Source organism: Leucopleurus acutus (genome assembly GCF_964270905.1).
Source record: "Leucopleurus acutus genome assembly, chromosome: 6".
In the NCBI taxonomy this organism is placed as follows: Eukaryota; Metazoa; Chordata; class Mammalia; order Artiodactyla; family Delphinidae; genus Leucopleurus; species Leucopleurus acutus.
The window spans coordinates 85880323-85990844 of record NC_139149.1 but is presented as its reverse complement, the minus strand read 5'-3'; the positions used below and the strand labels follow the sequence as shown (position 1 = coordinate 85990844).

Sequence of the window (110522 nt, the reverse complement as noted above, 5' to 3'; positions counted from 1 at the left end):
GCAAAACCTATAGGCAACATATCTCAGTGCCAACCACCATAAAGGAAACGTCAGTCGCAAGATTGTGACTAAGGATTGCTATTCAACGGATTACACTCCTGGCAAACTACTAACCCTGACCAAATCCACAAGACAACAACATCACAAAAGCAAAGGAGGAAATCCATGCACAGCCATTTTAGGATCTCGTGGGGCTATGATACAGTGACGGTTAAAGGTAGAACGACACCTGTGGGAAAGAAAGGAGATCATGTGATAAATATTGAGCAGAAAACCCAAGGGGCTCCTTACTCCTAGCTAGCAGTCGACACTGGGTAGTTAGTTTCCTTTTGGCTCACTGACTTTTAAACCAAGTTCCAATGATGGGTGAGAACATATTAAAGCACTTGTCTCCAGATTATAATTTTTCTGACCACATGGTGAAATGTGTACAGGAGTAGTGAGGAAAAGAGCAGTTTTACAAGTATTTCACCCAAAGCACAAACATCTGACATCAAAAAACATAAATCACATAATGTACTAATATTGCTTTTTTATCTCTTTTATATATACTTGTTCAATGCATTTACCTATCAATTCTTGTTTGGGAGAAGAACACAGTCATGAGATTAAGATTGCTAGGAAAATGTCAACAATCCCTTTGGTCCCAAAGCTGAAAACAGCTGAGAAAAGCACACACCTAGAAAGGGAAACAAGAAACAGAGGCCAAAGAATCGTCTGAACATCCTGTTTGCTATGTTTTCAGAAAACGTAACATTGGTATTATAAAATAGTCATTTTCATATAAAAGATGGTTCTTGCAGCATCATTCACGTCTCCCTTCAAGAATCATGTTTGCAGGGAGCAGTTTTTTATTTGTTTTTTCCAAAGAAGTCTAATTTGAAAGCAAAAAACAATGTGATATCAGCCCTCCAAAAGGAAAGAATGAAACCTTTTTCTTCTTTCAACCGGTGCTTTAAGAAAAAGCAGGCTAAGCACTGAGGGCTGGCCTTCAGGAGTGAGCAGAGCCATCAGAGGGGCTGCTTTCTTCCAGAAGCCGCACTGTGACACGTCAGCGTGGAAATGCTGGAGCACGACACAGCCAACTGGGAGCGCACGATGCCATCGCTGCCAAGGGATCGAGGAGATTCTCAGTTGACCAGAACAGTGGCCTCACAGCACTGGGGCCTATCCTTCAGCTTCCTCAATGGGTTCTGGTGGTGGGAGGAGAGAGGCTGGTGGCGGGACTGTACTCGTTCCTCGAGAGACTCGGTCTTGCTCTGTGTTTGTAGACAGGGAGGCCACAGCAATAGGCTGCAGAAGAGTGGTTGTCATGCCAGTGGTGACTGTCAGACTGTGGCCAGAGCCCTTGAGGGTAAGATCTGGTGTGGGGAGGAGTGGTTTAAGGATGCTGACGAGGCAGAAAGCAGAGCCGCTTTTAGGAATGAAATTCACCTTGTTTTTGTCAGGGCAGTAAAAGGCCGGGATTTCGTGAAGTTGTTTTGGCCTAGACATAGAATAAACAACCCAATACTTTTAAGTCACAGAACATCAGAAGTTCTTTTCTTTTTTTTTTTAAAAAAAGTAATAACTTACAGACACAAAAAAGGAAAACAAAACTCAAGCTATGTCCAAAGCTTCAAATGCTATTGACCAAGGACACATGATTCAAATTATTTATCTCAGAATGCTGGAAGGACACCAGATTTTGTTGCTGCTTTCAGTTCCCTGGCGAGCCCCGGGCATCACATAGGATGCTCAGACATCTAAGTGAAGATCTAAGATAGCCAATTTGAATAAAGAATTTCCTAAAGCAAAATATATTCTAGCTGTTTAAAGACAAAAATATGTTCCACTATGATTTTTCCAAAGTCTGCACTATTTTGAAGGGAAAAGGCAAGGAAATTAATGACATATATTGTCTATCTTTTACTGAGTTCCACCACTGCGTGACTAAACTTCGGTGGGCATGAGTTCTCCAAGTGCGCTTAAAAATCTCTTTGAAACAATTCTCTAAGTTAATAGCCATGATGGTTTTCTGAATAACGTAACATAAATGTAAAATCAAAATAAAACTAATGACAGTCCTCTGTTCTGAAAGTTTTTATTGAAGCCAAATCCTTCCCTGTCCCTAGTTGCTCCTGCAAATTAACCCAAAGAGTTGCAAAAGGATACGAGTGTTAATGGTATTCCCTGAAAATATAAAAAATCAAACTGTTAACGTAACATGGAAGTGACACAAAATTAAAAAGAAATTCAAGTGGAAGAACCTAAATAAATCAAGATTCAGGTGGGAAAAGGTAATACGATATGACAAAGTATGGTTCTCATCTCTCCTAATGAAATGAAAAAAAAAAAAATCCAAATGTGCCAAGTCTGCACTAGATTCTGGAGACCCAAAGACGAAATGAACTACAAGGAGATAAACATGTAGTTCTTGGGAAGAGGGAGGTACTGGAGACAGACTGTATTTCAATATCATTAGTCTCCTTTCTAATCTTTAATTTGTTTTTAAAACATTATTCAGAGAAGCTACGAATTACTTCAAAGGATCCATAAGCTTTACTGGACTGCCAGAGGTGTCCATAGCACAAAAAAGCTTGAGAACTCGCGCTAGCGGGACTGACAGATGTGATAAAAATGGTTTGTAAAAGGTTTAGGGGTACAACAAGGAAGTGGATAACCTGTGGCACAGAGAAAGAGGGGGAGTTTGGTAGGAAGGTAGCTTCTAGAGGAAGTAACATCTGAACTGGGTTTGAAAGAATGAATAAACAACAGACCTGGGGAGTAGGTGCAAAAAAAAAAAAAGTTCCAAGTACAACATTTTTGGGTGGGCATATTTTGGTTTGGGTGGGTATATTTTATTGATTAATAGTGAATACTATCCATGGATAGCTTTGGCAAGTATAATAATTTAAAAAGAAAAAAATTACATTGTTTAAATTTGTTTTTCTTGTGTATTGTTCTTTCTTGGATACAATGGAAACTTAATACTTGAGTACATCTAGGGCCACATGTGTATTTGGATATATTATGATAAGAAGAGCACACACACCCCTGTTTTTACTGACAGCATGGATTTCAATTCCTTAAAGAAGATAGGAAGTTGAGATTATGTTTCTTTTTCTTTTTTTTTTTTTTTTTTTGCGGTACGCAGGCCTCTCACTGTTGTGGCTTCTCCCGTTGCGGAGCACAGGCTCCGGACGCGCAGGCTCAGCGGCCATGGCTCACAGGCCCAGCCGCTCCGCGGCATGTGGGATCTTCCCAGACCAGGGCACGAACCCGTGTCCCCTGAATCAGCAGGCGGACGCCCAACCACTGCGCCACCAGGGAAGCCCCATGTTTCTTTTTCTTTTAAATAAATTTATTTATTCATTTATTTATTTTTGGCTGTGTTGGGTCTGTTGCTGAGCACGGGCTTCTCACTGCAGTGGCTTCTGTTGCAGAGCACAGGCTCTAGGTGCGTGGGCTTCAGTAGTTGTGGCACATGGGCTCAGTAGTTGTGGCTCGTGGGCTCTAGAGCGCCGGCTCAGTAGTTGTGGTGCACAGGCTTAGCTGCTCCGCGGCACATGGGATCTTCCTGGACCAGGGCTTGAAGCCGTGTCCCCTGCACTGGCAGGGGGATTCTTAACCACTGCGCCACCAGGGAAGTCCGAGATTATGTTTCTATAATTAAATAATGCTTGTATTTTCTTTTGAAGAATTATTAAAGATAGCTTTCATTCTTATATTAGGAAAAAAAGGGCTAATCAATTTTTATACCCTCCTCCAAATGAGGCCTAGATTTTTAATTAATTTATTTATTGTTTGAGGTTATCTTATTAAAAAGATAAAATTGTCTTAAAAATCACTTAAGACACATGGCTGCTAATGGATCTTGAAGATGAAACCACACATTTCTGAGATACAAACTTCTGACTTGGACATTTTTTAATGACAGAATCTAAAATCAGTTTAACTTCCTTTCTGCTTTTACGAAAACAGACTTATGACAGATCTCACACAAAATAACGTAAACAATAACAACTTATCTAACTGGCACCCAGATCAAGAAACAGAACACTAACAGTAAAAAAAAAAAAAGCATCACCACCTCTCCTCCAGTCATGACCCCAACCCACCAAAAGGAATCATGTTTCACTCCATTTAACTTCGAGGAGCAGATTCCCCAAGAAACTCGTTACCCACCCCTGGGGTGTACGACCAGTATTATACTTATGCTACTAGAAACTGCAGGTACTAATACTACTTCAAAGTTTTCTTCAATTTAAGAACCATACATATCAAAAAACCAATACACACACGTGTACACAGAAACCCTCAGAACTAGTTTAAATATTTTACTTTTTCCTTAAGAAGTTATTCTGAAAGGATTGTATCTCAAAATAAACATAACTGCTTGCTAGCTGACTTTCTGAAAAACAGATGGTCAGGATGGATAATTATTATAGGTATTTTCATACTGATGTGAGGAATTCTTTGGTATTTTTTTAAAGGCTTATGCATTTTCTTTTTAAATTCAGGAATAAATTAGTAGCTAAGAAATGGTGATTCCAAATTACTTATAATGGGAGGGATGGAAAGAAAGGAAGAAAAGAAGGGGTTATGTCATATTTTTTAAAAAATCTCTACACTGAAAAGAAGCCAAAATATCTAGGAATCTAAGGTAACTAAGGTCAAGGAGTTCATTAATTGGGATCAGGAAACAGCATATGTGACTTCATTAAAAAGGACTTGCTGGGACTTCCCTGGTGGTCCAGTGGTAAAGAATCCGCCTTCCAATGCAGGGGACGCGGGTTCAATCCCTGATCGGGGAACTAAGATCCCACGTGCCGTGGGGCAACTAAGCCCATGTGCCTCAAACTACTGAGCCCGCGTGCTGTGGAGCCCCCACTCCACAACTAGAAACAAGCCCTTGTGCCACAATGGAAGATCCTGCATGCCACAACTAAGACCCGACGCAGCCAAAAATAAATAAAATAAAATAAATAAAATACTATGCCTCTGGTGCCATATTAGCTATAAAAAAAAAAAAGGACTTGCTAAGTGCAACTGGCATGGCTATGGTCTGTTCTGTATCCAAAAAAAAAAAAGAAATGCAAAATCTGGTCTTGCCCTTTCTGGGCCCAAATCCAACTACCTGTTTTCTTTCAGGTAAATAAACATACATTTCTAAAAACCAGAGATCAACCTCTCACTGACTCCAACCCCTGGTTCAGGTCAGAGTTATTATCTTTAAACCAAAATTAAGACTTGAAGAGAAAAGTATACTTTAAAGAATGATTAAGATAAAATTTAAAAATTAGGACCAGGGGCTTCCCTGGTGGCGCAGTGGTTGAGAGTCCGCCTGCCGATGCAGGGGACACGGGTTCGTGCCCCGGTCTGGGAAGATCCCACATGCCGCGGAGCGGCTGGGCCCGTGAGCCATGGCCGCTGGGCCTGCGCTCTGCAACAGGAGAGGCCACAACAGTGAGAGGCTCGCATACAGCAAAAAAAAAAAAAAAAAAAAAAAAATTAGGACCAATAATCTACCCTTGCTTTAATGCTAGTGCATCCAGCTTTGCTCTAATTATGACATAACTGGGGCAAAAGAAACCAATTTTTTAGACTTTGAATAACTTGTTTTATTGATAGGTTAAAATTACCTCTAAGAAATCCACTATTGGGTTACTGCTGTTAATTTCTTTTTGGAATATAATTAAGATATTTAAAAATGAATAGATTTCCATGTGCTATACATCCTTTATATCAGTAAAATTTATAATAAACTATGTGCATTTAAAAAAGACTAGGTTTACCTTCTAATAACAGATGGATGTACCATAAAACATTTTATATGTCAGGGTTTACCTTATGTTTCTTTGATCTATCTATCCATCCACACACACACCCCATCCTTTCTTCCTTCCCTTTAGAAACAAATAACATTTGTTTGTTGTATGAATATAGTTCAGTTATTGAGAAATTTTCCAAATGTAACAGTCTAAGGCAGATACCACAGGACACCAACCCACACAACCAATATTCACTCAAAGTCATTTACACAGAAATTCAAACTGCTTTTTAAGTCCATCAGCCGTTTCTCTGCACTTAGGCACATCTGAATTACCCATACGTCAATCAAAGATTTCAACTCCATAAGGTTCCATGTGGACCATTTGATTTTTACTTAAAAGAATGACTCCATTTCTTAAGAACTCTCATGAAAAGGTCTAAGCCAGCATTTTCAAGTCAAGCATAAAAATCCTATGAGGTTTGTTAAAGATGCATAATCTAGGTCCTACCTACGTCCATATTTTTACTCATTAGGCCTGGGATGGGACCTGGGAATCTGCAGTTTTAACCAATAACCCAGATGATTATGATGCAGGGATTCTATGCACGTGGAGAAATACTGCTTAAACTCTCTGGCACCAGTCAAGTTTTTAGACTTACATGGTGAAAAAAATAAGCAGTTGCTAAAATGGAGTTTTCAATTACTGTCACAAAAGCAGATAGGAGACTGACAGCTGGGATCTCCTAGTAGAGGAGGTGAAGGGATTAAAAAACAATGCTCTTTGTGTGGCAAAATTACTCAGAATTTAGATTAAAGGAAGCACTGACGGAGGGGGAACAGAGAGGAACAAAAGGATGCCATATTTCAAAATGATTCTAGGATGTTCATGATGGAAGAAAAAGATACATTATGTGATTCAGACAAGGCTGGACAATCTCCACATTGTAGTTTTGGTTTCATAGTGAGAAAAAGCCAGAGGATGGCTTTTAGACTTGCAGCGATAGTGAGATTGGAAGGTGAGGTTTATATAAGTACCATCATCCTCTCCTCAAATAATGTTCATCAGCTAATTTGCTCAGTTTCATACATACCCGCAACCCTGTAGCCACCACTTCCAAAGCAAGGGGGCATAGCTACTGAAAACACAAAGCTGCAATACTTGCTGAGCAGACTTTGAGTCTAAAACTATGAGTACCTGACTAGAGTACTAGCCAACAGAAATATATGAGCACAGAAGATCGCATACCAAGGGTACCAGACACCGTTTAAAATTCTGCTTCTTCCGTGATCTTCATCACAGGAACATGTTTCTGCAAAGTAATAGGATTCTCTTCCCCACGTTGGCAGGAAAAATTTTTTTTAATTGTTTAGAGAACTGGAGACTATAAGTAGTTAAAAACTGGAGGGAATTTGATCCTTGAAAGAAGGAAACCCACCCTGCGTTGAGATCCGTGGTTTACCTTGAATAAATACAATGCTAAATTCAATGTGTGGAGCTGACTGTTTACAGGTTCAAAACTAACCACGGGTGATACGTTGGGGACAACTGAGGAAACGTGAATAACAACCGGATATTAGTTCATATTAAGCATAACTGTAATTTTCTTTGGTATGACAATGGTATTGTGGTTATGTAGGAGTGGTTACTTTTACCGTGGTTACTTTTAGGAAATGAATGTTAAACTGCATTTGACGTTAAATGTCATGTCTGCAACTTACTTTCAAACAGTTCAGCAAAAACTAAGCAAAATGTTAACTATAGGATCTAGTGGTGGATCTATGGGTGGTCACTGTACTGTGCTTCAGCCTATTTGAAAATTCTCATAATAGAAGTTTTTTGGGGGGAGGGATGATGGGGGATACTTACGAGCATTCCTCAAAGACTTTGACCCTCTCACAGCCCTCAGGAGGTTCCCTTTTGAACATGTAACTGTTGTTAGGTTTTGGTGAGGTTGCATATTTGGGCAAAGGAGAGTTGTTCCCATTATCTGCAAGAAACGACATGCTGGATTACTGAGAAACACTAGCACATACGTGCGGAGTCACACTGTATTGGATTGTTCTTGGCCTCCCCCTACACCATGAACAACTTGAGGGTAAGGAATAGTGCTTCATTCATCCACATCACCCCACTACCTAACACAATTCCTGGTAAAGAGGAGATAATGTTTGTTAAATAAAGGCATAAACAAGTAAGAGATTTTTATTTTTCTTCTACTTACCATCACCACAGCCTAGGTAGGTTATTATTTAACCTACCATCACTTACTCCTCAGCACTGAACACTGCCCTATTTCTATTCTGTACACAGCATATTGGGCTCAAATGCCACTTCCATTCTTCCCAGGACAAGTAATTGAAATGGTTCTTCACTGGTTGTGTATCATTCACTCTTGGTCTGCCCCTCAGAATCGCTCTATTTGATTTCTCTGTGCCTCTGGCCACAGTCTCTGATGCAGGTGGTCAGATCCATATGCACACTATATGCCGAAGACGTTCTTTTGCCTACAAACTTCTCTATACCTAAGAGGTCCTTCTCCATACATTTTCCCAAACCTCCTTCAAAGTCTGGCTCAAAGTTTTTGAAATCTTTCTAAATTAACCCTACCAAAGGGAACACTTCTTGACTCTGGTATTCCCGTCCAGTGCTGATGTCCTCAGTTCCTATTATATTAACTTGAAATTCTAGACATGTTCCCTAAGTGTCCTAAATGTAGAGTCTGACTGTGCCAACTACACTACAATTCCTTGCTGGCAATATAGCACTGTAGCCCTTTCTCATAAAAGAAATCAGAGGAGCTAACCAGTCGCTAGTCTCCTAAAGTCAAATACAGCAGGACATAAAACTTATGGAGTTCCTATATGTTATTGAAGTAAAAGTAGAAAGTATGGGAAGTCAAGGGACAGATTACAATAGCCATGGTTTAGTTTGTGAGGAGAGGGGTATATCTGATTGAGCGCTAAGTACCAGGGGCTGCATTCACTATCCCCATTTTTTTTTTTTTTTTTTTGCGGTACGCGGGCCTCTCACTGTTGTGGCCTCTCCCGTTGCGGAGCACAGGCTCCAGACGCACAGGCTCCGCGGCATGTGGGACCTTCCCGGACCGGGACACGAACCCATGTCCCCTGCATCGGCAGGCGGACTCTCAACCACTGCGCCACCAGGGGAGCCCTCACTATCCCTTTTAATCTTCACAATAAGTATCAGAAGTAATTATGGCGACTCCTGACAAGAAACACATGGCCCAATCAAAGGATTTAGTTCAGTGGGTGTCAAACTTCTGTGCAGGTGAATCACCTGGGGGCACCAAAAACGCCTAGTGCCTGTGTCCTGTCCCCAGGGGTTGTGATTTAATTGGTCTGGGGTGTTGGTCTGGAATAGCCATGTTTTATTTAACCTAGAAGATGACGAAAAAGGGTCCAAATAATAAAATTTTACATGTGCCCACTGTCTGAAGTGACTTCTTCAGAAAATCTTATGTCCTCTGTACTTGCTACAGTCTAAGTACTTTAGGTGACTGGCAGTAATGAACAGTTGTCATTGGACATGGAACATTTCAGGACATTCAACACATTGCAAGTAGAAAGTTCTAAATGAATGACTACTAAACTAAGCTGTAGAATGTATTTAATAATAAATATCTTATTATTGCTCTCAAGTTCATGTAATAATAACAATGATTAGGCTAAAAAAACACTGCCCTGATACAGAGAGATGAAAGACCCTATTTGTTTTAAAAGGTAAGAATATTATTAGTAACTAATATGCAAAGTGCTATGTCTCCAATTACTTTCTGAGTCGGGCAAGTGGTTTAATACTGTAAGTAGTCCACCACCACCACCTTTTACTCCAGGCTTGCCTGGAATACTCATCTTGCATTGATATAAGTCAGCTTAATTCTTGTTAGAAATATCACAGGGCTTCCCTGGTGGCGCAGTGGTTGAGAGTCCACCTGCCGTTGCAGGGGACACGGGTTCGTGCCCCGGTCTGGGAAGATCCTACATGCCACGGAGTGGCTAGGCCCGTGAGCCATGGCCACTGAGCCTGCGCGTCCAAGCCTGTGCTCTGCAATGGGAGAGGCCACAACAGTAAGAGGCCCGCGTACCGCAAAAAAAAAAAAAAGAAATATCACAAATACAGATCCTAAAACACACTACTGTAACTTGAAGGTTTCACATTCAATTAAAAAGTAGTAAGATTGTAAAAACATGACAACTAAGGTGATAGAGAACAAATGCTTATCAGGACAAATGTTTATCTCATTTATACCAAAAAGAATGTCTCTCACTAATAAGGAACTTGTATTAGTAAGTGCAAAAAAGGAAAAAAAAAGGTACAAACAAAAGCCCATAAACCTACCCAACTAGACCATCACCTGAGCACCACAGTAAAACCTACTGTTCTGTACTCCAATTTTTTTAAATCTATGTTTTGAACACATCTCAAAGTAATTATCTTAGTAGCCCTAAGTGTGTGTACTCTGCTAGAAAATGAACAGAATGCATGATACAACAGGTGGTATTCACTTTTCATCTGGTAGCAAACTCCTCCTGCACTGTACCTTTATCCCTGGGATCAACAAGCAGGTCATCAGCCGAACAAGGGCTCTCCTCGCTCCCCTCGTTGGAGATAGTGAGGAAGGACGTGGGGGACACAGACTGGGAGCGGCTGCTGCTGTTGCTGCCCCGCTCTGCCCCGCCGGGGGTCTGTGTGTCGATGCTGCGCGTGCTGCTGCTTCTCTGCACAAGGGGCGGAGGTGCACGATGGCCGTCTGGAATATCTTGTGGCTGTTAGGAAATTTTAAAAACGTAAGTATTTTTGTCATTGATTTTGCATATAACCTATGCACATCCTCCTGTATACTTTAAATCAGCTCTAGGTTTCTTATATACCCTAATACAATGCAAATGCTATGTAAATAGTTGCTGGTGTGTGGCAAATTCAAGTTTTGGATTTTGGAACTTTTTGGAATTTTTTTTTTTTTTTAATTTTTTGGCCATGCCGCATGGCCCGTGGGATCTTACTTCCCCAACCAGGGATTGAACCTGTGCCTGCTGCAGTGGAAGCACGAAGTCTTAACCACTAGACCGCCAGGGAAGTCCCTGTCATTGATTTTGAAATGCACCTAACATCACCCTTCCCCTGTTGTTCCAGAAGACTCAAAAGTCAGAAACCCTCTCATCAGGCCTCGCGAGAAAGAAGCCTCTGTGTTGCTCTGTGGGGACACCCCTGTCTCATCTGTCCCCCGCTGGACACTGAGCGGCAGACAGAGCCTCTGTATTCTCAGGGTCTGGCACATGAGTGGTCAGTGCTTGCTGAAGAAGGAACTGCACTGAATTACTTATCATGTGCTATTATTTTTAAAATTATAAAAAAACAGGCCATTATAAAAGAGGAGAAATCTAGGTGTAACTCTAGGTTCCACGTTAGAAGAAAAGGTTATCCACTGTGTGAACTAGTCATAGTTGATGACAGGCCCTGCTACTTTCTACCCCTGCCCACTTCCTCCAAGAACAGGGTTTTCAAAGAAACCTTCCTAAGTGAGAGAAAGCTTAATCACAGCAGTGCTAATTATACAGGGAAATCAAGGAGAACACTCAGAGGGAAGCTTGTGTGACTCACTCAGCAGGGAAACCAGCTCCCTGTATACCTTTGGTACATTTACCTTTATTACATCAAAGAAAGTTTCCCCGTCATTCAGTGGAGGAGGGAAGGAGGAGAGGGTGTGGGCAGTTGCGTTTTCTCTAAGCTAAACCAACCTGTAATCTTAAGGGAGAGAATCTTGGGCGTCAATAAAAAACTACTTTAAACTCCCCAATTTCTCTTTCACTGAAGAATGAAAGCTTAAATATACTGTGACATGGTTTTAAATATAAACAGGAAATTTTATCACTGTCTTATATATGAACCACTCTTATGCGTGTCATAGTTAATAGAATACACATTCTTATGTGTATTATAGGTAAGCAGAACTGTTTCGATGATACAGTCAACCAAACAGTAACTAACATAAGCAAGAGGTAGATTCATACTTTAGAAAGTATTCCATGTCATATCCCTCCCTCCCCAACAAACTCATAAGCTAAACTTCTGTTAAATAGAGTTATAGCCAATAAGAAGCATATCACCTGTCTAGGGGTTTTTAAATACAGAAAAACAAAAAATAGTTTCTGTTCAAGGATCCAAATTTAAGTCACATCAGTTGCTTCTATGAGATGCAAAGAAATGAGAACTTTTCATTCACTTGCAAAGGTCAAAGTTTTTCAAAAGAGAAAATTTTCATTCTCAACAAGGAAGAAACCCATGTAAATACAGAAACCAAAACTGTGAATTTTCTTAATAATTAGAAAAGTTAATGTATGAATGATTTTAAGATACAAGAGTACTTACTATAAGTTGTTCTTCCTTTTCCCCAGTCTCTTTAATTATTATTTCAATCTCCTGATTCAATCCTTCCACACTATTCCGGAACCGGGAGCCTGTTGATTTGGTGATGGGAATTACTGGAATAAGTGCACTCTTTGGAACAGGAGCCTTAAGAAAAAGTGGTGGAGGCGGGAGAAGATACACTTAATACTCCCTTTAAGTTCTTTAGATGGAAGCATACTTCCATTTGACATGGTTAACTCTAAAATAAATCAAAATAAAATGTATAGGCCTCACAAAAACTGTGAAAACCCAAACCTGCTCCTTGGTATACACAAAATATAATTTAAAGCCAAAACCCCAGACAATCAAGGGAGAATTTCAGAAGTTTATTCACATCTATGAGGGACTATAAAGGGTACAGAGATAAAGGAAAATACTAAAAGAATGTTAACCTCAGATATTCCTTTATAACAGAGTTCAGGTTTCAGAACATAACTTTAAAGTCCTCTAGTGCCATAATTATATATATTCCAGGAAATAAACAACAAACAGTAATTTATCAAAAAAAAAGAAAAAATATTTTGGTGGAAAAATAAAATCACTTCCAAAGTCCATACACAGTAGCAAGATTACAGAATAACTTCCCTGTGAAATTTATTTGTACTGTCATTGTAATGATATTAATATGTTTTGCTCCAAAGCCTATCTAATTTTTTTAAAAAAAATTTCCCACTGGCACAGTATTACTTTTGAAAAGAAATATCTGATTATATTACAGGATGTCACTTGGTTTCCTGACAAATACTCAAAATAAAATACGAAACAAGAATTGCGAGGTATCTGCCAAAGTTCATAGCAACAGTGTGCCAGAAGATCATCTTGTATTGTCCTGCTGTCTGGTAAAGAAATGTGATTAATCCATCCTTCATTTAGGGAGGTTTCTTTGGAAAACCTCCCTCTCAGAGAAAAGTGGAAGCAAGGAAACAAAGGTAGTAACAGGGCCTCTAATCAGTTACCACTAGTTTCATTTGATAACCTTGCTGTCTGACACAGAACTTAATGTTAAACCCGTATTTCTCCTTTTTTATTCCTGCACACCTTTGTAATTAAAAAAAAGAGAGAGAGAGAGAAAAAAGCACAACACAAAAATCCTGGGAAACCAAAGCAAGACATTTGTTAGAAAAAAAGTCAAAGGGAAATCAAAGGGAAAGCTTCAATCTGGAGTGCTGAGGCAGCACTTCTTCATTGCTTAGTTATGTTGGGCCCCGAGCCTCACCTTCCTCACGTGTAATATGAGAACACGGCACTCCACCTCAGAGAGTGGTTCTGAGAATGAAACGAGAGGACAGGGGTGCAGTGCCTGGCCCAGAACAGATGGATCCTCAGTGAACAACAGCTACAATTTTTATTTTGTGTTTTCCCTATTATGTATTTGTGTTTTCCCTATTTTATTCTTCTCTTTCCATAAATTTTTTCAAGTACCATTTATTTTCTTCTACATATGGAATCTTCTAACTTTCCCGCTTTTCAATCCTTCTGTTCCCCAGTCTTCTCCCCATACCCTCAAGCTTCTCATATTACTTATTTCCTTTTCACTTCCATCTCTCTTCTTTCTGTCCCATCTTCTAGTCTCAATATCCACTATCAAAGGAAGGAATATGACAAATCTTAAGTTTAGATATTCTATAGTGTTTTATGGAGAAAATTTATATAATTAAATTTTTTTCAAGTCCACATCTTTGAGTCATTCTCTACGTGGTAGATCTTTGGGGCACTGATATACCATTTCCAAAATTGTTTGTTGAGGAAATCTTTGCCATGTCTTTGCCATGAAATCAAGGCCATATGTCTATTCTCTTGGTCTACTTCCTTTTCTCTGAAAACTTGTCCTGGTTAGACACCTTCAGATTCCATGAGTGGTAACAACTCTCCACCCAACTTGGCAGGTGGCTAAAGCACAACAGCATCACAGATCAAGTACTGGTTGGAAAATAAAACCTGAACTCAATGACACTCTATACTTAACAAAATTTAAATTTCACACCACCTCGCGTCAGCTAAACTATAAATTCCAAGTAACAAGGAGTGGCCTATAAGAACAATGAGATTTTTAAAAGGTGAATGAGAGAATTATTTTGCAAATTTACAAACAGAAAATCATGGGAGTAAAACTTGATTAAAACTATTCATATAGGTCTTCAAAGGTTTAGCTCTCATATTTCTTTTGATTCCCTCTTTCTTCAAATAAAAACATAAATACTGCCTATATGGGAAAAGAATCTGAAAAAAAAGAGTGGATATATGTATACGTATAACTGATTCACTTGCTGTACACCTGAAACTAACACAATAGTATAAATCAACTATACTCCAATAAAAATTAAAAAAAACGAAAACACAAATACTATGTTCAGGGGAAAAAAAGCAACCAATTTCTCAGCATTTTCTGTTCTACTTATTGGAACAAAGTCTCATCTATCCCAAATATTTCACAAAAGTGGAGTTAAAGAACACTTTTCCTTTATCTCTGAAAGTTTATCTGACCAAGCCAATATATACATATGCAACACACACACATTTATATTTCACACACACACAAAGACAATTCTTCCAAAATGTCTAGAGTAAAAAGCTATACTTGGGTAGAGGAATCTCAGGTGATATATTTTTCTTTTAGATTATTTTTCTACAACCAACCTGAGAGGAGAAACTATGTCTTACTCATCTCCTTATTGCCACTGCCTAACAGAATCTAGAACAGACGTGATGCTTATTCGACAAGGCTGGTGTTATGAATTGAATATCTGTATCCCCCTAAAATTCACATATTGAAGCCCTAACACCCAATGTGGCTATATTTGGAGATGGGGGCTGTAAGGAAGTAATTAAGGTTAAATGAGGTCATAAGAATGGGTCCCTGATCCAGCAGAATTGGTGTCCTTGTAAGAAAAGACACGGGAGAGCTCACTCACTTGTGCTCTTCTTCCTCTCCCCCTCCACACACGCACCAAGGAAAGGCCATCTGAGCACATGAGAGGGCAGCCATCTGCAGCCCAAGGGGACATCTCACACCAGACACTAACCCTGCTGGCACCTTGATCTTGAACTTCCAGTCTCCAGAGCCATGAGTAAGTTAATTTCTGTTGTTTAAGCCACTCGAGCTTATGGTATTTCACTATGGTAGCCCATGCTGACTGATACACTCACCCTTAGATTTATTCTTCATTTTTAGTTTTCAACACTCTAAAGAGACTACTTAAACATAATCCTGAGATACAGTAGTGTGAGAGAACTTGAATATGGCCATAAAAACTTTACTCTGAAACACTATTTTTAAATGGCATTGTTTTCTTTAATGCAAAAGTAATAAATATTCACTGAAGAAAAATAAATGGGATTGTTACTAATTTGATAAATATCCTTCTATCTAGCCCTTTTCTTCTGTGCATAGACACTTTTAACCAGAAATAGATTGTGACTTGTGCTTTGTAACTTATTTTTTTACTTCCTATTTCCCTAATTTTACTTCCCAGTTCCCTAATTCCTATTTCTTTCTATGCTTTAAAACTCTTATTTACCAAATCATTTTTATAGCTGCATAGTATTTCATTGTATAAGTGTATGAAGAAGTCAGTGTCCTGTTATTGGCCAAATAGTTTCCAATTTTTCACTATTCAAAAAAAATACTGGCAATTCCCTGGTGGTCCAGTGGTTAGGACTCTGCACTTTCACTGCCGACAGCTTGGGTTCAATCCCTGGTCAGGGAACTAAGATTTCGCAAGCCACGCGGCCCAGCCAAAAATAAAAAAAGGAAACAAACAAAAAAATGCTGCCATAAACATCCTCTTAGGTGAGTATTTGCACACATATGTAAATACTTCCTTAGGATACAATCCTGGAAGGACTAATGGCTCAAAATGCAAGCAAGATTTTCAGGATTTTGATTCATATTGCCAAACTGAACAGCAAAATATTTTTACTCCTTACAATATCTGCACCTCCATGTTCATTACAGCATTTATAATATTTACAATAACTATGACATGGAAACAACCTATGTGTCTGTTGATGAATGAATGGATAAAGAAAATGTGGAACACACATAAACGATGAAATATTATTCAGCCATGAAAGAAATCCTGCCATTTGCAACAACATGGATGGACCTTGAGAGCATTATGCTAAGTGAAATAAGTCAGACAGACAAATACTGTATACTGTATGTTCTCACTTATATGAGGAATCTAAAAAAAACCACAAACTCAAAAAATAAATTAAAAAATTTTTTAAATAAAAATAAAAGTAAACCAAACTCATAGAAACAGAAGTAGATTGGTGGTTGCCAGGGGCAGATGGGTGGAGGAAATGGGTAAAGACAGTTAAGAATACAAACTTCCAATTACAAGATGAATATGTTCTGGGAATCTAATGTACAGCATGGTAACTATAGTTAACAACACAGTATTATATACTTGGAAGTTGCTAAGAGAGTAGATCTTAAAAGTTCTCACCAGAAAAGAAAAAACAGGTAACTACATGAGGTGATGGGTGTCTTAACTAATCTTACTGTGGTAATAATTTCACAATATATACATATACCAAGTCATCACACTGTATATCTTAAATACACAATGTTATTGTGTCAATTGTATTTCTATAAAGCTGGGGAAAAAGGAAAAGAATGATACATGATTTCTTCAAAATTGCTTTTTAAAAAAACTTTTGCCCTATGAACAACACTGTCAAAAGAATGAAATACTAATTCAGACTGGGAAAAAATATTTGTAACTCACATAGTCAACAAAGGACTTGTATTCAGAATATATAAAGATATCTCAAAACTCAGTAATAAGAAAACGAACAGCCTGATTTAAAAATGGGCAAAATATTTGAACGTACACTTTACCAAACATGATATACAGATGGCAAATAACCATATGAAAAGATGTTCACTAGGGTAATGCAAATTAATATCAAGATGTAATGTCACTACACACCTATTTGAATAGCTAAAATAAAAAATACTGACAATACCAAGTGCTGATGAGAAAGCAGAGCAAAGGAGATACTCAAACACTGCTGTTGGGAATGCACAATGGTACAACCATTCTGGAAAAGTTTTACAGTTTCTATTAAGTTCAAGATACAATTACTATATGAACAAGCAATCCCATTCCTGAGCATTTTCCCTAGAAAAATGAAAATTAATGTTTATGCAAAATTCTGCAAGGAAACGATTATAGCAATTTTCTTCATAATCTCCAAAAACTCCTCAGCAATAAAAGAGAATAAACTATTGATATACACAACTTGGATAAATCACAAAGGCACTACTGCTGAGTAAAAGAAGACAGTCTCGGGCTTCCCTGGTGGCGCGGTGGTTGGGAGTCCGCCTGCCGATGCAGGGGACGCGGGTTCGTGCCCCGGTCTGGGAAGATCCCACATGCCGCGGAGCGGCTGGGCCCGTGAACCGTGGCCGCTGAGCCTGCGTGTCCGGAGCCTGTGCTCCGCAACGGGAGAGGCCACAGCAGTGAGAGGCCCGCGTACCGAAAAAAAAAAAAAAAGAAAACAGTCTCAAAAGATTACATACTGTATGATTCCATTCACAGGACATTCTCAAAAAAGATTTAACACTAGAGTGATGGAGAAAAAATCAGTGATTACAGAGGTTAAGGAGGGGTGTGTGTGTATAAAGGGATAGCATGAGGAAATTTGGGGTGAGTGGTGGTGATGGAATTATTCTCACACAATATCCTGTGTCACAGTACCCTGACTGTGGTGGATGGTTACATGAATCTATACATGTATTAAAATTCATGTAGCTGTATGACAACCCCCCCAAAAAAGTCAATTTTACTATATGATAATTGACAAACAAAAAGAAAAGTTACTAGCTAACAGAATCATTCTGAATCATGTTCTTTCTGTCTCATATTGTCTCCTTAGGTCTTTGCCTAGAGAGAGCTATATGCTGAAATGGATGAAAGGTAGGAAGAATATCTTTTAAAAAGCAGTCCACAAATGACTTAGGGACCCCTCAAAAGTTAGGTATGTCCCTTTTAGGTGAGGTCAACTGAGTATTGACCAGCCCTGTCAGCTGCCTTTCACACACCCTATTCTTCAATCCTTCCATCTTAGTGCTACAAAGCCAGTAACTTCCCTTGCTTCCCGAAAGCCTCATCAGCAATCCAGCACTGGTTCACCCTGTGACAGAACTGTGATAAGGACAGGACAGGAAGAGGAAGGCAAACAGCAAAGGCCACTACTCCGTTCCATTCTTGTAATAACTTGTATTCTGCACCCTCTGCCTTACTCTCATTCCAAGGTCTTCACTTTCCTACTTTTAACTTCAGTGAAATAATGCCTAAGAGAGTCACTGAAACTGGTTATTTCTCATCGATCTTTTATATCACTAAGACCTATCACTAACACCTTGAAGGAAAAAAAAAATTTTTTTAAACCTATTCTCACCCTCGTTTCCTTAGCAACAGAAGTAAAATCCCAAAGTATAATCTAACAAAAGGCTTAAAAAAAAAAACCCTCTCCAATTAGATATGTACTTGCTGCAGGGATAAGAGTGGGAGAGTAAAGCTAAGAATATGTTTTGGTTCATGATGGGTCAAGGAAGGAAAGAAACCTTTCTTAAGGTAGTGGCAATAGAAAATAGAAAATAGTGAGGTGACAGGAAACTGATTTGGACTAAAGCACCTAGGGGTTAAAAGAAACCCACAGCTCACTAATCTGCAGTGGAGGGCACATTAGAACATTTCTGTCAGGCAGTCATCCTTCCTGTGCCTGGACTCTTCCTGTGTCAGGAAACAATGAGGAGACAGGGAACTGGTACAGACTAAGAAAGATCTCAGGAGTTATTAGTATATATACTAGAAATAGAACTTTTACTTTATTTTTTATACTGAGCGAAAAGTACTAAATTCTAAACTTAATTTCCTCTCCTAAATGTCACAAAACAACATAAATAATGGCTTGCTCTGGATGCCATTTTCAGGCTGCACTTGGTTTACAACTGTTAGAGTTATAGAAATGAGGAAGGAGAAGACTAGAAGGGGAAGAGGACCTGTCAAGGTTTCCGCAAAATGTTGACCATCCTGGATTTTAGAATCATAAAGATCTGTTAGTAAGCTTGCTAAGAACAGAAAGCTTAAGTTTCCTGGGTGTCATGTTGAGAAATGCACATAAGAGGAACCCACCAGTATAGTAACTAACTGTACATCTTGTTACTGCCTTTCCAGGCAGCTACAGAAGTCATAACCTACTCAATTGGTAAGAAGTTTTTCTCAAATGTAATCTAAATAGCAGCAAGTATTTATCAACAGTTTAATCTATTTAAGGCAAAAGAAAGGAAGGAAGGAAAAGAAAGAAAGAAAGAAAATGGCCACTTCCCTAAGGTCAACCCACCATTTTAGATAAATGAAGCAAAGGTTCAACTGTAATTCATTTAACTAGCAAATAGCTATATGATTAGAAGAAAAAAAATCTACCCAAGCTGCCAGGGAAAGATTTTCTTCATTAAGCATACTGTTATTGTTCCAGAAATAAAAGATAATAATAGGCCTTTGATTTTACTCCTTACATAAACTATATTCTAAAATATCTAAAAATAACAAAAATGACTATACTTTTTAACTTTTATGCTTCATTTCAAGGGCTCTTAAGGAATTTTATGTGTGTGTATATGATTTATTTTTCCCATATCCACACAGCTTTCTGTAATAAAATCTACATTTCTAAATATAAATCAGTGTATGCAAATATAAGTGGGCTATCATGTTAACTGAGAGGTCATCCTTAGATAGCTCTGAAAGGTTAAAAATCTTTCAATGTACTAAGGCAAAATCTACTTCTAAGATCTATCCTTTGGAAACAAGGATCTCCTATTTTCTCAATTTTTGTTTCTTTCTCCTCAAATCAGAATGTTTTCCATTCAGTTAAGATTTCAATTAGGTGAATCACTGTTTTAACGTTTTTTTTCTATTTACATTCTCCATATATCTATATACATTACAGCTTAAAGATCAAATTCTGCATCAAAGCTGAGAAGTAACCAACAAAGAAAGAACCCCAAGAGAAGGGTTGGCTAATCCTGAATCTTCATTCGAGGTCAATCTACATTATAACTTAAGTATCTGTTTCAAAGTGTGGGGATAAGACTGTGGTATGACACAGAGAGTCAGGAAAGATGGGAAGAACACCTACTGAAGCAGTAGCTGAGCAGGAAAAAGAAATATACAGTTAAATTTTCAAAGGAAGAAAAATGTGCCTTGATAGGCAAGTAGGATGGAAAAAGGTCTGTTCAGCAATTCAACAGAGATCTATGAGAGAAATATGAGCCAGAAACCCTAATATAACAACAGGGAGGTCAAAACTGATGTTTAGAATGGTTTTAAAAAAATTAGAAAGCACTGGAAAAAAAGCTTTCCAATCTTAAGGGCTTTTGTAGAGGGCCTCCATGTGGCCTTGATTCCTCCTGTCCTGTCAGCATTACTTTATTTCTGTCCTCCAGCAATCACTGTCCTTTCATCTGATATCCCCCTCTTAGCTCTTCTAAGCTACAAACTATACGCTATAATAAAGGTCACAGCTGAAGCACCTACTCTTGATTACTAAGTAGCGAAATCTTAAAACTTTCAAGAACAGCAATCATGTCCTGGACTGGCATACAAAGATTTTACTGCAGAGCAGCAATTTTCTCTTGAAAGTGCAACGCCCCTCTCACTTCTCAGATGAAGATAGGTTTTTATCCCTTTCTACCTCACTATCCCTTTGCTCTCAAACCCTCCTAAGCTACTACAAAACTACAGCGTCCCAGCCCAGACAAAGAAATAAAAAAATCCTATGGGAGGGCTTTCTTGCTTGAGGCTATAACAACCAGAAACACCTGCATGATTTTTAAATTCTCACTCCTAAATTAGTTTAAGCAACTGTGAAGATGCTGCATCTCCCGCTCCTCTGTTACTAATATCTGACTCTAATCATCAATCAAAGAATCCTGAAATGTATTAGTTACATCTTCTACTGAGAATATTTCTTGAAATACTCTTTAAAAATATGATACCGTAAGTATCTGAGGGCTCTGTCAATTTTGGAAACCAATGACATGTGAAAAGATTCTCTCTCCTAAAAAACTTGGCAGCATTTATTCTTCATAACAAATAGTTCCCCACCCCCCAAATTTCCAGGGAAAGAACCACTCAAAAAGGTATGTGAGAATTCTTTTCTAACTGCAAAAATCCATTTTAAGCCCAAGAAAAAGATCTTTTGTTAACCAGTGGTTGTAGACTATGAGCTATCAGCAGAGCAATACTGTCCTTGATCATTAAGGGATACTAAAGGAATTTCCCAATAATCTTCTCCAAACAAAAAAAACCCTCCAAACCAAAAATCTGTAATAACTTGGAAAGGCTCTGAAGAGAAAAGTTAAAGAGCCCCCCCAAATATTCAAACTTCTTAACCAAATAATGGAAAATGTACCCCTAGGAAAGTATAAATATATAAAAAGTTTTAAGCACACAGGAACTGGACCCAACTAAATAGCCAAAATTCGGGAAATGCTCTACAGAATCTGAAACATTAAAAATGTTCCTGAAGCATCTGTAATAACAAACATTTTTCCACATTAAGTAAAATTTTTTAAATATATAAAGTCTAACATATGGTAGGATCTCAACAAGGAATGAGAAAGGAAAAAGAAGAAAAAATGTAAGGAATAGCTGTCTTTAAAGAGTGAGACTCTGGATGATTTTTTTCCTATTTGATTTAAAAAAAATAACAGCTTGATTGAGACAATCTTTTTATTTGACTTTTTTAGTTTCTAAAATTTTTGTAATAAGCATGTAAATATTTTTATGATAATAAAAGCTTTAGAAAATAACTTCCAGTATGAAATTGGCAGAGAAGCCTAGTGAAAAATCCAACTGGAAGCGACCTAAGATCTACTGAGCAGTTATTATGGGTCAAGAATTGCATTAACTGTTTTATAACATTCTATCGCATTTAATCCTCAGTATAACACACTAACAGGTAATACTATAACGCAGAGAGAACCCGAGGAACTTCATACAGCCAACAAGAAGCAGGACCCAGATTTAAACTAAACAGTCTGATCTCAGGGCACCTGTGCTCATCCTCTAGCTACATGATCTCCCAGGTTACTTTTGGGTTCTGTGTTAGCATCTAATCTATTATTTCCAGACAATTATATTTGTATTTTATCTACTTATTTTTTATGTTGGTTGGTAGATTTTTTTTGCAGCAGCTTATTGAAAAATAATTCACAATACCATACAACTTACTCGTTTAAAGTGTACAGCTTTTGCTTCTGAATGGTTATTGAACAGAGTTGTACAACCATTACCACAATTGATCTTAGAATCACACCAAAAATAAGTCCCTCACCCATTAGCAGTCACTCTCTATTTCCCCCCAACTTTCCCAGCTCGAGGCAACCACCAATCTACAACCTGTCTCTATGGGTTTGCTTATTCTGGACATTTCATGTAAGTGAAATCATATAATATGTGTTCTTTTGTGTCTGGCTTCTTTCACTTAGCATAATGCTTTCAAAGTTCACCCATATGGTAGCATGTACCAGTACTCCATTTCTTTTCATGACTGAATAATATTCCATTGTATGGATATACTGCATTTTATTTTATTTTACTTATTTATTTATTTATTTTTTTGCGGTACACGGGCCTCTCACTGTTGTGGCCTCTCCCGTTGCGGAGCACAGGCTCCAGACGCGCAGGCTCAGCGGCCATGGCTTACAGGCCCAGCCTCTCCGCCGCATGTGGGATCTTCCCGGACTGGGGCACGAACCCGTGTCCCCTGCATCGGCAGGCGGACTCTCAACCACTGCGCCACCAGGGAAGCCCTACTGCATTTTATTTATCCATTCATTGGTTGATGGACATTTGGGTTGTTTCCAAATTTTGGCTACTGTGAGCCACGCTGCTACGAACATTTGTGTCCAAGTTTTTATGTAAACGTATGTTTTCAATTCTCTTGGGTACATACCTTGGAGAGCAAGTGCTGGGTTATAAAGTAACTCTATGTTTATTTAGCCTTTTGAGGAACTGCCAGGATGTTTTCCAAAATGGCTGCACCATTTTACATTCCTATCAGCAATAAGGGTTCCAATTTCTCCACATCCTTACTAACACTTGTTATCTGTCTTTTTAGTTTTAGCTATCCTAGTGGGTATGAAATAGTATCTCACTGGAATGTGTATGCATTTCCTTATTGACAAATAATGCTAAGTATCTTTTTCACATACTTACTGGCTATCTTCCTTGGAGAACTCTCTGTTTAGATCCTTTGCCCATTTTTAAATTGGGCTGTTTGTCTTTTCATTATTGAGTTGCAAGAGTTCTTTATATATTTTAGATACAAGTGCTTTATCAGATATATGATTTATATATTTTTTTGCCTATTTTGTGGAATGTCTTTTCACTTTTTTGATGGTGTCCTTTGAAGCACAAAAGTTTTCAATTTTGATAAAGTGCAATTTATGTACTTTTTCTATTGTTGCTCGTGCTTTTGGTGTCATATCTAACAAACCATTGCCTAATCCTATGTCACATTTATGCCTATGTTTTCATCTAAGAGCTTTCAGTTTTAGCTCTTATATTTAGGCCTTTGACCATTTTGAGTTACTTTTGTACATGATGTGAGGAAGGTAGATGTATTTTTTAAATCATGTTTTAAAGGCTAGAATTGGCCTTATCTTTTACTCCTATGTCTCCATCATTCCCATCTCATCAACCATCAGCTAACAAAGTTTAAAAACTCAGACTCTGAAGTCAAAATGCCTAGATTAGAATCCCAGTTCTGTCTCATATGACCTTGAACAAGATACCTGATCTCTCTGGGCCTTAATTCCTTGCCTGTAAATTGGGGATAATAACAATCTCCACCTCAAAGATGAGGATTAAATGCTAATAATATATACAAAAGTAGAGTAGACTGCTTCCCATATTGTAAGCACTTAATAGACTTCAATTATTAATTATTAGTTTCTAAATATCACTCAGGTTTGTCCACTCTCTCCAGCTCCACAGTTTCTCCCTTACTTTAGTTCACCATCATTTCTTACGTGGATTATAAATCTATTCTCAAATGGTCTCCTGCCTCTAATCTTGTCCTCTTGCAAATTCATTCTCTACTCTGAACCCATAATGATCATGACAAAATGTGTATCTGATCACCTATCAACCCCCTGAATTGTAGAAAATAGTTCTCTGGTGCCTCAAGGACAAAGTTCAAATTTCTTAACTGAGACATGAAGACTTTCAGATCTGGCTACTATTTACCTCTCTAACCTAATCTCTTACTACCACCCCTACCTGAAGCCATGATTTCTTATACGTCCAGAAAATTGGCTAAATTCTACTTATCCTTCAGGGACCACTTAGACACCATTTTCTCTAGAAGTCTTTCTAGATGGCTCACGGCCAGTCCAAGGATAAATATCCCTTCTATAGCACTCTGAACACCCCCTGATCAACACACTCAATACACTGTGTAAAAATTAACTGTTTACTTACATCTATTTGAGATTTGGTGGGGAGAAAGCCCCAATATTTCATTTATCACTGCATCCCCTTATGAGTACTACAGTACGAGTTATATGGCAACATTTAATAAATGTTACGTGGATGGAGGAATAGCCTCAAAGCATACGTATCTCAAATTGGTACTTTCTCCACGAGAGAGAGAACCCACTAAACAAAGCCACACCCATGACTTACTGAATGATATTTTCATGTTCACAGTCTCAAAGTTTCAATTAAATATGAATACTAGTACCATAGCTATCATGATGCACATGTGCCTGATCTCTGATTGGCTATTAACACTAAAGCAAGTCAAGTAGTCAAAATGTTTGTTGTCTCAAGTGTACAAAAGTCAAGCTACATGAATTTATTTTTCAAGTTACTATATTTTCTAGTCCTCACCTTCTCCACAGAGACATTTTAGAATTAGACAAAAATGAAGTTCATGCAAACTTCAATAATCTTTATGAAGCAAATTCAACTTGCAAGGGAAAATACGAAGAAAATTTTGGATAATTTTATTGCTTTAATTGCTAATTTTAATGCAACTTTAAAAAAAAATCACTTCAGAAAGTTATAAACTGCTAAAACCCATCAGTTAATTCAATAAAACTCAATCTTAACCTCTATTCTACTTGGAGTAAAAATATGGATTGGAAATAAGAATTGGACTTATCTCTTAGAAACACATCTAAATTATTTATGGATGAATTAAAGAGAAAGTGGAAGGTTGGCAAATTCACCTGTAAAACCATGTGGGTCTGTAGCCTTTGAGAGTGAGCGGAATAATTAGTATTCCAACTTTGACAATTATTAATCTATTCAAACTTTTCATTTCTTGTTTTGTCAATTTTGCATTTTCTATTTCTCCAAATATAAATGCAGTTCGTTTAGGTTTTTAAATGTGTTAATGTATATTCGTATGTTATAACTAAAAATGCCTTATATATGGAAAAAAGCTTTTGGAAACTACAATCAAACTATAAATTTGTGGAATCAAATTTGACCCATGGGGCTTCCCTGGTGGCACAGTGGTTGACAGTCCGCCTGCCGATGCAGGGGACACGGGTTTGTGCCCCGGTCTGGGAAGATCCCACATGCCGCGGAGCGGCTGGGCCCGTGAGCCATGGCCGCTGAGCCTGTGCGTCCGGAGCCTGTGCTCCGCAACGGGAGAGGCCACAACAGTGAGAGGCCTGTGTACCGAAAAAAAAAAAAAAAATTGACCCATGCATCAATATTTTAAGACACAATTAATTTGAAAAAAATATGTACCTCTACCCATACCTTCTCTTGAAAACAATCCACATACACTTGACAATCATCAGAAGCTATCAACCTGTAAGTGGAGCTGGCAAACTATTTCTTGCTCTCTCCTTGTTAAGGGACCTAATCTAATTTCAATTCAGTTTAAGAGAAATGCTCTGTGAGTGAGCCATCAGGAGCAGTTCATAGAGTTCAATTAAAGAATCAAAGCAGTTAAAGATTTTCCCTACTAAAAGACTTTATGCTCCAGGTATCATTATTATCCTCTATCTTCACATGAGGAAACTGAGACTTAGAACAGGTTACTTATCCAGGGTCTGGTTCCACAGCCAATGATTATGTCTATTATTCTGCCTCCGATATACTAAACTGATAAAGACGAAAATACAGTAAACCAAAATACGTAACTAGCTATAATTCCTAGAAGTCATATCACAGATCACTAAAGGAAAATACCATTTTGTCAACTTAATATTCTGGTTTTTTTTTAAATGAAGGCTGTGATTCAGTATTTAATCACTGTTTCAAATATAGTTTTAGACATTTTTATCCTGAACAGTTACCTATGAAATAACATATCACCAGGAAAACAACAAATCCCTTGTCTGGATTTTATGGTATCTGTGCTCCTACCTGACACTGGTTAATAGCTGCATGGTTGCCATGGAATGGAGACTGTCTTTCTTTATCTCGATGATGCCGACTGCTGTGTTTACTTCTCTGCAACTGCTGGCGTAATTTTGCAATCTGAAAAAGGGAAAAATAACAAGTATGTCAGAGTGTTTTCCACATTACATAAAACATACCCATGCTTAATAAGAACCAGTAAAATTCAGCCTTAATAAATCTCTTGAGTTTTTAAACCATCCCACAAAAATCTGATTTATTGTAAAAAATTTATATATATATCTATATACACATATAGATATACACACACACATCTGTATATGCATAAATGTATATCTTTCTTTCAAAGAAAAAATTATGTTCCAACACTATTCTGAGCCTTTAAGCTTCCCAAGTACTAAACAAATGAAATTTTTAGCATTTAGAATAAATTATATTATACATTATAGCTTTCACAAAGAATTCAAAAATAAGGATAAGTATTCTCTCATTTTACTTACGAGTCACATTTTATTTATAATTAGATTTCTTTAACAAACACCTAACCTTCAACAGCTCCAAAAAGTAAACAGTATTATTTAAAAACCAACTCAAGCTCCCCAGGCTCTGGGAGGTTCCTGGAGATGTGCTGTCCACTGAGCATAATCAAATTATGAATAAACATAATAAACATCAGCTCTGTTAAAATGCAAATGTCCTAATTATAGGCACAAAAAATGTTAATCATAGCACAGGGCCATAATCAACTTGGTTATGCTGGGTTACTGAAATTCAGAAATACTACCACTGTATATAGAAATAGTAAGTGTGAATTTGTTGTATCACTGCAATCTTATACATTTGACATTTATATTAACAGCTATGGACTCTCATTAAAAATAAAGAAAAACATATAATCAAGCAACTTATGCATACATTTCCCCATTCAAATCTTTATTCAACATAATAACTGTTTTTCTGTTATTTCTCAAGTAAACAAAACCACCAACAAAAAACCAAAAAAAAAAATTAAAAAACAATGGAAACTGACAAATCTTTGCTGCTCACAACTTCAAGGAACTAGTCAACGAAGGGATCAAATTTCCACACCCACTTCCTTGGAACCATTTCTCTGACCTCCTTAAGTTGATCTGTGCTGCCCCACGACGCTGAACGCTTGTGAGACCCTTTCTTCTTTTCAGAGTACTCTTCAGCCCATGCACTCTCTGTCTATAATGGAAAAAGAAGGAAGAGGTTTTAATAAAATAATTAATCATTTAACAATAATGAATGCCACATTTGCGACAACACAGACGGACCTTGAGGGTATTGTGCTAAATGAAGTCAGACAGAGAAAGACAAATACCATATGATCTCACATGTGGAATCTAAAAAAACAAACAAACAAACAAACTCATAGAAAAAGAAATCAGATTTGTGGTTACCAGAGCTGGGGGTCAGCAGAGGGGGAATAGGATGAAGGTGGTCAAAAGGTACAAACTTCCACTGAAAGATAAATAAGTACTGGGGATGTAATGTACAACCCAATGGCTATAGTTAACACTTGCTGTATCGTACATCTGAAAGTAGCTAAGAGAGTAGATCCTAAAAGTTCTCATCACAAGAAAAAAAAAAGTTTTTTGGTAACTCTATGAGGTGATGGATGTTAACTAAGCTTATTGTGGTGATCATTTTGCAATATATGTATGTCAAGTCATTATGCTGCATACCTTAAACTTATATAGTGCTATATATCAGTTATATCTCAATAAACCTGAGAACATTTTCCCTTTCTAAAAAAAAAGGTATACCATATTTTTCTATTACAAAATACATTCCTATTACAGAAAAATTAGGTATTAGAAAATATTTTAAATAACACAAATTACCCATAATTTTTAGTATCAGTTACTTAATTGCAATATTTTAGCCTATTTCTGTCAATTCTCTAATAAAAATTAGTTGTTGTTTTTTTGGGGGGTTTTTTTGCTGTACGCAGGCCTCTCACTGCTGTGGCCTCTCCCGTTGCAGAGCACAGGCTCCGGACGCGCAGGCTCAGCGGCCATGGCTCATGGGCCCAGCCACTCCGCGGCATGTGGGATCTTCCCGGACCGGGGCACGAACCCGTGTCCCCTGCATCAGCAGGCAGACTCTCAACCACTGCGCCACCAGGGAAGCCCAAAAAATTAATTATTATTATATAATTATAAGCATAGCATTTTTTGAACAAATGCATACTAATAATAGCTAACATTCCTGTGATCTTACTATGTGCTAGGCACTGTGCTTTATGAAAGTACAGTGAAAGGTCTTCACTGTATTATCTGATTTAACACATACAAAAAGTTCTACAAGTTCTGCAGATAAGGAAGTTGTGACAATGAGAGGTTAGATAAGTTGCCTAAGGTCTCACAGCTGGGAAGTGGCAAAGCCAAAGATATAAACCTAAGACTCCAGAGTTTCTATCTTAACCTCTAAATTTCATCTTTTCTTGCTTTAAATATCTGCAGAGTACAGCCTCAAAAATGTTAAATTCTTAGTGGTTACACAAAATCCAGCACTTAAAAACACTGTATCAGAAAAAAAAATATTATTCTTGGCATATGAAAATATGCTCAACCTCACCCCATAATAAGAGAAATGCAAGTTAAAACTTCACTGAGACTGGGCAATTTGATCACATACACCCTCCTCCATTGTTGGTGGAATGTAAAATTAGTACAGCCTTTATGGAAGGTGATTTCGTAACTGCTGTCAAAGTTACAAATGCACATACTGTTTGACACAACCACCCATATTTTGGTAATTTATACTGCAGATGTACAAATTTACACCTTTATGTACAAAATGACACATATTATTCCCTATAGCACTGTTTTTATACAAGATTAGAAAAATGTAAATAGAGGATTGGCCAAATAAATTATGGCTTATCTTTACAACAGAATAATACACAGCTATAAAAATGGATAAGGAAATCTACACTGTACTAATACAAAATAATCTCCATGAGATACTGTTAAATGAAAAACTAAAGGCTCGGGCACAGTGGTTAAGAATCCGCCTGCCAATGCAGGGGACACGGGTTTGAGCCCTGGTCTGGAAAGATCCCACATGCTGCGGAGCAACTAAGCCCGTGTGCCACAACTACTGAGCCTGTGCTCTAGAGACCACGAGCCACAACTACTGAGTCCGCGTGCCACAACTACTGAAGCCCACACACCTAGAGCCTGTGCTCTGCAACAGGAGACGCCACCGCAATGAGAAGCCTGTGCACGCCAACCAAGAGTAGCCCCTGCTAGCCGCAACTAGAGAACGCCTGCGCACAGCAACGAAGACCCAACACAGCCAAAAATACGTGTAAATGTAAATAAATAAAATTTTTAAATACTATTAAAAAAAAAGAAAGAAAAACTCAAGGCTCGGTACAGTATGTATAGCAACTACCTTTATATATAGGAGTGCTAGAAAGAATATACACACGTGTAAAGTACATCTGGAAGAATACACATGGTAACAAAAGAATCTGTTATCAGTGGCTGCCTCATGAGAAGAAGATACCTCTCAAATTTTGTACTTTTATGAATGAATGTAAAGCCTATTCAAAATAATACCTCTTTATATATAAGATGGAAAAAAACTTTTAAGGGGAAATTTTTCTATATGGATAGAATGGTGTCCTTAAGTGAAAACAAAGTTGCAGAAGAATGTATACAATATGCTATCTTGTGTTTAAGGAAAAAAAAAATCACCTTTCTGGGGGGCAACCTCCAGGGAAATAAGTGATTTAGGCAAGGATCATCAATGGACACTAAAACCATTAAGTGAAAGGTACTAGGGAACAGGATATTCACGTAATGCAAAAAAGTATTCTACAGTTACTTGCTAATTCAAAAAGAATAAAGTATCTCCTTTACAAATATGTAGTATAATTCATAAAATAACATAAAATAACAATGTTTTTAAGACCAAAAGAAAGTATGAGATGAACTGTGCTAAATTAAAAGGAAGTGGGCTTCCTGGTTGCACGGTGGTTAAGAATCCGCCTGCCAATGCAGGGGACATGGGTTCCAGCCCTGGTCTGGGAAGATCCCTCATGCTGCGGAGCAACTAAGCCCGTGCTCCACACTACTGAGCCTGCACTCTAGAGCCTGCGAGACACAACTACTGAGCCCACGTGCCACAACTACTGAAGCCCACACGCCTAGAGCCCGTGCTCCTCAACAAGAGAAGACACCACAATGAGAAGCCTGCTCACCACAACAAAGAGTAGCCCCCACTCACTGCAACTAGAGAAAGCCCGTGCACAGCAATGAAGACCCAAAGCAGCTAAAAATAAATATAATTAATTAATTAAAAGGAACTAAGAGAAAGCAAGAACAATGCATGAATCTCAGATTGGCTCCTGGTGAAAGGAAGGAAGGAAGGAAGGGATCTTGGGTAAACTTTAACATGAACTGGATTTGGGTGTTACATGATATTATGTAATTATTAATTTTCCTAGGTAAGCTAATGCTACTGTGATTATATAGGAAATACCCTTATTCTTAGAAGATATATGCTGAAAGATTTAGGGATAAAGTGTCATGACATCTGCAACACACTTTCAGAAAGCAGAGAAACACACACATAAAAATACAAAGATTGGTAAATCAAATATGGCTATGTTTAAAACTGTTGAATCTAATGACAGCTGTCATACCCTTCCAATTTTTTGGTATGTTGAACATTTAATTAGTAAAAAGTTAAAACGGGGAAAAAACCCCAGAATCTTAAGTCATATCAACTGACGTTTTATAAAATCCACTTAGGACAATTCCATACAGAAATAATTCTATCAAAAAGTATTAGACCTTTAATCCATTTTGAGTTTATTTTTGTGTATGGAGTTAGAGAACATTACAATTTCATTATTTTACATGTAGCTGTCCAGTTTTCCCAGCACCACTTATTGAAGAGACTGTCTTCCCTCCATTGTATATTCTTGCCTCCTTTGTCACAGATTAGTTGACCATAGCTGCATGGGTTTATCTCTGGACTTTCTATCCTGTTCCATTGATCTATATTTCTGTTTTTGTGCCAGTACCATACTGTCTTGATGACTGTAGCTTTGTAATATAGTCTGCAGTCAGGGAGCCTGATTCTTCCAGCTCCATTTTTCTTTCTCAATATTGCTTTGGCTATTTGGCATCTTTTGTGCTTCTATACGAATTGCAAAATTTTTTGTTCTAATTCTGTGAAAAAAATGCTATTGGTAATTTGATACGGAATGCATTAAATCTGTAGATTACTTTGGGTAGTACAGTCATTTTGACAATATTGATTCTTCCAATCCAAGAACATGGTACATCTCTCAACCTGCTTGTGTCATCTTTGATTTCTTTCATCAGTATCTTATAGTTTTCTGAGTACAGGTCTTTTGCCTCCTTAGGTAGGTTTATTCCTAGGTATTTTATTCTTTTTGATGTGATGGTAAGTGGGATTGTTTCCTTAATTTCTCTTTCTGATCTTTCATTGTTAGTATATAGGAATGCAAGAGATTTCTGTGTATTAATTTTGTATCCTGCAACTTTATCAAATGCATAGATGTAAGACCAGGTACTATAAAACTCTTAGAGGAAAACAAAGGCAGAACACTCTCTGACATAAATCGCAGCAAGATCTTTTTTGATCCACCTCCTAATGTGAAAATAAAAACAAAAACGGGACCTAATGAAACTTCAAAGCTTTTGCACAGCAAAGGAAACCATAAACAAAACAAAAAGACAACGCACAGAATGGGAGAAAATATTTGCAAATGAAGTGACTGACAAGGGATTAATCTCCAAAACATACAAACAGCAGCTCAATATCCGAAAAAAAAAAAGGAAACCCCATCTAAAAATGGGCAGAAGACCTAAATAGACATTTCTCCAAACAAGATATACAGATGGCCAAGAGGCACATGAAAAGATGCTCAATGTCACTAATTATCAGAGAAATGCAAACCAAAACTATAATAAGGTATCACTTCACACCAGTCAGAATGGCCATCATCAAGAAATCTACAAACAGTAAATGCTGGAGAGGGTGTGGAGAAAAGGGAACCCTCCTACATTGTTGGTGGTAATGTAAATTGGTACAGCCACTATGGAGAACATAATGGAGGTTCCTTAAAAAACTAAAAATAGAGCTACCATATGATCCAGCAAAACCAATCCTGGGCATATATCTGGAGAAAACCATAATTCGAAAAGATACATGTACCCCAGTGTTCATTGCAGCATACAAGCACTATTTACAATAGCCAGGATATGGAAGCAACCTAAATGTCCATCAATGGAGGAATGGACAAAGAAGACGTGATACATATATGCAATGGAATATTATTCAGCCATAAAAAAAGAATGAAATAATGCCATGTGCACTGACACAGATGGACCTAGAGATTGTCATACTGAGCAAAGTAAGTCAGACAGAGAAAGGCAAATATCATATGATATCGCTTATATGTGGAATCTAAAAAAATGGTGCAAACGAACCTACTTACAAAACAGAAACAGAGTCACCGATATAGAAAACAAACTTATGGTTACCAAGGGGCATGGGGGGGAGGGAAAAATTGGGAGATTGGGATTGACATATGCACACTACTATATACAAAACATAACTAATAAGAACCTACTATATAGCACAGGGAACTCTACTCAGTACTCTGTAATGACCTATATGGGAAGAGAATCTAAAAAAGAGTGGATATATGTATATGTATAACTGAGTCACATTGTTGTACAGCAGAAACACAACATTAAAAATCAACTATACTCCAATAAAAATTAATTAAAAAATAAATATGGTTAAAGAAAAAAGTATTAGACCAACAAATAAATGCAGGAAGTATGACAATAGAGTTAGAAAATCATCATTTGGAACTACTACAGTAATTGTTGATTCAAGCAAGAATCATCAACGAATGCCAAAACCAATGCATGAAAGCTTGTTGGGGAACAGGATATTTACAGTCTCAAATATTTCCCCACAGACTATGTACATACAGTTACAAAGATAATCTGGTGGGTCAAACTTAACATTACTGACATCGGGCACCTCTTGATGCACATGCACAGAGAGGAACACACAACACATATAGTACTCCTGCCAAAAATGTTATTACTGAATCTAACAGTTTAAAAAACAGATAAACACAGGCTAAGAAGATTCAACAAAAATACTAGCTTGCATTCTTAAAAATATCAATGTCATGAAAGACAAAGAAAAGCTGAGAAACTGTTCCAGATTAAAGGATTCTAAAGAAACCTGATATCTAAATGCCACCTGTGCTCCTTCACTGGGTCCTAGCTTACGGGAGAAACTTCTACAGATAACATCATTGGGGAAACCGAAAAAAAAATGTGTCTATGTATATCACATATTAAATAGTAGCATTGTATCAATGTTAAATCTCCTGAATTTGATAATTACTTTGGTAATAGTTTTTAAATCTTTGTTCATATACATCCTGAAGTATTTGAGAAGAGTCAGAATTTCTGTAAATTATAAACAATTAGCAAATAATAACAACAGTAATAATAACAATTATATATACACAAAGAAAACAAAATATGCAAAAATGTTTATTGGTAAACATAGGTGAGGAGTATAGGGTGTTCAATCTACTACTCTTGGGACTCTTCTATAAACTTGGGATTTTTCCCCAAATAAAAATTTTTACAAATTAGAGAAATTACTAAAGATATTAATTTTAAGTATAAAAATTCAAGGAAAAGCAAAGGAATATAAAAGTCTCCTATAGATTTAAGAACAAATTAAAGATGAGAACAAGAATATTAGTTGGTAAGGTAAAAATAAGCATAAAGAGCAAAAGACAGCTTTGTTAATTTCAGTGATAAGATGTTCAGGCAGGAAAAAATACTCGGCAAAATCATTAATTTTACTTAAACTGCTACTTCAAAAGATAATTGCTTTCTTTGTTCAACTAAGAAGCTGTGCCTTTATTATAAGACACTCAGGTATTAATAAAAAGTAAAATTGAGTTTTAATTAAGCATGTTTCAATTTTGTTCAATTTTACATTGTATACTGGAAAGCTATTATGCATCTTCTAATGTATCAGGCACTAGACTAGGTACTGAAGTTAGAGTTTTTATTCTGAAAGAGTTTTTTCTAGGACAGAAGGAATAAATAGCCAATTATGATATGTGATGACTGAGGTTCCCTAAGAAAGGCACCTAATCCAGACCTGGAAGGACAGGGAAAGTAGGTAGGCAAGGTTCTATAGGATCGGGGGAGGCTGCTATAAGCATCAGAGTGTAAGCTGTCCAGGCAAATGGTGGGAAAGCGTTCCAAACAAAAGAAAAAACAGGAACACCAGTCAAGTGGTAGCCAGAGCTAGGTCACAGCAACTTGTCCACAGCTGTGGTCACAGCCACAGCTGGGTCACAGTAACTCAAAAGACTTACTGAACTGCTTCTACAGATCAAGGGGCTCCCAACGGCTTATAAGAATGTATATTCTTACCGGTAAGACAAAATATCTCAACACACTGAACCTGAAACTACAGAGCAAAGAAAGAGGGTTGCAGAAATGTTCAAGGAAATGCACCCATACTAATTTAAACACGACCTGTGGATTAAGCAGAAAGCAAGTAGAGACTGTATTCATTTCCGTTTTTAAAAAAAGTTTATATTGGAGCATAGCTAACTAACAATGTTGTGTTAGTTTTTAATTTTATATTGGAGCGTAGCTGATTAACAATATTGTGTACAGCAAAGTGATTCAGTTATACATATACATGTATCTAGTCTTTTTCAAATTCTACTGTATAACACAGGGAATGCTGCTCAATATTCTGTAATAACCAAAGTGGGAAAAGAATTTGTATTCATTTTCTATACAACATGCCCTAATCTCAGCAAAGTTACAGATTTTGAATAAATGCAGAGTTCTACAGAACTCTTCGGTTTAAAAAGTCACAATTTCAGAAAAGATTCATTACTTTTAATGAGTACAGACTCTGCATTTTCATTTCCGTAGATGCAACTGGAGTATAACCCTCAAGGTAATTTCGAATCCCAAGCATCTACCCTAACAATGGGGCTCAGTTTCAAGAGTAACAGAAAACAAACTAAGTCCACCAGGAACATCTGGAATTCTAGAAACCAGCATGTAAATCCAAAAAACACTGCAAAGTGTATTTACTTGGTCTTGTAAAAGGATATTCTCTCACAAAGTGCTGAGATCAAGCAACAATCAGTGATGTAAATTTGAAGGCTAAATCAAGATGTACCTTAGCTGATTTTCAACAATCAGTATAAAGAATCTTTTAACTCTTTAAATGATTTTCTTTCTTCACTAGCCATAAAACTTTAACTGTTCTGCTCATTCAGTCCTTTGCAAATATTCCTTGAGTGCTTACTCCATCAGGTACAGTACTAAGTCCTGAGGATGAAAATACAGAAATGAACAAGCCAGACACAGTTTCTGCCTTCATGGGAGCACCATCTAATGAATATGAGAAACATTAAATAAATGACTGGACAAATATTTAATATTTAACTGAGACGCATCATCAACTGGCTCTATGATTTTGGACTTCAGTTTCCTCATCTGTAAGACTAGGAGGTACATCAAATGATCTCTTAAGACTTTTTTAATTAAAACTTTTTATAAATTTAAAAGTACAAAACTTTGCTTCCAGAGTCCCTTTGTCGAATATTTACATTTACAGACTCTACCAGCAATAGCATATAATCCCCATCTTGCAACACACGAAGATTTTTGAGCACAAAAAAAAATATAAGGTTGGACGGAAACTAAAGTAATCTTTACTGTAACAGATTTTTAAGTCCAAATTCCATATATTAAATATCTTGTGATGTTCTGAACTGACTATAAAGAGTACGTGGGAGGGGAATTCCCTGCCAGTCCAGTGGTTAGGACTCTGCACTTTCACTCTCGGGGCCCAGGTTTGATCTCCAGTTGGGGAACTAAGCCACAGGCAAAAAAAAAAAAAGTAAGTGGGAGAAAAGTATGTGCATATATTATCTGTATGTATCGGAATTACTTTGGGTACTGTTTAAAATGCACATTCCCAAGCCTCAACCAAAACCTACTAGAGAATATCTGAAGGTCAAGCCTGGGGATCTGGACTCTTGATAAGCTTCCCAGATAATGCTAATACACACTAATATTTTACAAATTTGAGCACAGAGTAGAACAAATAATATTATGAGAAATGGTTTCAGAGTGAAACACTTCAAGATAAGAACTGTAATAACCCTACCTGTGTGGCCTTGTCCCGCATGCAAGGAGCAGCTTGCCCATGACCATCACGAGGCCAGTGCCCTGCAAGGTACGGCGCAGCAAGTGTATCCAGGGAAGAGGTACGGCGGATGATGCTAGAGGGGCTGGAGGAAGGCGGTCTTGCTTTGTCACCTAGAATTAAGACAAATACATTTATTTTAAAAATAGATTAGGGGCTTCCCTGGTGGCGCAGTGGTTGAGAGTCCGCCTGCCAAGGCAGGGGACACGGGTTCGTGCCCCGGTCCGGGAAGATCTCACATGCCGCGGAGCAGCTGGGCCCGTGAGCCATGGCCTCTCAGCCTGCGCATCCGGAGACTGTGCTCCGCAACAGGAGAGGCCACAACAGCGAGAGGCCCGCGTCCGCAAAAAAAAAAAAAAGAGAGAGAGAGAGATAAAAATAGATTAGGAAGGAAACAAAGTAGAAACTAAGTAGAGGTTCTCTAACTTAAATACAAAAAGTGAGTAATAAAAAGAATAAGCTCTTGATTCACACAAACTTTGATGAATCTCCAGAGAATTATACTGAGTAAAAATAGTCAATCTCAAATGGTTACCTGATGTATGACTTCATTTGTACAACATTTTTGAAATGAGGAACTTTTAGAAATGGAAGAAAGATCAGTGGTTGCCAGGGGTCCACTAATAGATAGGGGAGGGAAGGTGAAGTGGCAGGAGAGAAGTAGGTGTTATAAAAGGGCAACATGCAGGACCCTGGTGATAGGGAACTATTCAATATCTTGACTGTGGTGGTGAATGTACAAACATACAAAGGAGATTAAGCAGTATAGAATTCAACACACACACACAGAAATAAGTACAACTGAAGAAATCTGAATAAGAGTAGTGGATTGTACAATGTCAAAATACTATAGAGTTCTACAAAATGTTATCACTGGAGAAAAAAGGGCAAAGTGTACAAAAGATCTCCACATTATTTCTTACAACTACAATCATCTCTACAGAAAAAAAAAAGAAAATAATACAAATGTATATCTATCCATTTAAAAAATGTTCATCTTGGTTTTAAGATTAAGTAGGTATAATATGTAAAATACTCATTTATCATTATACCACCTATACTCAAAAGGATATAAGGCAGCTAAGATAAAGTTACAGGTGAAATTCCATTTTAATTAGCTCTGTAAGGCACATATCTTAATTTTTGTTATAATAAATAGACTGTTAAGAAACCATACTAACCAGCCTATAGGAGCTATACGTAAAGCCACATATGCAAATATATTTTCCATTTCAAGCTACAGGATATGTATTTAGATATAAGCCAAAAATAAAAACTAAAAACAAAACAAAAAAGAACTAGAGGTAATGGGAAGTTAGAGGTGATGTATAAAAAAGAGTCTCATATCTCCATTTTTTTTTTTTTGGAAGGGAGAAGGCAATAGGCTTAGGTAATTTATGCTTTAAAAATTAAAAAATTAAGGGACTTCCCTGGTGGTCCAGTGGTTAAGACTCTGTGCTTCCACTGCAGGGGGCATGGGTTCAATCCCTGGTTGGGGAACTAAGATCCCACATGCCGTGCGGCACAGCCAAAATAATAAATTAAAATAAAAAATTAAGGGGTTTAAAAATATCAAATATATGCATGAGTAGGATTATAATATTATCACTCTAGCTTTATATGGTAACAAATACCTTGTTCTTCTTAAGGCCATATATGAAAACACTTTATGACACCTCTCTTCTACTTATTTCTTAATAAGGGTCTTATATAGTTACAAGTATAAAAGTTCAGTTGCTGGTTATGTGACCCAAATAACAAAAGATTCAATTCCACCAAGATAATACTTTTAGCAGCTGTGTCGCTGATAATCATAAAAGTTGTTTCACAAGATGTTCCTCAGATACATAATTTGCTTTCAAAATGGCACAACTATTTCACTACAACAATGCCTAATTGTTCCAAATGTTAACCATCTCTGCATACAGTCTTCCTCTTACAGTTAAACACAAAATAATTACAGTACATACCCATAAGTTCAAGGAAGCATGTACCCACATTATTAACTGTGACAAGTGAAAAGCAATAAATATACATGTTCACTATTTTTCCTCTAACTAAAAAATTAATCTCTACTGGGACAGTCACAAGAAGATTGTTCTTGGGCACACACACACAAAAAAGGCACACACACTATGTAAACTGGTGTATATTCGTTAAAATCAAATTGTTAAAAGCTGTCTGACACTTTTCTTCCCTGACTATAACATTGCTTCAGCCACCCACCAGTGCACTGATCAAATAGATCTTACTAACAGGTCTGATTCCATTTTCAAGATTTTAAATTATCCAAGTGCCAACTTTTCAACCAGGCCTCCTAAGACCATTAGATTTTCTATAACAAAATGGAGAACAGAAAAGTTATACATGGTCACATGTAAAAATACTAAACATTTTCTCTTTTGAACTCCCTTCATTTAGACATTTTTAAGGGTCTGTGAGCCAGCGCTAAGCCCTAGAAATTAAAAATACTAAGTTACAGCCTGCCATAAAGAACACAGAGTGTACATCTAGCTTGTCATCATTCCATTTCAATCCAAGTTCCCAAAATTGACAAGATTTGGTGCCTAATTATGAGGGAGTTTAAGGGAAGGGAGGGAGCCTCAAAGAGTCAAAGATGACTCAAAGAATCCCAACCTACATGAACAAAGGCTGTATTTACCAGGAAGTCCAGAGGAAGAAACTCTTTGACAGCTAACAAGATCCTTCATGATCTGACTTCTCCAGGCTTCCTTTCTTGCCTACACTGCCTCAAATCCCGATCACGCTGAACGACCTGCAGTTCCCAACATGTACCAGACCCTGTATGCCTACAGGCTTTTGCCTCTGCCTACATAATCCTCATATCCCTCTCCTGGGTTTGGCTAATTCATGTTTAATCTTTCAAACTGCAGTCTGGATGTCTGAACTGAAATTGAAAATTCAGTACAAATGTTTCCTCTGGAAAATCTTACTTGAACAGCCACTCAAACCCCCAAGAAACACATCAACACCTGGGTCAAAAGCCCTCCTGTGTGCTGCCATAGCACGGTTCACTGAAATGGTCTCTTGACTGTCCCGGTGCTCTAGGAGACAGTGAGATTTTGAAGGGCAGGAATTTTACTTCCACCCCCAATCGAATGATTAAAATAATACCTGACATATACGAAGAGAATGACTTCTAATGTTTCTATCAGCAAGGGCAGGTGCATGCAATAAATTCAGATACTCTTTTGTTAACCCAAAGTAAATCAACAAAAACTAATACTGCATGGTATCACTTATATGTAGAATCTTTTTTCAAAAATCAAACTCATAGAAACAGAGAGTAGGAAAAGTGATTGCCAGGGGTATGGGAAAAACAGGGAAAGGCTGATGAAAGGGTATAAAGTTTCAGCTATAAGATGAATAAATAAGGTCTGAGGTGTAAATGTATAACATGGTGACTACAGTTGATAACACTATATTGTGTAAGGGAAATCTGCTAAGAGAGCAGAACTTAAATGTTCTCTCACACAAACAAAAAAAGATAGATATGTGCGGTGATGGATGTGTTAATGAACTAGATGGGAGAAATCTTTTCACAGTGCTTACATATATTAAATCCTTATGAGGTACGCTTTATATATCTTACAATTTTATTTATCAATTATACCTAAACAAAGCAGAGAAAAAGTAAATCAAAACAACAGAAGTTGGGCTTCCCTGGTGGCGCAGTGGTTGAGAGTCCACCTGCCGATGCAGGGGACGCGGGTTTGTGCCCCGGTCCGGGAAGATCCCACATGCTGCGGAGCAGCTGGGCCCGTGAGCCATGGCCGCTGAGCCTGCGCGTCTGGAGCCTGTGCTCCGCAACGGGAGAGGCCACAACAGTGAGAGGCCCGCGTACCGCAAAAACAAACAAACAAACAAAAAAGCAGAAGTTTAAACTTGACTTTGTTCTTTAAAAATCAAGTCTTAAAAGAAGTTAGCTACAGCTGGGTGTGGCATTAAAAATTTCAGTCAATGCCCTGGGCTCTGGAGTTCAGAACTCCCCAACCATCTGCACCAGTTCAGCTAGTTCCTGGGTAACTTCAATGGCAGTAGTAGAGCATCCCAAACCATGGCCCTTAGGTATTACATTACAAAGGTTCTACAGACCTTGTTAGATTTAGGTATTTGCAGAAATTGATCAGGTACTGGCTTAAAAGCTATATTTCTTGCTATCCACAAAGTCATTTAACAAGCAGAAGGGATAAACTAGACATATGCATTTGTTCGGAAAGGGGAAAAAAATCTTTCCTTCTTCATGTATAAAAATGATAAATACTTAGTATAAAGAAAACTAACAGTATTTAAAAAAAAACACACAAAAAATCCCAATAGGCCACCACTCAAGAGATAACCGTTTTAATGAGTATTTATTTTCCAGAAATCTGTCTACACTTACACAGACGTACAATTTTATATAAATGAGGTCCCATTAGGCATGCTATTACTTATTGTTCAGAAAGAAAAAGGGCATGTCGAGGACCTATTGCCACTGTAATAAATATGAATCTACAATACATCACCATTTTTTAAAATTAATTAATTAATTTATTTATTTTGGCTGTGTTGGGTCTTCGTTGCCGCGCACCGGCTTTCTCTAGTTGCGGCAAGTGGGATCTACTCTTTGTTGCGTTGCGTGGGCTTTTCATTAGCGGTGGCTTCTCTTGTTGTGGAGCACAAGCTCTAGGCGCACGGGCATCAGTAGCTGCGGCACATGGGCTCAGTAGTTGTAGCTCACGGGCTCTAGAGCGCAGGCTCAGTACCTGTGGCGCATGGGCTTAGTTGCTCCGCGGCATGTGGGATCTTCCCGTACCAGGGCTCAAACCCGTGTCCCCTGCATTGGCAGGCGGATTCCCAACCACTGCGCCACCAGGTAAGTCCCCACATCACCATTTTTAATAGCTGAATAGTATCCTATTGAATGGATACATCATAACTTAATCCCATATTGATGGACATTTTCAATGGCAGATATATACCCTTTTATGTTTACTTAATTATCTCAATTTTTTTTTTCCCCAAAAGGATGTAGTTTATTCACATTCTGGCAAAAACATTTCAGGAATAAAATAAGTGGGTAAAAAGAAGAGCCAAGGGCTTCCCTGGTCCATGTCCCCTGCATTGGCAGGCAGATTTGTAACCACTGCGCCACCAGGGAAGCCCCCTCTGAAGTATATTTTGTCAATTTTTTCCAATCTTCCCAAAGATTAAAAATATCATTTTATTTACATTTCAATTATTGACTTCTATGATATTAATTTTACTGGCAATTTATATTTCTTTTTACATTACTAGTATTTTTAAAATATTAATCATAATCTCTTTTCTTAATCTTAAGGAGATCTTTCCTTCTGATGAAGAAAATTTTTTTGGCTGTGCTGTGTGACTTGTAGGAGGGATCTTAGTTCCCCGACCAGGGACTGAACTCAGGTCCTCCGCAGTGAAAGCAGCAGTGAAAGCACAGAGTCCCAACCACTGGACCACCAGGAAATTCCCAAGGATCATTTAAATTGTGGGAGATTCCTTTGATTTCATTTTAGCTTCCTTTTCTTTTATTAAATTCTAGTAAAATTCAACGTAGCTGATTTTTATCTTAATTAGCACACACAGTATGATTAAATTCTTATAAAAGTATATGCCTATTCATCCACTGTCTAAACTTCCTCCTCCTACACACACACTTAAAATGTCTCTGGAAAGAAATATAAAAAACCAATGACAACGGCTACTTCCAGAAAGGGGAACTGGATGGCTGGCAGACAAAGAGGTACAAGGGAGATATTTCACTGTCTTTCTAATTATACCTTTTAAATTTTACATGTGAACTTATTACCTATATTTTAAAAACTCATATTCTTTGATTCAACAACTCTCTATCTAGGCATGTAAACAGAATAATTAAATGTGGAAAAGGGCTTTAAATTCAAAGACATTCATAACATTTGCAATAGTAAATACCATAAATAATATGTCCAAAATTGGAGGTTAAGGAAATGGATGGAAAATATATAATGGAATATTAGAGATATTAAAAACTATGTTTTGAAATGATAAACTTACATGACAACTTATTTATAATCTATTAAGAGAAATATAGGAAAAAATATGTGTTTCCGTAATTTATTTCTAATTTCGTATCTTCTTCGGTTATTTCCATGTTTCTTCTTCAGTTAACTTTTCAATTAAGTTTTCAATGAAACATTAACAGATAGCATAATGAATAACTGTTGCAGGCATAGCAGTACCAAATTAATAAATTAACCCTAATAAGAACTAAATGATTAATTTAATCAAACTGATTTCCTATAGACATGGTATCAAAAAAGGTCTAGGCATTTAAAAATCTAATTAAATTTAAAAATCTAATTTACAATAGCCAGGACATGGAAGCAACCTACATGTTCATCGACAGAGGAATGGATAAAGAAGATGTGGCACATATATACAATGGAATATTACTCAGCCATAAAAAAGAATGAAATAATGCCATTTTTAGCAACATGGATGGTCCTAGAGATTGTCATACTGAGTGAAGCAAGGCAGACACAGAAAAGACAAATACCATATGATATTGCTTGTATGTGGAATCTTAAAAAAGGGTACAAATGAACTTATCTACAAAACAGAAATAGAGTTACAGATGTAGAAAACAAACTTATGGTTACTGGGAGTAAGTGGGGGAGAGGGATAAATTGGAAGATTGGGATTGACATATACACATTACTATATATAAAATAGATAACTAATAAGGACATACTGTATAACACAGGGAACTCTACTCAATACTCTGTAATGGCCTATATGGGAAAAAGAATCTAAAAGAGTGGATATATGTATAACTGAGTCACTTTGCTGTACAGCAGAAACTAACACAACATTAAAAATCAACTACATGCCAACAAAATTTTTTTTAAAAATCTATTTAGTAATTATTCTTTTGTTAAACATGAGGTTTAATTTACGTAAAATTAACCCTTTTTTAGTGTACAATTTTGAAAAGTTTTGAAAAATAAATATACCCATTTAATCACCATCACAATCAAGATCTAGAATATTGCCATTACCCTAAAATGATTCCTCATGCTCCTTTGATGTCAACCTCTCCACCCTTGGGCTGAGGTCAACTCTGACCTGTTCTCTTGTCAGAGGTAAGTTTTGCCTTTTTTAAAATGTCATATAAATGTAATCATATAGTATATACTCTTTTGTGTCTGACTTCTTTCACTCAGTACAATGCCTGTGAGATTCATCCTTTTCTGTATTAGCAGTTCATTCCTTTCTACTATTGCTGAAGAGTACTTCATTGAATGGAAATACATGATGGTTACTTTTTTTTTTTTTTTTTTTTTTTTTTTGGTGGTACACAGGCCTCTCACTGTTGTGGCCTCTACCGTTGTGGAGCACAGGCTCCAGACGCGCAGGCTCAGTGGCCATGGCCCACGGGCCCAGCCGCTCTGCGACATGTGGGATCTTCCCAGACCAGGGCATGAACTCGTGTCCGCTGCATCGGCAGGTGGACTCTCAACCACTGTGCCACCAGGGAAGCCCCATGATGGTTACTTTTATGTCAACTTGACCGGGCCATGGGGTGCCCAGATAGGTGGTTAAACATTATTCTGGGTGTGTCTGAGAGGGTGTTTCTGGATGAGACTAATATTTGAATTGCTGGACTAAGTAAAGCAGATTGCCCTCCCCAACATGTATAAGCCTCATCCAATTCACAGGAGACCTGAATAGAAAAAGGTTGGGTAAGGGAAAATCTGCTCTCTCCCTGCATGACTGCCTTCAAGCCAGGACACTGGTCTTCTGCCTTCAGACTCGGACTCAGACTCAGACTCAGCACCAGTTCTCCTGGTTCTCAGGCCTTTGGACTCAGACTGGAACTATATCACTGACACTTCTGGGTTTCCAGCTTGCAGACTGTGGATGGTGGCACTTCTCAACCTCCATAACCACGTGAGCCAATTCCTTATAATAAATCCCTAACTATCTATCTACCTACCTCTCTCTCTATCTAATGTGTCAATAGGATGTAAATATATATTGATATATATATGATACATACAATATACACTGTATATCCTATCAGTTATGTTTCTCTGGAGAACCCAGACAAATGCAATATACTACAATTTGGTTATCCAATTGCCTGTTGATGGACATTTGGGTTGCTTCCTGTGTTTCACTATTAAAAATAAAGCATTCCTGGACAAGTCTTTTTGTTGATATATGTTTCCATTTCTCTTGGAGAAATAGTGGAAATGCTGGGTCAAAGGATAGCAGGGTCTCACTTTTTATTTCACTGCCAAAATGTTTTCCAAACTGGTTGTACCATTTTACATTCCAACCAAGAGTACATAAGAGTTGCATTTACTCACACCCTCATCAACATTTAGTATTGTGAGGTTTTTTTCCATTTTAGTTATTCTAGTAAATGTGTAAAGATATCTCACTGTGGCTTTAAATTACATTTCCCCAATGACTAATAAGATTGAGCACTTTTAAGTGCTTTTTGGCCGTTCATATGTCTTCTTTGGTGAGGTGTCTGATCAAATCCATTGTCCCTTTTTTAATTTGGTGATTTGTCTCAAACTGGACTCATGTATTCTGGATGCAAGTCCTTTGTCAAATATATGTATGTGAGCATTTGTGCCTAGTCTGAGGTGTGTTTTAATTTTAATAATGTTTTCTGAAAAGCAATTTTTAATTTCAATATTATACAATTTATCAACTACTTCTATTAGTAGTTTGTGTGTTAATAGTTCTTTGTGTCTTAAGAAATCTTTGCCTACCCCAAGATCAAGAAGATTTGCTCCTATGTTTTCTTCCAGACATTTACCAATTTTATCTTTCAAATTTAGATCTTTGATCCATTTAGATTTCATTTTTGTGTATAGTTTGAGGAAAGGGCCAAAGATTACCCCCTCTACCATCTGTTTCAGAACCATCTGTTGAAACTTTACTGAAATGTGTGGGCTATTTCTAGATGTTCTGTTCTACTGATCTCTCTGTTCACAGGCAGTAGAGTATAAGCTTGTCAACTGTAATTATTATTTTTCACTATTGTTTTGACTATTTGCGTTTCAACATAAATTTTAGGTCTTTGCATTTTCATGTAAATTTTAGGTTTAATAATAAAAAATATATGTATACATATTTTTTCGTATAAATTTTAGGACCAGAATGGCAGTTATGAGAGCTGAATCCTTGGTTTGTTCTGATCTTACGAGTGTAAGATATTAGCTGTAGGCTTACATTATACATTTATAGATAATATAATAAAGCTGTCTTTTGTTCCAAAGTTCTCTTCTAGTCCTAGTTTCCTGAGAGTTTTTAACAGGAAAAGATGATGAATTTTGTCAAATACATGTTCTGCATAAACTGAGATAATCACGGTTTTCCTTCTTTGCTCTTAGATAACAGGCTGAAATACAGTTGATTCTCATTACTCATGGTAGTTATGTTCTATAAAGTTGTCGAGAACTCTGAAACAAGTGCTCCTGGGAGAAATACAGGGTTAGACCCCTGCAAGCTTCTGATCACGTTTTCATCAACCAATCAATACATAAACTTGTTTTATGTGTGTTCTGTTTAAAGATGCCTTATTTAATATATATGACTGATTCATTAACATTGAAATCATGGCCAACAGCACTATAATTCAGGCCTGAACAAAATTTATCTAATGTATATTTTCTCCGTAAGACACCTAATCATCTTCTTGTGTTTAGGAACACTAGACAGCACTTCAGCACTACAGTTGAAAGCCATTTTAAAGAAAAAAATCAACAAAAGGAAAAAATGAGAAAAATATGGCACTAAATAGACTGTGAAAAGGGTACTTGTTTACAGTATGAGAGCTGAAAGAAGGCAGAGTGCTTTGTTTGACCCCACTTGAGAATGTACACATTGGGCCACTCAAACTTCTCATGAATGTCTGTGAATGATTGCACAAATATCGTGAGTTTTGATTTTGGAATTACAAATAAATTTTCACTAGTGGGAAAATTTTCAAATATGGATTTGCAAATAATAAGGATTGACCGTATATAGCTAGGTTTTGGGTTTTTTTTTTTTTTACTGCTAAACCAAACTTGTACATTTGGCAGAAATTCCACTTAGTCATGATCTATCGTCGTCATATTTACATTTATATTGCTGGATCAACTTGCTGTATTTTGTTAAAGAGTTTTGTATTTGTATTCATGAAGGATATTGTCATGTATTTTTCTTACAATGTCTTTGTATGGCTTTGGTATTGGGGTAATAATACCTCATGAAATGAGTTGGGAAACGTTATCTTCTATTTTCTGGAAATGTTTAAGGGCAGTTAGTATTATTTATTTCTTAAAAGTTTGATGGAATTCACCATTGAAGCCACCTGGCCTAGAATTTTCTTTATGAGAAGGTTTTAAATTATGAATTCAATTTCTTTAGTAAATATAGGGATAAAGGGACATTCAGATTTTCGATTTTATCTTGTGTCAGCTTTGGTGGTCTCTTTTAAGGAATTTGTCTACTTCCTTTAAGTTGTTGAATTTACTGGCATAAAGTCCACAATGATCCTTTACTATGCTTTTAATTTATATAGTATCTGTAGTAATATCCCCTCTTTCATTCCTGGCATTGGTAATTTGTATCTTTTTTTCCCTTAATCAATCAAACTAAAGGCTTATCATTTTTATTTACCTTTTCAAAGAACGAGATTTTGATTTCACTGATTTTCTCTATTTAGTAGTTTTCTAAATTCACTGATTTCTGCTCTTATCTTTATTTCCTTCCTTCTACTTACCTTGGGTTTAATTTGCTCATCTTATTCTATCTTTTTGAGGTAGAAGCTTAGAAAATTATTGACTTTAGACTTTTCTTCCTTTCTAATATAAAGCATCTTTCAAAGCTATACATTTCCCTTAGCTATATCCCCCAAAATTTATGGTATGTTTTCATTACCACTCAGTTCAAAATATTTTTAAATTTCTCTTGTGATTCTTTGCCCCTTGGATTATTTAGAAATGTTTTTTCAATTTCCAAATGTTTTGGAGAGTTTCCATATATCTTTCTGTTACTGATTTCTAATTTCACTCTCTTTTGATAAGAGAACATATTCTATATGATTTCATTCCTATTAAAGTTAATAAGACTTACTTTATGTCTCAGCATATGGTTTATCTTAGTGAATGTTCCATGTGCAGTGGAAAAGAATGTGTACTATGCTGTTGCTGAGTGCTCTAAAAATGCAAATTAGGTTATATTTGTTGATAATGTTGCTTAAGTCTTCTAACCGCTTACTAATTTTCTGTCTACCTGTACTATTAGTTCTGGGAAAGGAATGTTGACCTCCATTTCATGAATTTTGAAGCTTACTAATGAAAGCATACGCTTAGAATATACCTTCTTGATGAACTGACCCCCCTGACATTATGAAATGTCCCTTTTTCCCTTATTTTTATGTCTACTTTAAATAGTAATCAGTACTCCAGCTTTCTTATATTCAGTTTTGTACAGTACATGTTTTTCCATCATTTTACTTTTAACCTACCTGTTTCTTTATAAAGTCTTTAGCCCACATATCCAGATCTTGCTCTTTCCTAAATCCAGTCTGACAATCTGCATTTTAATTAAAGTGCTTAGACCACTTAATATTGATATAGTCATAGCAATCTACCATCCTGCTATTTTCTATTTGTCCCACCTGTTTTATTTTCTTTTTCCCTCTTTTCCTAAGTAATTTTGGCTTGAGTATTTCTAGTGACTCATATACTCTATTGATACATTAGCTATACTTCTTTTACTTTTTGCTTGGTTGCTCTAGGGTTTCACAAAATGCATCTTATCACAGTCTACCTTCAAATAAAATTACATCACTTTACATATAACATAAGACTCTTAGGAAGGCGATGCTTTCATTGCTGCCTCCTGTCCTTTGAGCTTCTGCTGTCGTATATTTTATGTATACATTTAATATTAATATATGTTGTTACTATTTAGCTTTAACCAATTATCTTCTAAATAAATGATGACAAAAACGTCTTTTATTTACTCATTTACTATTTCTGGTGTTCTTTATTCCCTTGTGTAAATCCAAGTTTTGATCTGTTATCATCTTCTTTCCACATGAAGAACTGCCTTTAATATTTCTTGTAGTTCAAATTTGCTGGCAAAGAATTCTCTCAGATTTTGATGTGTGAAAAAGTATTTGGCCTTCATTTTGAGGGATATTTTTGCTGGGTATAAAATTCTATCTGGGTTTACAGTTTTATCTTTTAGTACTTTAACGGTATCATTCCATTATGTTCTGTAATATATTATTGATATTTCAAGCAAGAAATCTGCTATCTCTTTTTTTTTTTTGCGGTACGCGGGCCTCTCACTGCTGTGGCCTCTCCCGTTGCAGAGCACAGGCTCCGGACGTGCAGGCTCAGTGGCTATGGCTCACAGGCTCAGCCACTCCACGGCACGTGGGATCTTCCCAGACCGGGGCACGAACCCGTGTCCCCTGCATTGGCAGGTGGACTCTCAACCACTATGCCACCAGGGAAGCCCTATCATTTTTTGTTCCTCTGTAATAAAATATTTTTTTCTAGCTGCTTTAAAATTTTTTTTCTCTAACACTGGTTTTCAGCCTTTTAACTATGATGTGCCTTAGTATGGTCATCTTTGTGTTTATTCTGCTTGAAATTATTGAACCTCTTGGATTGGTAGGTTTACAGTATTTATAAAGTTAGGAAATTTTTCAGTCACTATCACTTTAAACTTTTTTTTTTTGCCCTCCCCCTTCTTCTGGGAGTAGAATTAGACCCACACTGTCTCCTAGATCACAAAAGTTCTGTACAGTTTTTTTTTTTAGTTGTTCTTTTCTCTGTGTTTAATTTTTGGGTAGTTTCTTGCTATATCTTCAAGTTCATTGATCTTTTCCTCATCAGATAAGAAACTGCTGTTATCTCCTGTTAATCACAATCAGTGAATTTTTCATTTATTGTGTTTCTCATCTCTGCAAATTACATTGTTTTTAATATTTTCATTTTCTTCTCATTGCATTCATATTTTCTTTTAAATCTCTGAGCATTCTGATCATATTTATAATGCCCATTTAAAAGTTTTTGTCTGCTAAGTCTATCATCTTTGTTATTCTTAGCCTGTTTTCGCTGCCTTAAGTTCTCCTGGTGTTCACATTTTCCTGATTCTAGTAATTTTTTATTGCAAGCTGTACACAGTGTTATACATTTAAGTGCCTGGATTTTGTTATTTTCTTTCTTTCTTTTTTTTTTTTTTTGTGTTACGCGGGCTTCTCACTGCTGTGGCCTCTCCGGCTGCGGAGCACAGGTTCCAGACGCGCAGGCTCAGCAGCCATGGCCCACGGGCCCAGCCGCTCCGCAGCATGTGGGATCCTCCTGGACCAGGGCACGAACCTGCGTCCCCTGCATCAGCAGACGGACCCCCAACCACTGCGCCACCAGGGAAGCCCCTGTTATTTTCTTTTAAAGATTGCTGAGCTTTGTTTTGAAAGTCACTTAAGTAATTTGTGGATCAGCTTGATCTTTGAAGTCTGCTATAAGTTTTAGGAAAGATTGGGGGTAGACATTACTTCAGGCTAGTTTACTCCTACTACTAAGGCATGGACATTTGGGGGTCTCTACTGAACATACTGGATGGTCAAAAAAGGTTTCACCACTCTGGTCAGTGCTTGAGCAACTCCCCAGCTCTAGAAATTACTCAACTTGTGGCTCCTCAGGCAATCCCTGCCCAGCTTCAGAGAGTTCCATTCTATATACACAGATCTACACACTTGTTTAGCAAAGGCTAAAGGAAATCCCTATGCAGATTTCTAGAACTTTTTTCTACTGAGCTTCCTCTCCTCTGCAACTCTGTGCAGCAATTTTCAGCCACTTCAACCTCTCTGAACTACAGTCTCTATCTCTCCAATTAAACAAGACACCATGCCCTGAGATACCCACTGCCTGCACCATGATCTGAAATGTGTCTTTTAGCAGAAATCCAGGGCAATTATAGCACTCACCTTACCTGTTTCCTTTTTCTTAGGAATCACATTCCCACACTGCCTGTTGTCCAATATCTAAAAATAGATATTTGATATCCTGTGTCCAATTTTCTAATTGTTTACCATAAGAGGTTAAGTTCAGAAACTGTTTCTCCTCATGGCAAGAAGTAGAAGTCATTTCATGTCCAAGTAATCATACTTTAAACTCAAGTGATTCCTGATGTATCATCCAGGACTATAAACAAATCTTTTTTTTTTAATTTTATTTATTTATTTATTTATTTATTTATGGCTGTGTTGGGTCTTTGTTTCTGTGCGAGGGCTTTCTCAAGTTGCAGCAAGCGGAGGCCACTCCTCATTGCGGTGCGCGGGCCTCTCACTATCACGGCCTCTCTTGTTGCAGAGCACAGACTCCAGACACGCAGGCTCAGTAATTGTGGCTCACGGGGCTAGTTGCTCCGCGGCATGTAGGATCTTCCCAGACCAGGGCTCGAACCCGTGTCCCCTGCATTGGCAGGCAGATTCTGAACCACTGCGCCACCAGGGAAGCCCCTAAACAAATCTTTTGCTTAGCAAGTTGCCTTATGCATGGAACAGCTTTTAATGCATATAGAATTACATAATGAGGAAAAAATGAAAATGAAAAATAATAAAGAAAAAATGAAAAACCTAAATAAAATAAGCATTTGTTGAGCAATTAATATACATCAGGCACTGTGCTAATTGCTACCATGTATTACCTCATTTAAACTATACAATAACGCTCTGAGATAGAGATACTCAATTCATAGATTCAATAAATCTTTATTAAGCATCTATTATGAGCCCAGACTCTTCTAGGTACTGGTGATATAGTAGTGAACACAAAAGTCAAAATGCATAATCTTTAGGAGTTTATTATTAATCCCATCCTCTAGATGAGGAAACTGAGGTTTAGAAAAGTTAAGTAACTTACTACCATTACACAATAAGAACCAGAGCCAAGACCTGAGTGTAGATCTCTTTAAAACTAGACTGGCAGTCTCTCCAATCAGGAAACTTGCACAAGCCTCTTAGATAGCTTCATCCACAGAGAGCAGATAGCAGAAGCAAGAAGAACTACAGTCCTACAGCCTGTGGAACAAAAACCACATTCACAGAAAGATAGACAAGATGAAATGGCAGAGGGCTATGTACCAGATGAAGGAACAAGATAAAACCCCAGATAAACAACTACATAAAGTGGAGATAGGCAACCTTCCAGAAAAACAATTCAGAATAATGACAGTGAAGATGATCCAGGACCTCGGAAAAAGAATGGAGGAAAAGGTCAAGAAAATGCAAGAAATGTTTAACAAAGACCTAGAAGACTTAAAGAACAAACAAACAGAGATGAACAATACAATAACTGAAATGAAAACTACACTCCAAGGAATCAATAGCAGAATAACTGAGGCAGAAGAAAGGATAAGTGACCTGGAAGACAGAATGGTGGAATTCACTGCTGCGGAACAGAAATAAAGAAAAAAGAATGAAAAGAAATGAAGACAGCCTAAGAGACTTCTGGGACAACATTAAAGGCAACAACAGTCGCATTTTAGGGGTCCCAGAAGGAGAAGAGAGAGAGAAAGGACCAGAGAAAATGTTTGAAGAGATTATAGTCAAAAACTTCCGTAAAACAAACAAACAAACAAACAAAAAACTTCCCTAACATGGGAAAGGAAATAGCCACCCAAGTCCAGGAAGTGCAGAGAGTCCCATACAGGATAAACCCAAAGAGAAACATGCCGAGACACACAGTAATCAAACTGGCAAAAATTAAAGACAAAGAAAAATTATTGAAAGCAGCAAGGGAAAAACAACAAATAACATACAAGGGAACTCCCATAAGGTTAACAGCTGATTTCTCAGCAGAAACTCTACAAGCCAGAAGGGAGTGGCATGATATACTTAAAGTGATGAAAAGGAAGAACATACAACGAAGATTACTCTACCCAGCAAGGATCTCGTTCAGATTTGATGGAGAAATCAAAAGCTTTACAGACAAGCAAAAGCTAAGAGAATTCAGCACCACCACACCAGCTCTACAACAAATGCTAAAGGAACTTCTCTAAGTGGGAAACACAAGAGAAGAAAAGGACCTACAAAAACAAACTCAGAACAATTAAGAAAATGGTCATAGGAACATACATATCAAGAATTACCTTAAATGTAAATGGATTAAATGCTCCAACCAAAAGACACAGGCTTGCTGTATGGATACAAAAATAAGACCCATCTATATGCTGTCTACAAGAGACCCACTTCAGACTTAGGGACACATACAGACTGAAAGTGAGGGGATGGCAAAAGATATTCCATGCAAATGGAAATCAAAAGAAAGCTGGAATAGCAATACTCATATCAGATAAAATAGACTTTAAAATAAAGAATGTTATAAGAGACATGGAAGGATACTACATAATGATCAAGGGATCAACCCAAGGAGAAGATATAACAAATATAAATATATATGCACCCAACATAGGAGCACCTAATACATAAAGCAACTGCTAACAACTATAAAAGAGGAAATCGACAGTAACACAATAATAGTGGGGCATTTTAACACCTCACTTACACCATTGGACAGATCATCCAAAATGAAAATAAATAAGGAAACAGAAGCTTTAAATGACACAACAGACCAGATAGATTTAATTGATATTTATAGGACATTCCATCCAAAAACAGCAGGTTACACTTTCTTCTCAAGTGTGCTCGGAACATTCTCCTGGATAGATCACATCTTGGGTCACAAATCAAGCCTCAATAAATTTAAGAAAATTGAAATCATATCAAGCATCTTTTCTGACCACAACGCTATGAGATTAGAAATGAATTATAGGGGAAAAAATGTAAAAAACACAAACACCTGGAGGCTAAACAATACGTTACTAAATAACTAAGAGATCACTGAAAAAATCAAAGAGGAAATAAAAAAATACCTAGAGACAAATGACAACGAAAACATGATGGTCCAAAACATATGGGATGAGCAAAGGCACTTCTAAGAGGGAAGTTTATAGCTATACAAGCCTACCTCAAGAAACAGGAAAAATCTCAAATAAACAATCTAACCTTACACCTAAAGGAACTAGAGAAAGAAGAACAAACAAAACTCAAAGTTAGCAGAAGGAAAGAAATCATAAAGATCAGAGCAGAAATAAATGAAATAGAAACAAACAAAACAATAGCAAAGATCAATAAAACTAAAAGCTGTTTCTTTGAGAAGAAAAACAAAATTGATATATAATTAGCCAGACTCATCAAGAAAAAGAGGGAGAGGACGCAAATCAATAAAATTAGAAATGAAAAAGGAGAAGTTACAACAGACACCACAGAAATACAAAGGATCCTAAGAGACTACTACAAGCAACTCTATGCCAATAAAATGGACAACCTGGAAGAAGTGGACGAATTCTTAGAAAGGCATAACCTTCCAACACTGAACCAGGAAGAAATAGAAAATAGGAACAGACCAATCACAAGTAATGAAATTGAAACTGTGATTTAAAATCTTCCAACAAACAAAAGTCCAGGACCAGATGGCTTCACAGGTAAATTCTATCAAACATTTAAAGAAGAGCTAATACCCATCCTTCTCAAACTCTTCCAAGAAACTGCAGAGGAAGGAACACACCAAACTCATTCTATGAGGCCACCATCACCCTGATACCAAAACCAGACAAAGATACTACAAAAAAAGAAAATTACAGACCAATATCACTGAGGAATATAGATGCAAAAATCCTCAACAAAATACTAACAAACAGAATCCAACAACACAGTAAAAGGACCATATAGCATGATCAAGTGGGATTTATCCCAGGGATGCAAGGATTCCTCAATATATGTAAACCAATCAATGTAATAAACCATATTAATTAATTGAAGAATAAAAACCATATGATCATCTCAATAGATGCAGAAAAAGCTTTTGACAAAATTCAACACCCATTTATGATAAAAACTCTCCAGAAAGTGGGCATAGAGGGAAACTACCTCAACAGAATAAAGGCCATATACAAAAAAAAAAAAAAAAAACTAGACTGTGAGCAAGATCTAAACTCTCACACTGAAAGGCATCTCACAGAACTCACAGCCTAGTGAGAAATAAAGATAATTAAGTACATACAACATAGTAGATAAATACTAGAAGATAGGACCTAATCAAACTTATAAGCATTTGCACAGCAGAGGAAACCATAAGCAAAACAAAAAGATAACCTATGGACTGGGAGAAAATATTTGCAAACAATGTGACTGACAAGGGATTAATTTCCAAAATATACAAACAGCTCATATAAACTCAATAACCAAAAAAAAAAAAACCTTAATCAAAAAATGGGCAGAAGACCTAAATAGATATTTCTTCAAAGAAGACATACAGATGACCAAAAGGTACATGAAAAGATGCTCAACAATGCTAATTATTAGAGAAATGCAAATCAAAGTACAATGAGGTATCACCTCACACCGGTCAGAATGACCATCATTAAAAAGTCTACAAATAACAAACACTGGAGAGGGTGTGGAGAAAAGGGAACCCTCCTACAGTGTTGGTGAGAATGAAAATTGGTGCAGTCACTATGGAAAACAGTATGGAGATTCATTAAAAAACTAAAATAGAGTTACTATATGATCCAGCAATCCCACTCCCGGGCACATATCCAGAGAAAACTATGATTTGAAAGATACATGCACCCCAATGTTCATAGCAGCACTACTTACAATAGCCAAGACATGGAAGCAACCTAAATGTCCATTGACAGATGAATGGGTAAAGAAGATGTGGTATATATACATAATACTACTACTACTCAGCCAGGAAATAAATGTCATTTGCAGCAACATGGATGGACCTAGAGATTATCATACTAAGTGAAGTCAGAAAGAGACAAATACCATATGGTATCACTTATATGTGAAATCTAAAATATCACACAAATGAACTTATTCACAAAACAGAAACAGACCCACAGACACAGAAAACAAACTTACCAAAGGGGAGAGGAGGTGGGGGAGGGATAAATTAGGAGTTTGGAATTAGTAGATACAAACTACTATATATAAAATAGATAAGCAACAAAGTCCTACTGTATAGCACAGGAAACTATATTCAATATCCTGTAATAAACCATAATGGAAAAGAATATGAAAAGAATATATATACACATATATATAGATATACGTGTAACTGAATCACTTTGCTGTACACCAGAAACTAACACAACATTGTAAATCAACTATTACTTCAATTAAAAAAAAAATACGAGAAGAGTGGTAGGTCCACAGTGTTAAGAGGTCACAGGGCACCTCACACATGTAAGCAGCAAAAAGAAACCTGTTGGCACCTTCAACTCTTTGCTTAGAAATCTCCTTAGCTAGATCACCCAGTTCATTAGGCAGTTCCCACTTTCCACACTACTAATGTCAAGAGTGTTGCTAAATTTCTGTCTCAACATAACAAGGATCACCCCCTTCCTCCAGTTTCAACAATACCTTTCTCATTTCCTTTTGAGCCCTCACCTACAGCTTCCTCCAAGTCCGAATTTATAGTCTGTTCAAGGCAATTTCTCCATCATTCACAAAATTTTCCAACCTCCACCCACTGCCTGGTTCCAAAGTCACTCCCACATTTTTACATATTTGTTATGGCAGCACCCACTTGGAAGTACCAAGATCTGCTACATAACAAATTACTTTAAAACTTAATGGCTTAACACAACAAACATCTCACAGGTTCTGTGGGTCAGAAATCCAGCTGTAATTTAACTGGGTGTCTCTGACTCAGGGTCTCTCACAAGGATGCAATCAAGGCATCAGCTGGGGCTGCAGTTACCAAGGCTCAAGTAGAGGAGGATGTGCTTCCAAGCTCATTCATACAGCTAAGAGCAGACCTCAGGTCCTTGCTGGATACTGTTAGCAAGAGACATCAAGTTTCTTGCCACTTGAGCCTCCCTATAGGACTACTAAAATATAGCAAGTTGCTACCCCAACAAACAGAGCACGTGAGTGAGGAAGAGCAAGGTGCAAATGAAAATCTTTTGTTAACCTAATCTCAGAAGTGACATCCCATCACTTTTGCTGTATTCTTTTGTTAGAATTGAGTTACTAGGTCCAGCTCACACTCAAGGTGAGGATATTATACAAGGGCAGGAAAACCAAGAAGTGGGACCAACTGGGAGCCATCTCAGAGGCTGCCTACCTACAAGAGGTCTTACCTATAAGAGATCTGACCATGGTACTAGTGATCACAAATTAGGATACCCAAGGGGAGAGGAAATATCTAGAAGATAAGAGGTTTTGTGAAAAAGGTGGCATTTGATCCAACTCTTAAAAATGGGAATTTGACAGTGATGGAACAAGGAAAGGACATGCCAAAAGAACAAAAAAGACTGGTGAAATACAGCTCAAGGACCTAAATGCACATTATAATGGCTGAAACAAAAGGACCATGTAACATGACCATGAATTGACCAGAGAAGGTCTTGAATGCTCTGCCAAGTATTTTATCCTGAAGGCAATAAGGGAAATGACATAATCAGATTTACATTTTAGAAGAAATTTTTTGACAGCAGTATGGATGTAAAAGAAGAAGACCTATCAAGTGACTATTGCAATAATCTAAGTAAGCAAGGCAACCAGAATCAACAAACATGAAATATTTCAGAGCTACTCAAGAGGTCAGTAGTACTGTGTCCTCTTAGGGGTGTGTGTGTGTGTTGTGTTCATGTTGAAGGGAAGGGGACCAAAAGTGAAGCAGAATGGATAGAGTTCAGAGTTTGCAACTATACATACTCTGTTCAAATCCAACTCCATCCGTTGTACTGCCAACTGGTTAAGTTCCTTAACTGTTCTAAACCTCTCTTAGTGCACCTGTAAAATAAATAGGTTTGCTGTGAGGACTAAGTGAGAATGTTTATGTACACAGCCCAGACATAGTAAATATCATCTAGCATTATGATGATTTCCCCAAGTTTCAGGCTTAGGCAACCAGGATATAATTCAGTTTTGAACTCACTGAGTTTGATACAGCTGTAGGATATTAAATTGAGACTTAAGAGACAGTTTTACACTCTAGTGTGTGCATAAGAATGTATCTAGAGTTCTGTGCCAGAAGCAGAAATTTAGAAGTGATCTGTGTATAAACAGGTTAAAGCCATTGATGCATAAACAACTGATGAAGCCTAAGAGAAGTGGGTACTGAATGGAATCTTAGGAAACAAGAACATTTCAGGGTCTTGCAAAGAGAAATTTGGGGAAAAGGCTGCCTCTGGATTGCTATGAGGATCAAATAGGAAAAAAAATACATAAAACACCTAGCATGTAGAGGACACTGTACTCCCTTTCAAGAGCCATGTCAGTAAAGTCAACAGGCAGAAGTCACACCATATAGTCTGAAGCATGAACAGGAAGTGAGAAGTTAGACATGACTCTTTAAAGAAGGTTCCTCATGAAGGAATAGAAAGTAAAAGCTTTAAGAAATGGAGTAGAAGGTATAATTGGCCTTTAATTCATCACACTAAAGCAGGTACTAGCAACTTTTTTACACTAAAGTCAAGTCCAAAATAAACAGTAAGAGGAAATGCTTTGTAATGAAGTAAGGACTTAGCCCTCTAGCATTCACGACATCAGCCAGCTGTTACCAAAGTTTATGCTACCTTAGTTCAGAAGCATGCCAAGGTTCCTTTCTGGGATTCCACTGCAGTCTTATACTTTTCTTGCAAACAATTTTTATAAAAAACTAAAATAAACAGATCCTTTTGTAACCAATAAACACATGTCAATATCAGTCTTCAAAGAGCGACAATAAAGGACTAAAACACAAAAAGCAAACAGAACTTAAGTTTTACTCAGCCATAAAAAAGAACAAAATAATGCCATTTGCAGCAACATGGATGAACCTAGAAACTGTCATACTGAATGAAGTAAGTCAGACACAGGAAGACAAATATCATATGATATCACTTATATGTGGAATCTAAAAAAAAAGGTACAAATGAACTTATTTACAAAACAGAAGTAGAGTCACAGATGTAGGAAATAAACTTATGGTTACCAGGGGATAAGGGCAGGGGGTAGGGATTAATTGGGAGATTGGGATTGACATATACACACTATTATATATAAAATAGATACCTAATGAGAACCTGCTGTATAGCACAGGAAACTCTACTCAATACTCTGTGATGGCCTATATGGGAACAGAATCAAAAAAAAAAAAAGTGCATATATGTATGTGTATAACTGACTCACTTTGCTGTACACCTGACCTGAAACTAACACAACACTGTAAATCAACGGTACTCCAATAAAAAATTTATTTAAAAAGAACTTAATTTAAGTTTCATATTTCAAAAGGTACTTGGAATTTTAATACCAGTCACTATATACATCACGTTTTATTTAACATCCACACCATTAGCTTCAATTCTCTATCCGTTGCTTAAGACATAACTTTAGAAGTGCCTGCCATATGTCTAAAGAGGTGAGTTACAAAGCAATTCTAAACCTATCATTTCTATTACCTTCTCTATTCAACCTCTTGTGTTTTTCCTACCTTCTATGGCATTCACTCAATAAACATTTATTGGAGAGAGGGGGAAGATGGCGGAAGAGTAAGACGCGGAGATCACCTTCCTCCCCACAGGTACACCAGAAACACATCTACACGTGGAACTTCTCCTATAGAACACCCACTGAACGCTGGCAGAAGACCTCAGACCTCCCAAAAGGCAAGAAACTCCCCACGTACCGGGGTAGGGCAAAAGAATAAACAGAGACAGAAGAATAGGGACGGGACCTGCACCAGCGGGAAGGAGCTGTGAAGGAGGAAAGGTTTCCACAGACTAGTAAGTCCCTTCGCGGGTGGAGACTGCGGGTGGCGGAGGCGGGAAGCTTCGGAACTGCAGAGGAGAGGACAGCAACAGGGGTGTGGCAAACAAAGCGGAGAGATTCCCGCACAGAGGATCAGGGCCGACCGGCACTCACCAGCGCGAGAGGCTTGTCTGCTCACCCGCCGGGGCGGCCGGGGCTGGGAGCTGAGGCTCAGGCTTCGGTCAGAGCGCAGGGAGAGGACTGGGGTTGGCAGCGTGAACACAGCCTGCAGGAGGTTAGTGCACCACGGCTAACTGGGAGGGAGTCCGGGGAAAAGTCTGGACCTGCCGAAGAGGCAAGAGACTTTTTCTTCCCTCTTTGTTTCCTGGTGCGCAAGGAGAGGGGATTAAGAGTGCTGCTTAAAGGAGCTCCAGAGACGGGCCCGAGCCGCGGCTAACAGTGAGGACCCCAGAGACGCCGCCACCAAGAAGCCTGTATGCGAACACAGGTCACTATGCACACCTCCCCTCCCGGGAGCCTGTGCAGCCCGCCACTGCTAGTGTCCTGTGATCCAGGGACAACTTCCCCGAGAGAATGCACGGCACACCTCAGGCTGGTGCAACGTCCCACCAGCCTCTGCCGCCGCAGGCTCGCCCCGCATCTGCACCCCTCCCTCCCCGCGGCCTGAGTGAGCCAGAGCCCCCAAGTCAGCTGCTCCTTTAACCCTGTCCTGTCTGAGCGAAGAACAGATGTGCTCCGGTGACCTACACGCAGAGGCGGGGCCAAATCCAGAGCTGAGCCCCCGGAGCTGTGAAAGAAGAGAATGGGAGATCTCTCCCAGCAGCCTCAGGAGCAGCGGATTAAATCTCCACAATCAACTTGATGTACCCTGCATCTGTTGAGTACATTAATAGACAACGAATCATCCCAAATTGACGAGGTGGACTTTGAGAGCAAGATTTATTATTTTTTCCCCTTTTCCTCTTTTTGTGAGTGTGTATGTGTATTCTTCTGTGTGAGATTTTGTCTATATAGCTTTGCTTTCACCATTTGTCCTAGGGTTCTATCCGTCTGTTTATTGTTTTTTAACTTAAAAAAATTTTTTTTCTTAATTATTTTTTATTTTAAAAACTTTATTTTATCTTACTTTATTTTACTTTATTTATTTCTTTTCTTTCTTCCTTCCTCTCTCTCTCTCTCTCCCTCCCTCCCTCCCTCTCTCTCTCCCTCTCTCTCTCTCTCTTTCTCTCCTTCTTTCTACTTTTTCTCCCTTTTATTCTGAGCCGTGTGGATGAAAGGCTCTTGGTGCTGCAGCCAGGAGTCAGTGCTGTGCCTCTGAGGTGGGAGAGCCAACTTCAGGACACTGGTCCACAAGAGACCTCCCAGCTCCACATAATATCAAACAGCAAAAATCTCCCAGATATCTCCATCTCAACACCAGCACCCAGCTTCACAGTGCTGGACACCCTATGCCAAACAACTAGCAAGACAGGAACACAACCCCACCCATTAGCAGAGAGGCTGCCTAAAATCATAATAAGTCCACAGACACCCCAAAACACACCACCAGACGTGGACCTGCCCACCAGAAAGACAAGATCCAGCCTCATCCACCACAACACAGGCACTAGTCCCCTCCACCAGGAAGCCTACACAACCCACTGAACCAGCTTTAGCCACTGGGGACAGACACCATAAACAACAGAAACTACGAACCAGCAGCCTACAAAAAGGAGACCCCAAACACAGTAAGATAAGCAAAATGAGAAGACAGAAAAACACACAGCAGATAAAGGAGCAAGATAAAAACCCACCAGACCTAACAAATGAAGAGGAAATAGGCAGTCTACCTGAAAAAGAATTCAGAATAATGATAGTAAAGATGATCCAAAATCTTGGAAACAGAATAGAGAAAATGCAAGAAACATTTAACAAGGACCTAGAAGAACTAAAGATGAAACAAGCAACGATGAACAACACAATAAATGAAATTAAAAATACTCTAGAAGGGATCAATAGCAGAATAACTGAGGCAGAAGAACAGATAAGTGACCTGGAAGATAAAATAGTGGAAATAGCTACTGCAGACCAGAATAAAGAAAAAAGAATGAAAAGAACTGAGGACAGTCTCAGAGACGTCTGGGACAACATTAAACGCACCAACATTCAAATTATAGGGGTTCCAGAAGAAGAAGAGAAAAAGAAAGGAACTGAGAAAATATTTGAAGAGATTATAGTTGAAAAATTCCCTAATATGGGAAAGGAAATAGTTAATCAAGTCCGGGAAGCACAGAGAGTCCCATACAGGGTAAATCCAAGGAGAAACATGCCAAGACACATATTAATCAAACTGTCAAAAATTAAATACAAAGAAAACATATTAAAAGCAGCAAGGGAGGGCTTCCCTGGTGGCGCAGTGGTTGAGAGTCTGCCTGCCGATGCAGGGGACACGGGTTCGTGCCCCGGTCTGGGAAGATCCCACATGCGGTGGAGCGATTAAGCCCGTGAGCCATGGCCGCTGGGCCTGCGCGTCCGGAGCCTTTACTCCGCAACAGGAGAGGACACAACAGTGAGAAGCCCGCGTATCGGAAAAAAAAAAAAAAAAAAGCAGCAAGGGAAAAACAACAAATAACACACAAGGGAATCCCCATAATGTTAACAGCTGATCTTTCTTTCAGCAGAAACTCTTCAAGCCAGAAGGAACTGGCAGGACATATTTAAAGTGATGAAAGAGAAAAACCTACAACCAAGATTACTCTACCCAGCAAGGATCTCATTCAGATTTGATGGAGAAATTAAAACTTTACAGACAAGCAAAAGCTAAGAGAGTTCAGCACCACCAAACCAGCTTTACAACAAATGCTAAAGGAACTTCTCTAGGCAAGAAACACAAGAGAAGGAAAAGACCTACAATAAGGAACCCAAAACAATTAAGAAAATGGTAATAGGAACATACATATTGATAATTACCTTAAATGTAAATGGATTAAATGCTCCAACCAAAAGACACAGACTGGCTGAATGGATACAAAATCAAGACCCGTATATATGCTGTCCACAAGAGACCCACTTCAGACCTAGGGACACATACAGACTGAAAGTGAGGGGATGGAAAAAGATATTCCATGCAAATGGAAACCAAAAGAAAGCTGGAGTAGCAATTCTCATATCAGACAAAATAGACTTTAAAATAAAGACAATTAGAAGAGACAAAGAACGACACTACATAATGATCAAGGGATCAATCCAAGAAGAAGATATAACAATTGTAAATATTTATGCACCCAACATAGGAGCACCTCAATACATAGGCAAATACTAACAGCCATAAAAGGGGAAATCGACAGTAGCACATTCATAGTAGGGGACTTTAACACCCCACTTTCACCAATGGACAGATCATGCAATATGAAAATAAATAAGGAACCAAAAGCTTTAAATGATACATTAAACAAGACGGACTTAATTGATATTTATACGACATTCCATCCAAAAAAAACAGAATACACATTTTTCTCAAGTGCCCATGGAACATTATCCAGGATAGATCATATCTTGGGTCACAAATCAAGCCTTGGTAAATGTAAGAAAAATGAAATTGTGTCAAGTATCTTTTCCGATCACAACACTGTAAGACTAGATTTCAATTACAGGTAAAGATCTATAAAAAATACAAACACATGGAGGCTAAACAATACCCTACTTAATAACGAAGTGATCACTGAAGAAATCAAAGAGGAAATCAAAAAATACCTAGAAACAAATGACAATGGAGACACGACAACCCAAAACCTATGGGATGCAGCAAAAGCAGTTCTAAGAGGGAAGTTTATAGCAATACAATCCTACCTTAAGAAACAGGAAACATCAAGTAAAGAACCTAACCTTGCACCTAAATCAATTAGAGAAAAAAAAAGAAAAAAAACCCATAGTTAGCAGAAGGAAAGAAATCACGAAAATTAGATCAGAAATAAATGAAAAAGAAATGAAGGAAACAATCGCAAAGATCAATAAAACTAACAGCTGGTTCTTTGAGAAGGTAAACAAAATTGATAAACAGTTAGCCAGACTCATCACAAAAAAAGGGAGAAGACTCAAATCAGTAGAATGAGAAATGGAAAAGGAGAAGTAACAACTGACACTGCAGAAATGCAAAAGATTATGAGAGATTACTACAAGCAACTCTATGCCAATAAAATGGGCAACCTGGCAGAAATGGACAAATTCTGAGAAATGCACAACCTGCAAGACTGAATCAGGAAGAAATAGAAAATATGAAAAGACCAATCACAAGCACTGAAATTGACACTGTGATTAAAAATCTTCCAACAAACAAAAGCCCAGGACCAGTTGGCTTCACAGGCGAATTCTATCAAACATTTAGAGAAGAGCTAACACCTATCCTTCTCAAACTCTTCCAAAATATAGCAGAGGGAGGAACACTCCCAAACTCATTCTAAGAGGCCACCATCACCTTGATACCAAAACCAGACAAGGACGTCACAAAGAAAGAAAACTAAAGGCCAATATCACTGATGAACATAGATGCAAAAATCCTCAACAAAATACTAGCAAATAGAATCCAACAGCACATTAAAAGGATCATACACCATGATCAAGTGGGGTTTATTCCAGGAATGCAAGGATTCTTCAATATATAAAAATCAATCAACGTGACACACCATATTAACAAATAGAAGGCAAAAAACCATATGATCATCTCAACAGATGCAGGGAAAGCTTTCGACAAAATTCAACACCCATTTATGATAAAAACCCTCCAGAAAGTAGGCATACGGGGAACTTTCCTCAACCTAATAAAGGCCATATATGACAAAGCCACAGCCAACATCGTCCTCAATGGTGAAAAACTGAAAGCATTTCCACTAAAATCAGGAACAAGACAAGGTTGCCCACTCTCACCACTCTTATTCAACATAGTTTTGGAAGTTTTAGCCATAGCAATCAGAGAAGAAAAGGAAATAAAAGGAATCCAAATAGGAAAAGAAGAAGTAAAGCTGTCACTGTTTGCAGATGACATGATATTATACATAGAGAATCCTACAGATGCTACCAGAAAACTACTAGAGCTAATCAATGATTTTGGTAAAGTAGCAGGATACAAAATTAATGCACAGAAATCTCTGGCATTTCTATACACTAATGATGAAAAATCTGAAAGGGAAATCAAGAAAACACTCCCATTTACCACTGCAACAAAAAGAATAAAATATCTAGGAATAAACCTACCTAAGGAGACAAAAGACCTGTATGCAGAAAATTATAAGACACTGATGAAAGAAATTAAAGATGATACAAATAGATGGAGAGATACACCATGTTCTTGGACTGGAAGAATCAACATTGTGAAAATGACTATACTACCCAAAGCAATCTACAGATTCAATGCAATCCCTATCAAACTACCACTGGCATATTTCACAGAACTAGAACAAAAAATTTCACAATTTGTATGGAAACACAAAAGACCCCGAATAGCCAAAGCAATCTTGAGAACGAAAAACGGAGCTGGAGGAATCAGGCTCCCTGACTTCAGACTATACTACAAAGCTACAGTAATCAAGACAGTATGGTACTGGCACAAAAACAGAAAGATCAATGGAACAGGATAGAAAGCCCAGAGATAAACCCACGAACATATGGTCACCTTATCTTTGATAAAGGAGGCAGGAATGTACAGTGGAGAAAGGACAGCCTATTCAATATGTGGTGCTGGGAAAACTGGACAGGTACATGTAAACGTATGAGATTAGATCACTTCCTAACACCATACACAAAAATAAGCTCAAAATGGATTAAAGACCTAAATGTAAGGCCAGAAACTATCAAACTCTTAGTGGAAAACATAGGCAGAACACTCTATGACATAAATCACAGCAAGATCCTTATTGACCCACCTCCTAGAGAATGGAAATAAAAACAAAAATAAACAAATGGGACCTAATGAAACTTCAAAGCTTTTGCACAGCAAAGGAAACCATAAACAAGACCAAAAGACAACCCTCAGAATGGGAGAAAATATCTGCAAATGAAGCAACTGACAAAGGATTCATCTCCAAAATTTATAAGCAGCTCATGCAGTTAAATAACAAAAAAAACAAACAACCCAATCCAAAAATGGGCAGAAGACCTAAATAGACATTTCTCCAAAGAAGTTATACAGACTGCCAACAAACACATGAAAGAATGCTCAACATCATTAATCATTAGAGAAATGCAAATCAAAACTACAATGGGATATCATCTCACACCAGTCAGAATGGACATCATCAAAAAATCTAGAAACAATAAATGCTGGAGGGGGTGTGGAGAAAAGGGAACCCTCTTGCACTGTTGGTGGGAATGTAAATTGATACAGCCACTATGGAGAACAGTATGGAGGTTCCTTAAAAAACTACAGATAGAACTACCATATGACCCAGCAATCCCACTACTGGGCATATACCCTGAGAAAACCATAATGGAAAAAGGGTCATGTACCAAAATGTTCATTACAGCTCTGTTTACAATAGCCCGGAGATGGAAACAACCTAACTGTCCATCATCGGATGAATGGATAAAGAAGATGTGGCACATATATACAATGGAATATTACTCAGCCATAAAAAGAAAGGAAATTGAGCTATTTGTAATGAGGTGGATAGACCTAGAGTCTGTCATACAGAGTGAAGTAAGTCAGAAAGAGAAAGACAAATACCATATGCTAACACATATATATGGAATTTAAGAAAAAAAAATGTCATGGAGAACCTAGGGGTAAGACAGGAATAAAGACACAGACCTACTAGAGAATGGACTTGAGGATACGGAGAGGGGGAAGGGTAAGCTGTGACAAAGCGAGAGAAAGGCATGGACATATATATACACTACCAAACGTAAGGTAGACAGCTAGTGGGAAGCAGCCGCATAGCACAGGGAGATCAGCTCAGTGCTTCGTGACCGCCTGGAGGGGTGGGATAGGGATGGTGGGAGGGAGGGAGATGCAAGAGGGAAGAGATATGGGAACATATGTATCTGCATAACTGATTCACTTTGTTATAAAGCAGAAACTAACACACCATTGTAAGGCAATTATACTCCAATAAAGATGTAAAAAAAAGTAAATAAACATTTATTGAATATCTATTACAGAGAAAGGTCCCTGCTACTGGAAATTTTATATTCTAATAGGGGAAGTGAGACCATAAAACCAACATATGTTAGGTGCTAATAATAGGGGAAAAGTAGGGCAAAGGAGCTGGGGAGTGAGCTGTATGAGGTTGCCACTTTATACAGAAGTTAGGGAAGGCCTTTCTGGCCGGGTGACATTTGACTTTGGACCTTGAACAGACAACAGGAGACAGGAAAGAGTATCTGAGGAGTGACCCAGCTGCAGAAAAGGGCAACTTCTGAAAAAGCCCTGAGGTAGAAGCCCTATTGGCCTCCCAAAATCACTTAACCTTTTCCTCTCCTGTAAACCCTCTCAAACAAAAACTGTAAGATTCACCAGGACAATACCTTTCTCATCACTCCTTCCTTTCCATACCCATTACTACCATCCTAATTTCAGGTTTCATCACTTCTTGCTTTGACAACTGCATCAATCTAGTCTGCCTTCAGCTTCTCCCTCCCACCATCCCATCCTACACTCTGCTACCATTTGTTCATATAGAGTAAATTAGCCACTGGAACAACCCTTTTGAAAACATATACCAAGTGGTGCCAAAACTTTAGTTAAAGAGGAAATTAAGAAATTCTGCTGCAATTCTTTACTGGATACCAAATTAATGTTAAGGTAAGAATCTTCAATTTTGTGAATAACTAAATAACTGCTCTTTATTTTTACTGTTTGTGATATATCCATCAATAAAGGAAACAGCAGTTAACTGCATATGCTCAATATACAATTAAGGAAGAAGAAATGTGATTTATGGGTCTCAGAGACCACCATTAAAATAAATGAAATCTTGACAGCTGAGTGAAAATTCTTCATTGCCAGATGGGTCAGAGACAGTGCCTTCCTTCTAGTTAAGCTGCAGCCAGGTAACTGGTTCTGGCCGTGCACTATGATTGAAGTGACATGTTCAAAGCTGACAATAAGAAGCTTTCTCCTATCCACATAGTGGACAGAAAGTACTCTGAGACAGTGGAATTTCAGCTTGGGTCTCCGAGTCATTGGAGGAAAGCCCTGCCAGAAAGCCACCAAAGCTACACTGGCCATGATAAACCTTTGTTACGTCACTAAAATTTCTGGGCTGTATTTCAGCAGACACTGTTAACTATCATAATGTAGAGCAAATGAACTGAACTGGGGTGGGAGGTAAGTGTAGGTACGTATGTTGTTCTAGCACTACATGGGAATTTTGGTGAAAAATCAAAGGAAAAACTCACCTATTTTAAAGATATACAATATCTCTCACCATTTATAGCTGAATCTATCAATGCACTACCTATATCCATTCACAGCCACTATGGAGAGCACTTGCAGTTTCTGTGGACAGCTCTCTGGACAGTTCTCAAGTATCTGTCCCTCTCTGCCTAAGAGCTTTCTCTAACTGAAGGAGCACACTCAACTAGGCAGCAGGCCAAGCAGAAGTGGCTAGAAGCTAACATCCCTAAAACCTTCAACCACTGAGGGACAAGAGGTGGTGGATAAATACCCCAGCTTCCTTATCCCCTCAATGAGACAATCCTGAGGTATGTTCTACATGATCTATCAGAAGTGCTTAGCAGGATTGAGTTCCAGTTGCCCACTGTGGTATTCTCCTTATTAATGCATTCTTATTGGCTCTTGTCCCTTCCCTGTCTCTTCACTACTTCCTCAACACCCCTTCCTAGATTCAACCAAACAAATCCTTGTTGCTGGATCTTCTTATGGAGAAACCCAAACTAAAACACCATGCAACATTAACTTTCAAAACTATGTCTTTATAATCTAGAAGACTACAACTTTCCTAACAATATGGCAAATTATGTGGGAAGCAATACATTAAATTATTAAATTATTTGTCTGGCTCTTCACATATCAAACTGAAGATCACAATTACCTTAGATTTAGAAATGAGGAGAAAGACCAACATTTTTAAGTTTTCAAAATTAGTAAAGCATTGGCATATGTGCTAAGTTTACTTGAAGCATTGAATACAAGAAATCAAACTTCAAAATACAAACATCAAGGAAGAGCTACTATCTTTGCCTGTCTTTATACATCCCTTCCCTTCTTTTGGTAACAGACTGGTTCCTGAATACTGTGTGTAAATGACCCAGGCTTAGTTAATAACAATATCTCATCCTTCTGGGTGCAGTAACTGATTCTAGAATGGGCACACAACCTAACACAGTCCTTCCCTGGAATTTTTCTAGCTGGAGTTGGTGGAGGAAAAAGCCCTCTTGCCTCATGGATCTTGCAGATGAAAATAAAGTCTGTAATGGTCTCCAGCCTTGTTCCCTGCTATGTAGAACAAGTCCCTGACTAGAAAGAATGCTCCTTGAGGACAGACTTAAGTTTGTCTTATTTCATCACTTGTTTCTCCAGCAACTAAAATCATGTCTAGCACATAATAGGTATTCAATAAAGGCCTACTGATTTGAGACAGAAGGACAGAATGAAACTAACAGATAGACACAAATGAAAAATTAAAGGATTTTGAGAATGTATCCTGAAAGCATTTCATCCTTGGACAGACCTATCCAAGCTCTTGGTTATTCAGAATTTCACCAATTCAAATGTCATTCTACTTAGTTTAAGCTGGGTTGTCATTTACAACCCAAGAGTCTAGAAAAACCCTACCTCAAGCAAACAAAGGAAAAATCCAAAAACTGGATAAATCAAATTGGTGCTTTAATATTTCTTCATTTGTGACCCAATAAAACACTCAAAAATAAGGATTTCAAAGAAAAAAAGCGATCCTCACCTGGTATTTTTTCTGAAGGATGATTTAAGGAAATACTTTTACAATGACATGTCTGAAAATTCCATTTGAAACAATGTGAGGAACATTTCTTTAGTTACGTTCCCTCTTGGCCAAAATATCTCCGAGGATAGTTTTTATAATTTAAGCTTGACTCAGTTAACAAAGTAATTTTGAAAAAACAATCTGGAGGGGACTTCCCTGGTGGCGCAGTGGTTACGAATCCACCTGCCAATGCAGGGGACAAGGGTTTGAGCCGTGTTACAGGAAGATCCCACATGCTGCGGAGCAACTAAGCCTATGCGCCACAACTACTGACCCTGAGCTCTAGAGCCCGCGAGCCACAACTATCGAGCCCACGTGTCCTAAAGCTCGTGCGCCGCAACTACTGAGCCCACACACCACAAGTACTGAAGCCTGCACGCCTAGAGCCTGTGCTCTGCAACAAGAGAAGCCACTGCAATGAGAAGCCCACACTCAGCAACAAAGAGTAGCAACAAGAGAAGGCACTTCATCGAAGAGTAGCCCCTGCTCACCACAACTAGAGAAAGTCCGTGTGCAGCAATGAAGACCCAACGCAGCCAAAATTAAATTAAAAAAAAAAAAGATGTTCCTCTTGGAGTGATGAAAATGTCCTGCAATTATATAATGGTTATGGCTGCATAACTTTGAATATGCTATAAAAAAAAAAACAACAATCTGGAGAATTTCAGGGGGAAATGTCTTCTAGTTTGCTGCCCAAAAAATAAGCAAACTTTGGGCTTCCCTGGTGGCCCAGTGGTTAAGAATCCTCCTGCCAGGGCTTCCCTGGTGGCGCAGTGGTTGGGAGTCCGCCTGCCGATGCAGGGGACGTGGGTTCGTGCCCCGGTCCAGGAATATCCCACGTGCCGCGGAGTGGCTGGGCCCGTGAGCCATGGCCACTGAGCCTGCTTATCCGGGGCCTGTGCTCCGCAACAGGAGAGACCACAACACTGAGAGGCCCGCGTACAAAAAAAAAAAAAAAAAAAAGCAAACTTTATCCTCTCTTGATAAGTTATTTTACAAAGCTCATATTATTTATTGTACTTCTGGCAATAAAATCAGGTTTCCATAAATTAAAAAAACTCAGATTCCACACTATGTGGGATTGGCAAGCCTACTGGCAAGTAAGCAGACCCATGTACACTGATATTACATGATTGATATAGAAAAGTATGTGTTTTTTAGGAATTACAATTTTTTTCTCCTAGAATCACCACTGCTCTATTTTTTAAACTATGTTTGCTTTGAAATTTCTAACAACATCACAGCATAATATTTGTGTTTACCAAATCAAGATGTGAGTTTAAAAGGCTGAAAAATATTTCTACTTAAAATGCCCTTTTTTCCAACCTGTTCTAACCAATTTTCCCAGATCACTCCATCCACTGATTTATCAGTGCATTTATTCTCTATCCTTCCCTTAAGACTAAAGGCAATCCTATACTAGGCAGTCTTAAAGGCTCTACTAGATACTCCTCCAACTAGAAGCAAGAAGGGAGGAACATCTAGTATATATTGTGCTTTATTTTTGTGTTCTTTCAAACCATCCAGGTTTGTATGATACCTATTCATAATAGGTACTCAGTGTTGGCCAAATATGTAAGTAATATTACATAACACTGTGACAAGATTTATAAAACAGAGGCCTCAAAACTAAATATCCATTAGTCGAAATCCCACACTTAGTAACTCTTTAAAACACTACATTACTTAACTTCCTGGGCCTGAGTATCCTCATTTATGAAATGGGAACAAATACAGCCTAATTTTGAGGCATGCATCCGATGCATGGTGCATGAATTCAAGTATTACTTCCTTTCCTTTCTCTTTGCTGATACAGAAAAATAATGAAAATCAGATCCAAAATTCACTGCTCTATACTACACATTATAACATTCTTTTAAATAAATCCTTATGTCAGAAGAGAATTACTATTACTCTTCTCTCTTTAGGAAGATAAAACAGATTTTTTTTTTAAATTGTGCTTCCTAAATGTTTACATTCTAGATAAACCAAAGTTTATGCGTGTAGGGTAGTTCTGCCCACTGATGTGACAGGTGCTTCTCAAGAAAAGTTTTAGAACCTAGTTGTTTTGACCAGGCATATGTATGCTGCTTTGAAAGTGGTTTTACTTCTAACATTACTACTATCTTCCTTACTATTATTCTATAACCTTATCCACTATCCTGTGGTTGAGCCATGCCAGATGTCCACTTCACTACATATCCGTTATCTCCTCACCAGCCACTATTCCAAACACTAATCAAAGTGGACTTCAGAACAAAGAAAATTACCTAAGTCAAAAGAAAATGCATAATGATGAAAGGGTCAATTCCAAAAAGACATAATTCTTAAATGGTCCTGCACATTAAAAACAAAAACAGGGACTTCCCTGGTAGTGCAGTGGTTAAGAATCTGCCTGCTAATGCAGGGGACACAGGTTCGAGCCCTGGTCCGGGAAGATCCCACATGCCACAGAGCAAATAAGCCCATGCGCCACAACTACTGAGTCTGAGCTCTAGAGCCTGCAAGCCACGACTACTGAAGCCCACGTGCCTAGAGCCTGTGCTCCTCAACAAGAGAAGACACTGCAACGAAAAGCAGCCCCCTGCTCACAGCAACTAGAGAAAGCCCATGCGCAGCAACGAAGACCCAAAGCAGCCAAAAAAAAAAGATAAATAAATTTATAAAAAACAAACAAAAACTTCAAAATACACAAAGCAAAAGCTAACAGGAATGAAAGAAAAACCCACTCTTATATTTGGAGAATGCAACACTCCTCCTTCAGTAATTGATAAAACAAATAGAGAATCAGCAAGAATATAGAAGACCTAAAAACCACTATCAATCAAATTTATCTAACTGACGTTTACGGAACTCTCCACCCGGCACATGAAACATTTGTCAGGGTAGACCATATCCAGGGATTAAACTTAACAAATTTAAAAGAATTGAACTCACAGAAAGTATGTTCTCTGACGTGGAATCAAACTAAAAATCAATAAAAGAAAGCTATCTGGAAACACTCAAATACTTAGAAATTGAACAAAATCCTTCTAAATAACCCACAAGTCAAAGAAGAAGCCTCCGGGAAACTAGAAAATATCTTGAATGAATTAAAATGAAAATAAAACACATTAAATTTTGTGGGATGAAGCTAAACAACTGCTTAGAGAAAGATATACAGCATTAAATGCTTCTATTAGAAAAGGTCAAATCAATAATTTAAACTTCTGTCCGAGAAACCAGAAAAAGAGCAAACTAAACTCAAAGCAAGTGGAACAAAGAAAATAATAAAGACAGGAACAGCAATCAATGAAACAGAAATACAACAATGTAAATTAAACCAAAAGCTGATTCTGGGATAAGATGTATAAAAATCATACACCTCTAGTCAGACTGTCTAAGGAAAATAGTGAAGATACAGATTTCCAATATCAGGAATGCAAATCCCCAAATATTCTTCAACTGGTGAATGAATTAACAAACTGGGGTACCGCTATATTATGGAATACTACTCAGAAATAAAAGTAGTGAACTACTGATACATTCAACAACATGAATGAATCTCAAATGCATTATGCTAAGCAACTGGAGCCAGACTAAAGAGGCTAGGTCCTATACATCTCACTTACATGATATTCTGAAAAAAGTAAAACTTAAAGGAACCATAAACAAATCAGTGGTGGCTATGGCCTAGCAACCCCTGAGGAGAATGACTTTAAAAAGCATGAGGGGCTTCCCTGGTGACGCAGTGGTTGAGAGTCCGCCTGCGGATGCAGGGGACACGGGTTCATGCCCCGGTCCGGGAAGATCCCACATGCCACGGAGCAGCTGGGCCCGTGAGCCATGGCCGCTGAGCCTGCACGTCCGGAGCCTGTGCTCCGCAACGGGAGAGGCCACAACAGTGAGAGGCCCGCGTACCACAAAAAAAAAAAAAAAAAAAAAGCATGAGAAAACTTTATGGGTGATAGAAATGTTCTATACCTTGATGGTGGTTGTGATTATACAACTGTGCTCTTTGTCAAAATTCATACAACAGTATATCGTAAGAATGTCTATATATGTATAACTGAGTCACTTTGCTGTACAGCAGAGATTGGCACAGCAGTGAAAATCAACTATACTTCAATTAAAAATAAAATAAAAATTTTAAAAAAAACAGTATATTGAAAAGGATAAATTTTAGTGTATGTAAATTATACCTCAATAAACCTGACACCCCACACACCTGCCCAAATAAGGCAAACCTTTTAAAAACAGTAAGAGCTAAAAAAGTTAATTATATCCTCAGTGAGTAAAATGGTGAGTCAACAGATACAAACAGAATTAACATACGTCACATAAAGAGTGAACAAGCATTTAAAAAGAATATGCAGGAATAACCTGGCAGTCCAGTGGTTAAGACTAGGTGTTTTCACTGCCGTGGCCCAGGTTCAACCCTGGTCAGGGAACTAAGATCCCACAAGCCACACAGCGTGGCCAAAAATAAATAAATAAAAAGAATATTCAACCCTGTTATTAATAAGAGCTATTATTTCTTATTAAATTGTATTACATGGCTACTATATGAGGTAATTAAATATATTATCTTAAATACTCTCTATGACCCCAGGAAATATGTAAGGAAATACAAATGAAAACAATGATGTACTCTGTCATACACACTGAATTGATAAAACTAAAGAAAAGGTATGAAGTCTAATTGTGACAAGGCTTCACAGCCATCCATTCATTCATTTGAACAATGTTTTTATTGGGTCTCATTTAAATCTTGCATTTTACCCCAACTGAGGGGAGACAGTGACAGATTTAATTACAGGGGAGGTACTGGGTAGGCAATACATATGGGGGGGGGGAGTTTAATTGGTAGGGAGATTGTCCAAAGGTGTGGGTCCTAATTCTTCCTTATACAATGGAGACATCTCTGAAGTCGGATAAAAGCATTCCTGTGACACTAAATCTATTTCCAGTAGACTTTCCAGGAATTCCTAGGGATAGCATTAATGGCAACTGCTTTCTAGAGAAGTGAAGAATGTCTATCCTGCAAGTCACCTAGCAATTCCTGACTGCACACAAAGCACTCAGAATCTCGACAGAGTCCCACAGGGCCATATCAGGCTTTTGCACTTAAGTACTACTCTTCTTAGTAATACTATATATTTTCTTATTTTTATTATTAACCCTTGACTATTACAAAAATCCATATTGTCTCTCTAATTCTGAAGTCCATAAGGTCAGGACGCCTTCTCAATGCCTTTTGAGTTGCTCTGCACAGAGTGAGCATGGGTTCTAAAATAATGTAAACAGACATCACTTGTCCTTACCTTTAAAAAATATCAGTATACATGCACAATGGAAAAACATAATTAATGTGAAATGGTTTTCCAGAAAATACCAGACAGATCTCAGTAAATCCCAGTAGAACAGCAAATAAAATAACAATTACAAAAATTTTTTTTAAGATTTTTTTGATGTGGACCATTTTTAAAGTTTTTATTGAATTTGTTACAATATTGCTTCTGTTTTGTTTTGGTTTTCTGGCCTCAAGGTATGTGGGATCTTAGCTCCCTGACCAGGGATCCAACCCGCACCCCCTGCGTTGGAAGGCAAAGTCTTAACCACTGGACTGCCAGGGAAGTCCCCAAGAATCACAAAATTTTAAGTATAGTAAATTGGAAGGGTATATACAGGGAGGAAAAAAAAAGACTTTTTTTTATCTTCCAAGTTTTCCATATTATTATTATTTGTTACTTCTGAAGTGTTAAAAATTTTAGTGCATTATGCCCCAAGAGTCCATGGCCTACTATGTATGCATATAACAGCATTTATGAAACCAGGTAATAACAACAACATTACTAACTCAACCACCCAGGTAGGTTCAAAATCTCAGCCATGGGCTTCCCTGGTGGCGCAGTGGTTGAGAGTCCGCCTGCCAATGCAGGGGACATGGGTTCGTGCCCTGGTCCAGGAAGATCCCACATGCCGCGGAGCGGCTGGGCCCGTGAGCCATGGCCGCTGGGCCTGCACGTCTGGAGCCTGTGCTCCGCGGCAGGAGGGGCCACAGCAGTGAGAGGCCCGCGTACCACACACACACAAAAAAATCTCAGCCATAATTATGCTCTCTCATCTTCCTCACCCCTCAAATCTAATCAGTTAACAAGTCCTATTAATTCTTTGCTTCTCAAATAATCCTTTCTTCATTCACACTACAACCACCCTATTTCACACAAAGAAATTAAGTGTGGTGAAAATGAGAATAAAGATAAAAGATGTTTTTCTTATTCTTAATTGCTTTAAAACATAATTAACCATCTAAAGTAAAAAGAATAACAATGCACTGTGGAATTTATAACAGAAAAGCAAAATAGTGGACAACAGCACAAAAGATGGGAGGTGGGAAATGGAAGTATATTAATATAAGGTTCTAACATGAACTATTAGATAACACAGATACAGAACATTTCCATCACTGCAGGAAGTTCTTTTGGAAAGCGCTGCTGTAGCACAAACACCAAGAGTATAATGAAAAAAGGTGTAACTGACAACTAATAGTAGAGATAAAATGAAATATAAAAAATAATCCAAAAGAAGACAGGGAAAAAGAAACAGGATCTTGGAATTAAAGTCTGAACTGATATCAACTCCTGAAATATATTTTACAATAGAAAGAAAAATGTACATCTTTGACCAAGAAATTCATTTCTAAGAATTGATCCTACAGATAAGCTTATTTATAAATGCACAAAGAAGTATAAATAAGAATGTTCAACACAGGACCATTTAACAGCAAAAGACTGGAAATGATCTAAATAACAAAACAGAAGCCTGATGAAATAACATATGGTCCATAATATACCTATATGTAAAGTCACATGTGCATACATTTGTATGCACATAGAATAAATGTGGAATAATGCAAAAGAAACAGCTAACTGGATTTCTCTGAGAAGAACGAATTTAAGGCAAGTAGGGGGAGAGTGCATATTGTATTTTCTTTTACCACTTATAATTTTTATCATGTGCATATATTACCTGCATAGAAAGAAAGAAAGAAGGAAAGAAGGAAAGAAAGAAAGAAAGGAGGAAGGGAGGAAGGGAAGAAAGAAAAAAAGGAAGGAAGGAAGGAAGGAAGGAAAAGAAAGAAAGAAAGAGGGAGAGCAGGAAGAAAGGGAGGCAGGGGAAGGGGAGGAAAAGAGGAGAAGGAAGGAAAGAGGAATACATGCTGGTAGGAAAACTGTAAAGCATACAATTCCAGAATCAGCTCCTTGGGGGCAAGAACTCCCCCCAAAATTTAAATTTACTTCCGAAAGAACTTTACACTAGCTCATAAAGAAGCATAGGTCAGTTAAAAATGCTATATAGATTTTTATTTTGGAATAAACTATAGATAATTTCACCTTGACTGCATGCTAGCTTTATAAGAAACAGTAGCAAAGACTTCCTATTAAAATAATACTGGGGCTTCCCTGGTGGCACAGTGGTTAAGAATCCGCCTGCCAATGCAGGGGACACGGGTTCGAGCCCTGGTCCAGGAAGATCCCACATGCTGTGGAGCAACTAAGCCCGTGCGCCACAGCTCTGAGCCTGTGCTCTAGAGCCCGCGAGCCACAGCTACTGAGCCTGCATGCCACATTTACTGAAGCCCATGCGCCTAGAGCCCGTGCTCCGCAACAAGAGAAGCCACCGCGATGAGAAGCCTGTGTACCACAATGAAGAGTAGCCCTCACTCACCACAACTAGACAAAGCCCGCCCACAGCAACGAAGACCCAACACAGCCAAAAATAAATAAAATAAATAAATTTAAAATAATACTGAAGGAATAAAAACGTGTAACTCACAAGGACAACAGACAGGAAAGGAGGCAACAGCAGAAAAGAGGTTTCAACGAAGTTTTGAAAGCAGATGTCTAAGCGGTACCAGTCTAAATGCAGTCCAATTATAAACTCAAATTAAGATTTCCTGATCTGCCCTGATACAACTCCCAGACTTCTGTGGAAAGAAAAGTATCCTGTCATTCACAGGAAAGCAATGAATAACTTGCTGCATTTTCAACTTCTTATATGAATAAACAAACTTTTTGTTTAACAAACATCAAGAGCTAGGAAAGAAAGGTTTCATTTCATTTGAAAACGAAATGTGGGTGTGCTTATTTCAAGTTCAACTCAGAACTGACTATATGTACAGAAAACACACACACACAACCCAAGAACACGTTTTACCTTAAAGAGATAAATTTCTTAAATATCAATTTTTATGTACAGAGTACAAATGAGGTCAAGAAATCAACATATGTGCACAATAATTCTGCTAAACCTATATTTGAGACATGGCAATTTACTCAAGGAAATTTTTCAAACTCTTAAACAATGGCTTATGGCTTTAGTAGCTTTACTGTACAACCTTGTCAATAAATTTTCACACTGTAAAAAAATAACTTTACTAACTTTATTTAAATTAAATCTACTGAGCCTACCTTTAGAAAACTTAAATCCCACTTGGCTTAAGCCAATTATTTAATCACAACATACTGTGGTTGCCTTATGAGTTATAAAAGAAAATCTACAAAAAGGAATTAATTTCAAGAAAGGTAAGCTAAGCTTAACTATGTTTGTGTCCAAGAAGGGTAGAGGTGAAAACTATACAAAATGAATAAGCATATAAATTGGCCAAATAAAAAGATCCACAGAGAAATCAGTCTGTACTCAGAACAGCACTATTACTTTATCATATCTCAACTTACTGATCACTAATGCAGGGGTTCCCTGAGAAACGGAAATTATTTCAAGGGTTTCTCCAGAGCAAAAAGATTGGGAGAAACTGTGTGAGAGAGATTAACTAGACAGGCTCTGTATTTAAGGGCACAAGACATATCCTCAGGCCTGATATTGTAGGACTCTACCCAGGGGAAACTGGCCCAAGAGAAGGGAAAAAAAACTACATTTGAGAGACCCAGCATCCTTGTTCTACTTTAAGATACTCCAGTCTACCAGCCTGACCCAGACAGACTGAAAACCAAATCAGCAATTTTGTGTCTTATTTAAATATTAACAGAAAACTAAGGAAAGGTTCTAACATGAAAGACAAAGTTCAAGACAAAAAGGACTCTGAGGACAATGCAGAAAGCAAGAGAAAACTTTGAGGGTATTTATACCCGTGCACTGCAACAAAGAGTAGCCCCCGCTCACTGCAACTAGAGAAAGCCCACGCACAGCAACGAAGACTCAACGCAGCCAAAAATTAATTAATTAATTAATTTAAAAAAAGGAAATCCTGAATCAGTATCAGTATGTTATTTAGAAATATGTAGGTAAACACCAGAGGAAACCACTAAGAGGTGAAAGTGGCTGTCTCTAGGAGGCAAAAAGTGGGAGTGGAGAGAGATGTGGCAGGGAAACACTTTATTTGATTATAAGTTTAGTGCCATATGACATTTTAAATTATATACATGTACTTTGATAAAAATAGAATTTAAATTTTAAAATACAGTATTTGACAAACACGCTATTTCTTTAAGTAGTTTGGAGATGGAAGTAGCTTACTTTCTCAATTCCCCTCTTGTCTATTGCTGAGTTATCTTAACCCACCCTTACCTCCTCTCCATCCTCAGAGAAAGAAGTGACCTTAGTCGTTTCTGAGATTTCCTGACTACACCATGTGCTGGATTCTACTGCCTCTCACATTTTCCATGACCTTGCTCCATCTATTATTTCCTTCTCTTGAATCTGCAATCGTTCATTCTCCTGTGAATCCTTTCCCCAAACCTATAAAACATTCTGAAGTTCTCCCCATCCTATAAACAAATGAACTTAGCTCAATTCTTCATCCTGTTTTGTCACATTCCTTCCTTACAGTGACATATGGGTAATTTATACTCCATAAGAGTAATTTAGGGACCTCCCTGGCGGTCCAGTGGTTAAGACTTCGCCTTCCAGTGCAGGGGGTGTGGGTTCAATCCCTGGTCGGGGAGCTAAGATCCCACATGCCTCGTGCCGAAAAACCAAAACATAAAACAGAAGCAGTATTGTAACAAATTCAATAAAGACTTTAAAAATGATCCACATCAAAAAAAAAAGCTTAAAAACAAAAAAGTAATTTATAATCATTACCTCTACTTCCTCACCCACCACTTTAATCTGATTTGTGCATCCAACATGCTACTCAAAGGTCAGCAACGGGACCGAAATGTCAAATTCCAAAGTCTATTCTCCAGGTTCAGCATACTTGTTATCTTCAGAGAATCTGAAAATCTTTATCATCTCCTCCTTGAAATTCAAATCTTTCTTTTGGCTTTCTCAACACTATTCTACCACCACATTCTCAGGCTTATTCATTGACTTTTCTTTCTACCCTTAAAATGCTTGTTTTCTCCCAGAGTTGTATCCTCAGCATTCTCCTATCATCTTATCCATCCTAGTGATTAGTCATTTCAAGTATCGCCCACGTGCAAATGCTTAGCATAAAGTATGGGTTAAACGAATGTTTACTGAGCTGAAATAAATGAGTGCCAATTTTCTGCCTCCAATCTGTATCCCCAAGTTCTAAAACTATACTTGCCACAATTTAGAAAATTATCTGGATGTCCTGAGAGCACAAACTAAGTATGTCCAGAACTGGACTCACCGTTCTCTTCCCAAACCAGCATTCCTCACTGTGTCGCTTATCTCAATTAAGACAAGCAACTATTATCCTTAACTCCTCCTTTCTCAGTCCCTACATCCAACAGGTTACTGTACTGAATCCAAGTCTCCTCAATCTCTTTTATCCTTGCCATTCCCACTGCCATAGCACTTAAATTCATGTGCTCGATGCTGTTGTGAGTTACTATCCTACAGTCTTCTCCATGTCAAATTCATAGCCTATTCATTCTAAGTATTTATCAACACTATGCATTCCAAGAATATAAATACCACTAATATAACAAATTAACTTTTAATATCTCAACTCTTGCATGATGAGGATGATAAAAATGATGTGAAAATAGCTAATATCAAGAGATTCCTTCCTACACCCACAAAGAGATTACAAAGATTTTATCTTTCTAACAATCCTCTGTTGTAAAATATTAATAGTTGACCCTTGAACAACGAGGGTTTAAGGCCACCGACTCTCTGCATAGTAGAAAATCCGCATATAACTTTAGATTCAGCCATCTGGTCCCACAGTTCCGCATGTGCAGATTCAACCAACTTTGGATCATATATATTGTAATACTATTTATTTTTTAAAAATCCACATATAAGTGGACCAGGGCAGTTCAAACCTGCTTTGTTCAAGGGTCAGCTGTACTATTAGTCAGCATCCCCATTTTACAGGTGAAGTGAATTTGCCTAAAGTTAAATAGCTACTACTAAGTAAGCAGTAATGCCAAGATTTGAACTCCGACAATCTGGCTCCAGAGGTATTATCCATGGGATACATTCATATATTCTATTCAAGGCCATTCTGAAAACTTACCTTTCTACTCTCTTTCTTGACTGCTTGCTCTCTTTTCTCCCCAACATCCTATACTCTACATTTTAAGACACAGGACTGAATATGATATGTATATTTTCACACTTCTATGATCCAGCTGTAAAGTTCTGTTCCTCTCTTTCCAACCCAAAGCAAAAGCCATCTCCTCTGACAGAACTTCTATACCCACTCCCCATAGAATTACTCACTTCTCTATGAGCCCAAAGTACTCATATTATATACTTATGAACCTATCTTACATGGCTGGTTTGTGAGTCTCTGGAGTTCTCTCTTTTACATTCTTCAATCAAAGCTTACAGAATTGAACTTAATTCAATACAAACTCTACTAGCCAAGATGCTGAATTAATAGTAAGTTTCTACTTGCCTCAACTTCAGTGTTTGTAAAATACAAATACTATAAACCAAAAGGATTCCCCTGAATGTGTGAAGTTACCAGCAATCCTTCAAATGTTAGAGAAACACCTAATTCTTAAAGTTGTGTACTTCACAAAGTACTAGAAAGCAGAAGTCTAAGATGCTGCAAATTTGAAGGTCTGTTATACTACTTCTTGATTATTAGTCCAGAGAAATCCATCTCTTGTTGCTGCTCTTGCCACACCCCCACCTCAATAAACAACCAAATTCATACACAACATAATACATCAAAGTAAGGGGAAAATTAGCAAAAACACAACTTGCTATCTACCTATCAGCCAGCCACACTGCAAAAATAACTTTTATACACACTGTACTAATGCCCTTTTCTCTAATGAGGAGTTTTCACACTATTTCCCTTCAGTGCTTCTAGTGACTGTTTTTCAAATTTAGAGTTCAGCAAAATCAACGGGGTGTGTGTGTGGGGGTACTTTCAAGGTCTGGAGTAGGGTCTGGGAACTTGCATTTTTAACAAAGACCCTGAGTGAATCTGGTACAGATAAGGCACAGACCACACGCTGAGAAACAGTTCTGGATGTTCTTTGCAACTCGAAATTTCATATGACCATGAAAACTAAGCCTACACTGGCAATTTATGTTACATCCACTAAAACTAGAAGCAAAACTAGTATGATACACAATAGCTAACTTTTATATTCAGGTACTGTGCTGAGTATTTCTCAATTTTCTTTCATTTAATCCTTAGCACCATATGAAGTAAATATCATTATCACCTTACAAATGAGAAAGTTAAGGGTTAGAAAGTTAATCGCTTCCCCACATCACATGGCTTCTAAGTGGTGGAACACGGTATTAAAACCCAGAATGTCTACCCAAAGCCTATACTCCTATCCTCTTTATGCCACCTATTTGTAATGTATCTATTTGACACTGTATAGAGTAAGACAAAGTCAGGTAAAAGGAGGGAAGGCGTAAAAACTTTGTCTTCTTCACCATTTTATCTACAGTTAACACCGTTGCCTAGTTACCTTTTCTAAGCATATCTCAGTTCCTAACGACAAACCACTTCCCATGGAGATGGCAGGCACTGAAGGTGGGAATTTTAAGATACGTGTCAGGAATGGGTGCTCGGATTAACTTATATTGAATACTCTGGGGTTTTTTTTTTTTAACATCTTTATTGGAGTATAATTGCTTTACAATGGTGTGTTAGTTTCTGCTTTATAACAAAGTGAATCAGTTATACATATACATATGTTCCCATATCTCTTCCCTCTTGCGTCTCCCTCCCTCTGCCGTTTACCACCTATGTAATATTAGGCAGGCTCCCTGTGCTCTTTTACAAAATGCGATGATAATCCTATTTTAATATATAACATATGTAAAGCACCCAGCACATAGAAGATAAAATGTATTGCCCTCCTCCACCTTTTATTCTACTTACTAACATTTCTAAACGCCACTTATTTTCACTGGGCTTGAAACTACTTCCAAAAAGTAATAAATCAAGTGAAGGAAGTTCTCTATTAGCTAATGATTAGCTGTAACCCTGGGGAAATAAAGCAACTGGGTAGGGAGCTGACTGAATAGGGACACCCCCCCCAAAGATCCTGAGATCTTCAAATAGGGGACTTTCAGACTGGATTCCTAACAAAGATTAGGGCATCCAATTCATCCTATAGACACCTAGAAGCTGACAACCTGATCCAGATGGACCCTGGAATCTGAGTTACATGAGGTTTACTTCATAAGGTAGGCCCTTGCTCTCTACCAATAAGCATGTCTACATTTCATTGAGGCTGCAAACTGGCAGTAATCTCCTTCAATCAAAAAGGGAGTCTCAGAGCTTCCCTGGTGGCGCAGTGATTAAGAATCCTCCTGCCAATACAGGGGACAGAGGTTCGAGCCCTGGTCCGGGAAGATCCCACATGCCACGGAGCAACTCAGCCCATGCACCACAACTACTGAGGCTGCACTCTAGAGTCTGCGAGCCACAACTACTGAGCCCGCGAGCCACAACTACGGAAGCCTGCATGCCTAGAGCCCATGCTCCGCAACAAGAGAATCCACCACAATGAGAAGCCCGCGCATGGCAACAAAGAGTAGCCCCTGCTCTCTGCAACTAGAGAAAGCCCAAGTACAGCAATGAAGACCCAACGCAGCCAAAAATAAATACTTAATATAAATATTTTAAAAAATAATGTTTTAAATTTTAAAAAGGGAGTCTCTGCTGTACACCTGAAACTTTGTAAATCAACAGTACTTCAATTAAAAAATAAGAAAAAAATGTTTTTTAATGTTTAAAAGGGAGTCTCATAATTAAAAAGATTCTCCTTTTCTTCCAGATTGAGTCTGAGAAAAACAGCAAATGGTCTAGTTTGTGCTATGAAGACAAAACCAGAAAACATTTGTCCCACTCTGCATGGAAGTTCACTAGAGTGAAACAAAAACACATTCCTGGGAAGGAAGCGATCAGACATTCACTTCAGTATAACTTAGTAACAGGCAGTATCCCTTTTCACACCTAGGTGAGAGTGCTGCACTGGAGAAAAAAGAGGTTTTATTTTTCTGGGGTTTTTTTGGTGGGGGGAGTGAGAGGGCTAATGAGAAAGATCAATTTTACAGCATGAATACTCTATGGAATGACAGATCTGAGGGAAAGAAGCTTTGGAAAACATGAAGAGTGGGCACAGGAGGAGTCCGAGATCCCAGCAAATAAAGCCCTTCTAGCGTTGAGAAGAAAAGAGCACCTTCCTCCACACACTGCTAATACTTAACCCAGCTTTCATCAGGTTGCTGCTTCTTTAAAGGTCAAATAGTTGAGAGGGTAGCCAGATTCTGTTATCAGACTGGGGTCACCACCTCCTTCCTCCATCTTAACTGCCCACTTAAGTAGCTCTCCTTCCCTTCCACCTGCCACACAATGTCAGCTCCAGAAGGTTGAAGGCAAACTGAAGCAATTATGTCCACCAGATACCTCTAAGAGTTGCTTCAAAACCTAAACACATATGTCACTTTGGTATGTTATGTATTTCCCAGGTTCTATCTTACACATCAAGCTACTACCTCCTTGATATAATGTAAAAGACATGGTTTTGGAGTACCTAATATCCACTCCACCACTAGTTACTTCACCTCTCAAAACCTCCTGTGAGAGTTAAAATGAGATCCTGTAGGTAAATCATCCACCATAAGGAAGAGCTCAGTAAGCAATAGCTATTATTTGAGGAAGAGAGGGTTCTTTTAACAAAGTTTAAAAAAAGCATTTTGCATTTTCAGAAGTTTAAACCATTCTTCTTCTAGTCAGAAAACACTATTGATCATTCTTCAGGGCAATTCTCTCCCCAGAAAATATCCATTGTCTAAAATCTTTGATAAAATAAACAGTAGAAAAGACTCATCCCACTCCCTGCATTTTTTGAATGAACCCTTGAAACCACTTCATCTGTTCTATTTCATTAGGAAGTACTGTACTAAGTTTCCTGAAATATCCAGCCATTCTGCCTAAAGATTCTAACAGAAATTCCCGAGACAGTGAAAGACAAAGGTATACGCTGGCAGTATTAATACGTAAGCTAAAAACCACCCATTTCTCTTTTCAGTGGATTCTAACACGAAGGCAATCAGATGATAAATTTTTTCTCTTTCCATTTCCACAATACGAAGTCCTCTTTTGAGTTCCTCTTTATGAATGACTCCCAAGAAACCCAAGAGCTCCATTCAGGACTTTCCCCAAAAAAAGCTCCCAAGTCTAGAGAAAAGCAATTTTTAGGTCCCTAAAGTAAATAACAAGGAGACAAATCTTGGATCTTGTTTTTTTAAAAAAAAAAAATGGTTTTCATCCTAAACACAAAATCAGTGTAACAGACATACACCAGAGCCTCATACAAAGCCCATAAACCCCCCAAAGGAATCTTGCTTAACTTACTTCTCACTTCTTGCTACCCACTTAGCAAATCTTAGTAAATGCTAACATGCTCCGAGCCTCATGTCTGTTCAGGGACCCCCAACCAAACCTGCTATGCTAGTGCACTCAAATCCCCCAAATCTGAAACTGTTCTGTGAAAGACAAATACTTAGCAGCAGATATGTGCTATACTAACATTAACCATGTCACTGAAGTGACAAACCACTCAGGCTCACCCCCAAGGGAGGGTAAGCAGTAACCAGCGGGCGGCCAGAAACCCAGGTTTATCATTAACACATCAGGCCAAGCACAAGGTTAGCGGCTGCACCTCCAGGGACGGGCACCAACGTAGGGCCGACTGAGGCATGAATGAGACGGCTGGGGAGGGAGCGGCGCAGGGGGCGCGGGGATGGCCCGGACAAGGCTGGGCCGCACCTCCCGGGCCCCGCCCCGGCCCCGCCCCCCGGCCACCCCGGCTCCGCGGCAGCGCCGCAGTCCCTGCGCGGTAGCGGCGCGCGCCCGGGACCCCTTCCTGCCGTCGCCTTCCCCTCTTCGCGCGGCCCCCAGCACGTACCTGCTTTGCAAAGAGGGGCGCTCGGGCTCCTCCTCTCCGGGGAGCTTCGGCTCTGCTCCGGGGACCTCCTCCGGTGCCGGACGCGGGCTGCGGGTGGGGCCGCGCTCACCTCGCCTGTCCACAGGTGGGTGGGCGACGAGGAAGGCGACGACACGGTGCCCAGCAGCGCCGGCGGGGGCTGCGGCCGTGGGGGGCTCCCGCGGGCCCCGGGCGCGGCGCCGCGCGTGGGGCTGGTGCCTCGCGTGGACGTCGAGGACGTGCTCGTCTGCGTGGCCACCGTGGGGCTGGTGCGCGCGGCCGCACTCCCGCCGCCCCGCGTGGGGCTTGTGCTGCGCGAGGCAGTGCGCGGGGCCCCGCTGCTGCCGCCGCCGCCCGAGGGGCCTGAGGCGCCACCACAGCAGCCGCCGTTGTTGCCGCCGCCGCCGCCGTTGCTCCGCGTGGGGCTGCCATGTTGCTGCTGCTGCTGCTTCAGCTGGAACGGAACCGTCGCCCTCATGGGCTGCAGGCGGCTCCCGGATCCCCCGGCCGTGGCGACCGCACCGCCTCCGAGGGAGCCGGCCGGCGTGGGGGACCCATTGCGCCTCACCCGCTGGGACATGGTCCCCCCCCCTCCCCGGTGACTGGGCGAGACGTGGGGTTTTGTTGTTGTTGGGTTGCAAGGGGAGGATTCTCGAGACCGGATGGAAGGCCCCCGCGACCGGGTGACGAAGCCGGAGTCCGGGGTGCGGGGGGCGCCCGGGCCGCGACCGGCAGCAACGAGGTGGTGCAGCCGCCGCCGCCGCTGCCGCTCCTCCTCATCAACAATAGTGTCTCCTCCACTGCCCCCGCCCCCCGCGAGCGCCCATTGGTGCAGCGTCAGCCGCGCTCGAGCCGCTCCACCGCGCCCATTGGCTGCAAGCAGCTCGGGCCCCGGGCCCCCGGGGCCTTAGAGAGCCTGGGTTTGCGAGGAGACCTTATGCTCTTTAAAGAGAAAGAGACCCGCCCCCCGGGGGGAGGAGGAGCGGAGGAAACAGGCTGAGTGTATGTGTAGGGTGCGCGCGCGCGTGTGTGAGTGTACACGTGAGTGTACACGCGTACGCGCGCGCCTGGCCACGCTCATCTTCCCCTTCCCACTGGGGGGAGCCCTGGGGACTCAGATTCTGGAATATTGCCAAAGGGAATTGTCCCGAAGCAAAGCGGTCCCCAGGGAAGTCTGAGGTCTTTCCCCCAAAACTCACTTCCTTACCTCAATATTGACTGGCACAGTCCGTGTACGTGCGTCTCTTTCTGGCTTTTTTTTCTTGATCTTTGTGTTCTGTCCTAATTCCGTCAACGTTTGGACAGGGCTCAAAGGAAAAGAAATTTAATCTGACTGGCATTTTACGCCTCGTCTTTTTTTTTTTTTAAGCTCTACAAAGAGCCAAATCTCAGAAAGATTAAAATTGCTGGTTTGAATGCGGTTTTAGATCGTATCTATGAAGTCCAGTTACCAAATGCTACTGCTATATCTCCTGTATCTCAAGTAATCAAGAATTTATTTTAATCAGCTACTTCACAGTTCCCTGATACCTTGGAAAGATGCTGCTGCCTAAAAGTTTTAAGTGCCATAGTTTTCAAAGGGCCTTATTTTATCCTCACGATCATTATTTGAGACAAAACTGGACCAGCCATTCGTATTTTTGTCTAGTGGAGAAAACAGGTCCTTGTACTATGGGCAAGAACTCAGTAACACTAGTTCTAAAATAACCTTAGAGACTTCTTATCAAGACAAAAAAAATTTTTTTAAGGTGGACCCGTAGCCCACATACTCACTTCTCAGGCTATAAACTGCCTGTCCATGACCTGTTTTCCCTTTACTACTTTATTAGATATACATTCTAGACAGATTTTGTCTTGTAAAAACATGGGAGTGGCGGGCCCAGTATAATTTGCTCTGGACCTGAAATTCTAGTGGGCCCCATGCACTGTGGTGGAGAGCCTTTGAGGACGTAGAAAACAGATTCATATCTCAGATCCGCCACATACTCTGTGGCCTTGGATAAGTCACTAGGCAGTTTCCTTATCTGTAAAATGCAGTTAAACAATACCATCTCCTTCATACAACCGTTTGTCAACCAAGGGTTAAATGAGAATGTGGTGCGTAGAAAGTACTCAATACTTTGAGTCTCCATGTGATTCAGAGGCCCGCATCTCTGCTTATCACGAATTCCTCCTCTCTCCTCAGCCACAAAGAGAGTCCGCAAGCCCTTATCCCAGGACCTTCCTTAAGCTGGCTGGTGCTCTAGATAGACCTGACATCACTACCCATCCACACAACCTGGAATGAAGACAAAAGCAGCTTCTCCCTAGACAGGAAGAAGGAAACTGCCAACAAGATCCGTGCAGAGAGCTAAAGCTAGTCTTAAACAAAGGGGTAAGAGAGAAGATAAGCCTTTAACTAAGGATGTCCTAGAAGCTGTGTCTAACGCTTTGTCCTGCACAAAGTAGGAACTCAACACAGATTTATTGAGTTAAACTGAGGGAGTTCAGCAGCCCTAGAGTCTGAGGCTTCCAGATCAATTACTTTTTCAAAAAAATTTTGTTGAAGTATAGTTGATTTGCAATGTTGTGTTAATTTCTACTGTACATCAAAGTGACTCAGTTTTATATATCTATATATATGTATAATATATATATATATTCTTGTTCATATTCACTTCCATTATGGTTTATCACAGGATTTTTTTTTTTTTTTTTTTTTTTTTGCGGTACGCGGGCCTCTCACTGTTGTGGCCTCTCCCATTGCGGAGCACAGGCTCTGGACGCGCAGGCTCAGCGGCCATGGCTCACGGGCCCAGCCGCTCCACGGCATGTGGGATCTTCCCAGACCGGGGCACGAACCCGTGTCCCTGCATCGGCAGGCGGACTCTCAACCACTGCGCCACCGAGGAAGCCCTTTCACAGGATATTGAATATAGTTCCCTGTGCTATAGAGTAGGACCTTGTTGTTTATTCATACTACATATAATAGTTTGCATCTGCTAATCCCAAACTCCCAACACTTCCCACCCATGCCCTCTTGGCAACCACAAGTCTGTTCTCTACGTGTGTGACTCTGTTTCTGTTTCGTAGATATGTTGATTTGTGTTGTATTTTAGATTCCACATATACGTGATATCATGGTATTTGTCTTTCTCTTTCTGACTTACTTCACTTAGTATGATAATCTCTAGATCCATACATGTTGCTGCAAATGGCATTATTTCATTCTTTTTAATGGCTGAGTAATATTCCATTGTGTGTGTGTGTGTGTGTGTGTGTGTGTGTGTGTGTGTGTGTGTATCTATATCTATATACTACATCTTCTTTATCCATTCATCTGTCGATGGACATTTAAGTTGTTTCCATGTCTTGGTTATTGTAAATAGTGCTGCTGATCAATTACTTTTGATGTCACCAAACTAGAGACCTGTTTGTTGGTGACAAAAGACATTTAGCTTTTCTGAGCTAAAGTACTGATTTTGGCACAGAAGTTCATTAGATCAAAGAAATAAAATGTCCTTGGCTCAATCACAAGTTCACGTTTTGCTTCTGTTATATTTCCTACAGAAACTCAAACGCTGCAGCTCCAGAAAATCCCTCTTTTTCGTCTTGTTTGATAGCTTAATCATTAGTTTAGGGCTAATCTTTAAACAAACAAATGAGACCACTTCAACTAAATCAGGTCTTAACCATTTCTGCCCCCTTTGTACTATAGGATTTTTATGATGACATAAATGAAACTCTGAAGGTATGAAGTCATCAAAGAATACTTAAAAAAAAAAAAAACTCACTTGGATACCTTAGAACTCTTCCGTCCATTTTTAAGTCTTAATGGCAATACATAAAAGCATCATTTATTCTTGCCCTTGATTTCATTATCTGTTGGTGAAGATTCAGAACAATGTGCATCAAGGTGATATATTGATCTTCAGTTTGCTAGTTTAAGAAGAAAGTCCAGGCTTCCCTGGTGGCGCAGTGGTTGAGAGTCTGCCTGCCAATGCAGGGGACACGTGTTCGAGCCCTGGTCTGGGAAGATCCCCCATGCCGCGGAGCGACTGGGCCCGTGAGCCACAATTACTGAGCCTGCGCGTCTGGAGCCTGTGCTCCACAAGAGAGGCTGTGATAGTGAGAGGCCCGCACACTGCGATGAAGAGTGGCCCCCGCTTGCCACAACTAGAGAAAGCCCTCGCACAGAAACGAAGACCCAACACAGCCATAAATAAATAAATAAAGCAAACTGTCAACAGGTAAAAATAAATAAACACTATTAAAAAAAAAAAGAAGAAAGTCCATGTATTTCAAGGATCAACGAAATAAATATGTCTCTCTGTGGTTTAACCCTGTTCTTCTTAGGATATAATCAAAATTTCTGTTATCTCTCCAGAGTTGAAATGTGACCGTATGAAGTTGACGAAGCAACATATTGGCATTGGTTTATATGTATTTAAACTCCGGAAGACAAAATTATTGATTGATAGGCTCATTTGCTTCTGTGCTTCTTTAACTATTTTAAATGATCTTGTTAATGGTAAAGGAGGATGGGTTGTGAAAAAAAGCTTATCTTCCTGTAGTTTTTTTTCTTCTTCCTATAGTTTTAGTAGAACCAGCCATATCTTTTTACAGATCTCTAAAATGTCATTGAATGGAATATTAAACAGCCACTAAAATGATAATTATGAAGTCATTAAGTTCCTTTCACTTTAAAATGGAAAAAATAAAAATTATGCATCCATTGTAGCTACAACAATGCAAAAATGTTTATGCATTATAAATACATACTGGAAGATAAAATACTGATACGAAAATAAAATAGTCATTTTAAGGTGCGAGTTGGGGAGGTGTTTTTTCCCTAAGATATGTTGATATACAATTTCCTAATAAAGGGGGAGGATGATCAGAACTTAAATTGCTGAGTGATGTTCTCTGCTTAAAATCTGACTGCTAATTCACTGAGACATTTGTCTTAGACCATTTCCTAAAGGCCTTCCATAGCACCACACATTCCAGTGTTACTTTTACCCCTCTGACTACTCCTTGGTCACTCTTCTTTTCTTTTTTCTTTTTTCTTTTTTTTGCGGTACGTGGGCCTCTCACTGCTGTGGCCTCTCCCGTTGCAGAGCACAGGCTCCGGACGCGCAGGCTCAGCGGCCGTGGCTCACGGGCCCAGCCGCTCCGCGGCATGTGGGATCTTCCCGGACCGGGGCACGAACCTGCATCCCCTCCATCGGCAGGCGGACTCTCAACCACTGCGCCACCAGGGAAACCCAGGTATTGTATATTTAAGAGTCAAGTTCAGAAACGTCAGTCCAGGAGTATAAATTTGAGAGTTTTCACATACAGTTGTTATTTGTAGCTATGTGAGCAAATAAGACCACCAAAGGACTAACCACTACTTCTCAGCCTTAGCACAGAGCCTGGCACACACTAAATGCTCAAAAACAATTTAAGTGCCTGTCTGTCTTGTTCACCCTTATATCCTCTCACCTAGGATAGTGTCTGGCAAACAGCAGGTACTTAGCAACTATACCATTCATAGCTTCAAAACAGTAATTTCAGACCTATGTTTCTTAGACTCCAAAGACAATTTGCTTTCACATTAGGATGGTACTCTAGTTCAGTATATGGTCTCAAAACCTGGTAAGAAAGACAAGTACGTGGTATCCCCATTATAGAAATAAGGAAACTAAAGCGGTTATATGGCTTGCCTAAAACTAGAACCCAGGTCTTTTGACTCAAATTCCAGCATGCTTTCAACATAGCAGGGATGACTTTCAACAGACTAGCAGCTGCTCTGGATATATTGTACCCACCAATTAACATATGCTGTGAAGAAAGAAAAAAGAAAAACCAAGAAATTAGGTTTGGGATTGGTGCGTATTACCACTTAAAACAATCTTCTAGTGTAATACTTTTCTGCCATGCGAGCTTTTCCATCAAGATTCAGCTGAAACTTCATATGGCCTTTTCCATTTCCCAAAAGCAAGGTATTCGCTCCCTCCTCTCTTTGTTCACTGATGTTGTGCTGTCAGAGATGTGGTTCCCACTATACCAGCAGTTTTGTATCTTTTCAGAAACTCTTTGATCTGTGTATTAAAAGAAACATTAATGAACAAAGGCATGGTATAGAACAGTGTGCGCTGCCAATAAGGCTTTTCTTTTCTTTTCTCTTTAAGGGTTATAGTTATGCACATGCTTGTATGTGCATGCATAGAGTATTTCTGGAAATTCTCCCAAAGAAACTGGCCTCTGAAAAGAGGAACTGGGAGGGGTAGGGGTAGGAAGAAGATGTTCTTTTTTATGCATACTCTTTGTACTATTTTTGAAGTTTTTAAAGTATGTTTATGTAATAGTTTTAGCAAAAAAATTTTAATATAAAAAATATCAGAAACCAGATTATCTTGGTGAGGACTAAAGTTTGAAATTAGGATTTATAAATGATAATTGCAGTCTTATATAAGCTTCCGTATCCAAAACATTTCTGTAGTTTGTTTAGATTGAGTAACACTGAGGAAATCCTGATCAACAAAGATAAGTAATTACAAATGGTAACGACGTTTTTTTGATTGCTCTTCAACTGGACAGATTCAGAAACTTGAAACAGAAGTAATGGAAAACGTTTATTGGAAAAAATAATAATCAAGTAGGGAATCAAGATCCCTTGTGTCAGTCTTGGATGACACAAGAATGGCAGAATATTGACAACTATTGAAGCTGGGTGATAAGTATACAGTTGTTCATTATTCTATTGTTTACTTTGTATCTGTTTCAAAGTGTTAATAATAAAATGTTTTAAAAACTGGTTCACAAAAATAGCCAAAAACTGCTCACACGCTTTATGAGCCCTGTTTTTTTTTTTTTTTTTTAACATTTTTTTTTTTTTTTTTTTTTTTGCGGTACTCGGGCCTCTCACTGTTGTGGCCTCTCCCGCTGCGGGGCAACAGGCTCCGGACGCGCAGGCTCAGCGGCCATGGCTCACGGGCGAAACCGCTCCGCGGCATGTGGGATCCTCCCGGACCGGGGCACGAACCCGTGTCCCCTGCATCGGCAGGCGGACTCTCAACCACTGCGCCACCAGGGAAGCCCCTCACACGCTTTATTATAAAAGTCAGACAAACAATGAAATCTTATAAAGCTTTAAATTTAAAGATCTGCAAAATCCTCTCTACCTGTTATACATTTATCTGTTATTGCACATAAAATGTACACCAAGCAGATGAACTTGAGCTTTGTTGTGTATTTAATCATGTTTAGCACATATATGCAGTGGTTGCATAGTCACATGCACATTATTCTATAAAAACCTTACACAGATTAGATTTTTTAAAGACCAATATAAAGCTACAACTTTCTAAGTAATGACATGTTTACAATAAATTCAAATATATGCTCAGAAATAACAGGAAAAATTTAATGCTGATAGCTACACACACAAAATACTAGTTTACCTGACAGTAGAAATTAACCAGTGGTGGTCCCAATATATTAAAAGTTATTATATTAAATTAATTTTATTACAGGTGTTTTAATATTTTAAATATATTTTGAAACGAAATTCAGATCAAACATTTATTCCACCCCTGAAGCACCAGGCAGTTTAAAAAACATTCCATTAGACTGTCATAAAATTGAAGGCAGGAGCATAGCACAGGGAGATCAGCTCTGTGCTTCGTGACCACCTAGAGGGGTGGGATATGGAGGGATATGGGGATATATGTATACGTATAGCTGATTCACTTTGTTATATAGCAGAAACTAACACAACATTGTAAAGCAATTATACCCCAATAAAGATGTTAAATAAAATAAAATAAAATAAAAACCATAGCTTAATCCAAAAAACAAAAAATTGAAGGCAGGAAATATATTTTATTCATCTCTGTCTCTCCAGTACCAAACACAATAGTTTGATGAATGAATATTGTTAACTGAAGGTATGGAAAAATTGATTTCTAAGCCCCAAAGTAATCTTATTAAAAATTCATCTGAAACTATTATATATAGGATGAATAAACAACAAGGTCCTATTGTATAGCACAGGGAACTATATTCAGTATCCTTTGATAAACCATAATGGAAAAGAATACAAAAAAAAAGAATGTCTATATGTGTATAACTGAGTCACTTTGCTGTACAGCAGAGATTGGCACATCGTAAATCAGCTATACTTCAATAAAAATAAATTAATTAAATTAAAAATTAATCTGTGTTGATTTTTCTGAGTACATGAAGTCCATCCTCATTATAAACAACAACTCAATACCAAAAAGTTTAATTAGAAAATAAAAATCCACGGTTCTCCAAGCTTTTGTTTTTCCTATGTATAAAGTAATACATATTTAGAAGATTTTTTTTTTTACTTTTAAAAACGGTCACATAATGGATACAAGTTTTGAAACCTATTTTTTTTCCCCTTAAACATATATCTAGGACATCTTTTCACTCAGTATACATCTAGACTCTCTTTCATTCCTTTTCAAGGATACATAGTATTCTATCATTGGGCAACACCATAATTTAACCAATCTTTCACTAATGGACATTTAGGTTATTTTCAACTTTCTGATATAACACACAATGTTGTAATGATATCTTTGCACTTATAGTTTGCATTCTTGTAAGAGTATTTTAAATTTAATGTATAAAAGCGATATGTATACACAAATTAAGAAATCAAATAGCTTTAGAAGGCTGATTTTCTTAAATAATCATTTGCTTTCATTGCCTGTCTCAAACCCTCCAAAGAGTTGTTAAATCTCTCTGAAAATGATTAGTGGTTTGTCTTTTTCCTTAAAGACGTCTTAACGGAGACTTCTCTCCTGCTCTGTTTAAACTAGAAATATTCTAGGTCTTCTGCATAGCTGTCAGCCAGGGGTTTCTCTTCACTTCTTGGCTATGCATGTATCATGTACTCGCAACCCAGGGACTTCTGTTTTTGTTTGCTTGTTTACTCCTTTGTTTTGTAATAGTTTCCTAAGAAAGGGTGTCTAGAGGGTAAATTTTTTGCGACATTGCATGTTTGCAAATGTCTTAATTCCATCCTTACAATTAACTAGTGATTTGGCTTGGAAAGAATGTTTCCTCAGAAATTTGAAAACATTGCTCCACTGTCATATAGCATTCAGTGTTGTTGATCAAGCCAATGCCTTTGTGATTTCTGATCCTTTATATATGATGTTTTTTCCTCTCTGGAAGCTTTTAAGATCTTCTCTTTGTTAATAGTGTTGTGAAATTTCATTATATTGTGCTTATGTAGGGCTTTTTTTTTTTTTTTAATTCTCTGGGATGGTCATAGATGGTTTTCAGATGGGAAAATGCTATCGTATTATTCTACAATAATTTATTTCCCTTCACATACTAGTCCTGACCTGCTCTGAGAGAATGACCCAAGTAGACTGTATCAGCTGGTTTCTGGTTAGGTTTGGCCAATGTGAGATCAGATCACAAGAAGAGAGAGAAGTCAGAGTGTTTCTTCCCTGCTGTATTCCTGATGTAAAGCCACATCTCTTGGGCAGTAGCTATGTCTCCTGCTGGGAGTCTCTACCTCCTTGGCTGCAGTTCTCGCTGGGCTCCATTTATACCACCTCCTCCAACGTTGCCCCTTCAGCCCTGGGAGTGTAACAGCTTCTCATTGTTGCTAGTCTCTGGATACTATACCACTCTTGTTTGTTCCCTTAATCCTTACTGCTCACACTTCCATAAGGAGTCCCTTCGTAAAAATCACTTTATCAGAACCATGTAGGGTGAATTGGGTTTGCTGTTAGGACTCTGACTGATATAGTCTGCTCTCAATCTCTCTCTCTCTCTCTCCATTTTCCAAGAAACATTGAACCTCCTGGACTAACCCTCTAACATTGTCTTCAGTTTTCTCTTTCTGTATCATCTCTTGGATCTACCTCCTGGGAAATTTCCTTGTCTTCCTCTCCCAACACTTCTACAAATTTCCTATTTCATAGGAAACCATATTTTTCATTTCCAAAAGCTCCCTTTATTTTCTGATCATTCCCTTTTTTTATAGCATGCCATTGTTGTTTATTCATGTTTCATGGATATAATTTATCTTCCTGCATTGTCTCTTTTTTTCCCCAAATCCCTTTGTTTTGGCATCTGCCTTTCACGATGGAGACATTCCTCAAACGTCAAGTGACTTTCACATAATAGCTGATTGTTAGTTCTGAGTACTCAAATGGGGCTTGTCTGTTGGTGGGATTTACTTTGGGGTCATCAAGCAGGAATCCACCTGCTTCACTGTAGGGCCCCCAAATATAATTTCTCTTGAGATGTTACATTTTCTTCAAAAGATAATCCACCAATCTCTTTTCTGGCATTCCCGGGGCCAAGTGCAGGAATTAGGCTGAATAGCTTCAAGTTCAGAATAGACTTTCATTTAATGGCAATATTTTTCTGGAAGAAATTCCTTGAGGTGAAATTGGGGTATCCAAGGGTAACTGTTTTAAAATTTGGTAGATTCCAATGCAATTTTGGAAGTATCCAAAGAAAAAAGTTTAATGTGGTTTAAAAGAATCAGGCAAATGTATTTTATAAGCTTTAAATGTCAGCAGAATTTAATAAAGTGTTTTCTCATGGAATTAATATTCCAAGAGGTAAAATAGACTGAAATAAATTCTTCTTTTCCATGGGTCCTACTTGGCTTCAGAATTAGTGCTAACACAGGCTATTTGAAAGATTAGAATTTCTCATCTTTCTAGAAAACAAAATTAGATTCTCCAAAAAGGCCATTTGATTGGTATTGCAGTAGAGGCAAAAACGGAAACTTACAAAGAGGTACTTGGTCTTGTTTATCTATAAAGACCTAAGGAAGTAGCAGCTAAGAAAATTCTTTAAGCCAGATGATCTTTGGTAACTGATATTTGAGTTTATGACTTAATTGTTTGTGGGAGACCTGATCTCAGGGTGGTGATTGCTCTGTAAGTTATGGGAATAATTATGGCAAGAAACTATTCAACCACACTCCAGAGAGAGTCAGGCCACAGAACATGAAGATAAGTTACTTCTAAAGTAGCTAAATTATATCCAGGTCATAACTGATTTGTAGGATCTAGCTCTATGATAATCAAAGTAGGTTTTTCCTTTTTTAATATTGCTGATCCTCTTACCCCATAAAGTTGCTCCATATTTTGTCCTAAATTCCACACTACATAGTAAGTAGTAAGAAATTCCTTGTAAACTCTACGCCGGAGAGGCCAAGTCTCAGCCAGAAATAGACATTTCTCTTCTCAAATGATTGTAGGAAGTCTTAAGATTTCTGTCTCTATGGTGACAGATTGATGGAGATAGTTGAGGACTGGTACACGAAATATGCCTTGCCCTTTCAAATTCTGTAACAAGCACTCAACATGAGCTCACAGACACCAATTATTGCTGTGTAATAGCAGTCACTGTACCATTGATGAACTGGATTTCTTAACAGAGGGAAACAGAAGAGAAAAAATACACTCAATCTACATTGTACCTAATCAATTCTTCTTACTTATTATTACTATCTTTTTAACATCTTTATTGGAGTATAATTGTTTTACAATGGTGTGTTAGTTTCTGCTGTATAACACAGTGAATCAGCTATACATGTATCCCCATATCTCCTGCCTCTTGCATCTCCTCCCACCCTCCCTATCCTACCCGTCTAGGTGGTCACAAAGCACCGAGCTGATCTCCCGATGCCATGCAGCTGCTTCCCACTAGCTATCTATTTTACATTTGATAGTGTATATATGTCCATGTCACTCCCTCACTTCATCCCAGCTTCCCCTTCCCACTCCCCGTGTCCTCAAGTCCATTCTCTACATCTGCGTCTTTATTTCTGTCCTGCCCCTAGGTTCTTCACAACCCTTTTTCTTTTTTTTAGATTACACATATATGTGTTAGCATACAGTATTTGTTTTTCTCTTTCTGACTTACTTCACTCTGTATGACAGACTCTAGGTCCATCCACCTCACTACAAATAATTCAATTTTGTTTCTTTATATGGCTGAGTAATATTCCATTGTATATATGTGCCACCTCTTCTTTATCCGTTCATCTGTCGACAGACACTTAGGTTGCTTCCATGTCCTGGCTATTGTAAATAGAGCTTCAATGAACATTGTGGTACATAACTCTTTTTGAATTATGGTTTTCTCAGGGTATATGCCCAGTAGTGGAATTGCTGGGTCGTATGGTAGTCCTATTTTTAGATTTTTAAGGAAACTCCATACTGTTCTCCATAGTGGCTGTATCGATTTACATTCCCACCAACAGTGCAAGAGGGTTCCCTTTTCTCCACACCCTCTCCAGCATTTATTTTTTGCAGATTTTTGATGATGGCCATTCTGACTGGTGTGAGTTGATACCTTACTGTAGTACTGATTTGCATTTCTCTAATGATTAGTGATGTTGAGCATCCTTTAATGTGTTTCTTGGCCATCTGTATATCTTCTTTGGAGAAATGTCTATTTAGGTCTTCTGCCCTTTTTTGGATTGGGTTGTTTGATTTTTGTTATTGAGCTGCATGAGCTGCTTGTAAATTTTGGAGATTGATCCTTTGTCAGTTGCTTCATTTGCAATTATTTTCTCCCACTCTGAGGGTTGTCTTTTTGTCTTGTTTATGGTTTCCTTTGCTGTGCAAAAGCTTTTAAGTTTCATTAGGTCCCATTTGTTTATTTTTGATTTTATTTCCACTTCTCTAGGAGATGGGTCAAAAAGGATCTTGCTGTGATTTATGTCATAAAGTGTTCTGCCTATGTTTTCCACTAAGAGTTTTAAAGTGTCTGCCCTTACATTTAGGACTTTAATCCATTTTCAGTTTATTTTTGTGTATGGTGTTAAGGAGTGTTCTAATTTCATTCTAGGTGTCCAGTTTTCCCAGAACCACTTATTGAAGAGGGTGTCTTTTCTCCATTGTGTATCCTTGCCTCCTTTATCAAAAATAAAGTGACCATATGTGTGTGGGTTTATCTCTGGGCTTTCTATCCTGTTCCATTGATCTCTATTTCTGTTTTTGTGCCAATACCATACTACCTTGATTACTGTAGCTTTGTAGTATAGTCTGAAGTCAGGGAGCCTGATTCCTCCAGCTCCATTTTTCTTTCTCAAGATTGCTTTGGCTATTCGGGGTCTTTTGTGTTTCCATAAAAATTGTGGAATGTTTTGCTCTAGTTCTGTGAAAAATGCCATTGGTAGTTTGATAGGGATTGCATTCAATCTGTAGATTGCTTTGGGTAGTATAATCATCTTCACAATGTTAATTCTTCCAATCCAAGAACACAGTATATCTCTCCATCTGTTTGTATCATCTTTAATTTCTTTCATCAGTGTCTTATAGTTTTCTGCATACAGGTCTTTTATCTATTTAGGTGGGTTTATCCCTAGATATTTTATTCTTTTTGTTGCAACAGTAACTGGGAGTGTTTCCTTAATTTCTCTTTCAGATTTTTCATCATTAGTGTATAGGAATGCCAGAGATTTCTGTGCATTAATTTTGTATCCTGCTACTTTACCAAATTCATTGATTAGCTCTAGTAGTTTTCTGGTAGCATATTTAGGATTCTCTGTGTATAGTACTATGTCATCTGCAAACCAGTGACAGCTTTACTTCTTTTTTTTTTTTTTTCAGCTTTACTTCTTGTTTTCCAATTTGGATTCCTTTTATTTCTTTTTCTTCTTTGATTGCTGTGGCTAAAACTTCCAAAACTATCTTGAATAATAGTGGTGAGAGTGGACAACCCTGTCTTGTTCCTGATCTTAGAGGAAATGGTTTCAGTTTTTCACAATTGAGAACAATGTTGGCTGTGGGTTTGTCGTATATGGCCTTTATTATGTTGAGGAAAGTTCCCTCTATGCCTACTTTCTGCAGGGTTTTTTATCATAAATGGGTGTTAAATTTGGTCAAAAGCTTTTTCTGCATCTATTGAGATGATCATATGGTTTTTCTCCATCAATTTGTTAATATGGTTTACCACATTGATTGATTTGCGTATATTGAAGAATCCTTGCATTCTTGGGATAAACCACACTTGATCATGATATATGATCCTTTTAACGTGCTGTTGGATTCTGTTTGCTAGTATTTTGTTGAGGAGTTTTGCATCTATGTTCATCAGTGATATTGACCTGTAGTTTTTTTTCTTTGTGTCATGTTTGTCTGATTTTGGTATCAGGGTGATGGTGGCCTTGTAGAATTAGTTTGGTAGAGTTCCTCCCTCTGCTATATTTTAGAAGAGTTTGAGAAGGATAGGTGTTAGCTCTTCCCTAAATGTTTCATAGAATTTGCCTGTGAAATCATCTGGTCCTGGGCTTTTGTTTGTTGGAAGAGTTTTAATCACAGTCTCAATTTCAGTGGTTGAGATTGGTCTGTTTACATTTTCTATATCTTCCTGGTTCAGTCTCGGAATGTTGTGCTTTTCTAAGAATGTGTCCATTTCTTCCAGGTTATCCATTTTATTGGCATACATTTGCTTGTAGTAATCTTTCATGATCCTTTGTATTTCGGCAGTGTCAGTTGTTACTTCTCCTTTTTCATTTCTAATTCTACTGGCTTGAGTCTTCTCCCTTTTTTTCTTGATTAGTCTGGCTTATGTTTTATCAATTTTATTTGTCTTCTCGAAGAACCACCTTTTAGTTTTATTGGTCTTTGCTTTCGTTTCCTTCATTTCTTTTTCATTTACTTCTGATCTGATCTTTATGATTTCTTTCCTTCTGCTAACTTTGGGGTTTTCTGTTCTTCTTTCTCTAATTGCTTTAGGTGTAAGGTTAGGTTGTTTATTTGAGATGTTTCTTGTTTCTTAAGGTAGGATTGTATTGCTATGAACTTCCCACTTAGAACTGCTTTAGCTACATCCCACAGGTTTTGGGTTGTCATGTTTTCATTGCAATTTGTTTCTAGGTATTTTTTGATCTCCTCTTTGATTTCTTCAGTGATCTCTTGGCTATTTAGTAGTGTATTGTTTAACCTCCATGTGTTTGTAATTTTTACCGATATTTTTCCTGTAATTGCTTTCTAGTCTCATAGCGTTGTGGTTGGAAAAGGTACTTGATAAGATTTCAATTTTCTTAAATTTACCAAGGCTTGATTTGTGACCCAAGATATGCTTAATCCTGGAGAATGTTCCAAGAGCACTTGAGAAGAAAGTGTATTCTGTTGTTTTATGGATGGAATGTCCTCTAAATATCAATTAAGTCCATCTTATTTAATGTATCATTTAAAGCTTGTGTTTTCTTATTTATTTTCGTTTTGGATGATGTGTCCATTGGTGAAAGTGGGGTGTTAAAGTCCCCTACTATGTTTGTGCGACTGTCGATTTCCCCTTTTATGGCTGTTAGCATTTGCCTTATGTATTGAGGTGCTCCCATGTTGGGCGCATAAATATTTACAATTGTTATATCTTCTTCTTGGATTGATCATTATGTAGTGTCCTTCTTTGTCTCTTCTAATTGTCTTTATTTTAAAGTCTATTTTTTCTGATATGAGAATTGCTATTCCAGCTTTCTTTTGATTTCCTATTGCATGCAATATCTTTTTCCATCCCCTCACTTTCAGTCTGTATGTGTCCCTAGGTCTGAAGTGGGTCTCTTGTAGACAGCATATATATGGGTTTTGATTTTGTATCCATTCAGCCAGTCTATGTCTTTTGGTTGGAGCATTAATCCATTTATATTTAAGGTAGTTATTGATATGTATGTTCCTATTACCATTTTCTTAATTGTTTTGGGTTTGTTATGTCGGTCTTTTCCTTCTCTTGTGAGTCCTGCTGGAGAAGTTCCTTTAGCATTTGTTGTAAAGCTGGTTTGGTGGTGCTGAATTCTCTTAGCTTTTGCTTGTCTATAAAGGTTTTAATTTCTCTGTTGAATCTGAATGAGATCCTTCCTGGTAGAGTAATCTTGGTTGTAGGTTTTTCTCCTTCATCACTTTAAATATGTCCTGCCACTCCCTTCTGTCTTGCAGAGTTTCTGCTGAAAGATCAGCTGTTAACCTTATGGGGATTCCCTTCTATGTTATTTGTTTTTCCCTTTCTGCTTTTAATATTTTTTCTTTGTATTTCATTTTTGATAGTTTGATTATTATGTGTCTTGGTGTATTTCTCCTTGGATTTATCCTGTATAGGACCCTCTGTGTTTCCTGGACTTGACTATTTTCTTTCCTGTATTGGGGAAATTTTCAACTATAATCTCTTCAAATATTTTCTCAGTCCTTTTCTTTTTCTCTTCTTCTTCTGGGAACCCTATAATTTGGATGTTGATGAGTTTAATGTTGTCCCAGAGATCTCTGAGATTGTCCTCAATTCTTTCCATTTTTTTTTCTTTATTCTGCTCTCTGGTAGTTATTTCCATTACTTTATCTTTCAGGTCACTTATCCGTTCTTCTGCCTCAGTTATTCTGCTATTGATTCCTTCTAGAGAATTTTAAATTTCATTTATTTTGTTGCTCATCACTGTTTGTTTGCTCTTTAGTTCTTCTAGGTCCTTGTTAAACATTTCTTGTATTTTCTCCATTCTTTTTCCAAAATTTTGGATCATCTTTACTATCATTACTCTGAATACTTTTTCAGGTAGACTGCCTATTTCCTCTTCATTTGTTTGGTCTGGTGGGTTTTTACCTTGCTCCTTCATCTGTGGTGTATTTCTCCATCCTCTCATTTTGCTTAACTTACTGTGTTTGGGGTCTCCTTTTCGCAGGCTGCAGGTTCATAGTTCCATTTGTTTTTGGTGTCTGCCCCCAGTGGATAAGGCTCAGTGGGTTGTCTAGGCTTCCTGGTAGAGGGGACTGGTGCCTGTGTTCTGGTGGATGAGGATGGAATTGTCTTTCTGATGGGCAGGACCGTGTCTGGTGGTGTGTTTTGGGGTGTCTGTGACCTTATTATGATTTTAGGCAGCCTCTCTGCTACTGGGTAGGGTTGTGTTCCTGTCTTGCTAGTTGTTTGGCATAGGGTGTCCAGCACTGTATCTTTCTGGTCATTGAGTCGAGCTGGGTCTTAGTGTTGAGATGGAGACCTCTGGGAGAGCTTTCACCATTTGATATTACATGGAGCCAGGTCTCTGGTGGACCAATGTCCTGAACTCAGCTCTCCCACCTCAGAGGCACAGGCCTGACACCCGGCCAGAGCACCAAGACCCTGTCAGCCACTTGGCTCAGAAGAAAAGGGAGAAAAAAAAGAAATAAATAAAATAAAATATAGTTATTAAAATTTTAAAAATTAATAAAAATAAAAAAATTTAAAAGTCCTAAAAAAAGTAAGAAAGAAAGAAGAGAGCAACCAAACCACCAATGATAGCAAGCGCTAAAAACTATCCGGAAAAAAAAAAAAAAAAAAACAGACAGACAGAACCCTAGGACAAATGGTAAAAGCAAAGCTATACAGACAAAATCACACAAAGAGGCATACACATACACACTCACAAAAAGAGAAAAGGAAAAAAAATCTATATTTAAAAAAAAAGGAAGAGAGCAACCAAATCAATAAACAAATCTACCAATGATAATAAATTCTAAATACTAAACTAAGATAAACATAAAACCAGAAACAAATTAGATGCAGACAGCAAACTCCAAGTCTTCAGTTGCTCCCAAAGTGCACCGCCTCAATTTGGGATGATTCGTTGTCTATTCAGGTATTCCAGAGATGCACGGTACATCAAGGTGATTGTGGAGATTTAATCCCCTGCTCCTGAGGCTGCTGGGAGCCTTTCTCTTCTTTGTTTGCACAGCTCCCAGGGTTCAGCTTTGGATTTGGCACCACCTCTGTGTGTAGGTCGCCTGAGGGTGTCTGTTCTTCACTCAGACAGTACGGAGTTAAAGTAGCAGCTGATTACGGGCTCTGGCTCACTCAGGTCGGGGGGGGGGGGGGGGGGGGAGAGGGAGGGGTATGGAATGCGGGGCAAGCCTGCAGCTGCAGAGGCCGGCATGATGCTGCAACAGCCTGAGGAGCACCGTGTGTTCTCCCAGGGAAGTTATTCCTGGATCACAGGACCCTGGCAATTCTTACTTATTCTTTTACTCTATAGATATAGTTGAATTTTCCTGAAAGAAATGCAGTTGAATGCTGTATATTGGCAAATGTACAGTCCAAGCCAGAATCAACAAAATGTGAGCTTTTACTAGGTACCAGTACTGTGTTCTATACAGATATTCACCATTGTCAATAAATACTTGTGGATGAGTAATTTTAAGGGCACTAATAATTTCACCAATGATTACTGCTATCTTTTCTCAGTGTCATTTAGCCATGCCAGAAAACAGAGTGAATTCAAATGGCAGAGTGCCAAATCACTGCTTCCTGTTACATTCAGTGGGGAGTAGCTTATTCCCCCATGTATGTGTCTTCTGTCAGTTGGGAGAGCTAACTGAGCCATGGTAGCCTGTGAGATGACTTAGGCAGTTCACATGTGAATAAACTTAACCACTTACCCCTCCCATGTAGTGAAAGCATAGGCCTGCCCAGACTTGGTCTTTAGAAAACTAAAATAAGACTGCTTGTTTGACTCAGCTCCTAAGTAGTCATTCCATGGGGCACAAAGATCTCTCCTTGGAGATCTCTCTAGGGAGAAAAGGACTTCAGAGAACCAGCCGCTCTGACCTATGAACAATGACAATCACCTATCATGTTCTCCTCATTGTTTTTGTATACATATTTTTAAACAATGTCCTTTAAAACTCTCTCCTAACTCCTCTTTAAGTAGACAACAGTTCTGAGGAAAAGTTGCAGCATAGATTACTTCTTAATATGTGCATAGTCTATTAATAGTGAGGATGAAAAAGCAGAAACCAAAAGGGAAGTTAAATTCATGCTCAATATATAAGTTAATAAAGTGGCAATCCCAGTCCTCACTACCCACAAAGCAGGTCCAACACTAACCAAATTCTTAGCCTCCCTCCCTTTCCTCCACTTCTAACATGATTTTTCTCCAGTGCTCTGAATAACTGGCATTTTCAGTTAACTCTTCTCTTTGGAACATCCCTCAATTTCTCTTCACTTCCCTCAGTATGATTTCTACTGATCCCTAAATATTCTGTAACTCAAGAGCAAAGGACTTGTGAGTGGTAAATAACCTTAAACCAAATGTCCCCCTTTTCTTATTCTGGCAATTACAGTGCTATCCTGCCAGGTTCTAAAACATAGGATGATAATAACAATTTCATTGATAGTTAACATTTATTGAACAGTTACTGTGTGTCAGGTGCTGGGCTGAGTACAGTACACACTATAACACATTTATACTTTATAGCAACCCTATACACAGGTACAGTTATCCCTATTTTTATGGATAAGGAAAAGGAGGGGTAGAATTTTAAGTGGTTTGTTTAGGAGTGTATAGTTAGTCAATGCCATAGGCAGACATCCCAGAGAGTCTGAATCTAGAGGTCATACTCTCAACCACAGCAGTAGGGTAATTTTCTTCCTTACTTTTTGACTTCAGAGATGCAGTCTAGGACAGTAGTAGTTAAGTGGCTTCGAAGCCAGAGTGCCTGGGTACAAATTCTAATTCCTCACTTAGAGTTGCATGATCTGGAGCAAGTTATTTAATTTCCTCTCATACAGTTCTGTTGAGGTTTGAATGCATTAATTCATGTGACAAGCTCTTAGCTCTGTGACTGGCACATAGAAAGCACTCAGTGAAGGGTGGTCATGATGATTGTCTAAGCATTGGTCAAGCTCTGCTCACTGGTTCCATCTTATCCCTCCAGTGTACCTCCACTTCATTTCCACAGCTGCAGCTCTAACCTGAGCCCCGCCACTAACTTTTCCATATTAGTTTATACATAGCAGGAAGAGTAATCTTTCTCAGACAATTTCACATACCATTGCCATGCTCAAGAATCTCCAGAGGCTCCCTATCACAAATTTTATCAGATCCAAATTCTTCAACTGAGCCTTCACGCAAATTTCTACAAATTCCCTGCTTAGTTTCCTCATTCTCTCTCTACTCAAGCCTTTTCACTCAGCTTGCCATGTCATTTTTTAGTTTGCATCTTTTGTGTTTTCTGGAATATGACTCAGTGGCGCTTTCTTTAATCATTTAAACCTTTTGTATACTTGTCCCTGGGTTCTCTAGGTAAGAATGTTAATATAGTCAAATTTAGCAGTGACAATTCTTCTAAGAAGCCTTCTCTGATTAACTCCACCCAAGCTTGATCTTGCCAACTAACTCCTAAACATGTCTGGAAATACTCTGCATTATGTTAATTTGGACTTGTTTGTGTAGTACTTTGTGTTTTTATGCATTCTCAAGTCTCCTCTCAGCAACTTTTTAGCCCTCAAGGCCAGAGATCATGGTTTTTCTTCCTTTTCAACCTTTCCTTCAGGCTTAAGGCAAGTGTTTCATAAATGCTGTTGAGTGATTAATGGTGTGAAACAGTCGATGCAAAAGAGAAGGGTCTGTTAGAGGCAAAGTAATGCGACACTGGGTCTTATGTTCCTTTAAGTGCAGGTAACATAACTATGCATTCTGCAGCTCTGCACATCAGGGCGATTTTCAGTGTAAGGCAGGCCACTTGCCTCTAACAAACAGGGCATCCTTTCAAGAGCAGCCAGAAAGCTGATCTCTTGATTCTCCATTCCTGGGCGTGTAGGCATGTAAGCAGAGGAAGGCAAGGGATAGGCTGCCATGACATGTCTAGGGGACTTTGCCGAGGCAACACAAAGCCAGTAACCCCACAGTGGGGAGAGGAGTCAGGTTGCAACTAACTCCTTATCACCTGCTACAGCAAGAGTCAGCAACCTGGCAGCTTTCCCTCCCTCTACTTAGAGAAAATGTTCCCCCTTCCAGGCACCTCCCTGGGTCCCTGATCTTGAGGAGACCCTATGCCCTCTCTACCAATTCCACAAGAGGCAAAAAAAGATAGGATCCATGGATACCATCCAACTCCGGATGAGTGACAGATAGAGGGGAGGAAGTCTAGAGACTTTCAAAGTAACACTTGAAACAGGACCCAAAAGAACTGAGTCATATATCACCTTTAACCATTGTGCCAATTACTTCTTTGGTAGAATGACAAATGGAAGCTGATAGTTGAAACCATTGAAATGAAAACTAAATCATTCCAGTTATTAGCAAGTAGAGCAGAGAAGGCCTGTCAACACTCACACAAAAATGTAAGGGTGATCAAATTGCATGGGGATTAGGTGCGGTTTTTACTTTAAAGATAGAAAAAAGTTTTAATTCCTCATAATTCAGAAGTGGAAACAGGTAGACTCATAGGATTTTCGAGCTTATGTAGTCCAAGTTTCATGTTTTATAAAGGAGGAACTGAGGCCTAGAGAGGAAAATTAACTTTCCCAAGGTCACAGGAGTGTGACAGAGCCAAGATGAGAGCTTAGGTCTCCTGACATTCCAGAGCAAGGCACATCCAATCAGCAGTAAAGATGCCTACACCTGGGCAAGGCTCTCACATTCAACTATGGCCCAGAGAACATGAGTAAACGTAAAACCTTTCCAGAAAGATAAAGGTCCACCCCCACCATACTGGGTCACAACACAACAGCCCTGGCTTTTCTAAAAAGTTCTAAGTTCTCTGATTTGCTTGTTGATCTCATGTCCAAGTAGGGAGATAAAAGCATGTGAAGAGAGAGAGAAAGAAGAAAAAGAAAAAAACCAAAACAAAATATAACCTAAAGTGGAAGCAGTCTTCTTAGTCACTTTGGGGTGTTTAGTAGCAAACTGGAAGCCAGGAGGACCTGGATTCTCCTGCTTCTATGTCTGTCACTAAGTAGCTTTGAAAAGTCATTTAACTTCTCTGGGTGTCAGTTTCCCATCTGCAAAATGAAGGTACTCTACAGTAAATTATTTCTAAGGTCTATTTCATCTCTAATACTTTAAAATAATATTAGGACAGTATTCAAGCCTCATGACACTAACAGAATTTTATCATATCCCAGATTAGTAACAGAAAAATATATATGTAATGAAGGTGGTAGTTGATTGTGACTTCAACCAATGAGATAATTATTATCCCTTTAATCTCTTATCTCCTTGCTCTGTGCCAGGCCTGCACTCTCAGGACAAAGAAGATGTGGCCTACGCTCTTGAGGAGTTGTCAGCCTAGAGGAAATACCTATAAGACTCTGTATTCACAGATAATCTTTTGTCTAAATACTAGCTAGGTCTGACGAAAGATCAAACAAGACCCAGTCTGTTCAGGAAGGTTTTTCCAGAGCCACCTTGGTAGGCAACTTCCAGGTTTCTTTTCTCTCCTTACGTCTCCACTGATTTCCAAGTACTGCAAGCAGAAGGGGCTGCCTGATCATTGCAAGAACACACCTGATGAGCATTCCTAACTCACACTTACTGGCCAGGAGCATGGTAGGTCAGACGCTATAATATCAAAGCTGTTCACTGAGAGTACTGTACATAATAGATGTAAATAGCCATTAACTCAAATTTTACCATGGGTCAAAGAAAAATGCTAGGAACCTGGAGGGCATGCCCATTACTTTGCTCTGAAAATGAACAAATTGGTATAAGCATCTCTGTTTGAGAAATCGAGGTCAAGAAAGGGTCTATGAAATATGTGCCTCTGCAGAGGATTCTTAATTCTAGAGGTATTCTCAAGATTTGTCAGAAGTGTAAGCAAGGTGCTTAGTACAAGATGCCCTCTTTATTGCAAGACTAAATTTTTAAGTTCTGCCATTGTCGTACATGGCCTACTTATACAGGTATAGTGATGCTAAATCCGTCACTACTCCATGTAACAACCAGGGGAGTAGCTGCATTTCAATGGCCATGGAGGTATATTATACAAAGTGAAAGCTTAACATGGTGGGTTGTGTGCACCAGTAACCTCGAATCACTCTATGATGTCTTAACTTAGGTGTTGTCCTTTTATTCAAATAATATCTATTTTGTGCATAAATTATCCAAGCTACAGAAGTGGGGGAAAGGGGAAGAGACAGGCCTAGAAGAAAATGATTAGAGTGGTAGGCCCAGCCTCTAAGAAATAACAGACTTTAGAAGAAAAATGCCTGTAGTCAATTCTCCCATAAATGAGATATGAATAGGCACCTACTGCTTTCTAAGCTAGAAATCATACGATCAGGACTCTGAACATATCCACCCTGCTCTCTTCTTGGGAACCCACCCCATTAAAATTTTTTTTCTCTACAAGTTTGAAAATAGATTTCAGAGCCTCTCTGATCGTAGGCCCTAAGCCAAGAAGAATCATTCAGTCATAATGTCACTGGGCTCAGCAATGTCTTATGATTAAACAAAAACCTTTCCAAACAGCCTCCAAAAAAGAATAAGAACACTGAGAACTTCATTGCACTTTAAATGAGTAGGCCATTACACTATAGAGGCGAAGAGAACCAGTCAAGAGCACAGAGTAAGCTTTCATAACTCACTGAAACTCACCTTAGCAGAAGGAGAGAAGAAATAGCTAAAGGAAAACTACCTAAGTAGAGAACTGTTCTCTGAAACCTGCTTTATATACATGGTAGATTTCCTTCTGTTCTTTCTTTCTTTCTTTTTTTTTTTTTTGGAGTGTTTGTGTTATGACGTGTGGGGGGATGGCAGGATGGCAGGAGGGGAGTTCTTTTAAAATATTGCAAAAATTTATTGTGGAAAAACTTTAAATGTGCAGTTAAGAAATAAATAAGTAAACAGAAATAAAACAAAGGAAAATCACCCATATCATCCCCCCAATATAATTTCTAGCCATTTGTCTGTGCACTTGTGTATGTATTTCACACATAGAACAAGAATCATACTATACATATCATTTTGTAGCCTATTCTTTTCACTGAGCAACATATATCATGAAATTCTTTCCATGTCATATATATTTCTAGGGCTATTTTTAATGGCAGCATTAAAAATTTGTACATGAACTAGAATGTATATACCATTGGGTGAATGAGTCATAATTTATTTAACTAACTCCCAATTCTTGGATTAGGTTGTGTTATGGGCTGAATCATGTCCCCCTAAAATTTATATGTTGAAGTCCTAACCTAGTATCTCAGAATGTGAATGTACTTAGAGTTTGGATTTTAAAGAGGTAATTAAGTTAAAATGAAGATTTTAGCACGGGCCTTAATCCACTATGACTGGTGTCTTATAAGAGGAGGAAATTTGGACACAGACATATGCAGAGGGAAGACTGTATGAAGATACAGGGAGAGGATGGCCATCTACAAGCTAAGTAGAGAAGCTGCTGAAGAAATCAATCCTGCTGGTGCCTTGATCTTGGATTTCTAGCCTCCAAAGTTGTGAGAAAAAAATTTCTGTTAAGTCACCCAGTCTGTGGTGCTTTGTTATGGCAACCCTAGCAAACTAATATAGGTTGTTTCTATTTTTTTTCCAACTAGGAACATCCTTGTATTTTACTCTCTGGGCACATGTCCAATTATTTTCTTGGAATATATTTCTAAACAAGAATTGCTGGGTCAAAGTGCGAGTAGCATTTTTAGGCTTCCGACATGGATTGTCAAATTGCCCAGGCCAAGGGCAGAGCTTCCAGGTACTGCTAAGGACATTAGTCAAGGTACCAGTGTTTTTCATAGGTTTCCCTCTTTTTTCTAATTATGTGTTTTTCAAA

At 38.5% G+C, this 110522-nt stretch overlaps 1 protein-coding gene across 1 annotated transcript; it reads right to left on the bottom strand.

Annotated features, from left to right (window-relative positions):
* Positions 1–888: 888 nt before the first annotated feature.
* On the bottom strand, positions 889–86738 carry FAM117B (family with sequence similarity 117 member B). Its single transcript, XM_082840861.1, has 8 exons — positions 85999–86738; positions 36848–36999; positions 27704–27796; positions 26594–26707; positions 12147–12290; positions 10318–10543; positions 7623–7743; positions 889–1486 (listed from the first exon to the last, which is right to left on the bottom strand). The coding sequence occupies exons 1-8, from the start codon at positions 86594–86596 to the stop codon at positions 1168–1170; spliced, it is 1767 nt and encodes a 588-aa protein (XP_082696987.1). The 5' UTR covers positions 86597–86738; the 3' UTR covers positions 889–1167.
* Positions 86739–110522: the final 23784 nt, after the last annotated feature.

Excerpts from the sequence above, each read along its gene's own strand:
- FAM117B (XM_082840861.1), bottom strand. The coding sequence starts at position 86,596 with ATGTCCCAGCGGGTGAGGCGCAATGGGTCCCCCACGCCGGCCGGCTCC. Across the intron at positions 37,000-85,998 it reads CGCCCCTCTTTGCAAAGCAG|GTGACAAAGCAAGACCGCCT; the intron begins GTACGTGCTGGG and ends TCTTAATTCTAG. Across the intron at positions 26,708-27,703 it reads GCACAGATCAACTTAAGGAG|ATTGCAAAATTACGCCAGCA; the intron begins GTCAGAGAAATG and ends TCCCTTTTTCAG.